The sequence below is a fragment of the Pseudopipra pipra genome, chromosome 18 (genome assembly GCF_036250125.1).
Source record: "Pseudopipra pipra isolate bDixPip1 chromosome 18, bDixPip1.hap1, whole genome shotgun sequence".
Taxonomy (NCBI): domain Eukaryota; kingdom Metazoa; phylum Chordata; class Aves; order Passeriformes; family Pipridae; genus Pseudopipra; species Pseudopipra pipra.
Genome location: NC_087566.1, coordinates 7,350,217 through 7,464,015, shown reverse-complemented (window position 1 = coordinate 7,464,015; position 113,799 = coordinate 7,350,217). Strand labels below are relative to the sequence as shown.

General features: G+C 52.8%; 7 protein-coding genes across 17 annotated transcripts; 3 read left to right on the top strand and 4 right to left on the bottom strand.

Annotated features, from left to right (window-relative positions):
- The first annotated feature begins 16,152 nt into the window (after nucleotides 1-16,152).
- Nucleotides 16,153-46,547, top strand: FAM222A (family with sequence similarity 222 member A). 2 transcript variants are annotated; one of them, XM_064674900.1, is made up of 3 exons: nucleotides 16,153-16,249; nucleotides 32,164-32,282; nucleotides 43,701-46,547. In XM_064674900.1, exons 2-3 carry the CDS (start codon nucleotides 32,201-32,203, stop codon nucleotides 44,906-44,908), a joined length of 1,290 nt encoding a protein of 429 aa, XP_064530970.1. In that variant the 5' UTR covers nucleotides 16,153-16,249; nucleotides 32,164-32,200; the 3' UTR covers nucleotides 44,909-46,547. The 2 variants fall into 2 exon arrangements, with proteins under 2 accessions (XP_064530970.1, XP_064530969.1); XM_064674899.1 differs by lacking the exon at nucleotides 16,153-16,249 and adding an exon at nucleotides 27,696-30,195.
- Nucleotides 46,548-50,432: 3,885 nt separating this feature from the next.
- Nucleotides 50,433-59,466, bottom strand: TRPV4 (transient receptor potential cation channel subfamily V member 4). Of its 2 annotated transcripts, none has more exons than XM_064674898.1 (16): nucleotides 59,314-59,466; nucleotides 56,512-56,967; nucleotides 55,354-55,523; nucleotides 54,962-55,114; nucleotides 54,568-54,708; nucleotides 54,178-54,476; nucleotides 53,507-53,686; nucleotides 53,264-53,422; nucleotides 53,068-53,160; nucleotides 52,817-52,890; nucleotides 52,567-52,732; nucleotides 52,298-52,364; nucleotides 51,750-52,063; nucleotides 51,483-51,610; nucleotides 51,154-51,275; nucleotides 50,433-50,966 (listed from the first exon to the last, which is right to left on the bottom strand). In XM_064674898.1, the coding sequence occupies exons 2-16, from the start codon at nucleotides 56,886-56,888 to the stop codon at nucleotides 50,824-50,826; spliced, it is 2,586 nt and encodes an 861-aa protein (XP_064530968.1). In that variant the 5' UTR covers nucleotides 56,889-56,967; nucleotides 59,314-59,466; the 3' UTR covers nucleotides 50,433-50,823. The 2 variants fall into 2 exon arrangements, with proteins under 2 accessions (XP_064530968.1, XP_064530967.1); XM_064674897.1 differs by lacking the exon at nucleotides 59,314-59,466 and adding an exon at nucleotides 57,728-57,980 and having other exon boundaries at nucleotides 50,685-50,966.
- A 593-nt stretch (nucleotides 59,467-60,059) lies between these two features.
- Nucleotides 60,060-63,111, bottom strand: GLTP (glycolipid transfer protein). Its single transcript, XM_064674896.1, has 5 exons — nucleotides 62,895-63,111; nucleotides 62,142-62,203; nucleotides 61,754-61,887; nucleotides 60,997-61,147; nucleotides 60,060-60,848 (listed from the first exon to the last, which is right to left on the bottom strand). The coding sequence occupies exons 1-5, from the start codon at nucleotides 62,995-62,997 to the stop codon at nucleotides 60,666-60,668; spliced, it is 633 nt and encodes a 210-aa protein (XP_064530966.1). The 5' UTR covers nucleotides 62,998-63,111; the 3' UTR covers nucleotides 60,060-60,665.
- Nucleotides 63,112-63,974: 863 nt separating this feature from the next.
- On the top strand, nucleotides 63,975-71,857 carry TCHP (trichoplein keratin filament binding). Of its 3 annotated transcripts, XM_064674893.1 has the most exons (12): nucleotides 64,223-64,435; nucleotides 64,506-64,683; nucleotides 64,900-64,956; nucleotides 65,483-65,551; nucleotides 65,892-66,065; nucleotides 66,703-66,815; nucleotides 67,139-67,205; nucleotides 67,467-67,639; nucleotides 67,858-67,939; nucleotides 68,122-68,307; nucleotides 68,382-68,495; nucleotides 69,049-71,857. In XM_064674893.1, exons 1-12 carry the CDS (start codon nucleotides 64,272-64,274, stop codon nucleotides 69,079-69,081), a joined length of 1,410 nt encoding a protein of 469 aa, XP_064530963.1. In that variant the 5' UTR covers nucleotides 64,223-64,271; the 3' UTR covers nucleotides 69,082-71,857. The 3 variants fall into 3 exon arrangements, with proteins under 3 accessions (XP_064530961.1, XP_064530963.1, XP_064530964.1); XM_064674891.1 differs by lacking the exon at nucleotides 64,506-64,683 and having other exon boundaries at nucleotides 63,975-64,435; XM_064674894.1 differs by lacking the exon at nucleotides 64,900-64,956.
- On the bottom strand, nucleotides 69,845-97,019 carry GIT2 (GIT ArfGAP 2). Of its 6 annotated transcripts, XM_064674887.1 has the most exons (21): nucleotides 96,888-97,019; nucleotides 91,984-92,117; nucleotides 91,346-91,458; nucleotides 90,536-90,641; nucleotides 90,152-90,238; nucleotides 89,920-90,050; nucleotides 89,349-89,443; nucleotides 88,659-88,704; nucleotides 87,763-87,814; nucleotides 87,215-87,287; nucleotides 86,791-86,888; nucleotides 86,398-86,509; nucleotides 85,351-85,493; nucleotides 84,430-84,579; nucleotides 82,135-82,383; nucleotides 80,671-80,760; nucleotides 78,031-78,113; nucleotides 77,757-77,939; nucleotides 76,110-76,235; nucleotides 72,966-73,029; nucleotides 69,845-72,122 (listed from the first exon to the last, which is right to left on the bottom strand). In XM_064674887.1, the coding sequence occupies exons 1-21, from the start codon at nucleotides 97,006-97,008 to the stop codon at nucleotides 71,910-71,912; spliced, it is 2,469 nt and encodes an 822-aa protein (XP_064530957.1). In that variant the 5' UTR covers nucleotides 97,009-97,019; the 3' UTR covers nucleotides 69,845-71,909. The 6 variants fall into 6 exon arrangements, with proteins under 6 accessions (XP_064530957.1, XP_064530952.1, XP_064530953.1 ...); XM_064674882.1 differs by lacking the exon at nucleotides 76,110-76,235; XM_064674883.1 differs by lacking the exon at nucleotides 76,110-76,235 and having other exon boundaries at nucleotides 87,763-87,811.
- A 401-nt stretch (nucleotides 97,020-97,420) lies between these two features.
- On the top strand, nucleotides 97,421-110,396 carry ANKRD13A (ankyrin repeat domain 13A). 2 transcript variants are annotated; one of them, XM_064674888.1, is made up of 16 exons: nucleotides 97,421-97,511; nucleotides 98,076-98,210; nucleotides 100,343-100,475; nucleotides 100,604-100,728; nucleotides 101,171-101,216; nucleotides 101,821-101,964; nucleotides 102,359-102,554; nucleotides 103,124-103,190; nucleotides 103,576-103,657; nucleotides 104,361-104,425; nucleotides 105,369-105,505; nucleotides 105,796-105,953; nucleotides 106,281-106,394; nucleotides 107,073-107,224; nucleotides 107,438-107,502; nucleotides 108,267-110,396. In XM_064674888.1, the coding sequence occupies exons 2-16, from the start codon at nucleotides 98,115-98,117 to the stop codon at nucleotides 108,463-108,465; spliced, it is 1,779 nt and encodes a 592-aa protein (XP_064530958.1). In that variant the 5' UTR covers nucleotides 97,421-97,511; nucleotides 98,076-98,114; the 3' UTR covers nucleotides 108,466-110,396. The 2 variants fall into 2 exon arrangements, with proteins under 2 accessions (XP_064530958.1, XP_064530959.1); XM_064674889.1 differs by lacking the exon at nucleotides 97,421-97,511 and adding an exon at nucleotides 99,705-99,758 and having other exon boundaries at nucleotides 98,084-98,210.
- Nucleotides 110,397-111,402: 1,006 nt separating this feature from the next.
- C18H12orf76 (chromosome 18 C12orf76 homolog) lies at nucleotides 111,403-113,343 on the bottom strand. Its single transcript, XM_064674895.1, has 2 exons — nucleotides 113,187-113,343; nucleotides 111,403-113,095 (listed from the first exon to the last, which is right to left on the bottom strand). The coding sequence occupies exons 1-2, from the start codon at nucleotides 113,275-113,277 to the stop codon at nucleotides 113,010-113,012; spliced, it is 177 nt and encodes a 58-aa protein (XP_064530965.1). The 5' UTR covers nucleotides 113,278-113,343; the 3' UTR covers nucleotides 111,403-113,009.
- Nucleotides 113,344-113,799: the final 456 nt, after the last annotated feature.

Sequence of the window (113,799 nt, the reverse complement as noted above, 5' to 3'; positions counted from 1 at the left end):
GAGTAAAATATCCTTGTGCGCTCTAAAATACACCCATACACCCTAAAATATCCCTGTGCACCCTAAAATACACCCAGAGACACTAAAATGCTCCTAAGCACAGTAAAATACATCTGTGAACACCAAAACATTCCTATACACCCTATAATACCCCCATGCAACCCAAAATATCCCTACACACACTGAAATAGCCCTATTTGTACTGAAATACACCTATATACCCCAAAATACATCATACACATTAAAATAACCCCATGCAGAATAAAATACCTCCATACATCTTAAAATATCCCTATACACCCCAAAATACTTTTACAGACACCAAAATACCCTTGTGTACGCTAGAACACCTCTACCGACACTAAAATACCCCTGTGCACCCTAAAATACCCTTACAGACACTAAAATACCCCTGTGCACCTTAAAATACCCCTAAAGCCCCTGCAGACCCTGATCATGGTGCCCACAGGCATTTTGGACCCTGCGCCCATCCCGGGAGCCGTAACGGGAGGTGGTGCCTGTCCAACCTCCATCCACAGCCAGCTCTTCCCGGGTGATTATTCCCAGGCTGATGGCAAACACCGCCTGATAAACAGCTGATTCCTTCTCCTCCCAGCCCCGTGGCCGATTTGCATACAATAAATATCGCCCTCGGAGCGCGGGGGCCCGGCTCATCCCTTATTTATGAGGAGTAAACACAGGATCGAGTTTGCATAATCAACACGTATTTAATTTGCGAGCTCTTCCACGCGGGTTCGGGCTCTAATCAGGCTCCGCTGACAATCAAGGTGGAAATATCTTCATTAAGTGCTGGCAGGTTCCTGAGCCGCCGGGAAGGCGCGGTGCCCGCCCGGGATGCCAGACCTGGAATGTCACAGCCACGGACCGTGACTCCCCTTCTGTCCCACTCCCAAGAATTTCCCTTCGCTGCCTGCCAGCCAGATTTTTACTCTAATTTGGTGATCCTCGCTTCCTCCTGCATGCTAATATATGCAAAGGAACACCAGGGCCCCTATTAAAATGCCATGAAAATCTAATGAAATTAATGTTGGCAACAAATATTACCTAATGGAAGAGCCTCCGGGAAAAAAACCCGAGTGCAAATATATATTTGCACATATTTAAAGGCCTCTGTCAAGTAGTTTAGCTCCACAGTTTGGATATTATTAAAAAGGAGGGGGAGGGAGCCCAATGTTTTCCGAGCCCAACATGAGCAGAAGGGCTTCCATGAATTATATTTTTAATTTCAGTGGGAACTGGAGCTGATGTAACTGGGATCCTCCAGCCATGCTGGATGCTCAGGCAGAGCAGCCCAGGGCAGAGGTGGGAGCTGAGCCAGGGAGGGGAGCCAGGCACACACCATCCCACCATCATATCCAGGGAACAGCCCATCCAGGGATCATCGTATCCATTGGGCATCCTGTCTGGAGAGCATTCCATCTGCCATGTGTTACAGTCAGGAAATGCCATATCCAGTGACTGTCCTGTCTGGAGAGCAGCCCATCCAGTGTGCATCTCAACCAATGAGCATCCCACGTGGTGAGTATCCCATCCAGTGAGTGTTACATCCAATGAGGAGCACATCCAGTGAGCACTAGAATCACCACAGGGACTAGTGGCACTAAGGCTTCCCGAGGGAGGGGACACCCAATTATCCGTGTTTATTAACTTATGTGTTCATACTCCAAAGCCACCCGGCAGTGACAGCTCATTATAAGCTTATCTCTCACAGAGGCTACTCCTCGTCAGCAATTACAACAGCTCCTATTAATTCCTCTTTAAAGGAGCCCTGGCAGGTAATATCTGCCCCTAAATTTAAGATTTGTAAAAAAAAACCGACCTGAGTGCCAATATTACCATTAATTATGTTACGCTTAGGTTTTTTCCAATTTACACTAGAAACTGTGTGTTTTCTCTTCAGACTCACCAGCAGCTTTCAAAAGGCTTTGAAAGCCTCCATAAAGATGTGCCAATGTCCAAATTTCAGGGGCAAGCCCCACCCTATCCCAGGGGGGCACAGCCACCCAAGGGCTCATGGCATGGTGGGCATCAGGTGTTCAAGGGGCAGGGTGTCCCTACCCAGAATTGTGCCCTGGGGGGTCAGATAAACCCAGGGCTGGGAAGGAAGTGGCTTGGAATACTGGGAAATTGAAAACTGGGCAGATGCACTTGGGCCCCCCTGTCCTTAGGAAAGGACACAACAGTTCAGTGCCCAAAGGCAAACGGTGTGGGAGGGGATTGATTTGACACCAGGAGCACGTGAGTTTAGTATTGGAAAATAATCTAGAAAAAAATTGTTTGGGGTCAGAGCAACTCAGAATGTTTGCTCAGAAATGGGAATATTTGGGGTTTCCTTTTTTTTATTTCAAGTTAAACCTTTGCAAAAGCCTTCCTATAGTTATATATATACATATGTGAACTCTATTTTTATATTCATATCAAAATGAAGTTCATTCTCAACCATCAGCACATCCATAAAAAAAAAGTGGCAGAATTCCACCTGGGAAGCACCTGGATGAAAAGCTTTGAGGCCCAGGAACCGTCTGCCCCCAGAGCTCCTCTGCCCCCCTAGACCTCCCCAGGGCAAGGGCTTTACTCTTCATTTAATAAACCAATACCCCCTGCTTTGCCCATCTCTCTTCCCAAGTCCAAAATAGCTCCAGTGGTATCTGCTCAGCTCTTCCAGAAAGGATTGTTCAATATTTCTCCACGAGCTGTGGGATGTCTGCTGTTAGTGAGCACATTAAACAGGGGTATAAATTCGTAATGAGAGCCCTGAAATGAATGGCTCTTATCATTTATGGATGGAATAATTAAAGATACTGTACTTGGAGGTTTTACATGGGCCTGTAAATTGTCATCCATGAAAGCAGGGAATCAGGAGAGTTGGAAAAGCCTCAATCTGGGCAGTTCAGGTGGCAGCTTGGTGTGTCCAGGACTGTGGGACCCTGGAGGATGCCAGTGCCAACGGTGCTGTGGGTATGTCTCTGACCCTGCTTGGGGTCCCCATTCCCAGTTCCCAGAGAGAGACAGCCCTGGCTGTCAGCATTTAGAGAATTAAGCTTTCTTGATGATTTTTTGCTGCCCTTGGAAATCCCCTGCTGGCAGAGCCATCCCTGAGGCTCCCACCTGCTGCTCGGTGCCCAGGAATGTCATGGCACGGGTGATGCTCCGCTCTGGGCATCCCAGGGCTTTGGAATGGAGTTCCCTTGCAGTTCCATGCCCAGCCCAACCCAAAGGATCTGGCCATGGGACACCCTGTGCCATGGGGTGGTGGGTGCAGGGGACACCTAGGCCACCCAAACCCCCTCAGGGGACAGAACGACCCCTCCTGGCACCACGTCCTACTTTAACTCCTATCATCTAAAATACTGTAACTATGGCAACGGCTGCAGGTGAGACTCATTACAGTTAATCCTCTAATTACTAACTACCTCTTCAATCAGTTGTAATTACTTTGGGGACACAGTTAACCTCTCATTAGAAACGCATGGCCACGTTTTACCAAAAGCACAAACAGTGACATGCCTGGTAATTTAGCACCGTCGCACTCAAGGCCACTCTCCGGCTTTTATGCCGGCACAATCTCATCCCTGTCATTAACCAGGAATGGTTGTCATGACAATTAATCATTCAATCCCTCATCAGCAACTTTTGCCAAATGTCACCCTGCTCTTGATCAAATGAGAAGGGAAAATTAAATGAATCAATTCAGCACCTTGGCATTTGTGACTATTTTTTCGAGGGGGGTTGAAAGTTGGCGGTGGCCCAGCAGCCAGGGTGCCACACTCTGCCCATGTGTGAGGGGCCTGGGGAACCTGTTCTGGGGCTTGGAGGCTCCCCAGGGAGCACCCCTAGAGCTGGGGGTCACCTTGTGCCCCTCAGGGCTTACTGACCTGATAGTCCAACCTCTATGGCCATTGCACCATCACCAGCTCCTGCCATGGCCACCCAGATGTGCTGTCCCCAGATGTGCTGTCCCCAGATGTGCTGTCCCCAGATGTGCTGTCCCCAGATGTGCAGGGTGTTGTCTTGGCCAGCCTGGTGACCTCCAGAGCAGAGCAGAGCAAAGCGCTCGCTTCTCTGCCTGCCCCAATTTTGCAAACAATCATCTCTCTGATCATTTTCCTTTTAAACCTGCAATTAGCTGGAGTCATTTGCTGAATGCAAATCCCAGCCCTTAATTACCAGCACTAACCTTGAGCTGCACTGGGGCTCCTGGTGGCTGTGGATTTGGCGGGGCTGTGCATGGGCATGGCCAGGTTTTGGGCAAAATATGCATCGCTCCAGGGGGCTGTGTGTGGGCAGAGGATGGCTGCTGGTACCCCAGGGCACCCTGAGGCCACGGCTCCTCCCAGAGGGGTTTTGCCCAGCATGGAGAGCACGTCTCTGGGGGGATGCACCCACGATCCACACACCCTGCGACAGGAGGGGAGGCTGGGAAAGGGAAGTTTCTCTGCGACTCAATTATAGGAGATTGTAAAATTGCATTAGGGAAGTTGGCATTTAAAGCCTGATGCGTTTGGACAGTGTGTCTCTCCCCGGCTTGGAGGGATCGATTATCTGTCAGAGGGATGGCGGGATGGGGCGCTGCTGGCACTGCACACACACATCCCACCTCCCACTACCCACCTCAGACCAGCATCCACAGCCAGGCAGCCCAGAGACCCCCAGATGGGGCCAGAGCTGGGGCAAGGGCCAGGGGTCTCCTGGGACACTTGGCTCCAGCCCCCCTGAGCAGGGCAGGGGCAGGGTGCCTGTCCCACCGGAGATGGAGTCCCTGTGCTGCAGAGTGGGGGCCCGAGGGTCTCGCAGGGCTGCTCCCGTCCCCACGTCAGTGAGCAGCACAGATCAGGGCTGTTTTATTTAATAGCCTTGGTTGGGAATTCCTGTCCTGTTTGTTCACACGTGTGTCACTCAGTTCATGCTCACACTCCCACCCAAGTGAGCACATCTGATGCTGAAAGCCCCCGGCACTGGCATCTGCTTCCCTCGGTGCTTCCAGGGCTGCACCAGGGCCAGGGCCACGCTCGCTCCCCAAACGAGGTGTGTGTGGGGGTCACCATTCAGTGTCACCTCCCTGGGATGACATGACACTTTGCCTTGGGCTCACTTCCTTGTGCTCCGTGTCCCACTGCTCTCCTGGCATCTTGAGGCAGCAGGATCTGGCATCGCTGGGGTATGGATGGGGATGTGGGGTTCCAAGTGACACAATGGGTGTTATATTGGGGTACCCTCCAAGGGCCAAATTCCCCATGGGTCCAGGGAGAACACCAGATGCCTCCAACACAGCTCCAGACGCCATTGGCAGTGCTGGGTGCCGGCATCACCCTTCCTGCCCTGGCTGTCCCGACTCCCTGTGATTCCCTGATTAATTCCCTGAAACCTGCAGTGCGCAAATGAGTAATAATCCCAGTGAGTGCTAATTGGTGAGCTGTGTCCTGACAAATTGATTTGTGCTGTGTTAACATTGCACGCCCGCCCGGCCCTGCACCCACTGCGCCAGGGTCACGCCGACCTGCCGAGCGCAGATCCCGGAGCCACGGGGATGGATGGCTCCTTCCTTACCAGCTCCTGCCGGTGTGGGTGGGTAGAGACTGTGGGCGAAGCCAGAATAGCATCCAAAGTCCCCCAGCTTCACCCCACTTGGACTCAGGGTGTCTGTCCTCTGGACAGCATGAGTTTCCAACTCTGGGAGCACCGGGAAAGGTGTGAAGGAATCTGGCTCCAGTGATGTTTCAGGGATGCTCCAGGGATGCTCCAAGGGCTCCTGGGAGCCAGGACCATCATAATGTTCCGGTGTCGCTGGTTCATACTGGGAGAGTGACTTGTTGCTGCTGAGATGGGCAGGAGTTGGGCAGGAGCTGGGCAAGGGATGGGCAGGAGCTGGCAGGAGCCCAGAGCTGGAGCTGGGCAGGAGCTTGGGGCAGGAGCTGGCAGGAGCCTGGGGCAGGAGCTGGGCAGGAGCTCGGGGCAGGAGCTGGCAGGAGCTCGGGGCAGGAGCTGGCAGGAGCCAGGGGCAGGAGCTGGGCAGGAGCTCGGGGCAGGAGCTGGCAGGAGCTCGGGGCAGGAGCTGGCAGGAGCCTGGGGCAGGAGCTGGGCAGGAGCTCGGGGCAGGAGCTGGCAGGAGCCCGGGGCAGGAGCTGGCAGGAGCCCGGGGCTGTGCCGCTGCCGCTCGCTCTCGTCAATTCTTTATGGCGCTGCATCTTTAATAGCTTTACAGAGCCCATTTAATGTGCTCCCAGACATGAAGTGCTGTCTAATCAGCACATTTAGGAGAATTGCCCACATCCTGGTCTCGCTGCCATAAAACAGTGCCCACAGAAGCATCTGTAATTAATGTTTTTTTTCACTCGCTCCCTCTCTCTCCCACTGAATCAATTTATAAAGCACGGACTTCCTCTGCGCTGGAGCTTTTAGGCTGTTTTACTCCGGCATCCGAGGTGACTCGGCAGCGCTCGTCAATTAAGCAGCTGTGTATAATGGATGCTTCAGAGTAAAAAACACAGCCTGATTCCCAGAAATGATCAATGCGCATTTTTCTGACAAAAAACACAGGCTCACACGTACCCACCGGGCTTCACTCACCCTCCCGGGGCTGAGCGGAGCCCCCGAAAAGGAAAGGGGGGGGTTGGAAAAGAGCCTGTCTTTGCTCCTGCTTTTGAAAGGGAAAATTAAAAACGGGATGATAATTAAGGACAGAGATAATTAGTGTCACCCGCTGGGCAGGACCTGCCTGCTGCCACCCGGGATGGGAGCAACGTCCCCGGGAAAGGCACCGACCACAAACTGGGCATCCTGTCCTGAGGGGAACACGTTTGTGGGGCCATAGAGGGTGGAGGGAGCATGTCGGGACCCCCGGAGGGTCCTGTGTGGTGTGACCCCCCCGCACAGCCCCCAGCTCCGGCTGGGGAAAGTTTGCAGGTTTTATTGCCGGAGATGGCTCCTAACCGGGAAGAAGGAAATAAAAAGGGAGTGAAAGTGGGACGGGGGGGGTCGGTGCTGTGGATGCTGGGCCGGCAGGGAAGGGGCAGACACCCCCTGTGCCCTGTTTTGGGAGACTTCAAAGCCTCCCGGCGCACAAAGGCGCTGCCTTTGCTCTTTGGATCAAAGCCCCGCGGCGGGAGGGCACCGGCAGCGCACGGAAAGCTCAGCCATGCGCGAGCCCACGCGGCCCCCCGGCCCCCCAGATCCCAGCGATGGCCAGCACCGTCCGGCACTGCCACCTTCTCCCTTCTTCACGTGGGATCCAACACAGCCATGGGATGCAACGGGAGCCGAGCCCTCCAGCACCCTTTCCTGGCCATCAGCCCACTGTGGGTGCCCCCAGCACCTTCCCTGCACCCAGTGCCCCCAGGGATGGGACAGGGACAGCCCAAAACAGGGACCACCCCGGCGATCAGCACCATCCACAGAGGCTCAGGGCCGGGAAGCCACCCCGGGATGATGAGTTGGAGTCAGAAGTGTTTCCCCCAAGCCAGGGCAGCTATGGGCTCTGGCAGCATTGCTGGCACCCAGCTTTGAGCTGCCCGGTGGGAAGGCAACTGTCCTGTGGAAACCTGCTCCAAAATGGAAAATTTATAATGGTGTTTAATTGGTTTCAAGCAAAGCTTAATTGGGATCATACACCTGGGCACCGTGCTAATTTCCGAGCCATAATTGGCCTTGAAAAGTGGGAGAGGGGGCGGCATGGCTGGGCTGTGACGAGCAGGATGCTGAGAGTGGGGTGCTGGGAACAGGGTCCTGGGAACAGGATGCTGGGAGCAGGGTGCTGGGAGCAGGATGCTGGGAGCAGGGTGCCAGAAGTGGGATGCTGGGGGTGGGAGGCTGGGAACAGGATCCAGGGAGCAGGATTCCTGGAGTGGGATGCCGGGAGCAGGATGCCACTGGAGATGGGGTGGTCCTGCCAATCCGACAGACTGGGAGCCCTGCCAGGCTCTCAGCTCTGACAAGCTCGCATCAAGTTATCCTGGAAGAACAAGGCTCTTGCCCATGAGTGCTGTTCTCCAGGAGGGATTTCAGGGCTGGCTCCACACAGAGCCTGGCTCGGGGGCACACAGAGCCTGATTTGCACGGTCCTGGTGTCACACAAAGGCGGAGCAGTGCTGGTGGTGACAGATGTGCTGGCTGGGTCACTGAGCCTCGGCTTCCTCTCCCCAGCCCTGGAGTGAGGATGGTCCCATGGGGCAACCACAGCCTGAGAGGAGCTGGGGATGCCCAATGCTGTTGTTGGGGCTGCCAGGGAAAACCAGGGTGCTGCAGAGAAAAAGGCTTTTGAAATAAAACAGGAGCAAATCATGTTTGAAATCAATTATCTGCCATGGAGGCAACTGGCTTGGGCACACCCTGCTGAGGACACGGGAGGTTCTGGTGCCAGGTAACAGGGACAGGGATGGCATGGATGGATGGTAGAGTCACAGCACTGCTGGCCAGGAGGTCCCATTTCTCTTTCCCCCTCAATGTTCCAGCTGATGGCCTTGATGAGGCTTTTTATTTCTCTCCTGCAAAAATATTGATTTTCGTCATTATCGTTCTACCCCCTGGGGCTCTCGCAGCCTCATGCCTGTGTCATCCTGCTGAGATCCTGAGCAGGGCCAGATAGTATCCCAAGGGGGTGTGACAAGTGTTTTGGTGCCATAGTATCTCCAGCATCTCTGTCACATTGTCCCTGGCACCCAGAGATCCAGAGCCAAAGGGGAGATAAAACTCTGATGGCCCAAAGTGGAGTATCTTTGGGCAAGCAGATCCCTGTGGGCAGGGACCAGGGGGCTGGGGAGGGGGATGTGGGGCTGGGGACACTCCCAGAATGGCCACAGCCCCCCATCCCTCCCCTAAGGGCTCCCAGGTATCAGAGGTGGTTTCCTACTCCTTTCATTTTGGATCCAACTTCGCCCTAATAAATCCTCTATTACTGGGAAAATCCAGGGAGATGGTAGAGCCACGGATCAGTCCCAGCCCCATACCTGCCCTGCTGACCTCTGTCACTCCAGGACAACTGGTGTCTCTGCCTCCCTCTGTCCTCAGCTCTAGATCAGAACCTCTGTAACCAAATTTACAGAGGCTGGAATACATCACATGGGAACAGAGCCACTCGTACTTCCTATGTCTCCATTAATCTTCTGTGGGTGCTGTGGGTCATCAGGAAGGGAACCTCAGCTCCTGGGGGCCAAGGGGAGCAGATGGGGCAGGAGGAGCTGAGCCTGGTGCCACCCTGGTGCCATAGCCAGGCTGGACGGGGACAGGCAGAGGTGTAGGCAGAGGGTTCCTGCCCTGTTCTTTGCCAGCACGACACTGCCCTCCCAGAGGTCACAGCTGAGCTGTAATGCCTTATGGAACCTGGATGTGTTTGCCTGCAGCAGTCTGCCAAATTTTAATATGCAGAGTGGAGGGATCCTTCCCCCTGGGGCGGCGGGAGCCATTTAGAGAGGGGAACACAACCGTGAGCAGAGTGTGGCTGTCGCGGGAGCAGCGCAGGAGAGACGCTCTTATCAGAGCAGCGACACCGACAACCCGCCCTTATACATTTTTAATAAACCATTTCAAATTCTTGACTGTCAGGAGGACTGAATCAGGTGCTTCCCTGGCAGAAAGGCTGAGGGGCTGTGCCGGCTCTCCTGGCAGCCCTGATGGGGGGCATAGGAGCACCGTGTGGCATCACTTTGGGGCCACTGGGCATTGCTTGGTGCCATGGGCACTGGTCTATCCTGTTGCGTGGGAACCAGTTAAGCTGGCAGCACCTGAATTCAGTTAATTGGGATCAAAAAGGAGTGTTTTGGCCTTGACTAGTTTTTTTGATAAAGGGAGTGCTGTGTTCTCAAAGTGAAAACCTCTTTGAACGGTCTGCACGATAGTGTGTTTTTCTCTCGTGGCTGAACGCAGCCACCACATGATGTGAGGTGAAAACGTGTGGAATCAAGGCACTGGTTTAGGTTAATCCTGGGAATTCTGGTTAACTAAAAGCCAAACACCAGGTGCTGTTTACAAAGGACCCCTAATGAAAGTGGAACGCCGGAAAGATTGGAGGACAAATGCCCAAACAGAACTCCGTGTGGTGTGCAGTCCCATTTCTTTCAGGGCCCCTAATTGCCATGCATTGTGGCAGGTTCAGGGATCATTCACCTTCCTCCTCTCCCCAGCTGGTGCCCTCCACCACACTGGGGCCACCGACAGCCTGGCAGAGCTGGGAGCAGCACAGGGGAGAGGGGGAACCTGCTGAAACAAGCAAATAGCAATGATTCTCCTTTTCCAAATGCCATCAGATTTGGAGGGGAAAGAAGCAAAGAAGTTAAAGGTGAAGATCTCCTGGGAATCTCTGATTTTGTTCCTGGAGCTCAGCTTTCAGCCCACAGACGCGCTCCCAGGGCTGCTCGCCTCGGCAGGGACCACCCTGTAATCCACGCTGACAGCACGTGCCAGCACTGCTTCATAAATGCAATTAAGCACCTTAATCGAGTCATTTGGGGGAGAAGAAAACTGGCTAGAAAGCAACAGAAGGGAAATAAAACATTGGTGTGGAAGGGACATACATAATACCACACACAGGATGGAACAGGAACAAGACCAGCAGCACCGTCACTCCTGTCCCTTATCATCTCCTCTTCCAGGAACTGGTCACTCACAAAGCCAAAGGCTTTGGCCAAGAAGCCAGTGAATCCCTGCAATGGGCTCTGATGCCAAAGGAGAAGGCACCCCAGGCTCCACAGTGCCCTGGGGACCACCAGGGAGGAGGTGATGCCCACAGGAGAGGGGACAGTACCCACTTGGAGGTGGCTGTGATTGCCAACCCCTCCCTGGGAACGATGCCTTTGCTCTGTGATGGCCAGGGTGCTGCCCACTGAGGGTCCTCTCACAGCTGGAGCCTGGAGACCCCCCAGAAGCCCCTCAGCTTTGCCTCCGGCCAGCGATGCTGCTGAGCACTCACACACAAAAAGGCTGTGGAATGGCCCCATGCTGGATATGAAACATTCCCAGGTGAGATAAAACCAAATCACCTGTCAGTCAGTGCCGTATCTCGGGCGGCATCGGAGCCTCGTGACTAATAGGGCTTGAAAATGCTCCGCAGGCTGGAATCCTCCTCATGCTCCCTGCCCTGCTCACAAGGACTTTTCACCCAAGCTTTTGAGCAAGGTTGAATTTTTCACAACATACAAATAGGAGCGAAAGACAAAAGTACTGGATCTGCTCTGCCACTGGCAGGGGACCGAGCAGGGTGACAGCAGAGGGCGAGGACATGGTGACCCCAGGATGTTCCCAGCCACTGCTGGGATGCAGAACTGGCACAGGGCCATGCCGGGGCCCAGCTCAGGGTTGGGGCTGATGCTCTGTCATTCCTCAGCCCCAGGAGCATGTGGATATTTCTGCACCCCCACAGCAGGGGGGCTGTGATGTCCCCTCAGTGCTTTTACAGGGTGAGAAGTGTGTGAGGGGCTCTCGCAGGGAGCCAGACTCTGCTCCTCATCTCAGAGCTGGGAAGACCCTGAGGGAAGTCGCAGGAGCGATGATCCATCATGTGCCAGTGACCCGGACGGGGATATTTTTAAGCAGGGAATAAAAATAGACTCAGGCTGACGGCGAGTACTCGCTCCCGGCATAGCTGTCAAGGGGTCTGGGGGCTGGAGGTGGGGGACAGGATGTACCCCAGCCCCTCACCCCCAGCCAGCCCACCCCTCACACTGCACAGTGATCACCCTGCCAGGGATGGTTTCATGGCTTGCTCTCAGGGTGGCTTTTGTGTCACTGCTTGTGCCCCAGGGACTGTCACCCTGCCCAGGCCACCCCCTTCCCCTGCAGCTGGCAGACACCGGGGTGGTGGTGTGGGGCTGCCAGTGCCCCCAGAAAACACTGCCTGATGCACTGGGAGAGAACGCAGGCGCTGCTGGCCCCAGGACCTGGCTGGAATCGAGATTTGTTTCAGCTGAATAACTTGCTGAATCTATAAATAAACTGGGGGGAAGCAAGCACAGAGCACGGGAGCTTCTGCCTTGCTGACCCTGAAGCACCCGAGGCAGCTGCCCCTGAATGCTGCCCAGCTCCACCTCCACCACCCCCCACAACAGTGGCACCCAGGGTGACAGTGGGGACAGCAGGGACAGTGGGAAGGATGCTGCTGGGACACAGCTCCTTGCCTGAACCAGAGCTTTCTGAGCCTGGATCAGCCACCTGCCCTCTGTGCCCTCCATGCCCTCTGTGCCCTCCTGCTCTGGCTCTCCCAGTCTGGCCCAGCACTAGGGCTCTTCTGGCCCCGGGGACCCCAACAAGGACCAGTTTTTCCCTATGGACAAACTTGGCTCTTATTCCAGTGAGATCTGGGATCCAGGAGCGATCCCATGTGCTGGCACCGGGTGAGGAGCAGCAGATCCTCTGTGATACAGCAGCAGCTTGGAGACATCCCCACTCCTGCCTGCCTTCCTTCTCCTCCCTCTCCTCCTCTTCACGCCTGGCTGCCCCGGCCGTCTCACTCCGCTCTCCATTTGCTTTCCCAACAGATGTTGGTGTCTCTCCTCTAACGAGCATTTTAGCGCCAGAATCTCTCTCTCCCCTTTGACTGGGGAGCAAAAAGCTTGACATCTCCCATCAGCATCAAAGTCACTCGCCCCAACAGCCCGCACCCCACCATGGCTGCCAGCGCCTCCCTGCCCCTGGTGCTGCCGGAGCCACCACGGCACAGTGCTGGCACCACCATTAATGTGTTCCACGTGTTCGTGCCCCCCATGTGCCCTGTCCTTGCCTGCACTGCCTTAGGGAGCTGCATCTGGAAATGGCTGGGAGCTGGGGAAAAACCTCCCAGGATTTGATGGGAAATGGGGAGTGGGGTCATTACTGAAAAAGCAGCCATGGGAAGCACCCACTTGAGTGACACCTCCGTTAGCACCAGTAAACCCTCAGCTGGGTGCATGGACATCCCTGTGTGCCTTGCTGGGCCCTGGTAATATTAATTATGGGCAGGAGCTGGCAGGGTGGTGAAGGTGCCATTTCCCCTGCCGTGTCCTTCACCATCCCTTTGTGTCCCCAGCACAGGAGGGCTGCGAGCGGGGCAGGAGCCAGCGATCCCAAATATCGATGGCAGCCCCGATCAATGCTATCTCCTCTTTCCATGCCTATGAGCTCATTGATTTTTTTTTGTTGTTACCTCTGTGTTTATGTAATGTCTGAACTTTGCACAACTGAACCGTTTAATGTGCAGAAAAGAGCCCTGTTGCCATGAAAACGGACCTGCAAATGACAGCACGGATGCGGAGATATCCCTGTTTTATTGGGCCATACGGAATGGATTTTAACCTTGATAAGTCAATAACTTTTCGTACAAAAGGAACGAAAGCAGATACAGCTTTCAGAGCCTTGGATGCATTTAAAGCAGAGAGTAATGGCCCCGTTTTAATCCCTGGGAAATCTTTCTCATTCTGAGGGCCAGGCATTGCCAGGGCAGAGTGACATTTTGGGCAAAGAATTACTGTGTGCATTTGTCAGGATGAGAGATGGAGACACTCCGCGCTCCAGATTGCCAGCGCCAGTCAAAAATAATGATATTAAATTAAAGGGATATTGTCATCTGGAAGACCAGGGAATCATAGGATAGAATCATTGAATGGCCTGGGTTGAAAAGAACATACAGATCATCCAGTTCCACTCCCTGCCACGGGCAGGGACACCTCCCACTGGAACAGGCTGCTCCAAGCCCCGTCCAACCTGGCCTTGGACATTTCCAGGGATGGGGCAGCCACAGCTTCTCTGGGCAACCTGTGCCAGGGCCTCACCACTCTCACAGGGAAGAATTTATTCTTAATATCCAGTCTAAACCTACTCTTTGTCAGTTTGAAGCCATTCCCCTTGTTCTGTCACTACAGTCACGTGTTATGACTGTTTTAGGAGCATGGCAAACTTTATGTGGGCTCCCCAGTGCCACAGGGGAAGGACTCACCCGCTGCCATCCCGGACACACTGATGCATTATTTATTTGTGCTAAAGCAGAAGGACTTTTAAAAATCTCTCTCCTCCAGCTTCCTCCCTGCAATTCAATCCCTCTGGAAGTGGCAGCAGAGCTGGTTTCACTTTGCAGAGCTCATTCATTAGCAGATTAAGGCTCTCCTTGTGTTCCCAACATCGCTGGGGGAAATTTATGTTCCGGCAAAGTATTCACGGGTTCCCTGAATCACCAAAGTGTTTCTCCTCTGTAAAGTCTTAAAAAAAAAAAAAAAGAAGAAAAAAAAGGGTGGAAATCGGGAGGTCAGAACTGCTTAATAGTATCTCCTTGAAGGCAGTGCCAAAACACCCACCTTTTGAAGTTCGCTATTCCGGGACGGATCTCTTCCCCAGCAAAGACGCCGTCACCCTTTCAAGTCCTTGTGAGCGACTTCAGGTGGTTAAAACATTTGCTGAGAAGAATGAAAGCTCCTTTTTATATTTTTTTTCCCCCGAATAAAAAGCAATCTTTCTTCCTGCCTTACTAATAGCTTTGATTAAATTATCTCTGAAAAAATCTAAGTGCTGTTCACAAATCCGTAATGGTTTTATTCTTATCGCCGGCCTCTACTGCAACATGGGAAGCAGATAAATAAGCTGCAGAGAAGGTATAAAACTGCACCAGAACCTGCCAGAGAGATGAGCTGAAAATGTTTGAACTGAAACAAATGAGCGGTATGAATAGCCCTGCTCCGAGAGGGAATTTATTCAATATAATGTATTTTCACAGGGAGGATGATACGTGTTATAATTGCGCAGAGGAGTCGCTCTCCTGAAAGCAGATCTAGCTATTATTTTAATTTCCCAACCTTCAGCATTTGCTGGATGGGGAGTGGTGACTGGAGCAGCTTCATATATTCAGAGACACTGAGTCTTCCAAAATTGGTCCTGGATGGCAACTCTCCTCCCCCCTGGGGTCACGGATGCCTGGGGAGCTGCTGATGCTTCCCTGGGCAGAGGAGCTGGAAAGGCCCCAAAATGAAGCCAGATCACCCCAAAAACTTCTCTAAACCCATTAAGAAGTCAGATCACCCCCAAAGAGGTCAAAGATCAGTGCCAGAGGGCAGGAGCCGGGGAGGAGGGAGGCAGAGAGAGGATGAGCCCTGGAGGTACACACTGGGCTGCTTTGGGGTGCTCAGTGGAGGAGAGATGCACGTGCACATGTGGAATCATTATGGACGGGAGTGAACAGGCTGCTGCTCTTTCCACAGACTCCTGCACTCTTGCAGCGGCAAAAGAAACCCAAACACCTGTGGCACGGGTTTTGGGGGGAAAGGAATAGTGGATTCCAGGACTTCTGTTACCAAAGGCAGCCTCAGGTGAGGAAGCCCTCGCTCGGACAATACATTCCAGAGTATCAGGGGCGTGTATGGCGATCGCCACTGAGATAACCAGCTGTCGGGAGTGTGAGCTCCAGCCTGGCTTTCACCCCCCGTTCGGTGCGGCTTTGGCACTTCGAGGTGCCCCCCGATGCCCCTTTGGGCAGCAGGACTACAACTCCCACGTTGCTCCGCGGCTGCCCCGCGGCCCCAGACGCGCGGCGGCCCCGCGCGGTGCACGCCGGGAAGCGCAGTCCCGCCGTTCGGATTTTCCCGCGGACCCGGGGAGGGGGGGGGAGGCCCCGCCCCCCCCGCAGGACGCGGCGCGGTCGCCATGGCAACGCGCCGGGGGCGGGGCCGAGCCGCGTGCGGCCGGCGGGCCCCGCGCGGGGCGCTCAGAGCCCTCAGAGCCGCCGCAGCCGCGCGCCGGGCGGGAGCCGCCACCGGGGCCGCCCCCGCCGCGCCCCGCGACCCCCGCCCCGACCGCGACCCGCGCCCGCCGCCCCCGCCGACATGGAGCGCTGAGCCGCGGCCGCCTCTGCCCCCCCCAACCCCGCGCACCCCCTCCCCACCACCACCACCACCACCCCCCGCCCCGCCCCGCCGGGCACCGACCGCCGCCGCACAAAGGAAGCGGGGCAGCCGCGGTGTGATGCCCCCGGGGGTCCCCGCGCCGCCCCAGCCCAGCCGCGCCGGGTGGATTTAATATTTTTTTTTTTTAATTTTTTCCCCACCCCGCTTCCCCCGGGATATTTTTGTCGCTTCCCCCGCCGCCCCTCCCGCGTCGCCCCCCGCCGTGCCCGCGGGGCCGAGCGGCGGGTCCCCACGCTGGCCGCGCTCGGGGCGGGGCGGGCCGCCGGCGGGGCGCGGGGCCGGGCGGGCGCCGCCGCTGCTGCTGCGCGGCCCGGGGGGGGCGGCCCGGCGCGCCCCGCACCGCAGCGCCCGCAGCCGGCCTGGATCCAGCTCTGACGGTAACGGGGGTCCGGGCACCGGGGAGGTTTGCGGGGGAGGGGGTTACCGCAGGGGGGTCGCGGGGACCGGAGAGCTCCGCCGGCTCTCCCGGGGCGCAGCGGAGGCGGCGCCGCCGCAGCGCCGGTGCCCGGAGGTGCCTGGAGGTGTCCGCGGAGCCGCCGCCGCTGCCGGGGCCCGGCTCGCCCTTCACTACCGGAGAGGAACGGGAACAACTTTTGGGGTCTTTTTTGTGGTTTTGGTTTTTTTTTTTTTTTCCCCATCCAATTTTTGATTTTTTTTATGGCTTTTTGAGTCGCCTGACTCGTAAGTGGAAATAAAATATCCACGGGTGCCTCCAGGAGGAAAGCTGAGACACTTCCAGCGGGAGCCGACCGGGAGCTGCCGCCTTTGCTGCGACCCTTTTCTGCCCCTTTTCGCCTGGAAAAAAAAGGGGTTTTCTCGTCCTTCCCGGGCAGGGAAGCGCCCGCTCCCACCGGGACACCAGAGCGGGTGGTGGCAGAGCAGGACCCCGCCATGGACCCCGCGCTGGTGTGGATCCCGCCGGTCACAAAGGAGAGGGAAGAAGGACCCACCCAGCGATGGTTTATTTAACACCCGTCTCCCGGCTGCCTCCGCCGGGTCAGGAGGCTCTGCTGGGGAAAATACTCTCTGGAAAAAGCTCAACTGCGGAGGAAGCATCCCTGAGCATCCCTGTGGCATCTTCTGGACCATCGGCGCTGGGAATAGGATTCGCCGGGGATAAGGCGTCGTGGTCCCCGAGAGCTCCTGGGCAGCACGGCTGGGCATCCACCGGGACAGCCACTGGCTCCAGCCGGGGACAAGCGGGCTGTCCCCAGCAGAAATGAGCTGTTCCCGGTGCCAGCAGCTCAGCCCCAGCATCCCAATCTAGCTCCGGGAAAGCCATCGCATCGTGGGAATTTAATGGCTGGAGAGGCAGGGCCTGGACGCAGTGAGCCAGCGGCACGGCACGGCTCCCTGCAGGGCACGGTTGCAGCCGGGCTCGGCTCCGGCCCTGCCGGGTATTTCCGAGGAGAGGCAGCGGCAAAGTTTTCCAGCCGTGCACGGTGTTTTCTGAGGGTTAAATTCATTGGCATCGGGCAGTGGTGGTTTGCCTGGCTCTGGTTGTTGGGATCTCTGTAGGGAGGTTTTTGATATATATTTATGTGTGTGTGTGTGTGTGTATATACATATGTATATATATATTTATATGTGCATCCTCCTGCTTGGGATGCTCTTGACCTGCAGGCAGCTTGGCTGGGTGGATGATGGGCTCTCATGGAGGGCAGAGTGGCTGTGGGGCACTGCGGGCATGAGGACAGAGCCACGTGGCTCCTCTCTCACTAAGGAGCGTCCCGTATCTTGCTCGGGATGATTTTGTGGGATTTGGCAGTTTTACACCTTCCTGTGCTCCTGCAGAGGGTTTGACCGTCTGGTGTGCTGGGCACATGCCTCTGGTCAGTGGTCAAACAAGTGGAATTGCTCTGGCGGGACCCTGGCTGGCAAAGCTGGGCTCTGGCACTGGGGGGTGAGGTGGGAAATATCCCTGGCAGAGGCCACCTGGCATGCTGGGAGGGATTCTTCTTGTTAAGGATCCATAAAACTTTGAGGAGTGGGTTCGAGGTACCGGGAGCCGCGGTGTGAGCCGGGTGCGGTCGGGCCAGAGCTACCGTGGTGGAAGGAGAGGGGAGCTCTCGCCGCGGTGCCTTCTGCTAACCTTGTATGTAGAGCAGGGGAAAGAAAAGCCGTTCCCTGGCTGCTGGAGCACAGCTCGTTTTCCCAGCTTCGGGAACAGTTTTCCTGCTGGGTGGTGAGTCGGTACTGGTGGGGCACGTTCTCTGTGCCGGAGCAGCGCTGGCTGTGAGCTGGGCCCCGTTTCAGCCGACTGTAGCATTAAAAATTGAAATATCTTGGTGTGAATATTTATCCCCAGGCTGGAGCAAGGAATTCCATGGAGGGAGGAGGTGGGTGGCTGCTGCCAGGCTGTACCCTGGGGACAGAGCCCTCGGGGAGGCCACATCACCTCAGTTTTTAAGCCCCTCTGGTTATCTCTTATTTGAGCCTGAAATTTGTCCATCCTCAGCAGGCTGCAGGGGAGCCGCTTTCCTCCTGGGGCTGGTTTTCAACTGCAGGCTGCTGCCCTGCCCAGGGAAGGGCTCTGGCTCCAGGGCCGAGGGTGTCCTGGGTCCCACGACCCCGCGGTATCTGTGCCGAGCCGAGCGCTCCGACCCCGCGCTGCCCCCGCGCTCCCGCCGTGTGTGCGGCATCAGTGCCGGGCGTTTGCATCCCTGCCAGGCGGCGGAGTTAATTTTTGCCTGGAGCGGGTTTCCTGCGTGTCCTCAACTTGTGGGGGAAAATGTGCGGTGGAGCCGGGCAGCCCCGCTCCCTCTCCGGCGTGATCCTGCGGCACAGGGAGCCGTGGCCTCGGGAATGTGCGGTGGGAGCCAGCTCACCCGCCACCCTCCTGCTGTCGCGGTACCACGGGCAGGGTCCTGAGCAGGGGGGATGTCGGGGTGATGGTGTTGGTGGCCTTGTGGCCTCACGGCTAATTTTGGGGACAGAGCAGGCTATCCGTCCCTGTGTAAGGTTCTTTGCTGGTGGTGTCTCGTCCTGGGGTGGAGGGGCTCTGTGTGTGACCCCCCCCCAAGGCTGGGGATGCTGCAGCTGGCAGGGTGGGCCGGGGGCTGCACCTGCCGGGACCCCTCTCCCGGCCCCACCGGCATCTGTGCCGCCGCATGTCCGTCTGCAGCGGGCGCATGCATGCAAAAAATAAGACATTTCTTCTTTCTCTTCTGCCTGCGCATTCCTCAAAAAGCTAATATTCATGAAAGGTAATTCAATCAAACCACGATGCCTATCAGCTAATGCAGCAAAGCTGGCGCAGGGGTGAGAATGGGAGCCAGGAACACAAAAGCCCTGTTTTATTACCTCCTGCTTGCCTGAGAATTGCTTTTCTCCCTCGAGTGAGCCGGCTAAAGCTGGCTTTATTATGTTAACCTATTTGCGTGTCAAGAGCTATTGTGCCTCTCTTTATCTGTGTTTGTATTTGCTCGATGCAGGGAATAAAAGGACGAGGCGAAAATGGATGGCTGGTCAGTGCTCCGCACTCTGGGGGCACTGATTGGTTGCTAAGTGATTTGCATCCCCGGTAATCGCTTTTATCTCGGAAGGATGTCGTGTATAATTATAAGCCTACTGACATCTTTTGAAATCTGCCTAATGGGTGTTTTTAATTTACATGGGAAGCAGGGGCTATTTGTGTTGCTCTGATTACAGGTTGGGTGAGTATATGGGCTAAAATAGAGATATTTCCATAGATGTGGGGCACCGGGAGGGATGAGGCTGGGATTTTTGGCGAGTCCCTGCTCGCCCAGGGATGGATGGAAGAGCAGAAGTCACCGTGTGTGAGTTTGGGGTTTAATCCCTCAACCCAGTACACACACTGGGGTGCTGCTGGTCTGTGTGCTCAGCCCCTGTGTGGGCTGGTCCTGTAGCCATCCTGTGAAATACAACAGGAGGTGGGCTCCTGGCTGCTGCCAGACGTGGCTGGCTGCGGCTGTGGATTTCCAGGACCCCCCTCTGCAGCCTGGGATGAGGCACAGAGGGGCTGTCACTGAACCCCCTGGCCTGGCCATCTGTGCCAGCACAGGGCGGATGGTGCTGACCTGGGTGGCACACAGAGCTGTGCTGATGAGGGGACAGACTGAGGTTCTGGCTCAGCCCCCGGTGCAGGGAGTACCGAGGGCTTTGCTGGACCAGGAGGTACCTATGAACCTGTGTCCGTGGGCCTCGGAAACTGGTGGATCCTGTGGCTCCATCAGAGCCGTGGCTGGTGGGTTCACACGGCCGTGGTGGAGCCGCTGTGTTCACTCACAGAAATAAAGCCTCTGAGCACCTGCAGTCCCGCTGCCAGCCCTGGACACCTGCATCCAGGGGGATCCCAATGGGCTGCACACCAGAGCCTGCCGAGGTGTTAACAGGGTTTGGGGTGTGCTCCTGGTGTTGGAGGCATCGGGAGGGCTGTGGTGCAACTCTTGGGTGGGCAGTGGGATGTGGGTGCTCTTGGGTGCAGAGGAGCCGTGATGTTGGAAGCATCCTGGCAGGAGTGCCGTGCCGGCCATGCCAGCGGCATGCTCGGCCTTCCTGCTTTCTGCCTCCTTGCTGGTAAATTGCCAGAAAGGAGGAGATTTGAGGTGCAGGAAGTGGGGAGATGAGGGGCCTTGGGTTCCCCCCCAGGGGACACCTCAAACACACAGAGGTCCTGACACGAGGTCGCAAGCGACGGGCGCCGGGGCTGGACTGGATAAGAGTCCAGGGCAGGTCCCAGGGGTAGGTCACCCACAGGGGCAGCTCCAGGCAGCTGCTTCCTTCCTCCTCCTCCTCCTCCTCCTCCTGCTTCCTCAGGAAAGGTCATAACTGAGCCACAAGCACGTGCCCAGCTCCCTCAGGCCATGCGCAAGGTGACCCCATCAATTTGCAGGGCTGAGGTGGTTCTGTGGCACCGTGGGCAGTGTTGTGCTGAGCAGTGTGGGATGCCAGGCTGGTGGGAAGCACAGGGCATGGGAAAAATTGATATGAGGGGTGAGTGCTGGACCCCATGCCTTGGACCCTGGGGTGCTGTGCCCCCCTGCACAGGCAGCCCCATCCCATCCCACCCCGTCCTGCTGGCGAGCAGCGCGGGCACCGCTATTTATGGCTGGCTGTAAACAAACTCCCAATGAAAGAAAGTTAATGACCTGAGACTGACAGGAGCCTGCTGGGAGTTTTTATAGCCCCTGGGACTCCTTTTGCTAAAGAGAGAATACATCAGCGTTTTAACCCAAAACAGCGAGAGCCGGGTGGTGCAGGGACTGGGGGATGGCCTCAGCATGGGGAAGTGGAGGGGCTGGTGCTGGGAGAGGAGGGGGTTTTGGTGGGGGGAACTCACTCTTGGCTCCTTGAGACTGGGATGTGCAGCCCCCTCCTCGATAGGCACGTCCCAGTCCCGGCACTGGGGGCTCTCCAAGGCTTTGCCATCTGCCTCTTGTAGGTCATTTCTGCCACGCTCCAGGCGAGAGTGGGGGCTGGCTTAGCGTGGCTGGTAACCACACACTAATAAAGCCTTAATACCCTGCAGCGGGGAGATTTCGCTGTCAGAGATAAATATTCATATTGCTTTCCAATTCAGCCTTGGCTGCACGACAAGGGCGCTGTGGGGGGAGACGGGAAGGCTGCAGTGTGGGGTGCTCCGAGCGCTGCTGGCTGCCCTGCCTGCTCCTGCCTGCCTGCCTGTTGTGTTTGATATCGTGTCCTGGCTAATTGTGGGGTGTGAATATCATCCCTGGTGCTCTGGGATGGCAAGTGTGGCACAGGGTGCCCCTCTCACCCCGCTCCCCGCCTGCTCCTTCGCCGCCGCCTCGCACGCGCAGCCTCCATCTGCACGCGACGCTTGATTTACCGAGAAGAGCTGGCAGTTAAACCTGACAAATTGAAGGCGGTTTTAAGTGGTTCAGGTTAATTAATAGTCAGGGAAGTATCAATTTTTTAAGGGATGCTCTTGGCTCGCAGGGAGAATTGGAGCTTGACTTTGCCTTTGGAAATAACACCCATCTGCGCGGGTGCCCATGAGCAGGGGGATGGAGCCTTGGGAGGGGGAAGGAGCTGGGCAGGGGGTTGAGCTCAGTGCCATCACTCTGGTTCCTGTCCCAGCCTTACATTGCTGCTGATGTTGTGGACCTCGTGTGGCTGGTGCTGAGGCATTTGCCAAGATGAGGAGGGCTGAGGCCATCCTGCATGGCCCAAGCCCTGCTGCTCATCTTGGTGCCCTGTGGGGCTTTGGTTGTCCTCTCTTCTTTCACTATGACCTGCTTTGGTCTGTGCCATGGCAGCAGCCTCGGTGTGTAAACTGTGCCAGTAACCAGAGAGCTTCAGCCATAGCCACCTCTAATGGCACAGCTGGGTGGCCGTGGGGGTCTGTGCTCCCGTGGCAGACCTGGGGATGAGCAGCAGCATTAGTGGGACCATGGGGGTCCATCCTGGGCTGGGACTGGGAGGTGATGCGGATGACCTGGAGCAGCACCCACTCCCCTGGGTTCCTGTGTACGTGGCCCATGTGCTCACGTGAGCTCGAGCCATGGGGAATGCCAAGGGGGGCAGATTTAAAAAAGCATCCTAATGAAAGAAGCTTAATCTCCCCTACACAGAGGAGAGGTGGCTGGTCTGTGGGTCTGTGCAGCACAGGAAGCCTCTGAGCTGTGTATGATAAAGACTCCATGGCACAGGGACCTGAGAAGTGACTGTGGTGGTCTCGGCACTCCAGTGCCATGAGGTGCTCCAGGGAAGGGCATCTCCAGGCTCTCACTCAGGGCCGTGTCCTGAAGTAGCTGTGAGCCTTCACTGGACCATGTGCTCTGTCTTTCCCAACACAGAGCAGGATGCAGGTGGAAGTGGTGGGTTTCCAGCAGCCCTAATGCTTGGGAATATGAGAGATTAAGGTTAGTGACCATTTTTTAACTCAGTAAAGGGGAAGACAAGCTGGAGTCTGCAGTCCAGAGATATAATTAGTTCGCAGCAGTGGTGCTTTCTTGATTTAGCTTCAGAGAGCAGAACAAGACAAGGATGTTATACCCAATTAGCAATAACATACAGCCAGAGCCTCACTAGGTGAGATAACAAGCCATTTTTATAGCTCTTCTTTACGGACTTTTTTTTTGGAAAGGGGGGGGGAAGAAAGAAAGGGACCAAGTCTTTATTTCTTTTCATCAGGGAACAATTATTAGTGAGCTCAGAAAGCCCAAAGCTGAGTGATCTGTTGGCCAGCGCAGATGATAAAACAAATCAAACAGCTTGGAGCTGGGCTGAGGCCGTCTGTCCATCCATCCGGGGGAGGCAGAGCCGTGTCCCGGCAAGGACACGGACAAGGGCCACCCACACACCGTGGATGTGTCCTGTCTGCTGCTGTGAGGGTTTATGGCACGTGGCCTGGCAGTGCTGCTTGCTGCCCTGGAGGGACCTGGTGCAGGCAGGGTGGCCATCGGTGCTGCTGGCTGTGTCCTGAGCTGTGTCCCCTGGTGGGCACATCGGTCCCCAGCTATGTGACCCTGAGCCGTGTCCCCCAGCAGCACTCCCGTCCCCAGAGAGGTGACCCAGCCGTGTCCTCTGCCGAGCCCCGGTCAGATGGCAGCCGCCTGCCGTCTGCCAGCGCCGCTCTCCCTTTGTATTGCGGATCGATGGCCATTGATTTTTCCTCCCGTGTAAACCTGGACGGGCCGGGGCCGCGCAGGGTTTTCGTGCTCGTCTGGCTCCGTCTCTCCCGCGGCCGCGCTCGGAGCAGCCCGTGCTGGGCTCCACAGCCCACCCACCTCCCTCTCGCCTCTGCAGCGACAAAACTCAAGGACATCTGAAAAAAACAGCCTTGTAAAGAGTCAAGGAAACTCGGGTTTCATTAATCAGGTTTTAATGACGGGCTCTGCTGTTTGCAGTCGCTCCCCAGGGCAGCACCCCCAGCTGGACTGGGCTGTGGCAGCTGGTTTGGGGCACCCATGGGAGTGGGGTGGCCCAGTGATTCCCTCAGTGTGAGGCATCCCTGGAGATAGTCCTTAGAGGGGGCTCAGTGTAGGAACATTCTCCCTCCTGGTGTTGCCCCTTTGCAGCCACTCCTCTCCCATGGGGCAGGGGCAGAGGCAGAGTAGGGGACAAGGGGCTGCTGTACCCTCCCTGTCCTTTCTATCCCCTTGCCAGAGTTTTACAACCTGACAGGAGTGTCCCCTCCCCCGGGGGAGCTCTGGCTTCATGGGACCCCTCGGATCCATCCCACTGCACCCTCAGCCCACCATGGGGAAGCATCTCCCCGTGTGACGGGGACAGGGCGGGGGACATCCCCGCTTGTCCCCAGCAGCCGCAGAGCTGCTCTCCGGACTATTAACGCCCTGCAATGATCATCAGCTCTCGTCGTAATCATTAAGACTATTAGAAAGAAATGTTGGCTTGCAGCTCGTGTCAGACTTTCCGTTCTGCTTTGCAAACGTGCACAATTAATGCCAATCAGGCGGGGGAGGCAGCCAGCTCGGATCCCGGCTGCTCCCAATCCCGGCTGTCAGCTCTCCCCATCCCGCCTGGTACATTTTCATACAATTGCTACAAACATCTGAGGGAAACTCCGCGTTCTTCGGCAGCACTGAGTATTGTTCTCTGTTCCTTTTAATTACTCGGCATTCAGCAGCTCATCCGGCCCCGGATCGGTGGGGAAAGTAGGGATTTGTAAAACAAATATAGAAATCTGGAGACATGCCTTATTTTCCCATTTGGTGGCTACATTAGGTTGTCCATGGCTAAATAAGAAAAACTTGTTTAATTTTTCTTTGTCTTTTCCTTCTCCCCCCTCCACTGTTGCTTTTTCCCTGTGGCGACACAGTCTGGTCCCTGTCCCTCAGGGAACCCCAAAAGCAGGGTAAGCTTGGGACAAGGGGGGAAAAGAGCTGGAATTACTTGGCCGGATGGTGGTATAATCCTCGTTACAAAAGTACACATCAATTATAAGAATTCCTACAGTAATCTTGGAAATCTATCTTTTCTGCTGAACCAGCTCATTAAAGAGCACCATTCATTTCCATCTCTCCGGGTGAGAAGGGTTTAAATCTCCAGAGCTTTGTATTACCAAATAGACTGAGGGTGATGGACTCGTGTTAAATATTAAAAGGAAGGAGTTGATTTTTATTTTTTTCCCCCTTTTTTCCCCTCCTTCCCCCAGACTGGCAGGCAGATGAAGTGTACTGTAAGGAGAGGAGGGTGGGGGGTCCCTGCCATGAGTGCTTTCCCCAGCTGTCCATAGGTGACGCGGGGCTGTGCTCAATGGGTGCATCTGAGGACCCCCCTCACTTCCCCTTGCCCAGGGACCCCCACCAGCGCCAAGGGAGAAGGGAGGGAGGTTTCCCCAGGCCACCCTGGCAAGCCCCTGAGCCTGCGCCTGCCTGACCCGACCGTGGCACAGGCAGGGCTTTTGTGTGCGGGCAGGGCAGCGGCGGCCGTGGGGCGAGGGACGGGCACAGAGCCCCTTTGTGTGCAGCTGCGAGCAGGGCAGCAGTGACAGAGCAGGATATGGAGATACGGACCTGCCGTGGGGATGGGGAGTTGGTACCCAGGCATGAGGGGAGGGTAGCCAGGGATGGGGGAGCTGGACCCGGGGATGGGGAGCAGCAGCCGGCCGGAGTCGAGGGCGGCGCGGGGCGATGTGTGCGCTGCGCCGAGGCTCTGTGCAAACATGCTAATTTGTTTTCTTTCTTGCCTCGCCTTTCAGGGTAATTGGTTGCATTTGAAGCCTTTGTGAAAGCCTTTGATTATAGTAATTTCAGCAGCGCGATCTACCCTGGATTCCTTCGTCAGATTCTTTCACAGCTCAGGCACTCGGGGCTGTAATTACGGAGCGGCGCACGCCCGACTGCCACGGCCGGGGCACCGCGGTGCTGCCACCATGGCTGTGGGGGCACAGGGACCTGTCACTGCGGGGGGCAATTGAGCCCCCAGGATGGGGCAGGAGGGAGCCAGGATGGGGCAGGAGCTATGATGGGGAGCTTTGGTCTCTGCCGTGTTGAGTTATATCTCAGCTGGAGACGTGGGTGCTGCAGGTGTCCAAGGTGTGGATGCCCGTGCTGGGGTGGGGTCCAGAGTGCTTTTAATTGCTGCCCGGGAGGTCTTCCTGGAGCAGCTTAGCTTTTCTGATGGTTTGATCCCGTGTCCCTGCTGTGGCTGGGACCAAAAGCCCATGAGTATCCTGACCATCTGTGATGGGATGGTGGGCAGCTCAGTGGGCTCATCTCTCCAGCCCCTCTTCCCCATCCACGTGCAGGATGAAGGCATGGCACAATTGTGTTGGATGAGTGAGGTTTTATTTTAGGAGTGGTACCACACCAGGTACATCCGTACCGGCAGGTCCTGCTCCCGCACTGCACGCTGGCCCTGCCAGGACCCCGGTGCACACAGCCAGGGCTGAGCTCTGCCAAAAACACCGCTGGCGCCAAGTGGGGCCCTGACCTTTGCTAACGGGGCCACTCCCCCCCTCGCTGCTGGCATTTCATTCCCAGTCCCACTTAATGACCTTCTCGGCGGTGCCGTGCCAGCGTCTGCCACTTCCAATTACCCACGGCTGCTCAGCGCCCGGCGCAGCACGCGGGGCTCCTTCCTCCCCGCCAGGATGGCAGCGGTTACGGGGGATGTCACACTGTGATCCTCCACCCTCGTGGCTCGGGCACCCTCAGGGACCCTCGGCGCTGCCCAGGGTTCCAAGTCCCTGGCCCAGGGCGCTGGAGTTGCGTGGCTTTCCAGAATCATTATTAACCTGTTCGAGAGCTGTTCCTGCTCACAGCGAAAATAGATCTTTAATCTCTGCCCAAAATAGCTCATTTGATGAGAGGCCTCCTTAAAGCTGACACATAAATTTAACCAGGCTGCCCGAGCCCTGTGCGGGGACGTCTGCAAATGCTCAACAGCACTTGAATTGTTGGGGGTTTTTTTAATTCCATCATTACGGACACATCTGATACCATATTTCTTCCATCAGGTCATTTGCACTGCTCAGGAGGTGATTTGCTGTGCCCTGTCCCAGTCCCCCTGGCCCTGCTCATAAGCCAAAGGTTATTTTGGGGTATTTTTTGATGTTGATTTTATTGAGCAGTCTAAGGGGTTTCTTCTTGGAGCAGCCAGAGGAGTAGAAACCTCAGTTCTGAGTGGGATGGGAGAGACTTAGATGCTGGCCTAAGATGCCAGCAGTGAGGGGATGCTCTGTCCAGCTCTGGTGCCACTCTGTCCCTGGCTGTGTGCCTTGGCTGGTGGGCTCCGTGCCATCCTGGTGTCACAGCAGCCCAAAAAAAGCATCATTCCCCTGGCAGCAAAATGTTAGCTCTGTAAGTAAAGGCGTGCTCTGGGGAAGTGGGAAATGGGGATGCTCAGTGTGTCACAGCTCTGCTTAGTGCCCGGTCCCAGGCTCACCCGACATCTTCCCAGCATCTCCACAGGATATGGGCTGGGAGAAGCCACTTGGCTGGTCTGGGTCACTCCCCCAGCCCCCCACTTCCCCACCACCCCAACAAGATCCTGAGCAGCAAAATAATCACTTCCAGCATCATTATCCATTGCAAACCCCAGCTTCCAATTTTAATCAGAGGAGCTGGTGTTGCTTTAAGATCTGCGGGTTTTAAAGATCACAAGAGGGGTTAGAGAAAATTACCCTTGACTCTTACATGCTAATGTAATCTCTAACCAGATCTGCAGCACTGCAGCTAAAATTGCTTTTTAGATTAACATTTAATTATTAACAGGGCCCCCTGAAAGGCCTGGGGCTGGAGCACGCGGAGGGGAGCGGATTATCCGGGTGGGATGGAGCGGCGGGCGGGCGAGGGAAGGTCATGGGGCGGCCAGCAGCACCGTCTGTGCCTCGTGGCACCCTCAGTGGCAAACTTTGGGCTTAATTGTGCTCACCTATTGTAGGGCTGAGCTGTGGCATCACTCGCTGAGTGCTGCATCCCCTCCACCCTAAATCTGGATGGGATATTGGCATGAGCTGGCATGGCACCTACTGGTACCACCATGGTGCCAGTAGGCAGCACCAGCCAAAATCCTGCTCACCCTGCGATGGGATGGGCACCCACTGCATGCAGAGGGGAAGCATTCCTCCTCTGGCACCTCCTCACCCTTGCAGGGTGCCATTGGCTGGGAAACCAGTGTCTGTGGGGACCAGGGATGGTGGCAGTGGCTGTGCCAGAGCTCCTGTGGGGGTAGCGCCAATGTCCCGGTGCTGCTGCAGAGGTGGCACCAATGTCCCTAGGGTTGCAGGGAAGGGGAGCACCCTGGAGGGGCAATGGGATTCTCCTCCATCCATGGAAGGACAAGGGGCAGGGGTGTCCCTGGTCATGGTGAGTAGCCCTGGCACCACGGTGGGTGTTTGTTTTACTTGGCACACCAGGGACCGGTGAGGGCTTTACTTTGTTTCCCTGGTTGCTGCCAGCCTTGGCCTGGCTCCTGTGCTGTCCGTCTGTCTGTTGGGTGCTGTCAGGAGCCTCCTGTGCCTCTCCCAGCCGGGGTGACCCCATCACCTCCTGTTCTTGCGCTGAACCCAGCACTGACTTTTAATAGCCAGGGGGGACATGGCAGTGGCATGCAGCTTTGCAGCGTCCCTGTTCATCCCCTCCTTCCTCTCCTAACCCCAAAAACTCCCTTTTAATGGGATTACACTTCAGTGGTGCCCAGGGAAGGATGCGGGCATGTTGCAGCAGAGCCTGGATGGTGACCAAGACCTTGTCCCTCACCATCCCTGCCCTGTCTGCTGCCCTCCATTGCCCAGCAACTGCAGAGACCCACTTCAGGCTGAGACTTCAAAAGTTCCTTTTTCTTTTCTCCCCCTCCCGTCACATTTTCTTTTATCTAAATCCTCGCCTGCGAAAGCCTCTATCGACAGCTGCGCTGGCCTTATCTCGCCGGAGGGACCTTCGCAGGGCTCTCGGAGGAGATAAGCCCGACTTATCAGCCACTGATGTCAGAGGAGGTGCCAAACCCTCCCGTCACTGGGGCTTTAGACATAGAGGGTGGTGTTTTTTATTAAAGTCACGAAGACCTTGGGCTTATAAATAGTGTGATGTCGAGATGGATTAGCCGGGTGTGGGGTGGGAAGGAGTGGTGGGAGAGGGGAAGAATGGACTTGTGGCTGCCCCATCCCTGAAAGTGTTCAAGGCCAGGTTGGACAGGGCTTGGAGCAACCTGGTCGAGTGGAAGGTGTCCCTGCCCATGGTGGAATGGGATGAACTTTAAGGTCCCTCCCAACACAAACCATTCTGAAGTTCTAGATGGTGACAGGGTTGTGGGATATGGGGTGAGGGCTTCTGGGGGACCCTGCTCCAGGTGTCCACAAGGGACTTTGCTTCTGGTGGGAATGTCTTGCCATGTACAGCGGTGCTGGCTGGATGATGGTGGATCCACAGCCTGGGCAGAGGCCATGCGGATTCGGGGCGTTCCGGCAAAACTGCTGAGTGTTGCCTTTCCTGCCACGAAAAAGCCAGAGCAGCTTGAACTAAATCGGATCCTGCTGATTGGAATTAGTTCAAATGCAGATGGAGCTAACTAAGCCGGCGCTAAGCGTTGGACAGCCCAGCGCCCAATTCCCATCAGCTGATTCAGGGGCTTTTCTGAGCGGCATTAACGAAATGCCACCGTGGCACAGATGCCCATTGTGCCGGGCGCCCACCCTCCCGCCCACGGGCACTCTGGGAGCTTGGGGCACCCAGCAGGGTGCCAGGGTGGACAGATGGGTGGTGTTGTGGCACCAGAGCCCTCATGGTTCTGAGTGTGCCCGTGAAGTGCAACATAGCTGTCGGAATAATCATCTCCCCTGTGAGGCGCCGGGAGATGGGGGCAGAGGCGGGGTCTGAATTAATCGGTGGCTTTATTCAGTTTGGCAGGTGGCTCCTGCATCTCAGTGATGCTCCATGGGCAGGGCTGGGATGGCTCCAGGAGGGTGCTGGGCTGTGTATGGCAGTGGTGGTGACAACTTGTGCCAGCGTGGGGGTGTCCCCAGGGACATTGCTGGGCCACAGAGTCAAGGGTGCCCTCAGCTGCTGTGACAGGTCACCAGCATCTCCCCGGACCAGGGCTGCGCCTGTGCCGTCCCTGTGCCAGCACATGGTTTTGGTGACCCCCTGGGTGCTTTCCTCTTGCCTTTCCTGTGCTGTCACATGGATTCAGTGATCCCCTGGGTGCTTTCTCCTTGTTCTCAGCTGTTTGCCCCAGAGACCATCAGGGACCTGATCCTCATCCAGCAATGGCACGAGCCGCCCACGGTGCCCGTGTCTGCCAGGGACACGGGTCAATGTCCCCGTGAGGAGCTGCCTCTCCGCAGGGAGGAGGTGACGTCCATTGCTAATCGGCCAGATGGTGACACCCAGCGGGACGCCAGCCCTGAGGTCACCGCAGAGCTGGGGCTCAGGTACGGCAGGAGCCAGTGCCATCATCCATCCCCCGCATGGCCCTGGGTGCCCTGACCTGAGTCCACCCTGCAGGGACAGGGATGGGGACAGGGATGGGGTCAGGCAGCTCCCGGCACGGAAAATCCAGGCGGTGGGTGCATGCCGGGGGAGCTGAGGCACCGGGAGCGGGGCTGCGTAATGAACCCCGAGTCCCGGCGGGGAGAGGCGAGCTCCTGGCAGTCAAGTGTGCTCAGGCTCTGAATAAGAAGCACTTCATTCTCTTTTCAAACTGTATAATTTCTGCCTGATTGTAATGGCATATTTTAAAATTACCAGAAATCGAAGCCAGAAAATGGATACGGCTGCTTTTACTGCAAGCTGCGTTAACAAAGGATATGTAATGCATGAAATAAAAACACCTCCCTGCCCCCCTCCTTTTTTTTTTAAGACAGTAATAGGAGAAAATTGGTTTTGAAACTGAATAAAAGTCCCTTTCAGAGGAAATCATTTCTTTCAGGGTACCTTTGCTGAAAGTAAAATAGTGAATAATGAAAGGTGGTTACATGATTGTCTTTCATTTAGAGAGCACGAGGACAGATGGAATCTGGGAGAAATGCACGATTGGAATAATTGCATGGTAACAAGGCGCTTGTTGTGAAATTAGTATCTTAAGAAAGTAGTGAAAAAGGCTTTTACTCATGAATACTTCATTATTAGAAGAAAACAGCACAATTTGGGTTCTCCAGACACCTGCTCGGTATTAGATTACTTCCTCCTCCCCTCCTCCTCCTCACACCTTTTGCCGATGAGTCTCCATGCCACCAGTTTGCTGGGGGGGATGGGGTGAGACCGCAGAGCCCAGCCAAGGGACAGATGCCCTGCATGGATCCCGTTCCAGGGACAATCCCAGAGCCTGGGAGCTCCTGCCTGTGGAGGGAGCAAGTGGCGCACACGCAGGTACCATCTGCACCCGTGATGGCTGTGAAGGGCTTCCAAAGGGTGACATTTAAACCAGTGGAGCACGGAGAGCCCCGAGCATGCCTCTGGGATCATCCGTTCCTGCTTGGCTTCTTAGTGGTGGTCACGGGCTCTGCCAGCACCTGCCCGAGGCCACCACATGCCTGAGGCCACCACATTGCTCCCCTGCACGGCAGTGCCAGCACCTCTCACCAACACTGGGACATGTGGGAAACATCCTGGATGGCTGCAGGAGGTCACAATTCCCCCACAACAGAGAAGATGAAGTGATGTACTCAGCAGTGACACCCATCCGTGACATCCAGTTGTGACCCCTGGCCATCCGTAAGCGTTCAGCTGGAGAGCGATGGCTCAAGAGCTGTGACATCGTGGATGGGCACCACTGCCTGTTTTCCTGCTGCTCCCGCCCACATCTCCCTGCCCTCTCCAAGTGGGAATATCTCTCCCCGCGCCAGCCGGAGTAGTGGGAGGGTGTCAGCAGCAACTGGTTATAACTCACAGCCTCGCGGCGGCTGGTGAAGGACGTACAGTGAGCAGCGCGGTGGCGGCGGTGACTTTGGCCTGACCCCTCCAGCTTTTGTCGAGCAGATTTTGATGCCAGCTGGGAGCTGGCGACAGATCCCAGGACCCCGAGTGGGATGTTAACACTGTCTTTCCCCAGCCTTGGCCGGGGTCACTCTGTGCCGGGAGGTGCTGGCTGGCACGCCGGCAGAGCAGTCTGGCACTGCTGGAGCACAGGTGCCGTGGGGATGCCCCAGCTCTGCCCCCTTCCCAGTGGGAAGAGCGGAAAGCTCTGCAGGCAGCACAGATCACCCACTGAGACCTTCATATTTCTTTTATATACATTCCTATTTCTTTCAGGCTCTCCGAGTTAGTTATTGATCTCCAGAGGAGCAAAGGGCACTTGAGTGCTGTGGAGATCCTGCCGCTGGCTCTGCTGGGTGGGCACAGAGTGGTGGCAGCGAGGTGGGCAGGTCCCCTCCCTCACCCATGTCTCTCCTCTCTCACAGGGTGCGGGGCGGCAGCGCCCGCCAGGAAACCCAGACCATGCTGGCCTGCCTGCAGAGGACCCAGAACCCCCCAGCCCAACACCTCCCCTGCCCCAACAAGGCGCTGGAGCCGCGCAAGTGTAAGTGCCTGGGGGGGTGGGTGCCCGCTTTGATGCTGTTTCCCTTATTGAAAAAGACATTTATTTAACCGATAATTAAAAAGAGCAGGAGAAGCGGGAAGGAGGGGGGGAGGAAGGAGCCAAGATAAGCAAATTAAATTGGGTTGCTGTGGTTGATAAGTCCAACTTCAGCAAATGTTGCAGAGCTGCCTGGGAAGCGTGGCGGTGGCGGCAGTGGATGGTGCCATCGCCAGCCCACAGCCCCCTAAACCTCCCCAGCCCTTCCCCCCCTAATTACTTTCCCCGTTTTGCCGCAGCTCGCCTTCCCCAGGAGCTGGCCTTTCAGATAAGCTGTAAACTAGTTACATTAAAATGGGATCCAAAAGGTCACTCCGGCAAAGCACCTGTCTCTCCCAGCCTTTGTCTCTCAATCCAAACCGTGATTAAATGTATATTTAATGAGCCTGCTTTAGGCAGGCGTGTTTGACCTCCCCGGCTGGGAAAGACGCATTAAGATTCTCAAGTGATGAATGTGTGTTTTAAAGAGGGGAGTGGATATTTTTCTGCTGGTCTCAGTTGGATTTTTAAACATTGCCGGCTGAAGACAAATCAGCTGCTAAAGCTCTGCTTGTTAGGCTGTGACAGCCCCCGGGCGTTTGTTTAATGAGCTGGATTTTCCTGGAGACTTTTTTTTCCCTCTACCTGGGCACCCCGACGCAGCTGAGTGAGCCTGGCACGGGGTTTGGGCGATGCTTTGCCCCTGTGGGGACCCCTGGCATCACTCTGGTGGGGCATGGATCACACTGCCAGCCAGGAGGGTTATTTATTCCTGGAAGTTATTTTGTCCCTGGAAGTTATTTTATCCCTGAAAGTTACCCCTGGAAGTGTTCAAAGCCAGGTTGGATAGGGCTGGAAGCAACCTCGTCTAGTGAAAGGTGTCCCTGCCCATGGCAGGGAAGTGGAACTGGGTGGTCTTTAAGGTCCCTTCCAACCCAAACTGTTCTGGATTCCATGATTTTTTGTGTGAAGCTCCCCAATATCCAGCACAGGGAACAGGACACCCAGTCCAGAGGTGAGGTGATGGGCACCCACATGTCACAGGCGAGGAAGCAGCTTGCACTGCATCAGAGCACTTGGTGCTGCCCAGGTCTCCTCCTTTTTAGTGCCTGGAAGGAAAATGTGTGTTGCTCTTGTAAAATTATTCCCAGTCCGTCATGCCTGAGCATCATGAGACACAGAGTTGGCATGAGGTGTCCAGCTCCTGGAGCACCTCATTGTGAAGGGATAATTAGCTCAGCCATGCCCACACGGTCCAAGACCTGTGGGCAGGATGAGCCTGGCAGGATTTGCTGGAGACTGGAGGTGTTCAGCACTGAATATGTTGGTGTTGAGCTGGTGTGATGCTGAGCTCAGGATACACCTGCTGGTCCCTGCAGCATTCCCTGGATACAGCTCAGCACTGTAGACCATCTCGACTCATGGGGTGAGGCCCAGGGGCACTCTCCTGCCATGGAGTTGGTGCTTTCCAGCATTTCCCACCCTGCCATGATGCTGAAGTAAGGAGGTTTAGGAAGCAGGAGCCCATAGGTGCTGTCACCACATGGCAAGACACTGTGGGGAGAGCTGCTCTTGGATGCAGCTGTGTGTGTCCTGGAAGAGTCCCAGACACAGAGTTCTGGAGGTTCTGGAGCTGTACCGGTGGGATGAGGGCAGATAGCAGCGGTCTGGCCCCACGCTGGACCCTGGCAGGCTCAGGGTACCAAGGACACAGAGTTTTTGACTGGTCTCACCCATCCCTCGGGCAGGACTGTGCTGACCCTGTGTCCCCTGGGGTGGGCAGCAGGGCTGAGCTCCCTTCCAACTCTCCATGCTGCGCTCGCTGCCGGCCGCCACCAGCCAGGTCACCTTAATCAAAGTTTAGCTGCCCGTATGTTTCCGCTCATTATGGGCCAATCCGGCCCGTCTTGCTGCTCCCTGCCTCCCACCAGCGCAGATTAAATTGCAGGTGACATCCAGGGCCACGCATCTGGCTTGGAATACAATTTTCCCTTCTTTATTTATGGCACCTGCGGTGAGCGCGGTGCGGAGGGGCCGGAGAGCAGGCACGGGGCCGAGCCTCCGGGACGCCCGTGTAGGTAATCGACACAGAGAGCGTTCTCTTAAAACCAGGCGCAATTTAGAAGTGCCTCTGATTACTTAATTTGCTCCTGAGTATCTCAGTAATTATCTTTATGGGTCTTATTTCTGTCCTCTGGCATTGTTTCTGTCGATATTAAATGAGTCTGGCTCTCGGCACATTGGCTGTCTGGCCCGGCACCACTGTGAAATCCTATTATCCTGCCCGCGCTGCTGATTAATTTTGGTATTAATTTCACGTAAAAGGTGAGCTGACTAATTTTCCTGCCCGTGCAGGGAGCTCCCAGCCCAATGCCTTTGCCCCCCAGTTCTGCCCCTTGCCTCTCCTGCTAATTGTCATCCCCCCGTCTCCGTGCCCCCCGCACCGATGCAGCCGCATTCCAGTGGGCTTGGAGCATCCCACAAAATCCATCCTGGTAAAGCTGGAGGTGACTTTGCTGCCGTGCTCGCCATTGCCAGCCAGTATTCCCAGGGCTGTTCCACAGGCCCTAGCCCAGCATGCTGGCATTACATCCTCAAGGAGGAGGATGCAGGAGGGTGCCAGAGCCCTCACAGCCCTGCCTGTGCCTCCTGCCTCCAGCCGAGGAGCAGGAGCCTGTGGAGAAGCATCATCCTCAGGAAAATATCACGTCCAATTAACTGCAGCAGCCTGGTCCCTTTTGATTTTATTCTGGGTGCATTACAGGAATCCTGAGCTTTATTTAAATTATAAATCAAATAATACCCCTCTCAGCTTGGCCAAACTCTTTGCTGCTCCTGTTCTCGGCAGTAACGGAGCGGTGGCTGGTATTTAATTAAATGTTACAGCCCTAGGCTGGCTGGAGGAGGGGGGCAGGATGTGTATCCCCCTAAGGGGCTGGGATCCATAGGGAGCTGGGAGACAGGGCAAGCTCACAGAGCTCCCTCCATGCTAATCTCAGGAGCATCCTCTATCGCCTACAAGAAAGATGGAGAGGGACTTTTTACAAGAGCATGGAGGGACAGGACAAGGGGGAATGGCTTCAAACCGACAGAGGGCAGGATTAGATGGAATACTAGGAAGAAATTCTTCCCTTTGAGGGTGGTGAGGCCCTGGCACAGGTTGCCCAGAGAAGCTGTGGCTGCCCCAGCCCTGGAAATGTCCAAGGCCAGGTTGGACAGAGCTTGGAGCAATCTGGTCTAGTGGAAGATGTCTCTTCCCATGGTAGGAGGTTGAATGGGATGAACTTTAAGGTCCCTTCCAACCCATGCCACTCTGTGATTCTTTCACTGTGCACATCCTCCTGTGGGACCTGTCACCTCGACCCTGCTGGGACAGTGTCATAAATGGCTCTCTGGGGATGGCATGAGCCCTCCCGAGGTCTGTCTTGGTATTAAAACACTAATGAGAAGGGATGGTCCTTATGAGAGGTGATGGTCAGGTCTCAGCAAGTGGAGACACAGCTCTGGGATCACCTACACCTCTCCCCGCTCACCCATAGGGACTCTCATCAGTGATAAACTTGTTTAATTACACATGGGATGAAGGCCTGTTTAATGGCTCCTCGTTACCCAATTCTGCTCATTCCAAGGGCATTTTCATTAGAGTGGCTGCAGCGAGGCTCTGCTCATGTACACACCCATAAAATATCATTTTAATTTCATGAGGGGTTACACATGAGTGAAGTAAGATTAATTCTTTCATTTTCACTTTCTGGAAGGGATCAGTTAATGATGGTTCTGTGTATTTATGTACGTGCCATAAAAAGGAGTTCAATTAACTGCTGGGCCCAAAATGTGCTGTTGACTTGCACTTTCCCTGCCAGGAATCGCTGCAAAAACACTTTTCCATTGGTCACGTGCATGGTGGGGATGGAGGGTGAGGGGGGGGCTGCTCAGTGCCCATCTCTCACCAGATCAGAGCCCTGGATTTTGGATGGGCTTGGCTGATAACACCCTGGCACACGAGGGGGTTTTGCTTTTTGACCAAACTTCCCAGGATTACACCAGTCCATCAGCCACAGAGCAGGTTGCTGGGCACTGGCAGACCCCAGGATGGGGCACTCTGCGCTGGGGGCACCCACCCTGCTCCCCTCAGCAGGTGCAAAGCCTGTGTCTTAAATTAATTCCAACACTAATTGGCTGTGGCTGAATGGGCAGAGGGGCTGGGGGACAGCTGGGAGCAGCTGCAGGACTGCTGGGGGTGGTGGGATCCCCTCCTGGTTGCAGGGTCCCCTCAGTGACTGTGTGGTGAGATGTCACTGGATTGGCATCAGGACTGTGTTGGGTGTCAAAGGGTGGCACTGGGGCAGCATTGGGATGGCATTGGCATGGCATTGTGTTGGACTGGCCTCAGGATGGCATTGGGGTGGCCTCAGGGCTCCGTTGGCTTCAGATGAGTGGCACTGGGATGGCTCTGGCATGGCAGTTGTGTTGGGGTGGCCTCAGGGTGTCTTTGGAGCGGCATCAGGGCTGTGCTGGGGCAGGGACATATAGGTGGCATTGGGGCAGTACTGTGGCAGCATTGTGGTGGTGTTGGAGTGGCATCTGGGTGTCATGAGGGTGGCACTGGGGTGGCACTGGGGCATCCTCATGGGCATGATGGCCCCCTTCCTGCACCACTGACCTTTGCTGTGCCGACATGGTGGCTGCAGTGGCCAGTGGTGGCCATGATGGCACGGTGGCTGCAGTGGCACGGTGGCTGTGGTGGCTGCAGTGGCACGGTGGCTGCGGTGGCCGGTGCACTGTGCACGGCACCGCGCTAATACCTCGTGGAGGAGACAAATGGGAAGTGACACGTGTGTGTGTAGACGGGTATTTGTGGTGACGCTTTGACTGCAGATAATAAAGTGCTCGCCCTGAGGTGATCCAATTCAGCAGCCGCCTCGGCAGAGCCGCGCGCCGACGAGGGGGAGAAGAAAGGGGAGGAAGAAAGGCCCGTCTGAAATGACATGTCAGCCTAAAAAGGGAACGTGTTAACGGATGAATATCTGGGGACGGCGAAGCCTGGCGCTTCCCTTTGTGCTTTGTCATGAATTTTGTTGTCTTTGCAGATTCCGGCGCTGCCGCGCGGGGTTTGCCACCTACGGTTATTCAGATGGATTTCTCCCACTATTATTTCTGTAGTTGGTTTAATTTAAGCCCCCGGAGCCAGGGTGTGTTTGTCTCAGCTCCTGGCACCAAGGATGCTCCGTGCCGGGATTTGGGGGGTCCCACAGTGGGGACTCTGCAGTGATTCTGGGGACAGTGCAGTGGTGCTGAGGGTGCTGGTCGTGGTGCCTGTGGTCCCTGTACTTGGGGGGGGCTCTGGGGACCCCCCACTGCATCTGCCGTGGCCTCTGTGCCACCCATCCTGGGGACACTGTCACCATAGAAACCATGGCACAGCACAGGGTGGGAGAGCCAGGGCGATGTGACAGCAGCCCAACCTGCCCAGTATGGCATGGGGGGCACAGTGCCAGTGGTCCCTGCACCCAACAGCATTCCAAAAACAGCATGGGGGACTCAGAGGACCTGTGATTGCTCTGTCCCATGCTGCACCCCCATGCCCAGGTCACCCTGGGTCTGGGCAGGGCAGCACCCCCAGCCACCCATCAGCTCCACTTGGACCCCCCCCGGGATTTGCCCTGCCCTTGGCCAGGGGTCACTGGCCCCAACACCCAGCTCCTGGCCCTGGCTGTGCCAGGCTCTGCCCTCCAGCCCCACAGTGCAGCCAGTTTCCTGCCCAAGCAGCTTTGCCACCTGGGGCTCAGACCCAAACTTGAAGGACTGTGCTGATTTGTTAAATGTAGCAGCTTTTGTTTGTTTTCTTCCAAGTGTTTTCCAAATATTGAGGTTTCTTCCAAGTGTTTTGCAAATATTTAGGGTTTAGCTCTTACAAAATCTGTTCCCAGTGTGGCAAGCAGAGAAAAAGGGGATTTTTGATGCTTTTTGAAGCTTTGAAGGCATTGGGATCTCCTTGCTGCAAGAGGAAGAGGGATCCTGGTCCCAAAGCTGGGGATGAACTCTCGACTCTCGCAGAATTTAATTCATTTGGAGGCTGCAGCACTATTATTTTTTAATAAGAGCCATTGGCACGTCTGCTCAGGTCCCTAGCATAATCCTGCCTCCCCCCTGCATCGCTCCCCTTCCCACCCCCTCCTGCCCCTGTGCAAATTAAAAATCCTGCCTAATTGCTGCCCTTCTGCCCTGCTGGCTCTGGGAGGCCAGGCAGGAGCAAACCACGAGCTCAGGGCTGGTAATATCAGCACTTTCCTGGAAGAGGGGCAGGGCAGGATGGGGAGGGAGGGCAAGGGTGGGAAGAGGGAGGGCGAGAATGGGAAGAGGGAGGGTGAGGATGGGAAGGGACGGTGAGGGTGAAGAGGGAGGGCAAGGTTTGGCAGGATTCTCAGGGCTCCCACAAAATGCCCCTTCACAGGGTGAATGTGTCGATGGGACCACATGAAGGCAGAGCAGGGGCAGATGCTTTTCTTCGGCTGCTGTCACATTTCGCCCACTTTTTGGAGCCAAGCCCTCCATTGATGCTTTTTTCCCATCTGTAAAAGGGTGGAAAACATTTTCCTTTGGGACCAGGGGAAGGCAAGGCCCGTGTGCAGCTCCAGGGAGCTTCCAGCCACACATCGCTGTCGGCGGCTTTATAAAGATTTCCTGCTGAGATTAGTTCTTTCATTTATTGCAAAATATTGTAGCGCTTTCGATGTGTAAAAATAAGGATTGTCCCATCTTATCTCGAAAGGAATGGAGGGGAAGGAGGGAGCAGTGAGTGTCTGTGCTGCTGTTAACCAGTGAGGTGCCGTGTGCTGCCGCCACATTCCCACTTGGCTTCTCCTCATGAAATCTGCGCTGGTGGTGATCCCTGGAATGTTCCCCCTGTGCACCCCATGTCCTGCTCCCTGTCCTTTTCCAGAGGCAGGCAACTGCCTGGCAGCGCAGTGTCTCCTGCAGCATCATGGCCTGGAAATTAAAGGCACAAATTGCCAGTGCCTGCGCTTGCCCTCCTCCAGGGAAGAGAGAGCCCGGCCAGGAATGCTGTCCCCCACCAGGCTGGGGAACACACAGGTTGTGGGAACAGCATGGAGCATCCTTTCTGGTGCTGGGTGTCCATCCTGTCCTTCCTGGTGCTGAGCATCCTTCCCAGTGTCAAGTGTCCTTCCTGGTGCTGAGCATTGGTCCTGTCCTTCCTGGTTCTAAACATCCTTCCTGGCTGCGAGCATCCTTCCATTACCAAGTGTCCTTCACTGTACTGAGGATCCTTCCTGTTGCTAAGCATCCTTCCTTGTGTTGAGCATCCATCCTATCCTTCTTGATACTGAGCATCCTTCCTGGTCCTGAGCATCCTTCCTGGTGCCATTTTAATCCCACAACTGCTTTAACCAGGCAGACCGTGATTGCCAGAGCCGGAGCCGGATGCTCCTGCTCCGTGAGCTCTCTGGTGCCGGATTGCTTCCTGACTGACAGCTGAGCAGCCCCATCAGGTCTGTCACTGCCGTGGAGCCTGGCCCCAAGGGCCAAAATTTAGAGCTGTGCTTTTAACCAGCCCTCACTCCCCACTTTGTAACTGCTTTAGGGCCTTTAAAGAGTACAGTTAAAAGCAGAATAAATTAGGGGGGCTTGGCAGGGTTAATTAGGGGAGCCTGACAGGGCAGTTAGGGGGGCCAAGCAGCTGGGTCTCACTGAGCCCATTGTGTCCCAGTGGCGCCAAGGCTGGGGGTAACTGGGAGTGTGTGAGTTTGTGCTGCACGAGCCTTGGATCACTGGTCTCCCATTAGCTTTGGTCTCTCCTGCCATAAGAGCGGCTTTGGTTATCTTCCTTCCTCTCCTTTCTTCCCATCTTTCCTTTTTTCCCAGCCCTTGAGGGCTGTGGCTGCAGCCAGGCATGGTGTAGGGGTCCTGTGGACACCAGGGATGCAAGGGATGCAGGGGATGAGGGTGATGTGGGAGATGCTGGGGATGAGGGGGATGGGGAGGATGGGGGGGAAACCAGGGATAAGGGGATGTGAGGGATGCAGGGAATAAGGGGATGCGAGGGATGCCTGCAGCATGTGTGCATGTCAGGAGAGGTTTTTGGGGGGTTTCTCCCATCCCCTCCCACCCCTCCTGCAGCTGCCCTCCATCTCTGTCGGACATTTTGCACTGACCCGCTGTTCCAGGCACAGCAGGGCCGGAGCTCCCTGATCCATAAACCGAGATTTATTCCAGATCGCGGCACCGGCGGGGTCTGGGATTTACATCTGTGGCTCGGGCCGGGTTTGGTGGCCAATTTGCTAAAGTAAAAAGTTGTTTAGCTGGAGGCATAATCTCATAAGCCCGTGCTGCCATTAGCCGGGGTCTCCTCTCCGCCTGGCTTTCCAATAATGCTCCGAGCAGAAGCTCGGAGTAATATAAAAAGCCATTGGATTATTACTGCGGGCGATGCATTTTCCATTTACAGTAATAAAATACTGAAGAAACAAAACAATTTAAAATTCCAATAAAATTCAAACCAAATCTTTGGCTGCTGAGCAGATTCAATTATTTAGCTGTTATTGAGTGCAGGCTGGAAAAATAGAGCAGGTCAGGGAGGGAGGGGGAGCTGGGAGCCTGGGGAGTGCTGGACTCATCCCGTGGGAATGCCAGTGAGGGAGGGAGCTGGGAGGCAGCAGAACATCTGGGAGAAGCTGTTGGTGGATGCTTGTTGCTGCCAGTGGCTGGGTTTGGTTTAGGGATGGCAAGAGCCATGGGGGTGGCGTGTGTCGGCCCCCGGCGGTCTGTGGCACATCCCACTCAGCCCCGGCGTGTCGGCTCCAATGGTCCAAGTTCAAGAGGAGGTGGGCAAGGGGGACAAACGCGGCGGTGAGTGGCTGTGTCAGGGCTGGCTGTGCCTGACGGGTGACGCGGTGGCTCGGGCGAGTTTGCATCTCGCAGTAATTACAGCCCGTTGGAAAGCAGTAATTACTGCGGAGAGCGGGAGCGCCGCCGCCGTGCCGGCAGCCGCCGGGAAATCGGCCTCTCTGTAATTTTCCCGGCGGGGGTTCGGTGCGTCACCCTGATATGTGACAACACACCGAATTGGTGGCTTGTCACATCCAACCCAGCTGGTGCAAAGAGGTGACAAAGGAGGCTCAGGGCTCCCTCCAGCCGGGCACACACTGGCGCTGGGGGTGGCGGGTGGGATGCCCTTGGCCAGGCTTGGCTCACCAGGACTACAGCAGTGGGCAGTGCCAGGGGGCTGCACAGGGCCATCCCAAAAGTGTCACCTGCAGCCCCAGTGCTTGGGGACGGGGCTTTGGTGACATGTGCCAGGGAGCCACAGTGGCACCGGCGCCTCACTCCCTTCAGCAACAGCCCCTTGTTTTTTAATATTTTTCCTTGGAAAGGAGCATTTCCCTGGAATGTACTCATTAGGGATTCTGCAAGTGTCACCAGCTAATTAGTGTCGTGTTAATTGAGTATTCACGATGCTGCCACCTCCAAGGACAGCGGTGCCAGCATGAAGGGGAATGCAGATGTGCGTGGCTCACCATGCCGCGCTGTGCTCTGCTGGTGCTGCGCCGTTCCATTCCATGCCGTGCCATGCTGTGCCATGCCATTCTGTGCCATGCCATGCCGTGCAACTGGGCAGGGTAGTCCTGCTCACAGCCCCCTGCACTCGCTGGCTTGGGGGGTGCCCGTGCCCCGCAGAACCCACCATGCACACTCACATGTGCCCACGCGCCTCACCAGCTGCTCTGCAGGTGTGCCAGAGTTTTCCAGAGGCTGCCTGGTTGGTGCCCGGGATGTCCCTGGCAGGGCCAATGCCACACACCCGCACGTGTCCTGCTGGAGGGAGCTGCTGTTGCTGTGCCCTCCTGTCTCCCGGCAGCTCCATTAAATCCTACTCAAAGGCACTGGTTTTAATTGGCTTAATACACTCGTTAATAACAGTGTCTATTTAAGACACCTGTAAAAAGCCCATAACATCAGCTTAATGGGGGGAATGGCTGGCGCAGGCACTGCGTCCTGCCTGTTCAATTACTGCGCTGATGGAGAGCTTAGAGAGAACAGAGAGCATGGAGAGCTTAGAGAGAACAGAGAGCATGGAGAGCTTGGAGAGAATAGAGAGCATGGAGAGCTTGGAGAGAGGCCATGGCATCGCTGCTGCCTCCCCCACAAACACCTCTCTGATGCTGGGGGGTGACGTGGTGCCCTACGGCTGCAAATGCCCCCCTCCCCTGAATCCTGGTTTTAACACAGTGCCTGTTTCATCCGAGCATGCCACAGCCATGGAAACATCACTCAGAGCAGGATCGGGACAGGAAATGCCTTTGTTGGGGTGCGAAATGCACCCAGTGGTGCAGCTCTTCTGTGGTGACTTTGCCACCCAGCACGTGGTGGCATCAGGAATCGCTGGTCCTGGTGGATCGGGAGCACAGTACTCCCCAGCAGGGAGGCTGCAGTCCCCTGCCCCCAGATACGGGGGGGCTGCACACCCCGGGATCCTCAAAAAGGGTTCCTGGGAGGGCTGGGTCTCCTCGGTGGGGGCTGCCAGCCCCAACCCCTCCAATTTGACCATCTCCACCTTGCAAAACCTTCCTCTGAGCAGGCACCAGGTCTGGCATTCCTGGTGTGCCACAGACATCCCTTGGCAGGGCTGGGAGTTTGGGGACCAGCTGGGAACCATCATTCCCATGTGCCGACGTGTACGTGCATGTGCTTCTGTGTGTGTGTGTGTGTGTGTAGATTTTAAACACCTAATTTATTCCATCTATTAGATAGATTTTGTAGATTTAATCATTTTCACAGTTGGTGGCTCATTGGATACTCAAGATAAACTCCAAATGAAAGTATAATGGGAACGACAAATGAGTTTTCACACCAGAATGGCAGAAACTTGCTCAGGAAAGAGTTTGAAAGGAACAAAACTATATACATATATAATTTTTTTTTCTGCAGTGGCTTTTGCTGACTCCAGTAGGTTACCACAGTTAATTTCACCAGTTTTGTTCATCTGTAAAATTGCATAAAAGTGACATTTTTGTGCTCATTATAGGAACTGCTGATTTATGGCTGGTAAATGCAATGCTTTTCCATTTTTGGTGAGGTTCTCGTAGCAGCGCAAAGCACCCATGAAATTGCTTGTATAATGTAGTTTAAATCCAATCTCGGAGAAAGATTCCCCCGTTGGGTAAAGTGACATTTCCATTCTCCACACCGAGTTTATTTTAGGCCACTTACAAGTGACTCCGTCAGCAGGAGGGGGCAGGTTGGTGCCGTGACCTGGTTTCTGCCGGGAGCGAGTGGGATCCGGTGGGGGGGTGGTGGGTAGCTGGGGTGCCAGGTCCCTTCATCCCAGCAACGCCAGATTCACCCTACCCTTTGCCCCCACAGGTGAGACGGTGGCACCGATGCATTCCCCGCGCTACCCCAGCCCCGCCGAGCTGGACGCCTACGCACAGAAGGTGGCCAACAGCCCACTGACCATCAAGATCTTCCCCACCAACATCAGGGTCCCCCAGCACAAGCACCTTAACCGGACGGTCAATGGCTATGACACCACAGGGCAGCGGTACAGCCCCTACCCCCTGCACGCCGGCGGCTACCAGGGTCTGCTGGCCATTGTCAAAGCCTCCAGCAAAAGCGTGGTGAAGAACTCGGAGGGGAAGCGGACTAAGCTCTCGCCCGCCCAGGTGGGCGTCGCTCCCTACCCCGCCTCAAGCACTTTAGCTCCAGGTCCCTCCTGCGCCGGGCAGCTGAGCTACCACAGCAGCCAGAAGCAGCTGGAGGGTCCTGTGCCCAATGTGACGGTGGCGGCCTCGGTGCTGCCGCTGGCGGGCAGGAGCCTGGCCCTGCCACCCTCCAACCTGCCCTCCATCCAGAGCATCATCTACCAGATCAATCAGCAGTGCCAGGCGCAGGGTGCCCAGCCGGGCTGCCCGGCCGTCGTGGCCGCCCACCCCAGCCCAGCCAAGCACGGCGCCTTCGGCACCGCCTACGCCGGCACCGTCCTGCCCGAGTGCCGCAAGGGCGCCGACCTGGCACTGGGCTCCAACCCGGCCACTGCCCTGGGACCCAAGGCAGGCATCTACCCCGAGGGCATGGACTACCTGGTCTGGCAGCAGAAGCAGCAGCAGCAGCACCTGCGAATGTACAGCGGGGGCAGCGGTGGTGGGGGGGCTCTCAGCAAGTCCCCCGAGACGTGCGCGGGCGCCTCGCGCCCCTACGGCCTGGGCGGTGTGGCTGAGAAGGTGAGCTCGTCCCCCTTGAACTGCATGCACGGCAACTTCTCAGTGGGGCAGTACTTCGCTCCCCCTTGGAACAGCATCCTGGTGACCCCCAACAGTGACTGTTACAACCCGCCGGAGTTGGGGGCCGGGCCCCGCGAGCTGGGGGTGCCCCCGGCTGAGGGGCTACCCAGCAAGACGCTCTGCAATACCTCCATCCTCAGCAGCAGCCTCCAGTCCCTGGAGTATCTCATCAACGACATCCACCCGCCCTGCATCAAGGAACAGATGCTGGGCAAGGGCTACGAGACCGTGTCTGTGCCAAGGCTCTTGGACCACCAGCACGCCCACATCCGCCTGCCCGTCTACAGATAAGGGACCGATGCTGCTCTTCCCAAACCCAGGGCGAGGACTTTGGCACGAGCCGCGCTCCCCTCCGGCACTGTGCCGGTACTGGACCGCGGAAGCGAGGGCGGGGGGACAGGGAGGGGGACACGAGGTCGGCTGCCTAAAGGGCTCCTGGGACACTGGCATTTCACCGGGGTCCCCAAACTGGATACACCCGCGACCTGCTGGAAGCCGAGGCTGAAGGACTGCTTGTCTATATAGCTCAGAAATCATTTTATCTCCACGAATGTGAACAGGGAATTGCTACGAGTTGCTGCTATCCAGGGAGGGGAGGCTCTGCCACGCACTGGCAGCGCCGGGTCCGTGCGGGACAGAGCCCTGTGCTGTGGCTGGCCAGGAGGCTCCATGGTGGGTTCTGGCCCAGCTGTGGCCAGGAGGCTCCATGGTAGCCAGTCCTAGTCCAGTGGTGGCCAGGAGGCTCTGTGGTAGCCAGTCCTAGCCCAGTGGTGGCCAGGAGGCTCTGTGGTAGCCAGTCCTAGCCCAGTGGTGGCCAGGAGGCTCCATGGTGGCTGGTCCCAGCCCAGCCATGGCCAGGAAGTTCCACAGTGGCCAGTGCCAGCCCAGTGGTGGCCGGGAGGCTCCATGGTGGCCAGTCCCAGCCTGGTGGTGGCCGGTCCCAGCCCAGTGGTGGCCAGGAGGCTCCATGGTGAGCAGTCCCAGCCCAGTGGTGGCCGGTCCCAGCCCGGTGTGTGGCCGGCGTGTGGCCGCAGGGAGCTGCCACCTGACCTGTAGCTGAAGTCCGTAACTTGCACTGCTTTGATTAAAGCTAATAACTGGGGACAGTCTGGAGGCTATTTAAGAAAAACACTTGAAAACTTGAACAGATTTTTTTTGTTGTTTTTTTTGTTTTGTTTTGTTTTTTTTTAATTTTTTTTTTTAGTTGACTAGGCTGTACATCTACGTGTTGGCTGCTACAGAGTCTCCTCCCACCCCTCTTCCTCCTCATCCTCCTCCTCTCACCTGGCCCGGCAGTGGCCACTGGCTCCTATTCCCACTCAACCAGGAGGTTCAGGACCCCCTCTCCCCCTGGAACCCCCCGGCACTCACACTTCCAGGCTGTTTTATTTCTCCCCCTTACTGTCAGTTCTACCTTGGTTCTGGGTTAGAGGTGACCATGGTACCAGGGCACTCACATACCTCCTTTTTTTCTCTTTTTTTTTTTTAAAAAAACCCCAAACAATTCCAAAATGCTCATTATGGTCCGTTATTCACTCTGTGTAATTCTGTGTTTAATAGATTTGTTCATTTAAAAAAGGCTCCTCACCACTAAATACAAAGTGTTTTGATGTTTAAAGGTAAAAGAAGAATAATATCCCGATGAAACCCAAGGTGATTGTGCTCGGAAAAGAGGTACTGTATCCCTGAAAGCCTGTTCAAGCACTAAGTGCATTTACAAATCTCTGAGAATGTTTTTTTTTTATACTAAAATTGACCATTATATTCTACTGTGAGAAGTGCTGGCTGCACTATATTGTTTTAAAAATGAGAAAACAAATGGAAAAAAAAAAAAAAGGTAAAAAAGAAAAAAAAAAAAAACCAACACAAAACCCGCAAGCCGTGTGTCCGGATGGTGTTTTTCCCAAAGTAAAACCAGGATCTCGCTGGATGTGTGCTCTGGAGTCTCTTTGCTTTGCTGTGGCCTCCCCTGGGCCCCCCCAGAGCCGGGACCCCTCCCTGCTCCCTGCAGATTTTTAGGGCATGGAGGAGCACCTATAAATAACCTGTTAACGACACTGAGCCATTAATCAGTCCCCGGTGCCAGCCTCCGCCTCGCACCCAGCGGGGCACGTGGCCCAGATCCCTGGGGATTAGGGCTGCGGCCTCACGTGCGCGTGGGATGCTCTGGGATGTTCGGCCCTCGCCACCCCGACGCGCCAGTGGTGGGCACTGTGATCAGGTACCGTGTCCCCCTCCCGCCACCATCACTGGTGTGGTGGTGGCACCTCTGCTGCCTTCTGTCATCCTTGGCGAGTTTCCACTGAGTTTCCCCCCTGGCAGGAGCGTTCCTGGTGCCCAGGTGGGATGGGGGCTCTCCAAGAGCCCTGCTCTGGCTGGGGGGCTGCTCTCCTCTAAATCAGACCGCCCCTGCTCTGCCTGTCAGCAGCTTTCCAGCCCCAACAGTGAGCCAGTTGCATTAGGATAACAGTATGAAGTCCCCAATAGCTCTGGGCTGTGGATGTGTCTCCCTGGCCCCATGACCTGTGGCAGTGACATGCAGCGTGTCCTTATCCCAGCCAGAGAGGGGGCTGAGGGTGGGAAGGGCTCAGTTGTTTTCCTTGCATGGGTGGGAGGGCACAGGGATGGGATGGGATGGGATGGGACGAGATGGGATGGGATGGGATGGGATGGGATGGGATGGGATGGGATGGGATGGGATGGGATGGGATGGGATGGGATGGGATGAGATGAGATGGGACGGGAGGGAATGGGGTGGAATGGGGATGAGGGTAGGTACAGATACGGGGATGGAGATTAGGATGGAGATGGGATGGGGACAGAGATGGGAATGGAACATGGGCAGGGCTGGGGTGGGATGAGTATGAGACAGGGATAGGGATGGGGATGGGACAGGGACAGCGATAAAATGGGATGGGAATGGGGAAGGGGATGAGGATGGGGACAGGGATGAGGACAGGGTGGGGATGGTGATAAGAGAGGAATAGGGATGGGATGGGGACAAGGACAGGGATGGTCACACAGCCATGCACTTGGAGCTACCCCGTGGCTGTGGCTGCAGCCGGGGACGGCGGCTCCATTTGTCTTGTTTGCTCACCCGCCGTAACGGCGGCGCCGATATTTATGGCGTGGCGGGAGGGGACCGCTCCGTCACCGGCTGCGAGCGGCTGACAGCCGATCCAGGGAACAAAGAGAAATTGGGACAAAAGGAAATTTTCACAGAGGTTAATGTTACTGATGGGGGGTGCCACTGCCTGCCTGCGTGTTAAAATTAGTCCGTCTGGAGGAAGATCTTCACTCAGATCTTTGTCATTAAAAAGATGCCACATCAAAGGAATGTGAGGCTGGAGCACGGCGGGGCTGGCGGGTCCCTCTGTGCTGGGTAGCCCCTCCCTGGGGGTCCCCCAGCGCCGAAGGGGGGGCTCTCCTGAGGCCGGGGTACACGGAGCTTCACTGGGGGCTCCGGGAGAAACTTTGCTCCACCAGCGGTGCCCGTGGGAGGGGGATTCATTAGCGCTGCCTCCATCAGATTTCCCAGCTCGCCATAAATCAGGGCGAGCGGCTGCGAGCGACGGCGCGATCCATCTTGCAGGTCTCCAAGTCATTACATTTCATTAGGAGGTGCGCGGGGTTTGTATTATTTAGCAGGTTAATTCTCCCCTCAGATCACTTCTTTGGAGGAGGATTTCAGTGTGTACCGGGAGACTTCAGCTGTGGAATGCAGAATAAATGGGTCCCTCCTTGGTGGCTCCTGCCTCCAGCCAGGACTGCTGCAGTGCCGGCCCTGGTGGGCACAGGTGAGCACATGGGGACTTAAAATGTGACAGACGCTCCTGGGAGATGGGGCAGAGACCACCGAGGTGCACCCCAGCACCCAGGGCAAAGCCACCACAACCCATCACCCTCCCATTCCTGTGGGGCGCAGCTCCCCATGAGCGCTGTGGGAACGTGCCGAGGGAAACGATGCTCTTTCTGGTCTGCAAACATCTTCCTATTCAAATAATAATAATAATTGCAATAATAATAAAAATTTCTAAGGCAGGTGTGCATGAGGCTGATATTAAACTTAGTGGCTGCCTTTGCTGTTTGGGATCGAGGAGGAGAGACAAGCAGTATAAATTGCACGGCTGCAAAAGGACTTAAAAAACCCCATCTCTCATTTTGATTGATATTAGCTTCACAAATTAAGCTTTAGATTTATCTAAAAATAAATTTGCTTCCGCGCTCCGCATTCTGGATGACAAGTGCTTTTCTCTTCCCTTTGTTGGGTTTGTCATCCCTGGCAGGGCGGGGAGGGGAGGGGTGGGAGGGGGCCAGGACCGAGCACCCCCAGTTCGCCGGCCCCCGGGGTGCCCCCGCCCACCCCAGCTGAGGGTGCAACAGCTCAGGGCTTGGTGGGGCAGGGGGTAAAAGGGCTAAACTCGAGCCCTGCAGCCCTGAAGGTGGCAGAGGTGTCCTGTGCTGGGATGTCACTGTGGTGGCCACAGTGTCCCCATCCCCACCGAGCCACTGCAGGGTGATGGTTCAGGGTGCTGGGGCACAGTGACAGCCACCCTTCCCACATCCCAAATCCTTTTAAAGCACACTCACATGCAGCCCCTCAGCTTTGTGACATCAGGATTTGCACAGGAGGGGGAAAAATTGGTTTATATCTAATTTTACTGGAAAATCCCATGTCTGGTGCTGCAGCCCGGGGCAGCTGCAGTGGTGAGCCCATCTCCAGCACGCCAGATGGCTGACTCCTCTTCCAGGGCTCCTTCAGCCACACCACATGGCCCAGCCGGGACTGGCCACTGGACCTGTAGCCACCCAGCCAGGTGAAAGCCAAGTTTATAATTTTTACCCAAGAACTGGCCTGGAAGGGGAGCAGCTCAGCTCCTCATTCGATTATGCAGCGGGAGCTGCCACCTCCGCCTCTCCCAAGGAGTGATAATGAAACATATTCATCCCTCACCCTGGGGAAATACTTAAACCACAATATGAGAGATGTATGTAAATCACATTTAAACGGAGACGGTGCCGTTAACGCTGACAGCGACTCATCACATTTGAAGATGAAGTGTCCCCATTGCTGCTAAAGCATTTGCTGAGCGAGCCGGGCTGCCCCCAAGGCCCTGGCCATGGTCTCTGCCACCGTGTCACTGTTTCCCACTTAAATCGCTCCTTCACAGCTGCACAACGTCCAGCTGTTAAAGGAAAGCGCACCCCCCGCTGCACGCGGGTATTAGACGAGAAGGAAAGGAGTTACAGAGGGGTGATGGACGGGATGGGGATTCACGGGGATGGGATAGGGTAGGGATGAGATGCGGAGGGGATGGGGAGCACTGGTTTGTTCCCGGTTCCACTCCCCCACCCCGGATACCCAGTTCCCCCGCCTGCCCGCCGGGTGCAGGTCGGGACCAGCCCGGGCTCCCGCGCTGCCGCCGCGGCCGGTCCCGCATCGCGCGGTGTGTGGTGCCCTCCAGTGGAGCGGCGGCCGCGCAGCCCCGGCCCCGCACGGCAACCGTGAGCTGCATCTGCACATCCCATCCGTGCGCTCCACCTGCACATCCCATCCGTGCGCTCCACCTGCACATCCCATCCGTGCACTACACCTGCACATCCCATCCGTGCACTACACCTGTACATCCCATCCCTGCACTACACCTGCACACCAAGGCCCTGCAAATCCGTGTACAGCACCTGAGCTCAGTGTGATGGGTGGCCATGGCTTGGCACAGCACAGGCTGCAGCCGGCTCCTTCATCCCTCCCCAGGACGTGCCGGCAGCGCGGCTCTCCCAGCTGGAATCAGTCAATGCCAGGAGGAGGCAGCACTGGCGGGTCAGTCTTTATTACTAAATAAATAGTCATATAAATCCTGTGCAAAAAACTGTGGCAAAACCATTGGCCTTGGTGGGCGGTGGGGGCCGTGCTTCCCACACCCAGCCCGCGTCCGAGGCTGCCGGCATGGCACAGCCAATGGCGCCAGCGTGGTGAAGGGAAGCGGTGGCACTGGAGCTCATCGGTGAGAGCCAAGACCTCCAGCACGGCCAGGGAAGGGCCAGGACCCCCCATCCAGGCTGGACACCCACCAGGACAGCAGCTGCTTGAGGGACGGAGGCTGCACGAATCCCTGAGGAGCAGACAAGCACCATCCAGCCCAGTCGCAATTCCGGAACTGCTCCGGTGGCCCGGGCAGAGTCCATGAGCTCCCAGCACCACTGTGCTAGAGCAGGGAGCTCGGGGCCTGGCCGTGCCGCCGCTCCCGCGGCTCCGCCGTGCCCATGGTCCCCAGCGGCACCACCACCTCCTCCGGCTGGCAGCTCTTGTTGAGCTCCACCACGCGCGGCACCACGGTCGACCAGCGATCTGTGGGGAGGGTGGGAATTGGCAGAGCCAGGAGCCTGTGGCTGCTCCCTGGTCAGCCCCCAAATCTGCTCTCAGGGCTCATCAGAGGCTGCAAGCAGCATCCCAAGGGATGCTCCCAGCCCACGGCACCACATTCACCTCCCCACAGATCCTGAGGGATGTTCCCAGCCCACGACATGGCGCTCACCTCTCCGTAGCCGGCCCATGGTGTGGGAGAAGCCGTAGTACTGGTATGTGTCATTCTTGCCCGGATCCTCACTGATGATGCCCAGATTCTGGTTCCAGTGAGACCAGTTCACCTCGTCCACCCTGCGGGGAAGGTCAGATCCAGAGGGGCTGCAGAGAGCGCCTGGGAGCCAGGGCAGCAGCTCTGGCATCCACCAGCAATTCCACCTGCCTCCAGATGAGAACAAAGGACCCTACAAAGGAGTGCATTGTGCTGGCTCCCCAAAACACCGCTGGCCATGGTGGGAGAGGCTTGGCTGCTCCCCAGCCCCCGAGGGCACCTGCCTTTACCTGAAGCACCAGCGGCGGTCCGGTGTCCCGTCCGTGCCCTTCCCCACGGTGACCATCTCCCCTGAGCGGAAGGCTTTCCGCAGGAACACTGGGAAGGAGCGCTCAATGTCCAGGATGGTGGTGGCCCACTGCCAGGGACACCAGGGACTGCTTGAGGATGGAGGCATGGAGGTGCCTTGCCCATGGAGCTTGGGGTGCTGCAGTGTTGCAGCCCCCTGGGCACAGGTAGCCCCTGGACTCCCTCCCCAGCAGCCCCTGGGGTGGTACCTGCAGCTTCCATATGTGCTTGCTCTCCTTGGAGACTTGGCCCACGGTCTCGCCCATGAGGGCGATGAGCATGTTGAGGAGGAGCACGAAGGTGAGGATGATGTAGGTGACGAGGAGGATGATGAAGACACCGGGGTACTTGGCACTCTCAAGCATCTCCAGGTCACCCATGCCGATGGTGAGCTTGAAGAGGTCCAGCAGGAAGGTGCTGAAGGTCTGGCTGTCCCGGCAGGATGGGTAGGTGGGCACTGTGCAGTTGGACTTCTCGCTGCAGGACTCGCTGCTGGGACACGGGTTCAGGAGGGACACCAGGGCTGGGGGGGAGAAGGGACAGAGAAGGTAAGTCCATGGGGGAGGCAGCAGCAAGTACGGGATCCACAATGGGCCCCAACGTGGCTCTGTGCCTGCTGAGACCGCCTCCACCATGGGAGGAGGCAAAGGCTGGGTCTGCAGGTGGGTGGGATGAAGCGGGGGGTCTGCAGCCCCCAGCCCAGCTGTGCTATAGGGCTTGTTCTTCCCCCAGGTCCCTGCTCCCAGTCAGGCCCTACCTGATGCATAGCCGATCATGAAGAGTAAGTAGACCAGAAGGAAGCGGAACAGGTCTTTGAAGAGGATCTGCAAGTGATGGAGAGCAGGGTGAGGCGTGCTGGACTGTGGTACCATCATTTAACTGTGTTGCCAGGAAGGCCAGGCTGGGAGCAGGGCAGTGCTGAGCCACAGGAACCCTACAGAAAGCCTGGAGGATCCTCTTTGGGCAGCACATCTATGGGAGGAGCAGCCCTGCTGAGGAAGGAGAAGACCCCTGATCCCACCAGACCTTCTGGATCATGATGCTGTAGGTCCCTGTCAGCTTGAGCCCACGGGTGAAGTACAGGGCGTTCATCCAGCCCAGGACCAGCGCGAAGACCATGACAGCTAGGTACGCCTCGATGCCACCCAGGTACAGCCCCGCCGTGACAATCACCAGCACCGAGTAGATGAAGCTGGAGGAGAGTTGGGGTCAGACCCTGCACCCAGACGCCCTGGGGTGTGGCAGCTCGTGGTGGTCCCAGGGGTTCCCTACATACTAGAGCAGCTGGAAGGAGCCATCTATGAAGAAGGAGTTCACACCTGGGCACTTCTTCATGAACAGGTCTTTGATCTGCAGGAGAGAGGGACAGGTTGGAGGGGCCAGGGGGAGCGAGTGCTGTGTGGCAGAGTCCCCGTGTCCAGGGCCACCACAGCAGGGGTAGATGCCTCAGGACACAAGCCTGTCACCCCTGGAGACCCCGAGGGCTCAGTGGCCCCACAGGAGGACCCTCTGCCTCACCACACTGACGTTTGTGCAGAAGAAGAGGATTCCAGTGAGGAGGGTGATGATCTCCCCGGCCAGGCGCAGGTAGTCGGCAGTGGTGGTGTATGGGTAGGGGGGCTGTGGGGAGAGGACAGAGCTGAGCTGCTGCCCCATTCCCAGCAGACCCCCCTGCCAGGCAGTGCTGGCCCGTGGGGCTGTGCCACGGCACCCTGGTACTCACAGGCCCTTCCATGGGGCGGTAGTAGGCGACGAGGGTGAAGATGATCATGGCACTGAGGTAGGAGACCACGCTGATGTAGAAGGAGACAGCCCCAAACTTGCGCCACTTGTCGCGCAGCAGCTCATTGATGGGCTCCACAGCCAACATCTCGTGGCGGTTCTGGTGGGAAGTGGGTGCTGTCAGAGGGTATCTGCTCCCCCAGTGTCCCCCAGACCCCTCCCAGTCCCCCCAGTCCCTGCACACCTCAATCTTGCTGTTATAGACAAGGATCTCCAGCACAGACACCTCCTCCCCACAGGTGTCCAGCGAGGAGAGGTCATAGAGGGAGGAGTAGACGGGGCCGTACGCCCAGTCCTTGAACTTCCGTGAGAGGTGCCGGGCGTCCTCGTCCGTGATCTCCCGCCGGATGATGTGCTGGAAGATCTGCCAGTGGGAGAGGACTGCTCGCACACAGACCTGGCCCTGACCCGCTTGGGGTACCCTGCTTTCCTCCCACCCCATCCCAGGCACATCACCCAATCCACCCCTTGCACCGTGGTGGGCCCAGGGTGCTCCCAGGGTGCTCCTGGGGGGCTCCCAAAGTGCTGCAGGGGTGCAGGGACACTGCCACAGTGGGAAGTTCCCCAGGATGCTGCAGCTTTTGTATTTTTAATGACCCCCCCGCCCACCCCATCAGAGGCTGAGGACAGGCCACGGGAGAGGATGGACTGTGCCGAGGGCCTGGGGTTAATTAAGGAAGAGCTGGAATGCAGTGGGGCATTAATTAGCTGTGCTAATAGGCTGTGCATCCAGGTTTCCGCCAGCATCTGCAAAGAAGCTGTGCTGCCAGCAGGGACATCCCCCAAGTGCGACAGGGCTCAGCCCGTGCCTTGGGGATGGCAAGAGATGTCTCCCCATGTTGGGGGTCACCGTACCCCGATCTTGCCGGTCTTGGCTGCCATCATGAGCGGGGACAGGCCGTCGTTGTTGAGCAGCGCCTCCAGATTGGTGTCGGGGAAGAGCTTGGCGCACTTTACGAGGAGCAGGTCGTACATCTTGGTGACGAACTTGGTGTTTTCGCGGGTGTTGTCGGCGATGGCCACCAGGGCGTGCAGCACCGTGTTGCCGCGGGAGTCCTGGCGCCGCAGGTCCGCCTGCTTGTGCCCGTTCTCCGTCAGGTAGTGCACGATGTGGGGCTGGTTGGTGCAGGCGGCCAGAGAGAGGGGCAGCTCGCCTGCAGGGACATCGGGGCTCCCGTCAGCCCTGCCCCGCTGCGGGGGCATCCTGAGGCACAGCAGTGACCCCTGGGCTCCCTCCCTGCTCACCGAAGTAGAAGTATCCGCCCTCATCCTTAGGCTGGAAGAAGCGGCCGCGGGCTTGGGCGTGGACGTCCGCTCCCTTCTCCACCAGCAGCTCCACGTAGTGCTTGCAGCGGCGCTCGATGGCGATGTGCAGGGCTGTCTGACCTGTGACACCAGTGACTCTCAGCTGCCACCTTGCCCCACAAGTTTCCCCGGGTCCCCAGCCTTCCCAGGGTATCTGCTGCTCCAGTCCCAAATCTCCCTGGAGCCCCCCAGTCTCCCCAAGGTCCCCACTGCCCCAGTCCCCAACCTTCCCAGCATCCTCCATCCCCCCAGGGTCCCTGCTGTGCTGCTCCCCGAATCACTGCAGTGTCCCCCATGCCCAGGCAGGGCCAGCAGCGGCCCCACGTTCCCCCACCTCGGTAATAGACGTCCCTGAAGGGCGAGTTAATGAACTCCCTCATGTTGCCCGTCTTCTCGGCGATGTCGAGGAGGAGGGGGATGGTGTCGTTCTTGCCCCCGCTCAGGTTGAGCAGCGCCTTGGGCAGGCAGGTCTTCCCCGTGGAGGGCTCTGCAATGGAAGGGTGCTGAGGAGGATTCGGGATCAGCCCCCCTGGCCATGGGGGTGCCCAGTCCCACACCCCTGCACTCCCTAGTCAAACCCCTGGCTTCTCCCAGGCTCTGCACGTCACAGCTTCCCGTATCCGGGCTGTGCATCACCATCCCCACAGGAATACGGGGATCACCACTGGCATGGCACAGCCCCGGCACCACGCCCTGTCCCAGGGCAGGGAACCCCCCAGTCCTCACCTCGGAACTCCTCATCTGTGAGGCGCTTCTTGTGGGTGAGGAGGAAGGAGAGGAGCCCGTCCAGGCCGGCCGGGGACCCCCGGGAAACGATGTCGAAGAGAATGGGTCTGTTGAAGACTTTAAGGACGGGGGGCGGGTTGGGAGCCGGTCCCTTTGCCGGCGCCTGCTTCCTGCGGGAGAAACCCCAGCGCTGGGAATCGGGAGCCGCTGCCTCGGCTTCCCACCAGTGCAATGAGCTTGAGGGTGCTCAGCCGCTGGGCACCGGAGACACACCGGGGACACCCCCTGGCTGGAGTCACCCACGGGGCCGGGACAGCCTCCCCACCCACAGCAGTCCAGTGCTCCCAGCATCGCCCACGGGGTGGTGGGCGCCTCGCCGGCTCCCACCGGTGCTGCAGCGCTTTGGGCCCCCAGCTGCGCCCCCAGCAGGAACGGGCCGCGAGTTTGGTCACACTCCAGCACCACGGGCGAAGCTAAACCGGTCGGAGCAGTTGGCAGCAGCGGGATGGACTGGGGACAACCGGTCAGCTCCGGGCACCGGGAATGGGGGCAGGACGGACGGCGGCTGCCCCAGAGAGGCATCCCCAGGCTGAGGGCTCACGGGGCGTCCCGGCCACCTCCACCCACCTCCACGGGAGGACACCCCGCTGTCCCTGCTGGCTGCATCACTGGGTGGGGACTCTGGCGGGGGGCCACGGTGGCCGCCCCAGGTGCCCGGCACAGAGGGGCATTGTGCGTCCGGCTGCGGGCTGCCCCCCCCCCCCCTCCGGTTTCCTGGCGCGGGCAGGGCGGAGGCCCTCCTGAAAAGCCCTTTCATGCCAGAGCCAGACGGCCGCACCGGCCAGGGGAGCGGCCGGGCGCACAGAGCCTCTTTCATGGCGCCGGTAAGGGGGAAGGGGGGCGCGCTCCCGCACTCCCGCGCTCCCGGCCCCGGTGGTGAGGCTGCAGACCCTCACCACGACATGGCGCGGCATGGCACAGCCCAGCGCTGCCACTGGGACTCACTGGGAGCTGCTCCCTGTTCGTGGCATCCCTGCCCAAAGCACCCCGAAGTGCCACTCGAAGGGCTATCCCCGTCCCCAGCTGCTGAGCATCCCCGTACCCACCTGGGTGCCCCGACCCCAGCACCCCCCGCCGCACCGGGGGTCCCGTACTCACTCCGCGACCCTCCTGCGCCAGCGCTTGTTCTCGCTGGGGTGTTGGCGGTAGGTACCGTAGTCGAAGAGGGAGTCCATGGGGGCTTTCTTGGGCGCGGGGACCACGGGGGACTCGTAGATGGTGGCCTCCAGCAGCTCCATGGGCTTCGGGGCGCCTTTCCGAAAGGCCCCGTGGAATTTCATGCGGAGGTTTTGCTTTCCATCCCCGGCGCCGGGGGGTCCCCGCGCTGCCTCGGCGGGGGTCGGGGTGTCCTCGCTCTCGAACAAGTTGGCCAGCGAGGAGAGCGGGAAAGAGTCGTTCTGGAGGGAGCCGTCCTCCCCCGCGCCCTCCCCGCCATCGCCCACAACAACGCGCGGAGGGTCCTCGGGGTCTGCCATGGTCCCCGAACCGCGGGACGGGCACGAGTGACCTGCCTGGGTGGCTGTGACCCCCGGCTCCTTCAAGAGAGTAGGAGACCTGGCAACGGAAAACCAAGTGTCAGCCCCAAAAGACTGTCCCCATCCTCTCCCCGGGGCACGGAGCCCCGCGGCGGGACAGGTCCCACACCCACCCTGGCAGCCGCTGGGGCCGGCGGGACTCCCTGTAACTCAGTGTCCCGGCTGGTCCTCTCTGTCCCTGCTCTGCTCGGCACCCACCTACCCGGTTGCGGGGACCCCTCGCGTCTGTAGGGGCCCCTTCGGCTGCGGCGCTGCCGCGTTGGGCGAGGGCGAGCCCGGCCCCGCTGCGGTCAGCCGGGGTGCAGCCCAGGACAGGGCACAGAGCAGACCCTGTGCGCTTCGATCTGCCGCCCAAGGAAAGAAAACATTCCTTGGGATACTCCCCACGTCAAGGGAAGTATCCAGGGAAGCGCCCAGACGCAGCGGGAGCTGCCACCGCAGCAGGGCTGGGAACGGGGCCAGGGCTGCTCGCGATGCTCCACAGCTCCCGCAGCCCTGGGGGGCTCGGTGGGACCCGGCTCTGGGCACTGGGAGGGGACAGGCGCGACACGGGGGGGCTGCAGCCCGCGGGAGGGCCGGGACAGCGGTTGGGAGAAGAAATTACGGGTTTAGTTTGCCCAGAGGGACGTGGGGCTGAAGGAGAGCTGCACTACCAGCGCGGCCAGCAAAGTTCTGTGCTGTGCCACTGGCACGGCCGTGTCTTGCCCGCACATCCCTGCCCGCACGGACAGGTGACCGACCCCAGCGCTCCCCCAGCCCCGCTTTTCACCAAAACCCACCGGCAAATCCCGGCAGCGTTAGGGCTCCGCACAGCTCCTGCCTCCGGCGAACTCAGCCCTCCCCGCGGGTCCCGGGACAGAAAAAGTAGCGGGAAACGTGTCATTTAGTACTGGGCTGCAGCTCTGTGCAACAACCCACAGGGACAGGCTGGGCCCTGCTAGGAGGGCAGCGCAGGCGGGGACGGGCTTGAATTCGGCAGCGGGTCCCACAGCCGCCCCGACAGCCCCGCGCTGCTCCCGTGGGCACGGGGGATGAGGGTGGCAAACGACCCCAAAACCCCGCAGCAACGGGGAGGGAGCTCAGACAGCGGCCCCTTCTTCCCACCGCCCTGGGGGACACTCAGCAGGGACAGTGCAGCCCTGGGGGACACCAAGCTGAGACGATACAGCCCTAGGTGGGGCCACGGGGTAAACCACAGTCACACGGTTTCTCCTCTTTGCTGGCTTTCCTGCCATCCCCAACTCTACAAGAAATTCCACAAGCACCTGCCAAAGTCCGCAGGTCTCACATTCCGACACCACGCAAGCGGGGAGCCCTCGCATGGCCGGTTTGACCTTGGACAACGGAGAAGAGGGAATTGCCAAGCGACTGATCCTGCGGTCTGGGAATGGGGACGGAGCACCCGAGCCCTCCGGGCTGCGCTGCGACCCGGGAAAGGACAGCTTTAGGGAAAACCCACACACGGCCGGACTGTCACACCTGCTGTCACCGGCTGGGGCTGGAAGGTTGTGTGGGAAAAGAACGGCTCGGTGCCGGCACCGCCAGCCCAGGCACTCCCCTGGGCACGGCCGCTGCCAGGAAAGGTGCTGTCAGAGGGGTTTGATTTGGCCCGTTAGTTATTTGGGCTTGGAGTTTTCAGACTTCCTCACCTCATGGAATAACTGAGTCAATGTGCAGCTCTTGTATCCAACACAAACCCCACCTGTGCTCCAACCTCTCCCCAGCTACCCACCAAGGTACCTCCCAGCCGGACCAGTATCCCCGGTGAATCCCCACTCCAGCCCACCACGGGGGCACGGACACTGTCGCCGACACCGGGATGTGAAGGGACGTGCCCTGGGCGGGCGGTAGGGATGGTGTCCCACGACATTAAAGTGTCACTCAAACTGAAACCGGAAGGTCTCTGGTGGGAGTGAATCACTGAAACCACAGGGGGGTCATGCTGGAAACGCTTATCCGGAGTGATCCAGACACTTCCTAAAGTCATCCACACCACTGGGGCCGTGCTCACCTGGGTGAGAGCCGTGAGCTCGGCGTGGGCAGCACGGGGGGTTTGGAGCCAGTGGGAACCCCCTCCTCAAAGCTTCCCCTGGGAACGCACCCGGCACCCCACCCTCAGAGCGTGAGCCCCCAAATTGCCTGGACACATCAGGACTCCGTGGGGCCAGGGGGCCCTGCCCAGCTCAGCCCACGACCCCCGCCTCACCTGGCGGCTCCATCCTGCCCTGGTCTCCGTGGCTGCCCCACGGGCTGCATCCTGCCCTGTGTCACCCCCCGGGAGGCTCCATCCTGCCCTGGTCCCCGCGTCCCGGTCCGTCCCACCCCCGGCCGTGCCCCCCCTCTGCCCGCTCCCCCCGGTCCGTACCGCGAAGGGTCCCGCGGAGGGTCCCGTCGGCTCCGGCGCCGCCGAGTCTCCGCGGGGCCGGTCCCGGAGAGCGGCTCCTCCCCGGCCCGGCCCCGGCTCCAGCGGCGGGGGCGGCACCGGGACCCGCCCGCGGGATCGGCCCCCGCCCGCTCCCCCCGCCCCTGCGGCACCGGGCACTGGCTCGGCCCGGAACGGTCCCCCGGGAACACCCTCTACAAAACAGCCTCTGGGAACAACCCCCCAGAACACTCTCCCTTAAATAAATTCCCCTGGAACAAACTCCCTGAAACAAGGAACAGCTCCAAAACATCCTCCCCAAAACAGCTCCCTCAAGGACAGCCCCAAGTCACCCTCCCCAAAACACCCTCGCTGACACAGTCTGCCCAGAACAGCCTCAAAACACCCTTCCAAAGCAGTGCCCCCCGGAACAGCTACCCCAAATACCCTCCTCAAACACCTTTCCCTAAAACAGCCCCTCCAGGAACAATCCCCTGAAACAGCCCTCTGAAACACCCTCCCCCGAACAGCCCCCCAAAACACCCTCCCTGAAACAGCCCCCAAATTCTCCCACAAACAGCCCTTGCGAGGCACAGTCCCCCAAAAAACCCTTGAACCAAAACAGCTCCCTCCAGAACAGCCCCAAAACACCCTTCGCAAAACATCCCCCCCCCCCAAGAACAGCCCCAAAGCACTCTCCCAAAACAAATTCCCTGGAGACAGCCCCAAATGAGCCTCCCAAGCCGTGGTACTGTCAGTTTTTATTAAGTGCTGCTCCCGCCCCGTGCAGGGGATCGGCAGCACAGAAGGTGAGGGGGCTCGTAAGGCACCGCAAACACCACCGGCACAGACCCGGCTGCCGCATCCCGGCGGAGGGACTCGGTCCCACGCCGGCACCAGAGAGATCAGGGTCACCCGGGAAGTCATTGGCTCCTCCGCTCTGGGCATCATTCCGGATGATCCGGTGCCAATCGGCACAAGGTGCTGTCGGTGTGTGGCGGGATCCGGGCGCAGTCCCAGTGCCAGACAGGTCCAAGGTCGCATCAGCAGGACTCTGCCATCACCACACTTCATTCCCTGCCCCACCGGAGACAGGAATCCGGGAGCTGGGACTAGAAACATTTGGTTTTCCTCTTGGGAAATCCTACAGTGACACCCGTGATTGTTTTATTGCCGTGTTCTTAATAGAAAATTAATGATTATTATTTTTTGGTTAGAAAACAGGTTATCCACTGCAGATCCAGACAGGAATTGAAGTCACAGGAGAGCTCGGAGCTGCCCCGGCTGCCTCAGTGATGAAGACACAGGTAACACCCATCACACCTTATTTAATCCATGCCAGTCTCGTGCCAGCTTTAGGCTTTGTAGCTCAGCTCGGCATTCATCTTCGTGTACATCTCATAAATTGCATCCAGGATTGGGGTGACCCTCGTGAGAAACTGATGGATTTTTTCTATGCTTTCCTCCTCCTTTACTTCTCTACCCTTCTCCAAGGCCTTCAGCAGATCGGATTTGTAGGGAAGAGCGTAGACTGAACCCTATAAAACAGGGAGAAGGTGTTAGACTCCCACACACCCAACGGAGACCATGGGTTGGGTTGTACTGCGGGGTCTCTGGATGCTCATCAGCACATGGGAACGACCTCAGGGATGGCATTTGGATGACTGGAGAGGGGGGAGCGCTCACCGTGAAGAGCTTCTGCAGCATCCAGCCATGGTATTTCTTCAGTGCGATCTCATAAGCCTTCATGGCGTTCACTCGGATGAGGTTGGGATGCTCCTCATCCCGCTCGCCATCGGAGATGCTCTGCAGCAACACCAGTATGAATTTCAGGCCCCTGGGGGAAGAGCAGAGATGTTGGGGTGAGGAAAGGGGGTGCTGCTTCCCAGCTTCCAGCCCTGCGTGTCCAAGCATCCCAAAAATCCCACAGTCTCAGCAGTGCATTCCTCTTGTAGGGCTGGTGCCTGTCTCTGTGGGTGCCTCCAGGGAAGAGAGAGAAGGGCAGGATTGAGCCCCCCAGGAAGGACAGGGACAGGATGGCCCCTGGTGAAGCACATGGGGACCTGTGTAGGATGGAGCCCTGTGGGGTAGCACATGGGTACTGGAGCAGGATGGAGCCCCTGGGGGAGACATGGGGAGCAGGGCAGGATGGAGCCCCCAGGTGAGGCTGGGCCCAAGGGCTGAGCTGGACAGGGCCAGGTGCAGTCCCATGGGGTCCCCTGGCACTGCAGGGTCCTGGCCTGTCCAGACAATCTGAGGGCTCATACTCTGAGGTTGAGTTTCCACGTGCGTTCCCAGGGGAGCTTTGAGGAGGCAGTTCCCAACAGCTCTGTTCTCCAAAATGGCCAGACCCAGCCCAAGGGAGCAGCCCAGCCTACACAGCCTCCAGCCAGTGTTCACCAGCTCCCCACGTGCTGGGACAGCTCCCAATGCCGTGAGTCACCTTTTCAACCACATCAGCGCCAGCGTCGCGCCTATCTTGGGCCAGGCTGAGCCGTGCAGCTCCTTCTCCACCTCCAGGATGTTCTGCAGCGTTTTGAACTTGGCAGGGTTGGAGTCATAAACAGCCCGGATTTTCTGAGGGCAGAGAAGGGGGTTGGCTCCCGGGAGCTGCCGGGCAGGGCGGCACCGGAGCAGGGAAACACGATGGCTGCTCACAGGGCTCTGGGCAGGAGCCCCGGGAGTAAACACGACACCGAATGAGCCACTGCTGAGCCCAGAAGGCTCCGTGGGAAGAAGAGCCCTTTGAAACACCTCTAGGTCCTGTCTCTCCAATCCCACAGCATCCCTGCCCAGGGGTTCTCCCTAAGCCCTCCTGAGCGCCTTCCTACCTTGATATTTCCAGTCAGGTCTGCTTTGACCGGCGAGTAGACGATGGGAGTCCCCAGGCAATCTGTAAAAATGTGGAAGGAGGACGCTTACACACTGGTGACACAGGAGACACACCAAGTCCCCTTAACCAACAGGTTTTACCTTAAGAACAGCCTGGGTGCTGAGACACAAGCCAGCGGGACTGGGACAGGATCTTTGGGTTGCTGGCCCTTTGGACAGGCCTGCCACCCACTGCGGCCAAAGCAGCGACCTCCAACCCCCCCCCGGCTCCGGGATACAGCCCTGGCAGAACGTCCTGGAACAGCCTGACAGGCTCCGGACACTGCCCGTCCCCAGCCCGGCAGCCCCATGTCCTGCCCTTCCGGGGCTGCCATGGAGCCGCCACACAATAGCCGACATTGTGGAGGGCAGCGGACACGCCGGGCCACGAGGGTGGCCACGCCGACACCCACTCAGGTCCGGACACGGGTGGGATCCATGGCTGGCATGGGAGAGCCCCTGCCCCGGGTGGTGCCTCGGGATGGGGTGTTCCAGGACGCTCCCCAACGGCGCTGCTCGGCGGGTTTGACGGGACTGTGATGCAACCTCGGCCCAGGCACAGCAGCCAAGTCCGGGGTGAGCCCCTCGGGGGGGCTGTGAACCAGGCAGGGGGGGCACGACCCAGGATCGTGGAGGGGGCACCGCGGAGCAGCTGAGCTCGCAGCAGGCCTATCCCAGCCCGTACCTCCCACCCCCGGCCAGCCCGGTCTCACCGAAGAACGGCGGCAGGTGCGCCACGGCCTCCAGGAAGGGCAAGGTCTCGATCTGCTTGTCAGCCGGCAGCGGCTTGAACTCATGTTCCAGCAGAAGCGCCATGATCCGCCCTCTAAGCTTCCCCCTCACCACTCCCCGGCTGAGGGGGTTCTGAAGCTAACGGGGGCCGACACGGCAGCGCGCCCACACCACGCTCCGCCCCCCTCCGCTGCGGCCAATGGCCGTGCATCGCCCATACGAGCGGTGCCCGGCCATTGGCTGCAACGGAGGGGGGCGGGACCTGCGGCGCGGCGAGGAGGCCACGCCCCTAGAGCCCTCTCAGAGTCCCCTCAGCCGCGGGGAGAGGGGGAACACACGACCCCGCTCTGCCCTGCCTGCGCTCCGTGTGCCAGGCGGGCCGCCCTGAATTATTTACGGGAGATGAATATTTCATAGGGAGCAGATGGAAAACAAACCTCGACGCGCGGGGGTGGTTAAACACCTCAGTGGAGGGGGTTGGGTGGGAAAATGACACCGAGCGGGGGACACGGAGAGGTGAAGGAGGGAGGCGTGGGAGCGCAGGGAGGCGCAGCCCGTCCGCAGCGCCGGGAGGCGATTTGCTGGCGACAGAGCCCCAAACGCGGTGTTTTTACCGGTTATTCTGGAAAAACAGGTCGTGGGACGATAGCGATCAGCAGTTCGAAGGGAGAGTGCGGATACAAGGCGGGTGCGGGGAGCTGCGGGTCACCGGCGGTGGCACCTGCGGGGGCTGCCGGCTGCTACCGCCGCTGTCCCCGATGCCACACAACCCCCGTGGTGCCTGGAACCCACCCCGGGATGCCCGGAGCTCATCCCGTGGTGCATTGACCCCCTCTCGGGATGCCCGGAGTCCACTCCACGGTGCCCAGCCCGTCCCAGGGTGCCCAGAGCCCCACCCGGGGTGCCCGGAGCCCGTCCCGCGGTGCCCATCCTGTCCCGGGTCACCCAGCCCGGTTTGGCGACGCGCTGGTGCCAAGGCGGGCAGAGACAGAAACCTTTAACCCCTGGAATATTTACAGAGCCATAAACTCCGCGGGTCCGGGCGCTCTGACCCGGCACAGTGGCACCTCCCCGGGCTCGGCTCAGGGGCCGCTTCTGCGCGTCCTGCGAGCGCTTGGGGCACGGCGGCACCGCCGGGTCGGGTCATAGAGAGAACCCCCTCATGTCCCCGTTCTTCCACCCTCGCCTCCCTCCGTCCCCGCCTCTCTCCATCCCCAGTCCCTCCCTCCGTCCCCGCCTCTCTCCATCCCCAGTCCCTCCCTCCGTCCCCGCCTCCCTCCCGTTCCGCGGAGCCCGTCTCGCCGCGTCCCTCGGCGCTGCCCGTAGCGCCGGGCGCGTTGCCGAGGCAGCGGGCGGCGATGTGGCTGCTGAGGGGCCTCAGCCCGGAGCGCCGGGCGGAGCGGCGGGAGCTGGAGGAGCGGAACCGGCAGCAGTGGGAGCGCACCAGCCGCTCCTTCGCCCGCGCCGCCGTGTGCTGCTCCCGGCAGGCGCGCTGGAGCGAGCCCCGCGTTCGCCCTCGCAGGTACGGCCGGGGGGCCGGGCAGGGTCCCGGGGGGACTCCGGTGTCCCCCTGACACCCCGGTGTGCGGCAGCGCGGTGGCGGAGCGGCGGGAGCGGCTGGAGGAGCGGCGGGAGCGGCTGCGGCGGCTGCTGCGCGAGGAGCGGGAGGCGCTGTCGGCGGAGCTGCGGGAGCGGCGGCGGGGCGGGATGCGGAGCGAGGGGATGCGGAGCGAGGAGCCGCGGGACAGCCGCGAGGAGCGCGGGACGAAGGTGAGGGCGCGGCCCGACCGGGCTCGTCCCGCATCCCGGGGCTTGTCCCGCATCCCTCCCCGTGAAGGGCCGCTCGCGTGTTTTAGCTGTGCTAGCGGGACCTGCTGGGGGTCCCCAGGAGTTCCTCGCTGTTCGGCGCTTGGTGCTCTGAACCCTGGGTGGTTTGGGATGCCGAGCCCTCCCCTATCCTGACCTGACCCAGCTCTCTGTTCCCAGGTTGCTGAGCAGCTGCTGCAAGAGCACTGGAAGGAAAACAGCACAGAGCTCCAGGAGGTGATGTTACTTTCTATTTAGTCCGTGCTGTCTTGTACTTATTAAACCAGTTTTTAACTTGAAAGTCACTCACATATTGTTGTCACTCAGCAACTGCCCCAAGCTCTGATCAGTAAAAGGCAAAGTGAAATGGTTTAACTGTGTAAGAAGCCCTTTCAAAGCCAGTATTTTTAAAAAAGTCTGTTCACTCAGAGCAGATTTTCAGCCTCCACAATGTAAGTATCTCAGGTGCTTTTTACAGCAGTCCCTGCCATGCTGTGGTACTTCCTTATTCTTTATTCCACCCACCTGCTGCTCCAGCCCTGGTATCACTGTCACACTGGTATTTCCCATGTGAGACTGACCCTCAGCTTGGGACGTGGTGGGCACTGTGGACACCCAGACGAGCCCACCTCTGCAGAGGCACATCCTGCTGGGACTTCAGGGCTGTGGCTGGGCCAGATGGTGCTCCAGAGAGTCTGGAAGATCCCGGGGGACAGGAGAACCTCTGGCACTGATGGCCATGCCATGTCTGTTGTGTCTCCAGGCGGAGTCGCAGCTGCACAAGAAGCATGTGATAGAGGCCTGGGGTGATCAGCTAACAAATAAAAACAAGGTATGGAGGGGCAGCCCTGGTGTTTCTGTCACTGGGAGGACTCTGGTGGAGTGTGACACTTGTGCCTTTAGCCCTGGCTGGCAGACATCTCGTCTTCCCATATGGACTTGGCTCAGAGGTGGGAGGAACAGGAGTTGCTGTTTGTTTGTTTTCTTTCGGTCTTGAATCAAATAACAACCAAGGGCACGGAGCTCATTCCCACAGCAATAGGGAATTCTACAGGAGGGGCACTATTACCAAACCATCCAGCTTGCAGGAGGCTGATTTTGGATCTGAGCCAGAGGGTGTTTGTTTGCATTAGCCTAACCTGAAATGCTGTGTTTTCTTTTGGCTGGGAAAGGAAGAGGTGACTGAACTCGAAGAGAAGAAACGTTATGAAAACAAGTACGAAATGGCACGAAGGGAACAGCTGGAAAGGGTGAGACAAGAGGAAGAGAAGCATCAGCTGGAAAAGAAGAATCAAGCAGAGATGTTGCTGCAGCAGATAGAAGAACTGAAATTGCAGGAGGCAGAGGTAATCTTAAGTTTCTCCTCATTTGAGGAGAAACGTCACTTGGAAATACTGCTTCACTTGGAAATACAGCAAGCTGACCTCTTCCCTCTGGGTTTGCACTGGATGAAATGTGGGATGAAGATAGCTGTGACAGTTTCTGTTGGTAGTGCAGACCTCTGCCTTGAATGCTGCCATATGGCTGAACCCTTGTAGCTTGTTTGCTCCTCTTGAAGGGTTCAGGGAAGTCCCTGGAAGCCTTCAAGGCCAAGTTGGACAGGGCTTGGAGCAACCTGGCATAGTGGGAGGTGTCCCTGCCCATGACAGGGTTGGAACTGGATGATATTTAAGGTCCCTTCCAACCCAAACCAGTCTGGGATTCTGTGAAGTGCAAGTGCTGTTTTGTGCTGCATCAGATGAGAAAAGGATTTGTAGGAACTTCTAAGTGTGGCAGGTCCAGATCAAAGGCTTTGCCAGCAGGAGCTCCTCAGTGTTTCTGTGCTCTGAGCCATGAATTAAGTGAATGTGGAGTACGACTGCAGGGGGATTTTCCATGCCTGCAGAGGAGCAGCATGGGGTACAAACTCTGGTCAAACAGGCTTTCTGGGATGTTGCAGCTCTCTGATGTACTCTGTCTTGGTGGTTGTTTTTTCCTTTTTAGACAAAAAAGCTGAAAAAAGAAAAAGAGAATTTATTAAAGCAGCAGTGGGAGCTGGAGAACTTGGAAGAAGAGAGGAAACAAATGGAAGAGCACCGAAGGCAGAAAGAGCTTGGGTATGACACCAAGTGGAGCTTGTTTTGGATAGAATCTGTTCCTGAGCCCACAGCAGTACTTGAGGCTTGAGGAGATATTCCAGCTAGCAGTGGTAGGATGTACATATTTGGATTTTGATGGACTCACCCACAACAGCCAAGGAGCAGATGCACTGGTGCCATTTCTTCTTTTTGTTTGTTGCAGCAGGTTCCTCTGCTGCCTCTAAGTCATGTTGTTACAGATGTACCTCCTTGAGTGCTGGTGTACAGTAACAAGGGGCTTATAGAGTCAGTTCGAATGTTCGATTTTTTTTTTTAATTTTGCCATTTTTTTCCTCCTTCAGTCGCTTTTTGAGGCATCAGTGTGGTGCCCAGTTAAAGAGACGAGCGCAGCAGATACAGGAGGAGCTGGTAAGAGATTGATTCATACTTTACTGTGTGGTGAAAAGCCTTGCTCTGTGTGTTTTGTTTGTGTCTGCCTCTGATGCCTCCAGCATAATTAGTCAGGAGGCCCCTTCCAGCTTGTGCACAGGGCTGGGGCACAAAGCTCATGGGGAAGCAGCAGACAGAGCATCTTGCTGAGCACACCCTCGCCACTGTCACCAGGAGAGGAGCCCCGCACACAGGCTGGAAGCCTATTGGACAGTTGTTAATCTTGTGGTTTATCTCCAGGAGACAGACAGGCAAATCTTATCAGCCCTCCTCGAGAGAGAAAATGAGAATCATCTCCGGCAGTTGGGGTGTCGGGAGCAGGGGGTGGCAGACGTGGCCTGGATGAAGCGTGTCATCGAGGAACAGCTCCAGTTGGAAAAGGAGAGGGAGGCAGAGCTAGAGACTCTTTTTACGTGAGTCTGCCCACCTTGGAACATCCTCTGAACACTGTGTGTGCTGAATGTTCCTGGTCAGAGGGTCTCAGAGGCACAGGCTGGTGGACACGCCACCTGGCTGGGAACAAACACGAAGAGAAACCCAAATGCTCCTCTAAAGCACGAGGTAGCTCCTCTGTGCCTATGGAGCACACAGGGATTTTAACCTCAGAGATAACTCCTCCTCTCTCCTTTAGGGAAGAAGCTAAAAAAGTGTGGGAGATGATGAAAGAAGAATGGGAAAGGGAGAAGGTGGCCAGAGATCGCCTGATGAATGAGGTGATGACCCTTCTTGATGAGGTTTCTCCCTTGTCATGAAGAAACTGTTGTTCCAGTTGTAACCCTACACCCTCCAGAGGGTCACAGCCTTCTGTACCCAGGGCAGAATTTTTCTCCTTGTCTGATGTGTTTTCTGGGAACTGCTTAACCACCTTCTCCCTCCATCCTCTGCCTTCACACAGGTCTTTGCAGGCAGACAGCGCCAGATCCAAGAGAAAATCAAGTTAAACAGACGTGCACAGGAAGAGACCCTGAAGTATCGAGAGCAGCTGATCAGAGAACTTGAAGAGGCAAAGGAACTCAGTCGGAGGGAGAAGGAGCAGGAGGAGGAACTGAAGACAGCCCACAGGCAGGAGCTGGAGGCACAGGTAGGCCGAGGTTCCCACAGACACATAGGAATGGTGAAGGTGCCAGATCTCATCCCCAATTTCTCCGTGCCCAGGGGACAGAGCGCCGCTGGCAAGAGGAGGAAGAGCAGTGGAGGGAGGAGGAAAAAGAGGAGAGATGGGCCCGGCAGCGCCACAAGGAGCTTGTGCAGCAGGAGGGCGAGCGCAGGGTACGGTCACCCAGGGGTCACCCTGACAACACAGGGGTCCCCCTGGCACAGGGGTCACCCCAACACACAGGCCACCCTGACACACCAGCCCATCACGGAGGGTGATGGCATTAGGCAACACAATTCTCATTGTGTCTGATCCCCACCTTAGTTGTCACACGGTGCTAGAGCAGATCACTGGGCTGTCCCATCCTCTAACAGAGCTCTGTAGTTTTCTCTTAGGAATTGCTTTTCTTTTTTGCTGATACTGATGCTTTAGTCCCTAATTTTTAAAGAATGTTTGAGGCAGATGCACTGCTAGTGTCTCAGATGTTATTCAGTGTCGACAATAATTTATGGGCTGCATTAAGGCAGTTGGGACAGTGTATCTCCACTGCTCGATGTCTCTGGTGTCTGTCCTGCTTTGCCTGGCTCTAAAAACAAAGCTGAATTTGAGTAACCCTACCTAACCCCCCCACCCAGCAGATTGCCTCCTTTGCATGTTGAATAGTGTGTGTGTGGATTGATTTTAAAGCCCATAAACCAGTTCTGGTCTTTGTTCTGACCCTGTTAGGTCTACAGTTACCCAAAGGCACCATGGACCTGAGGAATGAGCACTAAACGCAGCTCCAGACTACAGAAAGAGAACTTTGAAGACTCAAGGAACTCCTGAAACAATGGTGGCTCTGGGACAGGCTACAGTAGATTTGTGAAAATATTTAGCTGTGGCCCAGCTGAACAAGAGCAAATTTCTACTGCCTTCAAGAATGTGGGGGTGTGAGCACCCTCAGAGAACTGTGCTGATATGTTTTAGTAAGAGCTGGACTGTGGCAACACAGCAAATAATGGGGCCCTCTGGATCTCAGCCATGAAAGAATACAAGGAATGGGAGCTGCAAACCAGGATGTGCTCTGTCAGGCTCCCACCTCTGAGAATCAGGATGTGCCTGAGTGCCCAGCTGGCTTTTGGGAGATAATTCATTGTGCACTTTGCACATCAGTCAGATAATGTGTGCTGTGGCACCAGTTCTTGATTTGTCCAATTCCTCTCCAGAAGGTGCTGAAGACTTCATTAAATGTTGTTTTTCACTTCTGTAATAAGGAATGAATAAAACCTGAACAAGGATTTGTTTCTTTTCATGAGCAAACTACTGAAGCAATAGGAGGGGAGACTGAGTTGATTATTGCACTTGATTTCTTGCTGTTATCATTGGCAACTGCACCTTGAAATCACAGTCACAGCACAAGGAGCTGATACAGGGCTGTGACAAAGATGGGAGTCACCCCAGCACTTTACTCAACTAGAGAAACCTTTTCCAAGATCTTTCCAGAAGCAGCAGTCAAATAAGCCCAAATTATTTCACACACCGAAAGGGTTTTAGCATTTTATAGTAATACTGTAAACAAAAGATTAGGTCAAAATATTGTACAGACAGAATGACACTGATAAATACAAGGATTTAAAAAAGGCAAAAAAGCTTTTCCTTTCCTCTGCAGCATTTTGTAAAGGAAGAGCAAGTTTGTTTACAGGGGAACAAGAGGAGATCTAGTAATAAAAGAAAACAAAACCACCTTTGTTGTTTCAGGTGCTATAAGCTTTGTGACTGCAGTGCTGTGTGATGGGAGGGTTAATGAACTTGCTGCTCGTGGGTTCCCCCGCTGGGTTTGAACCCCTCTGATTTCAGCATAGCTGGAGCAAGGGCTGGCAGTTACCAAAGTGTCCCTTGGGTTTGGATCAAAGGCAGGTTTAAATAAGAGATAAATAACACCATAACTCAGTGCCACCCTGCTTTGGAAAGCAGGTAAGATATGTTAAAGAACAGCACACAGAAGTGTCCTGAGACACTGAAAAAGACCAGCTGCTGCCTTTCAGTGATTCCAATTTAAGTTCCTAGAAGATTCTCACTATTTAATTGCCAGGAGCATGATTTTGAAGGAGGTTTCAAAAAGGTCTTTTGCAGTTCTAATCTCAGCCTGCCTGTGTTCCCATCAGGCTACAGATGCTTCTGGGAGTCAGAAGGGCAGAAAGGAAATAAAACCCCACAGTGAAGAACATTAATTTACTGAGTTGTCATCTCCTCTCTCCATTCCTTCCTCCCTCAGACTCTGGAAGCCAGTTACAGCATCAGGAATCCAGCAGTGTTATGGCACTTGTGTTTGGATATCCATGCAAACACACCATAATTTAAAAAGGAACCAACCCCTGCTGCAGCTCCTGGGCAGTAACAACAAAATTCCAAATGGGACACAGGCAGAGCAAAAATTAGTGATTTCCTCTCCCACCTGAAATTCAGATTCCCAAAATGTCTCATTTTTAAAATTATGGACTGACACAATTTTGTGAACTGTTAGGAATGAAGAAACCTGGAGCACACGTGGCCTCTGGGGACCCACCCACCCTTGGGCCAGGCAGCCTGGCAGGGGTTACTCAGTAACTTGTCAAATTTTGAAGGATTTGCATAAAAACTTCGGAGATATAAGAAATGTTTTCACATTTGGATATGTTGAGGTACAGAGGTTATATACCATGGCAGACACAGCTGCTTTTGCACTGGCACTCTTCTAACTTCCTTTTTCTGTTAATTAGCACAGAAACCTTTAGTAAAATTGGATGTGGAGTTACTGAGCAAGGCTGCTGCAAACAAGACGGTGCCTTGAAGATGACAGGAAAATTCTGTAGGAAACTTAAGAAAGAATTACTAACTCAGAAACAAAGGATAATATTTTAACCACTAATGCCCTAAAAGTAACATCAAACATATATATTAATGGCATAGTGACAACTAAAAGAAATAACTATTAAGTTTCAAATTCCTTCCAAAACAGATAAAGTGACAAAGACCTTGTAGAGTTACACGTAACAAGCTTGGATGCCCACAACTACTATTGGTTTAGCAGACTAAAAACATATTGCACAACAGTTGATATGGGAAGAGAGAATATTCGGCTTGTACCCCGTTACCAGGATGACAAACCTCCTTCCTGCTGGTTGGCAGTGAGGGTCCCGGAGCCTTCGGAGCCTCATCCAGAGGGATCCTGGCAGGTGAGGCTCCAGGATGGACGGAGCGAGGCAGACACTGCCCTCCCATCCGTGCAGGTGGTTCCAGAGGAGTCCCACAAGCAGGATCTGAAAGCAGAACGTGGCCCCAAGGAAACATCTACAAGAGCTCGAGACAGCACTGGGACGTGGTATTGGCTCGACAGCTATTTGCAACATGCTATTATCCATAACTACACTGGCAACACAGGCACAAAATAAGGCAGTGGGTTAAATTAATCATAAGATTGTTAGAAAACATGCAAAAATAATACTGAGTTTAAAAAAAAAAAAAGTTTCTTGCCCCTTTAAGTTTTTCCTCGTAAAAATTCGAATAGTCCCACACCTAGGTGTCGAAATCCAACCTTTAAAAAACAAGCCTAAAAAGCCCCGAGTGACTCAGTTGTTGTTCTCTTTGGTTGTGATGGTGACGAGCTGCTTGGCAGCCTTGGCGATGTCGTAGGCGCACTGGATGACCTGCTGTGTGACCAGCTGGATGTCCGTGCTGGGGCTGCTCTCCACGGGAAGGGCCTTCCTGCACTCCGACTGCAGCCGGTAGGCACTGGAGGTCAGCAGGCGCAAGGACGTCCTCACCAGCTCCGACTTGGGCTTCTGGGAAGGGAAAGCAGAAGCTGAACTAGGCAGAACAACAAACCCTTTTCAGCAGCTGGGAGTGCTCACAAGGGCTCTTTGATGGGGGACATCTGCTGCCAGGCCCTGTCCTTCTGCACGGGCCTCTCCGCGCGGCAGGAGACGCAATTTCTCCTCTCTCATCTCAGGGAGATGTCAAGCCCCTGCCAGGCAGTGCACAGGGAATGCTGCTTCACTCTCCCGTAGGAAGTTACTCATACACATTTTCTGGTGCCTGTTTCCTGCTCCCAGCCCATGTCCTGGCTGGCAGGAGGGGATGGCGTGTCCAGGACGATCAGTGCAGACGGGCACAACAGCCTTAGATCTTTGCTGGCAGTTTTAGAAAGGTAGGTAAGTTTAGGTAGTAAGGTAAGTTTAGAAAGGTAAGTAAGTTCACAAGAACTCAGTCATGGAGATGTCTCTCCCTAAATTTGCTGTGAACAAACAGATCACTCTGGTGGATGGGTAACAGATCTAAACATGCCTGCAAGTAAGAAATCCAGGCACCAGCACTCAGATGGAAAAGAGGGTGATGAGTCTAGTGAAATTCCCATATAACCACACAATGCCTCAAGCCAGATCCAAGTAGCCTCCAGTTTTGGAGGAACTACGTGCAATTCTTAAGAATTTTAAGTTCAAGAGTACAATTAGAGGCCTGGATTCATACTTTAGCCCTTCCCAGTTGCCATGTTAATAAATGCAGAGGTGCAACGTGTAAAACACCTCATAATTTCTCCCTTCCTCTGGCTTTTGGTTTTTATTATGAAGGGAAATCTACACATGGGGAATGAGGCCAAAACCATTTTGATGCTGGCAGGTACTTACTTTTGGGAACAGAGCTGCCATTTCTGTTACTGCCACATGTATTCTCTCGGAGCACGGTATATAGCTGCAAAAAGATGCACTGGGTTATTCATTATGCAGAGACTCTCCTTCCTCTTCCAGTTCACTAGTCAGTGGCTATTACTCTAAAAACAACTATGTAACTTCAGAAAAAGCAAGAACTTAACCAACAGTGCAAAATTACTTCTGAATATTACAGAATCACAGACTGGTTTGGGTTGGAAAGGACCTGAAAGCCCATCCAGTCCCACCCCCCTGCCATGGGCAGGGACACCTTCCACTAGACCAGATTGCTCCCATCCAACCTGACCTTGGACACTTCCAGGGATGGGGCAGCCACAGCTTCTGTGGGCAACTTGTGCCAGGGCCTCACCACCCTCACAGGGAAGAATTTCCTCTGTATATCTCACCTAAATTTCCCCTCTGTCAGTCTGAACCCATTCCCCCTTGTCCTGTCACTGCAGTTCCTGATGAACAGTCCCTCTCCAGCTCTCCTGGAGCCCCTTCAGACACTGGAAGGTGCTCTGAGGTCTCCACACAATCCTCCCTTCTCCAGGTTGAACAGCCCCAACTCTCCCAGCCTGTCTCCATAGGGAAGGTGCTCCAGTCCTCTTACCCACCTCATGGCCTCCTCTGGACTTGCTGCAACAGTTCATTAACTGCACATTAATTCATACTCACATTTCTTAAACCCACCCCCCTGCCCAACAGTTTAGATACTGGAATTCATCTCCAGAGTGTACAGAGAGTGGCTCAGCTCACTGTTTGGTGGATTACTGCTGTGTGCAGGACACTATGCCCAACCAAACCAGTTCATGTCAGTCAGGCACAAAGTAAAGTGAGATTCTGCAGCTTGCAAATATTTAAACAAAATCTGGTGATGCAGAGGTGCTTTGGGGGAAAAAAAGGCAAATTTTTTTGCAGTCTTGACAAAAAAGCAGATAGAAAAAATAAAAATCACTTTGTATGTGGGACCTGAGTAAGTTTATTTCCACCCCTGTGTCAGTTCATGACCAGGTGAAGCCAGGAATGCAGCACCATGCAGGTATTTTCCCTTTCTCATTTTCCAAATGGAAAGGCCAGACCCCTACTGAGATGGGCTGTGCCCAACTTCCCATATAGAATTCCAACCTGACTTTTTGGGTGAAGTTTAACTAAAGGTAAAACATCACATGATGGCAATTTCAGAACACCAAGATGCCTTCTTAGATTAATTAATACACAGTAAACAAACAACACACAATTCTCACACAGCAGTTTGCACACACATGCATCCCCAAACTACCAACTGTTTTCACCACATATAAGTTTAAGGCTAAATATTTTGTAATTCTGGTGACTTAGCTCATAAAGCAAAGACAGATTCCATTAGTCCTCACAGATTTTCCTTCTGATTTATACACCAAATGAAATTTGGCCTGTTCAAAACAGATCTTAAAACTATTTACCATAAACTGCTGTGAAACTTATGGTAAATAGTGAAGTGTTAGTGTGCTCTGTCACAAGTCTAATTTCAAAAGACTCGTTTTTATGCTTCAAAGACTCAGTTTTAGCATAAGATAGTTCACATGATTCAGTCTTAAACATGAGAATCTCAAAAATCACTACGTAAGAGCATTCAAGAAAACTATTCAGCATTTGTAGGTTATGGTAGGTCAGTGCCCTTTCAAGCAAAAAGAGCCCCAAAACCCACTCCCCAGTTGTTATTTATTCAGTCATCTTGCAACACCAAAGGTGCAAAAATCAGTCACTTGCAAATGCACTGAGAGAGAAGCAACACACTGGGGTCATTTCGGCAATGCAGGAAAATTGCTGTAAAAGGAGTATTTCCATGTGTCTGAAATCACATGAGTTCTTCCAAACTAAAAGTGGAGAGAGGTCTTTCAAGTTCACCATCATTCCCATTCTGCTGCTGAGTTAATGATTAATCTGCTCCCTGACCAGCCACATCGACCAGCACCCCACCTCATAAAAGGGAAATTTGCTGATTAAACCTTTTGCTAACAAGGCAGAGAAAGCCCTCAGAGTACCCTGAATGAAAGACCCAGGTTAATGATGTGTTTTATTGTATGTTCTCTAGGTCAGCTGCAGTGTCCTGGAGAAATGGCTTTAGTTTATCACCTAAACACTCACTGTGAGCTCATGAAATACTCTGACACGTGTGTTGGGTTTACACACATTGCAGTGAGACATCAGGAAGATATTCAAGTAGTCACAGCTTGGAAAAAGAATCCATCATTACCAGTAACTTGTGTTCATCTCCTCCTCTAATCCTGACATTTGTCAGCTGGGGTTTGAACCTGAGAAGTTCTTCTAAAGAGCGTCTCACTTAAACTTCACTTTTATTTGAGGCACTTATAAACAGTATTTTGGTTGGGTTGGAAGATCCTATATAAACACATTTTTTCACTGATTTGAGATACAAATGATCTCATCTGACCCCCAGCTGCACAAACACTCAGCTATCAGGTGTGAATGTTCTGCAGTGGGGATGTGAAACTCCTGCTTCTTTTGCAATGGTGCACAGAAGCAGCAGCCACCTGTTGTGCTGTTAGTTCATGAAATCACAGAATTGTCTGGGTTGGAAGGGAACATAAAACCTCAAAGATTTATTCCTAAAGGAAGAAATTGTTCCCTGTGACAGTGGTGAGGGGCTGGCACAGGTTGCCCAGAGAAGCTGTGGCTGCCCCATTCCTGGGAGTGTCCAAGGCCAGGGCTTGGAGAAACCTGGGATAGTGGAAGGTGTCCTTGCCCATGGCAGGGGCTGGAATGTGATGGTCTCTAGGTCCCTCCCAACCCCAAGCATTCTGTGATTCTATAGTTCTATGATCATCCAGTTCCAGCCAAGTTGTTGTAATTTAATTTACCTCAAAGGACAACAAACAGAACAGAGACAGGAGAATGCAGAGCCAGCTCCAATTCAGGCTGTGATTCTGTTCCCCACCAAATCAACACTGGGAGCTGCCACTGGAGGTGCTGTCCCAGGTCTGCAGGTCCCTGATCACCCAGAGCATTTCATGCATCGCCCTCCATGACCCCTGTGCAGATGGAGTGGGAGAGAAAGAGGCAGCAGAGAGAAAGAGAAAGGACACTGTGCCTGGGAGGCAGGGACAGAGGCCAGAGTACCAAGAGGCAGGGCTGGGCTGCTGCATGGTCAGAGGCTGCAGGGGAGCTCTCTCAGCCCAGGGGAGCCGTGTGCCGGAGCAGCCGAGGCTGTGTCTGAGCTGGAGTGTGCCCGCACGCTCCAAGGGTCTGCTCAGAGCATGGGAAAAGGGGTGGGAGAGAGCGAGGAAAGAAAGGAAGAACGTGTTTCATTAATAGATGATATTCTTGCATCAGTTTTTTACTCTCCAATTATCTACACAGCACATGATTTTTCCCTACAGTGTTCCCACCACCAGCTTGGAGGATGTATTATTACATCCCCAGTAACTCATTTTGGTAAGGAAGCATTCCCCTGTGTTAAGGACGCCAGGGAATAGTAAAATAAAGATCAGCAGCTTCATAGTTCAGTGTTTTGCAAGATGACACTCATCTAAGTACAGGCAAACATGGTACAAGAAAACAAAAATGAATGTAACAGGTTGCTTAAACATCTGATCAGTTTAACAGTGAAAGCCAGGTGTGTTCTACTGTTTCTTTCAATGATTTTTTAAAAATTCAAATACTGTAAACTGTGATATGCACATAAACTAAACTCATTTAAAGCTTCTCTTACTGTTGCTTCTCTGTGAGAAACAAGTAATAAGGGATCGCAGTGGAAAAGGTTCTGGCCAAGGGCACTGAGCTCAGCACAAGCACGTTAGAACTCACCATTCAGCGTCAGGGGGAGAGGCCACCCCGGCCCTTCTAAAAATAGAAAAGTACAAGGAGGAAAAAACACAGAACCAAAGTGGCCCCATTGTTGTGCACTTCTCTGAGCGAGGCAGGAAGTGAGGGCTCAATCCAAACCACTGCTGCTCCTCACAGAGGGCACAGGGGCTGGAGCAGAGCAGGACCCGCCCGCCTGCAGGGTCTGACTTCCTGGAGACCAAAGTGTTCCAGCCCTAAAATCCATTAACACCTGGGAATATGTAATTCTTATTTACAGCCTTCTAGAAGAGCTATGTGGGAGCACCACCTGATGATCAGCAAGGGCAGTATCACTTTTACTCACTCACAGCTATGCTGGATATTAATTGTTCAGGTGGATCAGAAGTTCCCTGAGGGAGCTGAAGCTGCTGCAAGCTGACGTGCTGAGTCAGTGCCCCACTTACTCAGCTGTGCCTAAAGCCAACAGTTCAAAATACTTTTTGTTGGTACGTTATCTGTACTAACACCTCAGAAGAAAGGCAATTTCTCCCTCCTTTGTAATTTTCTCCTAAAACAAGCCCTGGTGTAACTATCAAATTTGTGTGAGGTGTCCTTACCTACGGACACGGAAGTGTGAAGATCCCAGAGAAACTTGCAGCAAGTTCTTTGTAACACATTTGATTTTTATCTAAACCAACACTTATTTTGCAGCAGAACTGCACAAGTTAAGGGCAGTGGCCAGGGCAGAGCAGGACAACCAGAACTGCAGCCAGAACCACTCACAAAGGGGCTGGTCACTCGTTCCCACTCACCCTGTGGTGCAGGGACTAGGACACCAGGAAACACCAGACCTACACATTTTATAGATGTGAAATGGAGGGGCTGTACTTTTCACCTTCCCGTGTACTACAGGTGAAAACACCAGAAGAATTTTCCTTGTTTCTCACCAACTGCAGAGCTCTTCCAGCACTCACCCCTTACCTGTCATGCTTGTTCTCCTGTGCCGCTCGCAGCAGCTCCTGAATGTTCTTGGTGATCTGCTCAGTCTTCCGAATCACATCTTCTGTACTGGGCAAACTGGAGCTGGGGGCTGGGTCTGTGTCCTCAGGGATGGATCCCTCCCCCTGCCAGACAATGCTCCTCTGCCGGCCCTTCCTGCCCGACCTGCAGGGGAACGAGGCGGGGTCAGCCTGGGGACACGCCTGGCTGGGGGCACACATGGAGCTGGGTGTCAGCCCAGTGTCACAGCACCTACCCTGGCTCCTCCAGCTCCACAGGGGTGGTGGGGTTGTCGTAGTCACTCTCGGACACGCTGCTCTGCTTCTCCAGCTTCGAGGCCTGCAAGGAACACAGATTGATTTCAGCCTGTGCAGGGAAGAGCAGCCCTGGGCTGTGCCCAGTGCTGTTCCCATGTATGTGGGCTTGCTCTCAGCACAACAGCTCCTGCACCAGCTGCTGTCCCCAGAGCCTGCTGTGCCCTCTCACCCCATGCCAGGCTCCTGCTGCAGCTTGTACCTGAGGCCCTGGGCACTGCCAGCACAGCACAGCCCCACCAGCCTGAGCACCAGGCACCCAGAGAGGCAGGACAGACAGACAGACACAGCTCCTTCCCCTGCCACTGAAATTGCCCTGAGGGCACACAGGGAGAATCCCATCAGGAGGAGAGGCCAAATGGAGAGGGCAGGACCATGAAACAGGAGCCTGAACAGTGAGCATGAGCCCACTGGAGAGGGGCAGAACCCCAGGGAGAAAGAGGCCAGACCAAGAGCAGGAGGCCCACGGCAGAGCAGAGGCCAGAGCCCACGTGGGAGGCTGAACACAGAGTGGAAATCAAACCCGGCGTGGGAGGGTGAAACAAGAACTGAAGCCCCACACAGGGCATGAGGCTGAACCAAGTGAAGGAGGCCATGACAGAAGAGAGGCCAAATCAAACACCGGGGTCTGACACCAGAGCAGAGGCTGTCCCTGGGAAGCCCACTGCAAAATGGAAGACCAAAATGAGGGTTAAGATGTGGCAATGGGAAAGTCAAAATAAAGACAGGAGACAGATGATGGCTGGAGGACAAACTGTGGGTGGAAAATCAAAGGGCACAGAATGCAGGAGACTTGGAGCCCATTACAGTTTGGAGGCTGACGCAAGAACAGACAAGGCCCATTGCAGACTAAAGCCCAAAACGGTGTGGGGAGCCAAAATGTGAGGAGTTGAGGCCACTGAAGGCTTGATACTGATACAAGGCTGGGAGGCCAAATAAGTGAGAGATGTGGCCCAGAGCAGAGCACAGGATGCAACAAGGGTGGGAGGCCCAACCACCAGGAACAGATGGCCATGGAAGAACGGTGTCAAAAGGGGAGCAGGGCAAATTCCAAAGTAGAAGCCAAAACGAGGGAAGGAGGGATGCAGGGAAGCAGAGACTGGACACTGGACAGAGCACTGTAGGCCCATTGCAAAGTGGGAGGCTGATCCCAGAGAGAAGGTGGAATGAAGAATGGAATACCAAAATGAGCTTGGAGGCCAAATCCGCAGCCAGGCCCCAGGATCACCACACATCCACCTACTGTAGTCTTTTAAAAACTGCACAGCCCATCAGAAGTTCCCACTACAGCTTGTCCATTTGCAAACATGTCACACCAGTGTCACTCTGCACAGAGATCAGCAGCTCAGGGTCCTCCACAGACCCTTGCTGAACAACCAGCCTTGGGGCTCTCCAGAAACCCTGAAGTCATGAGGAGGGAATCTCAAGTGTTAGACTGCAAGGGACCCCTCCAACCTGCATCCCTGATCCATACACTTAGGAATCTGCTTACAAAATAATACTTCTGCCTCAAGAACAGAGCAAAAATGTGACCAGGAACTGGTTTTCATTGGCTGAGATCCAGTAGGTTTGTTAAACACTCATCCAATGTTAAACCCAGCAATTCTCACTGAAGTACCTGGAGTATGGACCCTTTAAAGTTACTCTGCACAGAAGGAAAAAAAACAGCATTTTTTGAACACTCCTTAGAACAGCTGATAAAGATCAACTGTAAAAGTGACACGTTTTGAAGATAAGAAACTATCACATGTAGGGTCTAACCTTTCCCCTCTCCCAGATGTAGAGACATCAATACAAATAGTGCAAAGCTCTATTATATGGTCAGAAAAATAAACCACAACAATGAATCACAAAGAATAGGATACTATGGAATCACTAATATAGAATCAGCATAGAATAAAACCAAAACAAACCCTCTGTAAGCTTCTAGTGCCACACAGCACTGCTATCAGCTGGAGCCAAATCCAGATTTCCTTTTGACCAAGAAGGATATTTGATTGAAATTTTTATCATCCATCCCTACTTGCAAATCTAATATTTTCTGCACTGATATGTTCAAACACTGTACAGTCAAAATAAAATGGGGAGAAGAAGAAATTAAAAAGGAGGTTCTGTGTCCTGGCAGGGAGAGGTCAGAGTATGGCCATTCAACATCTAAACCCCCAAACTTGTTATCCATAAGACAAACAGTCAGTCAGGCCCATCTGGATTGGTGCAAAGTGCAGCCCCCAAGAAAAGCAGCTTTGAAGCCAGGCCTCATGCAGTGCTTTTAGTCAGCAGGGAGAGCTGTACATCGGCTTAGAAATATCAGCGAGCGCCTGGAAAATCACTGTCCAAGCAGCAACCAACTTGTCTTCTGGTGTTGTGCAGCTGAACAAGTGATCTGAGAACTGTGTGTGGTGTTAAACGCCAGAGATTGTGAAGTTAGAGAGAGGCAAGTGCCCACAGTGTGTGGCAGAAGGAATGAAGGGATGAGTTCTGCTCCATGCAGAAGGCCAGGCAGCGAGAGAGGGGGAAGAGAGAGGCATCTGGCTCTGGGGAGATGTCACCTCCTCCAGGGGAAAGGTGGGAAGGTACTTAACCCTTCGTGTGCTCTCATCCCTTGACCAGGAAAGCGTGGAGGGGAAGGAAGGTAGAGATGAAGAGGAGGTCACAAACGCACTCCTCCCGATCTAAAAATGGGAAAGAGAAAAACACTCGGGAAAAACCACAAACAAAACACAAATAAACTCTTAACTTAAATAAAGGAACATTCTTAAAACCATGGAGATGACAAAGCAAGAATGATTTTGAGAGTTCGGCTTAGCCTGAGTGGACTTAATTCTTTCAAAATACAATTGATGTCACCCTAATATTGACACTCCAGAGGTGCCAAATTCCACAGAGAACAAAATATATTCACCACAATGCCAAATTAACTAACTCCACATAACAAATCAATGTTCAAACCAAGTGACCAAAGGACCTATACAGGGCACTGTCATGTTTTGCAAACACTATCACACACGAATGAATTTTGACATTTCTTGCTGCCAGAACTGCCTTTGTATCAACATGCCAATATAATTCAAAATGATCTAAATGTCATAGTTTAAATTAATTAACTGGAGGCGGGGAAAAACCCAGCAGACAAATTTCTGCACTGATTCCCTGGTGCATTCAATTGTCTTTTTGGAATGTGCATGGAACGTTTGCCCTCCCTCATGCCATAACTTCAAAATATATTTTAAAGGTCTTAATCATTCAACTGGAAAGAAATACAAGACAGTGCTAACAACAGGGAAAGATGCTGTAACAAATCCACAAATTTTAAATATGTGTCAAAAAAATACTGTCCGGTGTTTCTGCCCATGGGGAAACCTAAAAAGATAACAACAAAAAAATTAACTGTACTAGTTAATTCAATGTAGTCATTAATTAAATGCACTGGTGTGTGCTGGGTCACTTATGCAAAGTGTGAACACCTCAGTACAAAATTTTTTTAGTAATAGGGAACTCCCTCTCCACTATTTGCATATCACACAGGAAAATACTAAACCAGAAGAATCTGACTGACAGATCTAAACCATCTCCAGCCTCCAGCTGCAAACTCAGAGAAAGAAACTGGTGGTCTGAGGAAAACTCAGCTTAAATTTTACTTTTTCAAGGTGGTTCTGAAGTTCCACAAATTGGCACCTGTCTGTATATCTGAACAAATCCATGAATTTTACCTGCCTTCTTTGAATATTACTTTCCCTCCTTCTTCATTTTCAAACAGTCACATTTTCATATTTGGCATATATATTGTGGTTAAAAAAAACAGCTGAGCAGAAGCCAAAAGCTCCAGTTTACATGTTCCAGAACTGCTATAGCTTCTACTTTTCAAACCATCAGGCTCCTGCAGACATGTTAATACAGCAAACATGAACAATTCTCACAGTTCTTATTCCCTCTGGTTTTTTCCTCTCTGAGGCAGAGCTGAGCAGCGTCGGTGAACGAGCAGAGCTGGAAGAGCCAGGAAAGCTGAACACAAGAAGAAATGCAGAAGCAGCAGCAGTTTTACTCACGTGTGGAGGGAAGGGCTGCAGCCTTGGGCTGTTTTCCTCTGGGTAGGTGACCTCCCCCATGGGCAGGTAGGGCTTCTGCCCCGAGCCAGTCTCGTACATGGACATGGGCCTGCTGCCCCGGGCCGACGGGCGCCGCTTTAAGGAGGAATTGGTGGTGGGGTCTGGGTACTCAGAACCACTTTGGACCTGATAGATATTGGTTGTGGCCTGTCTTCTGAGGTTGGTATTTTCACTCTGTAGCGTTTGAAGCTGAAAGAAATGTTTAGCAGTGTTTGTTTCCTAACAGCAAGTGCCAAGAGCAAACTGCCCATGCAATACACGCTTGTCAGCTTTAATACCAAATCCAGTTACTGGTGGCTGGGGGTTCATTTCTTTTTCAAAATCTACTTGACTTGCTTGGTATAAGCACAGAAACATCTGTGTTCCAGATGTGGAAATATTTAGGTGCTGATTTCCAGCACTGCAAGCTAATTTAGATCTTAACACTGGGTGCTGTAGTTCAAAACACAAGATCCGTTCTTTCCAGGCTGCCGTACTGGCACAGGAATTGTGGGATATAATGAGGTTGTGAGGGAAAGGATTGACAATACAACAGTTTTCCAAGCAAAGTGATCCATTTCAGCAGCCAATACAAGAATTTAGCAGACTTTAACATAAGGCCCATGAAATGTGACAATGCCAGAACTGCAGCACAGACACCAGAGGCAGCACAAAGGAACTCGAGCTTGCTTTGCAAAGCAAGGAGAAAATTTAGCTTATGAAAATTAAGCATCAGCTACTGCTTTCTAAGAAGCCAAGAAGAAAGCATTTTAAAGCTTTTGATTATTACTTGACTGATAGTAAAAATGCACCAATTCTGTTTTATTTGGTGGAGTTACTTGGAGTAAGTTTGCTATATTAACACATCAGAAAGAAAAGATTCAGTAAAGAACACTGCAGCACAGCAATGATTTCCCTCCTTCTACACCACATAAATATACTAAAGCCTCATTAATTTATAGGCTCTGAAGACTTTTTTTTTACCCTAAATACACTATATCTGTTTAAAGAAACTCAGTATAAGTGGAAAGTTAATTCAGTTGATGCAAGAGAAATGCTCAACCAGTACAAGCTGTTAAAAGACCAAGGAAACACTGTGAGATCCCCCAGTATTCACCACCCAGCAGATCTGAACACAGCAGAAGAGAATGTTGGCCCTTAACAAACAAGGATATTCCAACCTGCTGAATTAGCCTGGCCTCAGGTACAAAGAGCTGAACAGTCTCACCACCCTCCAAAGCATCAACCTCTGCCCAGAACAGCAGGTTCACCTGCACAAGCACAGCCTGAAAAACTTTCTCTACATGTCACTCTTGCAGGATTTTAATTATTTGGAAAATAGGATTTTAAACACTAATTAAAGGGATTAATCTGAGGAAGCAGCCAGTCCTTTCTAGCTACCATGGCAGGCAGCAGACTGAACTCAGTACAGATATAAATTCTCCTTAACCCCACAAAAGCCTCTATTTGCAAAGCACACAACAAATTCTTGATTTGTTTATATAAGGAATTAGAGGCCTGGCTTCCAAACTCAGATTTTTGAGCTTTTAATTCAGGATTTTAGCATAAATGCTCAGTTTTCTCTTTGTATCAGACCATCTACACATAGTAACTTGTGCTGTAAATGAGACACCTCTACTTTACCTTTGTCCAGACAAACCCACACTGCAGGTTTAAGGCAGGAATTGAGTTTATCACTATGTCCTATAGGTGCTATTTCCCATGGATTCAAACACAGGCAAACAAATAAATCTTGGCCTCCTGGTATACAAGAACTTTATACTGTATTGTCACATTGCAGACCATTCTGTACAGCCAAACTAGGTTGGATTTTAATTTCTGTTCATTCCAGCTAGGCTTAATAACAGGAAAAACCCGCCAACATATTTACTGGGAAAGTTGGAAGTACATTATATAGATGGCACTTACTTCCTCGTTGTTTAAAGACAATAAAAACACACAAGACTTGCAAAAACTGTCTTGTTACTTGGAAAACTTATGTCAAAGTTTTGACATAAGTCAAATCATCATCATGATTTGTTGGGTTAGATCAGCATCAGCTCCAGAAAAAACAACACTCAAAGCATGTGTTGCACATAAATATTTATAGTGTCATATCTGACCCCAGAGCAGCTCTTTAAAATGAGTTTTCTCACTATCCCAATATTGGGTTATTGCATCCTCAGCTCCAGCAGTTTTATTCTAATAACTTCAGACACCCCAAGAGCTGAGAGGTTACAGAGTTGTGCCTGTTACCTTTTTCTGCATGATCCTCAGCTCATCACTCAGGTTGATGTTCACTTTCATTAACTGCTGAATCTTCACCTCAGAAGCCACCAAAGCATTTTTAACTTGCATATATTCCTGGGCTGTCACTGGTCCATCTGACAAGTCTGAATCCAGGCTCTAGGAACAGGAACAGAAAAATATGTAAACCATTGAGAAAGAAGGAAACAAAACTATGACATTTCTACAGCTTTTCATGTATTTACTTCAAAAGAATCACAGTTCAATCTAAGTTAAATTAATAAGATCCATTAATTAGCATCATTTTAGCCCACTATAAAAGAAATCTGCTGTCAATCAACTCTTAGCTTCTCTAAAAACATTTGTCTCAGCATTTCAGTGACAAAATACTGTTTTCATAATAATTTTTTAAAATATGCAATAAAGAATTGGAAAGTCATAAAAGATAGATTGCTAAACATCCAGTGTGCATATCATCAGGGGAAAATAAAGTAGAATTAATAGACCTACTGCCCCTTTTTCAACCACTCTGCATTATTTTCAGGAATGGTTTAAACCACTTGTTCACGTTGGCCTGCTGTAAATATTTCTTCAGTAGGAAGCAGTACCTTCATGAAATATCATGGAATCACTGATTGAGGATGTTTTGGTACATGCAATTATTTCATCTGTGCAATTAGGTCTCTATCTTATCTCCAGATATACACATTACTTTTCTAGAGAAGCATTTTTTTAACAGTAAAAATTCCTCAAGTCACAACACTTAATCTTATTAGAAAATTCACAGAGTGAGGCATGATTACAAAATTAATTTGAAAATTAATTTAAAAATCCATTTTCTGATCATTTATGCAAGTTAAATCCCTTCACAAGGGGAAGGATTCCCTTTATGAATAACATTCAGGGTGTGTATCACTATTTCAAGCCTACCTTCTGTCTGTTTGATTTAGCTGCATTTGTTTCCAGATCTGTGTCCTCATCTGAAGCAACACTGTCATAATCAGGCTGGTCGTTATCCTGACTCTCACTGCTGTGCTGATTGCTGATTGATTTGAGTATCAGTTCCACATTTTCTGCAGATCAACACATTAAAAAACATACAAGGGAGCTTGGAGAAGAAGTGGAAGTGCACACTTTTAAAACATTAATTTAGATCCACCTAACAGGTATGAATTACCACTGTCCAAAACTAGTTTGATGGTTTTGCCTTTTCATTTCTTCTAAGTGTTTAGTTAAGTTAAAATGAGTGATGAGAATCACACTTTAACAGCTCAATGAAATTCACACCTATTAAAAAAACCCAACAGACTACCCTGGACAAATGGATGCCAGCATTCAAATGAAAAATACAGGGAAAAATTAAAAGTTAGAAAAGATTTTTTTTGTGTTTTCTCTCCAGAGGGAGAACTAGTGCTCCAATGTTATTTCATACCATCATGGCTAGAACTGTGGCTCTGCCTTGTTGTTAACACAACTATTTGTGATCTTTGCTATCTGTCATGCTCAAGAAATACAGAAAATAAACATTTTTGTTAGGTGAATTAGCAATAAGATCTAAATTACAGCCACGTCCTGCATGTAGGGAGCAGCCAGAAATTCCAACATCTAAACCCCTGCCATTATCCCGGATGCCAGTCGAGACAAGTGTCACTCTTGCACTGTTCAGGAGTATTCCAGAAAATATTATCAAATTATTATAAAAATCACAACCATCACAAAAGAATGTTCCTAAATTGCACATATCCCCCTTGATTCTTGTTACAAATACCAAGTTTAACAGACTAATCTTCCGTATTTGGGCATTATTTTGGTGGCCTACTGCTTGTTGTCAGTAGCCTGATATCCATGAGTTAGTTTCTATTTATAAAAACAATCCCTCTCTCTCTCCATTGACACAGCACTGCTGAATGGGTTCTGGGAATGACTGAACTACTGAGGAACTGCCTTCAGAGGAGCTGACAACAGAAGCTCACTCACCTTTGGAACCAGTGAGAGGATTCCCCTGTTGTCTTCGTTTGGCATCACTTAAAATATCTATGACCAGTGTAGCAAACTCATGGGCATTAAATCGAGCCAGTTTCTGTCTTCCCTAAATTACAGGATAATGCAGGGAAAATAAAAGTACATCCTGTGTTAGATGAACAGCAGAGTTCCCAGAAAAACTAAGACTATACACTCAGAGTGAGTTGACTATTCAATTACATTTATTGCAAAAAGTGTGACTTAAAAGGGAAACGTAAATTATTTTAACCTCTTTCCAAGTAGATGTAACTCTTCTACAGTAATGAAATATAGTAAAGCAATATTCCTTAGGCCTATTAAATTACCTGGCCTATTAGACTATTCTTCAGCATTAAGAAGATTTCATACCTGATTCCTGGTTGAGGAATATTCAGGATTTACGGGAAGAAAAGGGACCACCGTGGTCTCTGTCACAAGTGTGCTGTGATTCTGAGTTGCAAGCCAAACTGCTCCAGAGGGAAAAAACAAAAACAGGGAATAACCTTCCTGTACTATTCGACAGTGTTTCTTGTCAAAGAATAAAAGACAATTTCAAACACAAACACAATCAATTCAAAGGAAGGTTTTTTCCCCAGAGGGTTCCCTACTCTGTGAAAAACACAGCATTTTTTGAATTAACATCCCCTTCACACAATGCAAGACAAAGAAACTCCCATCAGCAGTAATTACTGAATACAGAAGCATTTCAACAGAACATGTGGTTGGATTAGCATCTTTTTTGTAATGTAACAATTCGGATTTATCTTATTTCATTCCAGAAAGCCTCACTCACCTGCATCTGTTTCCCTCCTGTCAACTTCATCATACACATCCATGGCAAGTTCTTCAAATAAGTGGTTGCTTAGCTAAGGGTGGAAGAGAATAATTACAGCTTGAAAATAAATTAAATCCAATAAGATCTCTGTAACAGAGAAAATGTAAGAGCACAACTCTGCTCTCTTTTCTTCAGCCTATATAATTTATAGAAATGCTCCTTTCTCAGCCTGCCCAATGAGGTAAATCCATGGAGCAGACTTGGATGATCACCCAGTTTCTGGGTACAAAGACAACAATTCTGTTCTACACTTCTTTACTGGTTAATGGATTTTTCTCTCCTATCTGACCACAAAAAGACCTTGTGTGTTTGGGTGAAGCAGAGCCACTGTGGGAATGAGGTATCAAACACCACCTTAGATTTGGGATTAACTGAACAGCGAAGGCCCACAAAATATTTGTGTTTCCAGCTGTTCCTGCAGTGGGTGATTCCAGAGATCCTTGTGTTAGGAAGCCTGAAAGATGAAGTGAGGAGTTTGCCATGTCTAGAAAAGGAGTTTTACTTACAGACTGAAGCTTCTTCTTGGCTGCTTTTGCCAGTTCTGATACATCCAGACTGCTATGAAAACAAGATGTGATCATTACATCTACAGCATGTCATGGCTTAAACACAAATTATACATTCCAATAACTCAGTGACTAAAATGTCACTTCTATTTGAAACCCCTTAATATTTTAGTATTTTTAGTATCACTTCTAACACACTGATGTTACTAATACAATATCACAATTAGCGTATTCAAAAGCTCTCAAACACAACAATCTTAAATTTAAAAATAAAAATAATCCCAAAAATCCTTTGGAATATGGATACCCACGATTTTTTACCCATATAATTTTAATTTTATTAAAGCTCTTCATAGAAATTTTGCAAGCAGTAGGTTGGACAGTAGTTTACTTACAGCCGTCTTATTTCCAATTGCACAGCAAGAAAAGAGAAACAGGGACTTGTAATTAATACTTGATATGTTTGGTACAAATATTATTTCATTGATTCACAACCAAAACTTAAAAACACTCAGAGATCAAAAGTATAAATATTTTCAGAGGAAAACATAGCTTTCTTGTAAGTATTATTTTAAAAAATCAGGAAACCACCTTAACTGTTCCTTAAATTATTACACAATCTGTTTCTTAGGAATTCTCATGTGTGTTTCCTTAATAGAATTGTCTCACCTTCCCCCTGCATTTTAACAAACACAGCAAACTTCTATAATTTTCTGATTTTGTTTATATGAAAATATTCTTTCTAGAAAAAAAAGCTTCCAAGATTAATAAAGGCACACATAAAAAGTTGGAATGGCAACAGGCTTAAAAGGTGTTTCAGAAAGAAAATTAAATGTAATCATTAGGGTTTTTTTTATTTTGATGTTTTCAAACTTTCCATGGAATCAGCAACTTACCTGTCTGCCATCTGAGGTATAACAAAGTGCTGCCCGTTTTTGTGCTCTAGAGTTGAAAACAAATTGCATTTTAATAGGTTGGTACTGGTCTATAATTTTCAAGAATATAAGGAAAAGGCAAACACAGAATAATTTATTTTGCATGCAATTACTCAATTTCCAATTACACAGAGTTAGCAAGTCTTAAAAGAAGACTCCTACCACAATTTCCTGGTGTTATCAAAGATTCCATTTAAGGCTTATTAACTGTATTAAAATCCTATTAAAAAAGAATATTAAGTTCTAAAATAGGTGACTTTATGGCAGCTAATGGCTAAAAACTTGCAAGTGTGCTTGTGTTCAGAAGGAACCTACTCAATTAACACTCCCCTGCTTTTGCAAGAAACAACTTGGAAGAGTTTCTACAGTTTATATATAGAACATGCATTTGTGGCAAAAGAGAAAGGAGCTTAATTTTTAATCTAGGTATATTTAAAACCCTACAGTTTTATCTGAATTTTAAATGCATCATCACTAATCTTGCATCTTATACTTTCTTTGGTTCTCCCTGTATAATTTATACAGAATATAAATACTAGAATATCTGAAATGGATATAAAAAGTGCATTAACACTGACACAAACATCATATACCACAGTCTGAACTGTCTTATAACTAAACAGACCTCAGAGTGCAGTTTCTTGTGCTTACCTGGTTTCCTGCCACAGAGATAAAAAGCCAACCTGTCTGTGAGCTCGTACTGGATCTCCACCAGCCGCTCTGCCAGCTCGTGGTGCCCCCCTTGCCTGGGTCACACACAGAGGGGACATCAGTCAGTCATTGAGACACACAGAATTAAAAATGGTCACAGAAACTGATTTAGAACAACCCAGCACAGACCCACAACCTGGTTCCACCCTGTGCACCCCAACCCATCTGCGCAGTTCAGCCCTTTCCCACAGCAATTCCCGAGTTATTCCACACCCCTGGAGCCTACTCAGCTGGCTGAGCTTGCAGACACTCTTCTCCTCAGATCCCTTTTCTGAGAGCTGCTAGCCTGGCACAGCACAGCCTGTGTCATTGGGATCACAACTGTCTCAAGCACCCAGAACACGAGCTATGAAATGATGAAAATGCCTATTTATACTCTTTATGCATCCACTCTTTCTAGAAAAAGTATAATCAGCATTTAACATCCAGATTATTTTCAGGACAGAAATGTATCTAAGCAGGTTTCTCACATGATTTATGAACATCAGGTAATGTATGTCAGAGCTTCTACCTTGCATAGTCAACTGGAGTTTTCCCATTGGAATCTTGTGTGCCAGGATCAGCACCATAAACCGTTAACAGTTCTGCCTGTAAAGTCTGTCCCGCCTTAGCAGCAACATGGAGAGGGGTGTTTCCTTTCTCCTACAAGGGATGAAGGAAAATATCTACTTAATCAACAGGTCTGAGCAGAAGATTGAGCTATAATTGATTGTTTAACAAAACAATGAAAAAAGTGTTCCTACAGGATGAAAGAAGTTGGCTTGAGCTCCTAAGGAAAGCAGTCGCAAACAGGTCTCCAGGTTCCCTGTCCTCACACTGGAATGGAGTTGCTGGAAAAGAAGCAGGATTATATTTAATACAACAGCAACAACTGTGAATCACCATTTGCTTTTCAGCAATCCTTTCAGAAAGTGGTGTGCAAGAATTCTTCTCCAATTAACCTAAGTTAATGCCTCTCAACCATCACTTCCAGTATCCATACATATTACCAAAAAAAAGTGACTTCAAGGTGAAGTTAAGCTCTATTTATTTATGTAATAGTGCAGAAAAACTGCAGTAGTTGAATCAAAAGCAGCTAACTGAAGTGAGTCAGGTTTGCTGTGCTGTCCCTGCAGGTGCCCCCTCACCTTGCTGAGGTCTTTGGCAGTGACACTGTCGTCCTCCCGGCACGGCAGGCGATGCACAAACGCCAACATCTGATACTTAGCTCTAATGAACTCGGCTTTGTTGGGACTGCAAACAGAAATCCAGGCAACAGAAAGGAAAGGAAAGAAATATTAATGCTTTCAGAGTAATATAGATGTTCTAGAAAAAAAGGAAAATTCACAAGCGAAGATGGAATCAGATCTTTGCCGGTGGCAAAGTCAGACGTGGAAAAATATTTTCATTAAAAAACAACCCAGTGCTGATTGTCTGACTATGCAGAGCAAACTTCTGTTACTAATATCAAAGTATCTGCAGACCACAGCATGTGGTGTGTATTTCTTAAAAGAAATTATGCCAACTATAGATCTATACTTACTATATGCAGTTATTTACATTTTAAAATGAAGCACCATAATCAGTGACAGAAATCTCCCAATTTTTGCTTAATTCATCAGCCAAACTCAGTTTTTTTGGTAGCATTCAGATAACTGAAGCACGTGGCATGAGAATTAAAAGTCTTTTGATTCAAAGACTATTCACTATTTAAAGTGAGAGGTCAGGAGCCAACAGTTCAGGGAATTCAAGCAATGAATTTTTGCAATAAATTTTTAAAAATTAATCCTTGAAAAGTAAAGAAAAAATAATAATGGGTGCACCAATAACTAATTTAGTCTTGTTCTCCTCCAGCAACAAAACACACACAGGTTCCCATGGATTCCTTGCTGCTCTGTCACTGCTGAATAAAATAATTACAGTTCTATAAAATAATAATTCTGCCATTTCCCACTTACTGCACTTTGTCCTGCGGGCTGGCCTTGCGCCGTCCACTCATGACAGAGGCAGGGTCCAGCAGAGAGTGTTCCCAGATGGAATTAGCACCATTGTTGTACAGCGTTTCAACCATCTGAAACCCAGGATACACACACAGCCATTGACATTGTGCTGCTGGCTGCACTAATCAAATATCTGTAATTATTTCCAAGTAGACATCAAGCCAACAGATTCCCATTCTGTGTGCCAGCATCCAGAACCTACTGGGATATCAGAACTGGGCACGTGCTGAGGAGGTTATGATGTGGAATGTAGTAAGAAGCTCCTTAAAATTCCCTTCTCTTCCCAACAGCAGTTCTACTGAAAAGAAAATCTTGCTATACATTGAAAATTTAGGCTGATGCAGATCTGTTGCAGAAGTGTGAAAGAAAATTGAGGTGACCTTCCAAAGCAAAGGTATCAAATTAAAAAGGCAGAGACAATTCTGATTTCAGCGGTCTGGTATTAGTGGTCCATCATAGAAAACAAGAGAAACAAGAGGAGACTAACTCAGAAAATGAAAGATTAAGAGGACCAGCCCCTCTCAAACAACAGTTTAATGATATAAAAAAATTTAATATAACCAGTTTTAACCAAGGAAGACAGCTTTCCTTCCTACCTGCAGCAGTGTTGGAGGCCACGGCGTGTGTTTGAGGTGCCTCACTTGGGAGATGTGGCGGCCCAGGCTCCGGTGGACACTGCAGCACTCGTCACAGATCAGAATCCCCCTGTTTATGGATGCCCAGCAAGGATCTGGAAAAGAACCCATTAATTACAACACAGGAGGCAACATGACCTTATATTTCAAACACAGACTCCAAAACAAGGAGCTCTGCCTTCTTCCCTGCTTAGCCACTCTGTGAGCCTGTAAATGCTACAGCCAGGGGCTCTGGGTGCTGGGAAAATGGGAAACACCAGCCCTTGCTCTCCTGGGGGATGTGGGATTCCCAGGATAGCAAGGAGACCCGCTGTGGAAACTTGGGGAAAACCCCACTGCTTGTAGTTCTTCCTACGAAAACAGTTTCCTTTCCAAGTATAACAGGACACCGAATTTATCACCGCCTTGAAGTGCTTTACTTGGTATTTCATGGAGTCCCACATTCCTAACAACAGCACCTACCTATTCTTTGGAAGAACTCCAGTTGGTTTATTTTTGGGAAAAAACTCCAAACCTGCCACAAAAATCTTTATTGTTTTTTTTTTAAAAACACCCAGTCCATACACACAAAGTGGGAACAGCAGTCAGGCTTTTTCCTTGACTACTCAGTCTTCACTTCTATGTTATTGCAATGTTCTTTCAACTTCCACTTCAAATAATAAAAACACTCAAGAGTGTCATAATTAAAAAAAAAAAAAGGTACATACATGTCAAGTCAAAGGCTCAGTAATATCCAAAACTGTCAAGCAAAATAACTTTATCTCTCGTTAGATCCAAACTGAATCATCTTACAAGCAATGCAGAAAGACAACTGATGGGAGGTGAAGTAGTAAATAATATATATGAGCAATGACGGAGCTTCAAACATCAGAAAGCATAAAATCGAGTAGGAATGGTACATCAGGTTGAAACAATAAATGCCCAGCAGGACACCAAACAGGTCCTTTGGCTGTTTGGAGCTCAGCCTCCAGAAGAAACTCCAATTTCTGTCAGTGACACGTGAAACTCAACGTGCCAGGACCCTGCAGGAACAGGCAACCGAGCAGCCAGACAGAGCTCCTGACCTAGCACATCGCAGGAGAGCAAAAAAGGAAATCAAGGAATTCTCTTTTATTTTGGAAAGATCTTAATTTCAAATGCAGAGATGAGTCTCAGGCCGAGTACAACGTGAGCCTGGTATCTGATGAGAGGCCTTCTGAGTGCTGTCAGAACACATCTGAGCAATGGTGCATCAGGGAAAAGGCTTCTCTGACCCATGCAACAAACTGGCTGAATCCTTGAACATGAGATCTGATCACAGCTGTGGTTTCTGAGCAGAGCTGATGTTGTCTGTGCTGAAGGCAATGTGGGCAAACCTGTTTGGACCCTGGGCCACGAGGGATGGGAGTCTATTCACCCACGATAACCATCACAGCCCAGAGTCCAATTAAAGCAGATGTTTTAAGGAAAACCCTAACTTAATTTAAAAAAACAAATTAATAACATGCATACAACCTCCTTGTTAAATCATTCCATTACTCTAACAGCTTTCACTTCCAAGAAGGAAAAAAATGGCAAGGAAGTGAGAGGTATCTGTTGTAACCCAAGGACACAAACTGAGGCAGCCTTCCAGATTAATGAGCCTGGTCCCTTCTCGTTAGAGCCCAGCTCATCACACACAGATCACATCCTTCGGGATCCTTCCCTTTCCTGTTCCTGTCACTGCTCCCAGGCTGCTCCTGAGCATCACTCACTGCACAACCAACACTGTTGGGGTTTCCTTTACATCCACCCCAACACCCAACTCAACTGGCTCCAAACAACAGCAACTCACCCCGATAAAATCAGCCACTGTTTATTTGGTCATTTCATAGCAGAAAAAGGGGTTTAAAAACTCTGCTGAAGAATAAAAGCCAAGGCTTTGCTTGTAATTTCAGCTTGCAAATTGTACCTAAGAGAAATCGCATTGCTGAAAGGGTTTGTGTTTAGGTAAAGTCCCTCAAAAAAGGGCACTGCTGGAAATGCCCACGGTGGGATGCAAATAAATGCAGTAAAAGGAAAACAAAAGGAAAGACAACAGATGGATTCAGCAGGGAAACTGAGCAGCTGAGCACACTGGGCCAAGAGAAGGCTCTTTGCTCCTGCAAAGGTTCCAGGAGCCCAAAGGACACAGAGCAGGATGGATTTGATGCCGTGCACAGGGGAGAGCACTGATCAAAAAGCAGGGGGAAGTGAAGCATTGCAGCCTGTTTTCTGCATCTGTGGCCCCTCACATCAATCCATACCTGGCTTAGCACCATTTACTTGTTCCAAAGAACAGATGGGGATGGGAAAGGGAGAAGGAATGTGGTATTAGGCAGGCTGAAGAAGCAGAAAGTGCTCTCAGTTTATGGGAAAATGGATATTTTGGGTTTAAATTTAACGGAATGAAGCATCTGTGCTGGAAATTATTTGAGTCATTTTTAAGAGAGATCCAGTTATGGACTTGATCAGAATATGCTTAAGCCAGTACCAAAATACACAGAATCCCAGAATCATTTAGGTTGGAAAAGATGCCCCAGACCATTGTGTCTGTGACCAATCCCCACCTTGTCCCCCAGCCCAGAGCATTCAGTGCCATGTCCAGTTGTTCTTTGGACACCTCCAGGGCTGGGGACTCCACCACTTCCCTGGGCAGCCCCTTCCAATGCCTGACCACCCTTTCCATGAAGAAATTCCTCCTGATCTCCAACCTGAACCTCTGCTAGCACAGCTTGAGGCCGTTTCCTCTCATTCTGTCCCTTGTTCCCTGGGAGCAGAGCCCGACCCCCCCTGTCTCCACCCTCCTGTCAGGGAGATGCAGAGAGCCAGAGGGTCCCCCCTGAGCCTCCTTTTCTCCAGGCTGAGCCCCCCCAGCTCCCTTAGCCACTCCTGGCGCTCCAGACCGTTCCCCAGCTCTGTTCCCTTCCAGCCCCTCAGTGCCTTCTCCTGAGGGGCCAGAACCAGACACAGCACTCGCGGTGCCTCAGCAGTGCCCAGTACAGAGAGACAATCCCTGCCCTGGTCCTGCTGCCCACACTGGTTTTGATACAGAAGACAAGAGGGGAGAGGCTGCAGAGCCAGGGCCAAGCACTTTCAGGAACCTGCAGGGTGATTCAAAACAGGAAGCGTGAGATGACAAGCCCAGCCGTGGGTCTGAGAGTGAACTCCTGCCTGGGATAGGAAGTGCACCAGAAGGGCTCCGGTAAGATCAGCTTGTGTAACAGAAGCCTCTCCACATTCTGCCACAGAAACAAAGGGAGCATTGAGGAAGTCCCAGGGGAAGCACTAATTAATGCAGGTGTCAGGCACACCGGACCTGGTGCAGCCCCCAGGGCTCCTGACACAGCCGACCCCCTGACAAACCCCTCTGCTTTAGGGAAAGAAAGAGTTTGATTTACTTTATTTAAGAAAGGATTAAATTAAGGTTTCTTTACATCTATGGATCAGACAGCAGATCTGTAATAAATAAATAAATAAATACCAGACAATGCTGTAATGTCACGACACCACACAATAAAGGGACGAGTTACAGGATTATCCCAACAGTGATTCTGATACCCTGACCAGCTTAAGGAAGACAAACAATCCCAGAGCTTTATCTGAGTCAAAACACCCTGATGTTTAAAAGCATAGATAGGCTCCCTTGTGTGATAGGGACAAGTACTTGTGTGAGAGATATCAGATCTATTTACTGCAAAAACAGAATTCTGTGAAGATACAAGTAGAGTCACAGAATCCCAGACTAGTTTGGGCTGGAAGGGACCTGAAAGCTCATCCAGTCCCACACCCTGTCATGGGCAGGGACACCTTCCACTATCCCAGGTTGCTCCAGGCCTCCTCCAACCTGGCCTTGGACCCTTCCAGGGATAGGGCAGCCACAGCTTCTCTGGGCAACCTGTGCCACAGCCTCATCCCTCTCACAAGGGAGAATTTCTTCTGTAAGAAGACTGGGGTTTTTACTATTCTTTTTTTTTTAAACCTAAGTCACATTTAATACAAGTTGTTCTTCCCTCTCCCACATCTGTTCTTCTGTTTTAATTAATTTCAGTACACACATAATTAATTAATTATATTGGAAGAACCAGCTCAGAACACAAACAGCAAAAACTGTCTGTACAGAGAAGGAAAGACAACCTGATAAAAACAAAAAAATCAACCAGGACAGTTTTAGATGTAAGAGCAGCAGAACTACAGATGGTCGGGAGATGGAACTGCCTTTCTAAAGACAAGATCTGTCTCCATAAGCTCCAAACCAATCTGCAGTGAGAGACGTGTCAACACACAGCAGACGCTGCTCTGAGCCTGTCCGACCCGCGTCTGTCAGAGCCCTCGGCACCACTTTCCTTGGCAGTCTGGGACACCAACACCCAGCCCCGGCCGTGGGACAAGGCTCAGCTTAACCCCCCCGACCCTGGAACACGGGAAGGGCGGAATCTCCCCAAACCCTGCCCGGCTCCCACCTCCCCAGCTCCCCAGGACAGCCCCGTCCCTCCCAGCGACACACTCCCAACCTGTCAGCCGTGTCTGCGAGGGGTACTTCTGTCAGCCCTCATCCCTGCCGAGCTGGGGAGCCCCAGATCTCCCCCTGCCCAGCCGGATACCCACAGGACGTTCCCGGGGCTCTGCCCCTTCAGCCCCCCGGGTGCTCCAACACGGAATTTATCCCACCCCTGGAGCGCCCAGGGCCAGGCAGGACGGGGCTGGGAACGACCTGCTCCGAGGAAAGTGTCCCAGCCCGTGGCAGGGAGTGGGACGGAATTAGCTCGGAGGTCCCTTCCCACCCATCCCATCGCGGCCCCTCACGGGGGCGGTGACACCCTCGGCGCTCGGAGGGGCGGTGCCGCCGGGCCCGGCGCGGTGCTCACCCTGCGCGCTGCAGTCGGCGCACACCTCGCTGCTCCTCAGGCGCTTCGCCATCGCGGCCCCGCCGGGAGCGGGAGCGGGGCCGGTAACGGGCCCCGCCAGCCCCGCGCCGGCACCGCGCATGCGCACCGCCTCACCCGGCGCCGCGCCGCAGGCGCACGGCGCCCCGCGCCGCCATCTTTACTCCTGGCAGCCCGCAGTGCCAGCCCCTGGCAGGGACCTGCCTCAGATCGAGCGCTGTTTCAGCGCGGCAGCGCCGAGCGCTCCCGCCACGTCCTCCCGGCGGGAGGATGGGAGAGACGGCGCTCCGGGAGCCTGGAGGGAGAGGCCGCTCTCCGGCAAACCCTGCCCTCACCCGCCATGGCGGGCGGGCGAAACCAACACCGGGGAGAGGCGGGGGGAGGGCATCTAGCGCGGAGCGCCGCGTCCGCCCCAACGCCGCGCTGCCCGTCCACCCCCCCCGCGCGGGGAGCGGTGGGACAGCTGCGGGCGGGACGTTCCATCCACCCGCCCGCGGAGGGGGGGGGGGGGAGTAGCAGCTTCCGCTTTCTGTGCGTTCGCCGGTAGCGACGGAGTTAGGGGGACTGCGGGGACCCCCCCCTCCCCCCCGTGCCGGCCGCGCTGTGGTTCGTCCCGGTCTCCCTGGAGGGACGGGGGGGCGGCTGAGGGGGGAGAGTGGGGGGATCCGGGAGTGAGGGGTGCGGGGCACCGGGGCAGGGGAGAGCCCGGGAGCGGGGGGTGTGAGGGTGCTCAGGGGGAGGAGAGACACCCCCCCCCCCAAGAGTTCGGGCTGGGGCGGTGTCTCCCCAGGGAAGACCCTCAGGCTGCAGGGGGGTGCTCAAGAGCAGGGGACCCCCGAGTTTGTAGGGCAGCGGGTACCCCAGGAGCGGGGGAGACCCTGGGGAGCGGGGGGCTGTGAGGAGGCGCCCAGGGGCAGGAGAGATCTTCAGGAATTCGGGCCCGGGGGTTGCCCAGGAGCAGGGGACCCCTAAGAGTGTGGGGACCAGCAGGATCACCGGCAGCAGGGGAGCCCCCCAGGCGTGCCGAGAGTGGGGTCTGGGGGGGTTTCCCAGGAGCAGGGCGTCCCCAGGGGTGGGGTTTTGCATGGGGTGAAGGGTTCACAGGGGCCGGGAGAGAGGAGGAGCTGCAGGGGTTCAGGGCTTGAGTAACTCGGGGTCTCCCGAATCCAGTGAGGGCCCCCGGCTCCCCCTGCCCACGTGTGAGCCGGGATGAGCTCCCCTGGCAGGGCCGACAGCGCCTTCCCCCTGCACGTCCTGGTCTGGAATAACGACTACAGGCGGCTGGAGCAGGAGCTGCAGGACAAGGTAAGGGCGGCCCGGGCACGGGGGGGGGGCCGAGGAGGGGCCAGTGGTCCCAAAGAGCTCCTGCACAGTGCAGGGCTCGGTGCTCCCCACCCACTGCCGTGCCAGGGAGAAGCACCTTGGTGGTGCTGCCGGGTGTGTTGAGGGATCCCTGCACTGCTCTGCCTGTTTATTTGTGGTGTGGAAGCGATGTAGGAAGGCTCAGGAATATACTTGACTTTAGATAGTAAACACTGGTTTTGCATCTGTAAAACTCTGCTTGGAGCATTCCAGTGCAGCTGCAGAGAAGCTCTTTAGAAGGAATTAGGAGTCTCTGAAACAGCTCAAGAAGAGCAGCTGTGATGGACATTAGTTTATTTATTAAAATAATAAATGCTGCTTATCCCAATGGGAAGTCAACCTTCAGCAAAGGTGCCGCTGCCAAAGATCAAACCAGCCCCTGGCTTGCTGAGCACCAGCAGTTCTCATAGATTTGTTGCTGTCCAAGACTGGTGGCAGAGTTTTTACACTGGCTGGAATGTTTTCAGCATCTCTGGTAAAAAAAAAAAAAAAAAAGGATCATTGTTCCATGCTGGAGAGTAGAAAACACAAAGCTGTCCCCTCTCTGGGACACAATGACGTAAGAAAACGGCCTGAAAAGCTGCAGTAGAGCTGGAGCAGCAAAAGCCCTCCTGCTGTGGGAAAGCTCTGACAGGGACTAGCGTAGGGTGCAGTTAATGAGCAGAGCTTGTTAATTAATTCTACCTGACACCACAAGTACATGAGCCCCAGACCAGCTGTGCCACCTCCTGGCTGTCCACCTGCAGCACTAACGTCCACCTGAGTTACTAATGCCTGCTTGGAGCATGTTCCTGCCCTGCATTGGGAGGATCTTTGGAATGCAGTCACTTTTTATCTAATCTTATGCCTTAACAAACTCTTTAACCTCACTTGAACGTTGCTCCTGTGTAGTTATTTCTGTTCACCAGCGTTCTCACCTGGGAGGGTTTGCCTTTAAACACAGCAGCTCCCAGCTGGGGAGTGCTGCTCCTCCCTTCGTTCCCTGAGGAAGCCAGCAGCGTGTGGAGATGGGACGTGTCTGTCTCTTACATCCTTTATCTTTTAAACACCTTTTTTTTTTTTTTAAAGTGTTCCAAAGATATTTTTCCTCCCACTTCCTTGGGATAAACTTCCTGCTGCCGGAGGGGTGTGTGAGGGGATTGGAGCCACTCACCAGCTGCAAACGGGGGTCGGGCCTGTGGGGACCAGGAACAGCAGCAAAGACAGTGGGGTGGGCACCCTTAGGGCCCTTTCCCTGTTGGTGCTGCAGGTGTTGGAGCTGTAAGAGGTGGGAAAACAAATTAATTAACGTTCCACCACAGAAGTGAAGATGCTTTAAACTGAAGCTTTCCCCACTCTGTGTGTGATACTCTGACTTACTGCTGTCAGATAACCCTGTTAACGTGCATAATAACCTTCTTTTCTCATTCTGCTATTGACTTTCCCCTTTTCCTTTAGTTATAGATGCTCTTCTGTTTCAAATCTCTAAGCTAATAGTGAAAAATGTGTAAGGTATGAGTATGTTGTGCTTGCACGTTTTGGATGTTTGTGCCTATGTAGTTAATTTTTTGTTCTAGTGACTTGTAGAGAATGCCCTCACTCCTCATTGTGCTGTGTGTGCTTTGTGAAACACCATCTGCTTCTGTCCTCTCCTAGAGTGCTGTCCAAAATCCGTGTCGTATGCCCTGTTGCTTTTTTTTTCCTCCCTTTTCCCCCATTTTGTTGTACAGTTTAAGCCCTCTGTGGGGTCTCAGGCTGTTGGCTGTCTGTGGGGTGATGGACACGGACTAGAACTCCCGTCTCCTCCTGAAAACAACCCTTCTGGAGGGAGACAGGGGGGAAATAATGACAGAAAAAGAAATGAGAAGCATCAATGAGAACTCACGTCCCACGGTGATGTTTTTGTGCCCTTTATAGGCCCCGCTCTGCTTCTCATCTTACTTCCGTGGGGAAGCGAGATGGCCCTGCAGAAGGGCAGTGCAGGAGTGTTTGGGAACGGGTGTGTGGGAATGCCAGGGAATATTGACTCCTGGATTAGCACTGTGTTTGTGTAAGCCCTGATGAGCTGCATTACTCCTCTCTGGGACACCCAACAGGATGTTGACCAGCGGGATCCGCGGGGCCGGACCTTGTTGCACTTGGCTGTTTCCCTGGGTTACTTAGAGTCTGCCCGAGTCCTCCTGCAGCACAAGGCAGATGTGACCAAGGAGAACGCACAGGGATGGACAGGTGAGGCCAGCCTGGGCAGCAGGAGCCCGGGGTGATACTTCTCAGCAGCACATGCTGTATTTTTTGCTGTTATGTGGATCTTGGTCAGAAAGCGAAGTGAAACGAGGCAGTGTCTGTGTTTCTTTCAGTTTTGCACGAGGCTGTCAGCACAGGGGATCCAGAGATGGTCCAGATGATCCTGCAGCATCGAGACTACCAGCAGGCCTTCATGACCCTTGGAGGAGTTCCTGAGTTACTCCAGAAAATTAATGAGGTAATTATTTCATGTAAACCTCTCACTCCAGACTGAATTCACTGCTATTCTTGTTCAAGTAGTTCAGTGAACTCCAGTCAGCTGGGTAACTGTGTTTTGTTCCAACCTGTGTATTCTATAGAGCTGAGGGAGATGGAGGCTTTTCCTTGACTTTACTTTGAAATCCTTAGTTATAAGGATTAAGGATTGCAACACTGGAGGCTGAATCTGGAAGGTGTTGCTGCCTTTCTAGTATAATAAGGAAGAACAGCCCCCCAGAAAGCAGCAGGGGCAGCCAGTGGCTTTTGTGTTTGCCAGTTTCAACTTCAGTTTTAGCATTCACTTAGCATTTCTCCACTTCTGCTCTTTTTTTGTTTTCCTTTATCTAAAATGCTCACGAGAAACACTGCACTGAATGTCAAACTATTTCATGAGGTATTCATCAAGTGTTTTCCTTTTCCAGACTCCTGACTTTTATGTGGAAATGAAATGGGAGTTCACTAGCTGGGGTAAGAATAATCCTGCTCCTCATTACCTCTTACAAGCTGCAGAAATGAGCTACAAATGTCCCACGAAATACACAGGGAAATATCTGCTCCTCAGAATCCTCCTCTTTTCTCTCTCAAAATAACCTCTTGTATTTTTGTTGCAGTTATTCTTTGTTTCCTGTTTATTGGGTTGGTTGTTTTTTAGTTGAGAGTTTAGCTGTTGCAGTTGCTGAAGACTTTCCTTGGGGTTTGTTTACCTGTCCCTGGCCATCCATGACTAAGTGATAACATCTCATCTATGGATGCACAGGGTCCTTGGGAGGTACCTGCTTTTCTCTTCAAGGAATGAACACTGAGCCTCACAGCTGATTAGATATCCCAAATATCAAACTATTAGACTGCTAGAGATGGGGTTTATGTCACTTCACATCTTCTAGTCTCAACAAGTGTTCGCTTGAGTTAGGTGGGTTTTGTTCCTCAGCTGGTTGTTCCTGATCTCGCCCCCTCTGGAATAATGATCCCAGGGCTGAGCAATCCTGTGTCAGGGATGTGGCTGCTGCTGGAGTCCTCTGTGCTGCACCTCTTGACTGTTTCCTGTTTCCTTCTGTCTCCTGATTCCCTGCAGTGCCCCTGCTCTCCAGGGTGTGCCCGAGCGACGTGTGCCGGATCTGGAAGAGCGGGGCCAAGCTGCGCGTGGACATGACCTTGCTGGGCTTCGAGAACATGACCTGGGAGAGGGGCAGGAGGAGTGTCATCTTCAAGGGAGGGGGTAAATACTTCAGCCTCTCTGGTCCCCAGGCACTGTGTGAGCACAATGAGGAATCTGATTTTGCACAAAGAGACCTCTTGAAGCTGAGTTTTGTAAGAGATTTATACGTATATTCACGAGAGTCTCACAGAGATACTGGTTTGTCATGGCTTGATTTCTTTCAGTAAATACGAGGTAAAAATTTGGTGATAGGGCTAAAATTTGACTTCAGTATTTTACTCAGGTTCCCCTCCAAATAAAAAATAATTTTAGCTCCAGCTCCAATTTGATCCCAGCTGAGTGCAAATACAGTGAGGTGGCACCCACCCGGGTTTGATACACAACATATCCCCAGCTTTTCATTCTGGAACGCTCGTGATGAGGTTTTTAACTTGAAATGTGGTGTTTCCAACAGACACAGGGGGCTGGGCAGAGGTCATCGTGATCAACCATGACGAGAAGTATGTTATGACAGAGAAGTTTGAGATTTCCCAGCACATGAAGCGTTTGATTTTGGGATCGATGACACCAAACAGAAAGGGTGTAGAAAGACGCCTCACATCTCCAATTATTAGCACGTGCCTTGATACCAAAAACATTGCTTTTGAGAGGTAAGGTATAAAGTTCCTCTTAACAAATTAAAATTTTGAGATTATGGATGGTCATAATAGAAAAAAAAGCTTTAAAAACAAACTCAAAAGCCTTTGGAAATAATTTTTTTAGGGCTAGATTTGAAATCGCTTTAAACTTCACATACTGTTACATAAAGAAATTTGATTTGGTGAACTTGCCACTATTGCTTGGCAGAAAGTTCCCAGTAATCATTTGCAGAAAGCTTCCAGTTTATCATAGTAACAAGATAAAATCATTAAGGTTGGAAAATACCTCTAGGATCATTAACTCAATGTTAATGGCTCATTACAAATTTGCATTTCACCCAAATCCATGTGCCGAAACCAATGGACAAGAACTTGCATTTTGTGGCTAATAAGTCCAATCTCTCATGAATGCTTTAAATAAATGTGTATAGCGTGTCTTCCTTGATTACTGCACGTGTTTATCCAGTTGTCTGGGGTTAATAATCTGTCAAATGTTGTTTAAAATCAATTTTAGAAGAACAGGCTGGGGATTGTATAGAAATGCAGCTGTTTAGACGCTGATGGTGTTCACTTCTTGTCAGAACCACATCTGGATTCTGGGTCTGGAAGACAGAAAAAGCAGAAGGTGTCAGTGGTTATGAAGCCAAGGTAAAGCCTGTTCTGTTCTTCTAAGAGGTCTTACAGCAATCTGAAGTGGGGTTGTGTTTTGCCTGTATTTCCTGAATATGTCAGGTCTAAAAATTCCCATTGAGAGATGTATTGTGTTGCCAGCAGAACTGGGCAGGGGTGAGGAACTTCCAGGCTGCCAGGCTTGTGGGAGGGGCTGGAGCCTGTCTACAGGAATGTCAGCAGGGTATAGAGCATCTGACTTTCTTTCTCCATTCCCTCTTAAAATCTCTTCTTTCCAGCAAGTTTGGAAATGCCTAGTTTTGAGGTTTGTTTAGTCAGTTTTGTGCACAGGGTGTTTTACTGCAGAAAACTCACTTGTTTAACCTGTGATGCTGCTTGGGTTTTGTCCCTGTGTTTTTTCAAGGTCTACATGGCAAACAACGTGAACGTGGTCACACGAATCCGCACGGAACATTTAACAGAGGAGGAGAAGAGGAGATATAAAGGTATTTTTCCCATAGGTCAACTGGAAACAAGTAGAACCTTTTGGCTCTCCGATACCTTCTCTGTGTGACTGCAGAAGAACTAAGCAAACAAACAAGGGAAATTGTTTTCTTGATGACTTTGCTTTACTTTCCCGTGTTGTATGTCTGAGAGAGCTCAATACTCAACCCCTAACCTACAAATGAACCTGTATTTATCCCAGCTCTATTTAGAGGAAAGCAAAGCCCTTCAAACCTGCTGAAAGTTTATTGACAGTTTTAAAAGTCTGCACTTTTCTGCTCTGGAATGTATTCCTGCCTGTACTTTGCATTGGCAGCAGTTACAAAATTCACAGAGGCCTTGTTTGCTTGGAGTTTTTGTTTCATTTTGGTCCACTAATCTTCTGGTATTTAAATTAGAGTACAGGGTAACCAGCCAGTAACTTTGTATGGAAGTTCTCCGACCCTGGGGCCACTGTGAGACATTGGGAATCGTACAAGTGTCTGCTAATCATAGAAACCACTAAAAAAAATCTTTGCCTCTATTCTGTGTATTGTACCTATTTCATACTGACAGTTCTAGGTCCTGGGCTTGCCTGGCAAAACTCACAGAAAATAGGAACAACTTATTTCACTTGGGGTTGGAGACCTGGCTGTTAGCCTGGCCTGTATGCACATTTTGCTGCTAATTAATAGTAATAAGTGTTTTTGTTTTCCCTCTTGTTAGCTGAAGCTGACAGGAACCTCCTGGACTCATTCCTGGGGACAGTGGAGCATGAATATGGTGCTCAGGTGAGTGTCTGATGTCAGCACAGGTCACTGCAGCACAGAGATCCGTCCCAGTAGGAACTCCAGGTGTGTGGAATCACCTCTTGTTTCCTTAGTTTGGCAGCAATTTTGATTATGAGGTTTAAATTTCCCCTACGGATGTTTTTGTTTGGTTTAAGCGCTCAAATGTTCTGGATGAATAGCAGGTACCTCCTTCTTGGAGGAAAACCACATAACCCCTGCTGCTCTGAAATGTCTGGATAATGATTCCAAACTGAAAGGGGAAATTTAGGCAAGATATATTGAAAAAAATATTCCCTGTTAGGGTAGTGAGGCCCTGGCACAGGTTGCCCAGAGAAGCTGTGGCTGCCCCATCCCTGGAATTGTCCAAGGCCAGATGGGACAGGGCTTGGAGCAACCTGGTTAAGTGGAAGGTGTCCCTGCCCATGGCAGGGGATGGAATGGGTTGAGCTTTAAGGTCCTTTCCAAACCAAACCATTCCATGATTCTCTGTGGCTTTAGAAACTCCCCTGCATCTGTACATACTAAAGAACAGCAGATAATGGATTTGCTGTCTCTGTGTCAGGATTGCACACTTACATGGATCTAGAGACTTTAGTTTCAAACACCCCATCAGAGTTTTGCCTTTAGTACAGGATTTGGGGTCTGGAAATGCTGTGGCTCCTGTGTGTGTTTCTGGTTGGTTTCCAGCTTCAAAATATTTAAGTAGATTCTTCCTGTCTCTAAAATACTTGGAGACTTTTACCCTCAGTAGAAACTAGCCTAATAACAGCTTGTATTTATGGCTGGTGTCACTGGTGTAGAATATATAAATGTATAAAACAGAATGTATAAAATAGAGAAGGAGAGTTACTTCACAAGAGGTAACTTGGAAGTTTCCTGTAGTAGCCACTGTCTGTTTCTTTTATACTTTTTGAGTTGGTTTTTTTCCACTCTTTCCTTACAGAGTACGACCAAGACAACAGAGTGTGCTGCAACTAACAATCCCACTGCTATTACTCTGGAGGAATACTTTGACCCAAAATTTGATTTGAAAGGCAGAGACATAGGAAGACCAAAGGAAGTCACCATTCGAACACAGAAGTGAGAAATACAATTTTAACTGTTTCTGGTTTGTCTTTTCCCAGTTATCTAGTCTCTGGAAACCACATTTACAAATATCCAGTGTGGTTTTTCCCAGCTTTCACAATTAATCATAAGGTCTTTAAGTATTCAGCTGTAATCTATTTTTACTTCCACTGAGTCAAAGAAAACATTTGGACTAGTGCTGTAACTTGTTAGTAATCTCCTGTTACTGCCCAACTGCCTGTTTTGCTTTGCATATGTTCCTAAACTGTGAATTTAGGATGTTTTTATGCTACTTTCTCTCTCAGATTTAAAGCAACCTTGTGGATGAGTGAGAAGTTCCCCTTGTCTCTTACGGAACAAGTCACCCCAATCATCGACCTGATGGCCAGAACTAGTGCTCATTTTGCCAGACTTAGGGATTTCATCACTCTGGACTTTCCACCCGGATTTCCTGTCAAAATTGGTAATATTTAGCAATTTTTATTGTAGCATCTTCGTAAATTCTGAATGACCAGTACAGAAGTATAATTTCAAAGACGGTGTCGTTTCAGTGACAGTGAGCTGTTGCCAGCCCTTTCCTCTTAACCTTGATGCCTTAAATTTGCCAATCTTATTATTAAATATGAGATTTAGAGAGAGATTGAGAATAACTAAGGGCAACTTCTTGGTGAAGTGAGTTACTGTGTGCTTTGTCATTACAAGAATATATCCCATGAACATGTAAGGATCTGATGTAGGTGTGGAAGTGAGTGAGAGTTCTCTTTTTGACAGAAATTTTGTTCTCTTACAGAAATTCCCCTGTTTCATGTGCTGAATGCCCGAATTACATTTGCAAATGTCAACAGCTGCAGGACAGCTGAGAAAAGCTCCTCACAGATGGCTGGAGGTGCACAGTGTGAAGCAGGTAAGGAGTGGAAAGGGGCAGTGATCTCACCTTTTACATCTCTGTCAGTGGAATGTACTGAGGGGAGAGATGAGGAATGGCAGGGAATGAAACATTGACAGGTGAGGGGGTGCTGCACTGTGTTAGTGTGTGACACTGATCCTGCTGACCCATCCTGCCCCTTCCATGCCTGCCAAACCCCGCTCCAGAAAGCTCTCCTGAGTATTTTGAGCTGTGAATTCTGGTGCAGGTTATTGCCGTGGGAAGTGGAACTCAAAATTGCTGTAAGTGATTTCAGAAAGAATTGGATTACATTTGAGTAAGATGTTCATAGCTATGTATATCCAGTGATCCTCTGTCCTGTGAGCTGCTGCAGATCCATTCATGAGGAATAACTTCAGAAGAGCCACTGCAGAATTTCTTTTGCAGCCCCCCCCCGCATCTGGTTTTGTCAGAGTTCAGGCACCTCAGTGCTCTGCTGCACCCTGGGTTTATTAGGTGTATCACTTCACATCATCCAGAAAAAGGACTCTGCACTGTTTTGGTTTGCCACAGGCTTTCAAAACCTCTTGGTGTATTTAGCTAAGTGGTTTATCTGGATTTTTGCACTTAAGTGTGCATAAACATTAGAATTCTTTATGTCACAGCTTGTAGAAATAACACTTCTGCCATGTTTGCAACTGTGTTTGGCTTCTGTAGGTGCTGGTTTTGAGGTGGACCAGTCGGTGTTTGAGATCCCAGAGTCCTACCACGTCCAGGACGACGGCAGGAACATACACGTGCCGGATGAAGAGTATGAGATCATGCAGTTTGCCATCCAGCAGAGTTTGTTGGAATCTGGAGGAAGTAAAGTAAGTGTGCTGGAATCCGGGCAGTGACAGGTTTGGCGAGGACGGTGCAGATATAGCTGAAGGAAACCAGTGTGGGACTTGTTTTTCTAAGACCTCAGAGGATGAAAATCATGTATTTCAAAGAAGAAATAAGAGTGATTTAAGGGTAGCTTTCAGTGAGTTGCTCTGCAGATCTGGTAACTGCTGTGGAATTGTGTCTTTCCCCATCTGTAGGAATTGGGGGCAGATTCCAATGGAACAGTTGCATATTCCCAGGACTTCGATATACAGTATCAGAGGTAACTAACTTTTTTCACATCAAGCCAAGCAGTGACAGAGTGAAAAAACCCACCTCAGTAGCATGAAGCAGTATGGCAGGTTTTTTTGTTTATGTGGGTAGCAGATGCACAGAACCTGAGGTCTCTTATTGTGCTTCTTTCAACTTCTACTTTTCCAGGAGGTAATGACTCCAAACTAGGCCTCCCTGGTTTCTGTAGTGTAGCTCTTGCCAGCTGTGGGACTGGTGTGGGCACACAACAGTTTCTTTACCCAACAAACAAACGCAGTCCTTCTGTTCTGCTCTGAATTTGATCCCTCTGGGTTGAATGTTTGACTGTTAGATGCTGCAATCCTCAGGGCAGCTCTTCTTTCTTTTCAAAATCTTCATGTAATCCTTAAAAACTCAACATGTGTTTCATGGACACATGAGAATATGCTCTAGTGTCTGTCAGGTGTTCCTGCAGACTTTGTGCACACCAGGAACTGAATCTTCTGGGTTCTTTTGTACATGGGAAGTCATGTTGCCTTTAAACCGTCGAGGATGCTTTTAGAGGCCCATTGAAAATACAACTGTTTGTATCTATGAAGGCTTCAAAGAGCAGGTTTGACACTGGGAATTTGACAGATGTGAGAACAGCTGCTCTCTTATCCTCAAGCTGTTCTCTGTCTTCTGGGAGAGGTTTTCAGCTTTGTGGGTCTAAAACAGTTGCCGGGAAGGATCAGTGCAGGAAATGTCACATTGGCTCTGTCTCTTTTACTTATCAGAGTTGTTTTTCTCCATCAGGGCACTGCAGGAGAGCCTTATGACAAGCTCGGGGAGCTCCCACTGCAGCAGCCCCAGTGAACCTTCCAGCTTTGAGAAAGACTTGCAGCTTGCCATGGAATTGTCTGTCCGGGAGCAGGAGGAGCAGGAGAAGCAGCGTCAGGAAAAGGAAGATGCAGAGCTTCAGCAAGTGCTACAGCTTTCTCTTGTGGAAAAATAACTCCTCAGTGACCTCCTGAAGTAAGGATGACCAAATCTGTGTAAAACTGAAGGTTTTTGGGGCTGTCAGTCTAAAGACCACTCCTGGATTGCTTAAGGAAACATTTCACCTGCCTTTTAAGTTGGCATCAGCAGCTACAAAAAGCTGACTTATTTTCGTTTGAGGGAGTTTCAGATCACAGGACTCTGCATTTGGCTCCTCAACGGTGCAGTCTTAGCTTTGAAGGAAATGCTTTTATCTAAACTTATTTATTGAAGAGCAGATGGAAGTTTTGCTTTAGCATCAGGATATAGGATTGCAGTAAAGCTTGACAACCTGATTTTTGGGGAGTTCAGGAGGGAAACTTCATTACTTACCAAAGAAATACTCATCTGCTTCATTATTTCTCAGTAATTCAAAGCCATTGCCTGTTTCTTCCAGCTGTTACAGAGAACATCTCCCTGCCTACACACACACACACGGTAGTTCTTCATGCTGACAGATGTTTTCTGTTAGTTTTGTTTATATATATGTGGTTCTCTCTCCTCTAGTTACTGGGATTTGGGCACATGCTCCTGCTTAAGAGGAATAATTTTATACTTGAACAGCTCCAGATTAAAACTAGTGCTTTCTGAAAAAGGACAAAACAAATAGCCAGTAAAATTTTAGATCCTCAAATGGGACCATCTGCCCAGTAAAGCAGCAGTTCCTGCAGTGATTCCAAACCAGCTCGTTCCCGTGGTCAGAGGGCAGCAAGAAAATATGGGATAGATACAGGTGCTTCTTTGGGATCACTTGGTGTGTGCCTGAGTGTGGGTGCTAAATGCAACCAGGAAAAGAATCCAGGTGAGATTTTATTGTATCCTTATGGGAAGAGAAGTTTTAATTCTGTCATCTGGAAGGGAAACGTGTGTTGCTTTTTAAAACCCCAGCGCTCATCCTTCATGTGAATACATCTATTTTTTTATCTGAATGTTTTTATTGATTTTAAACCAAGCCACTAGGCCTACTACGCTCCTAAAACTGGTCTCGTAACGATTCCCAGGTCAGTTTTAACCAGCTTTCCTCAGGTTTTTGGCCATACAGGATGTTTGTAGCTCTTCTATCTGCACTTCTGTCAGTGTTTACAGTACTCACACTGTGACTCTCAAGTGCACTCCACAAGTACACGATGAACAGCCACAGGAAAGCCTTACAGTTGTTAAACGTGAGCAATATTCCTCTGCTCTGGCTGGCAGGAGTGGAGGAACCTATGGTACCCCTGCTCTGAGCTTGCTCCTAACCCTACTCCTGTTCCTCAGGCTAAACAGGGCAGTTCTGGGTGACCAGCTATTAATTAACCAGTATAAAATCACTATAAAATGGACTTGATCATAACCAGTGGGATAGTTGGTAACTTGGAACCCTATTTTAAACCAATAATCCATTGTTTTACATAGGAAATTATTAAAATTCCTTCAGTGTGCACTAGGACTGGCCTCTCCACACTGGTGGTGTCCTCTGGTACAGCTTCATTCCCTAAAAACAGCTTCCTGGGTGCTGCAGAAGCAGGGACTGTCCTGCACAGGAGCAGTGGGCTGGGTTGGAATTGCACCTTTCTTTGAAAAGGGGATTACTGTGACTCTCACAGTTGGGGAAAAAGGGAATAATCCTTGTGTTGAGCTCCTGACAAGGTTGGAGGTAGGAGATGAAACCCTGGGTGTTTCCTCCAGTGGGAATAAAGAGTGCTGTTGCCTTTACACACCCAGCTGTCTGGCAGTGCCTGTCTTCTGTTAAGCATTTCACAGGTTACAGGAGGGGTAAAAATAATCATTTTTCAAGCTGACTTGTTCTGGGTTTGTATTTAAACTAAAGAACATTGAGCACTTTCAGTTGAAGTTTTGTTATGCTACTGCTTCTTAGTCCGGGACTGTAAAATAAATGGGATTTGCTTTTGGGTTTTTTGCTTTCTATCACATTTGTATCATTCCAGCTAAACTAGAATGCCCTGCTTCCCTCACCCAGGTGCTGCTTTTCTTAAAGCTTGACTTTCAACCCATACAGTGTAAGATGGATCCTGTGTGTGTGTTGGAAATAAAACCAAAAGTACAGCACATGTTACACCACACACAAGGATTTTTTCAAATGTGGTATCTGGAGTCTGTTTTAATAAGTATTTTGTGGCATTTTTGTACATTAAAGTGACATTATCATCTATGAAATTCTCAAAGGTAGTTCTGGTTTAGTCTGAATCAGGCACACAATCCCCAGAATCACTCTTGAGACATTTTCAGCCAAGTTTTGAGTCTTCCTGTCTTGAAAAAGGGGATCAGGTCAACACAGATCTAAGGCAGTGAAAGGCAGGGGGTTAAGCTTATTAATTTTTGTTTGCATCTTCTTGTGAGTAAGAGAGATGAGGAGAGGGTTCAGATATGTTTAATACTGATGCCACTATTGCTGTGTAACAGCTGATTACGACTTCTCTTTCTGAGGAAGCTGGAGGCTGACGTAGCAAAGAGAAGCTCAGCATGCTACAAACACTTAGAGCTTGTTCTAAAACTATAACCAGCTTTAAAAGTTCTTTAATCTCATGCTGCTTGTTTCTGAAAGCAGGACTGAGAATGTGTTTTTTTTGTACTTTTGACTTGTTGTTTCAAGGCTCTTTACAACAGTAATTCCTGATTTTCTTTATTTGGAAACCCTTCTTGGACTGCTTTGGCTGAGCTTTGTTTCGTGACTGAACTGCTGGTAACTGCACGAGGCTTGCAGGATGAGCTTTCACTGCACTGTTAACAGCTCCTTGCTAACAAACATCCATGGAAACCTTCCCCCAGCACTGCCCTCCCATTTCCTCACTGCTGAAAGCAGGGTAGGAACTGTGAGGTGACCAGAGGTGAGAATAGGGGCAGCCTCCTCCCTCTGTACAGTACAGGCCAGTTAATAACAAACAGCACATCCATGAATAAATAAGAGTCTAGATTGTTTACTGAGCTCTTTATTTGTACAAAGAGGCATGGCAGGGAGTGAAGAATGAAAGCAAACAGGAATGCTGCTCCAGGGAACACGGAGTGTGGCTGGCAGCTTCACCATCCACCCCCATGAGCAGCACAGACTGCAGGCCAGGCTTTACATCAGATGAAGGACTGAGAAAAATCAAGGATACAGGAATCAGTGAGCAAAAAAAGGAGCAGAAAGCAACAGAACAGTGCTGCCTTGCTTCCCCACTCTCATTTCATTTGGATTAAGAACTCATTCTGTTCTAGGGGAGCTTCCTACTGTCATTTCACCAACTGAGCAGCAGCAAAGAAATTCCCCCCGTTCAATGCCAGTGGTTGGTGTCCTTCAAATGGAAGGGAAAACACCTCAGATGCAGCACAAGGGGTTAGACAAAAGCTCAACACAAATGTTCTGGAAGTTACATTTTAAGACACTAAATAAATTACTAACAAAACCACCTCTATGTTAAATACCAAAGTAATAATTAGTAAAATCCAGTTACTACTCGTAGCAGTGCAAAACAAAATAGCAGCATTCGTATGAGTGGGATTCAGTGTAAACACTTGGATTTGTTACTGAAAATGCATAAATGGGTCTGGCTGGAGCTCAAACACTTCCAGAGAGCCTGAGCCTGGCAGGTCCCAGCATCTGCCTGGCTTGCAGACCTTTGAAGGCTCCTGTTCCCAGGAGGACAGTGACCAGCACATGCTGGAAACCCTCACCTGCACCCCCAGTTCCAAACAGGTTCAGCAGGGCTGGTTTGGTATGAGGCTGTTTGGGGCTATTTAGCCAAGAGTTAAAGCAAATAACGTTGGGAATGACAGGCCTAGCCCTGAACAGCTACACCAGGATCGGGTGTTTCTGCTCAGAGGCAAGAACATGCCAGACCCCCTCCACCCCCCCACCACTGTGGTGAGTCACTGAGCCTTTGCCTTTGGGCCATTTTTGATCGGTTTGGGTTGGAAGGGACCAGAAAGCTCATCCTGTTCCAACCCCCTGCCACGGACAGGGACACCTCCCACTCGACCAAGTTGCTCCAAGCCCTGTCCAACCCCCGAGACTCAGCGTTCAAACAAGGAACTGAAATAATGGGAAAACAAACGTGGCTGTGGTGTGACTGAGCGTGTGGACCTGCTCCTCGGACGATGTTCTTGTGCTGATCCAGGCCCCGCGCGCCCACATGCACCAGGGATGCTCCCGAGCACATCCTGTAGGATCATCCTCGCCGAAACGCTGCAATTTGGGAGTATGGGGCGTTGCTCCAGACCCTCCTCACAGCCAGCCGGGTTTGCTGCGAACACATTGCCGGGAGCTCCAGGAGTCCGTTCGCTGAGGGTTGGGGTGTGATTTCCAGCCGCTGGACAGGCCCTCGCCGAAAGCAACGTCACGATGGAGCCACACGATGCAGCGCGGGACAAGACGGGCGAAAAGCCACCCCCGCATGGTCAGGGCATCGCCGGCGGCGGCGGGACAGCGGGTACCACATGGGAGAACCGGACGGGACCAGAGCAGGGGTGGGACGGTGGGTACCAGACGGGAGAACAGGTGGGATGCAGCATTCCCTCGATGCCCCGGCAGGTCCCGCTCCGCTACCGCCGCCGCACGGGCCGGTACACGCAGATGGCCATGAGGATGATGGTGAGCAGAAGGGCGCTGAGGATGCTGCCCAGCAGCACTGCGGCGGGAAAAGAAACAGCGTTAATTAAACACCGACAACTCACTCCCGAGCCCCGGACGGGCTGTGCCCGGTGCCCCCCGCTCCTCACCCAGGTTCTGGTGCTGCAGCACCGCGTAGGGCCGGCTGCGCTCCGCCGGGCCCGGGGACAGCGCCCAGCCCCGCGCCGCCGACAGCCCCATCGCGACAGCCGCGACACAGCACGGCCCGAGCGGCCCCAGCCCCGCCGCCCCCCGGGCTTTGTGCGCCAGGCCCGGCCCTGCCCCTTCCTGCCGCCCGCCCCGCCCCGGCTCCGGCCTTCCGGGGACCGGCCGAGGGATCGGGAGCGGGGTCGGGAGCGGGAATGGGATCGGCTGCGCCCCGCGTGTCCGCCCCGGCGCGTCCCTGAACCCCTGAGTGCATCTCCCCCAGCCCCGTGTGTTCCCCCAGCTCCGTGTCCCTCCAAGCCCCGTGTGCCCCTCCAGCCTCCGCCGCGGTGAAAGTGAGTTTTGGAAGTGTTTAACTGGCTCCGAGGCGCTGAGGAACGTCGAGGCTGCACTGGGAGCGATAGGACGCGACTGGGAAGCCGCGGCAGGTGGCTGGTTCACACGGGTCCAGGGCTGCTTTGCCCCGACCTAGAATTTGGTTTTAAAACGAGATATGTAAAGGTCTTTCACTTTTCAAATGCCGGAGGCTGCCAATTCTCCGGATGCCCCCGGCTCAGC

Coding starts and splice junctions, on each gene's coding strand:
- ANKRD13A (XM_064674888.1), top strand. CDS start 98,115: ATGAGCTCCCCTGGCAGGGCCGACAGCGCCTTCCCCCTGCACGTCCTG. Junction 98,211..100,342: donor AGCAGGAGCTGCAGGACAAG/GTAAGGGCGGCC, acceptor GACACCCAACAG/GATGTTGACCAGCGGGATCC. Junction 103,191..103,575: donor TCAGTGGTTATGAAGCCAAG/GTAAAGCCTGTT, acceptor TGTTTTTTCAAG/GTCTACATGGCAAACAACGT.
- TRPV4 (XM_064674897.1), bottom strand. CDS start 57,831: ATGACACGTTTCCCGCTACTTTTTCTGTCCCGGGACCCGCGGGGAGGG. Junction 56,968..57,727: donor AACGCTGCCGGGATTTGCCG/GTGGGTTTTGGT, acceptor TTCCGTTGCCAG/GTCTCCTACTCTCTTGAAGG. Junction 53,423..53,506: donor TCTATAACAGCAAGATTGAG/GTGTGCAGGGAC, acceptor ACTTCCCACCAG/AACCGCCACGAGATGTTGGC.
- TCHP (XM_064674891.1), top strand. CDS start 64,076: ATGTCCCCGTTCTTCCACCCTCGCCTCCCTCCGTCCCCGCCTCTCTCC. Junction 68,308..68,381: donor GGCAGGAGCTGGAGGCACAG/GTAGGCCGAGGT, acceptor CTCCGTGCCCAG/GGGACAGAGCGCCGCTGGCA. Junction 68,496..69,048: donor AGCAGGAGGGCGAGCGCAGG/GTACGGTCACCC, acceptor TGACCCTGTTAG/GTCTACAGTTACCCAAAGGC.
- FAM222A (XM_064674899.1), top strand. CDS start 29,945: ATGGATTCAGTGATCCCCTGGGTGCTTTCTCCTTGTTCTCAGCTGTTT. Junction 30,196..32,163: donor ACCGCAGAGCTGGGGCTCAG/GTACGGCAGGAG, acceptor CCTCTCTCACAG/GGTGCGGGGCGGCAGCGCCC. Junction 32,283..43,700: donor GGCGCTGGAGCCGCGCAAGT/GTAAGTGCCTGG, acceptor TTGCCCCCACAG/GTGAGACGGTGGCACCGATG.
- GIT2 (XM_064674887.1), bottom strand. CDS start 97,008: ATGCGCGGTGCCGGCGCGGGGCTGGCGGGGCCCGTTACCGGCCCCGCT. Junction 91,459..91,983: donor GGCCTCCAACACTGCTGCAG/GTAGGAAGGAAA, acceptor CCTGGGTTTCAG/ATGGTTGAAACGCTGTACAA. Junction 73,030..76,109: donor CAGCCCAGCCCTGCCTCTTG/GTACTCTGGCCT, acceptor ATCTTTTTGCAG/CTATATACCGTGCTCCGAGA.
- GLTP (XM_064674896.1), bottom strand. CDS start 62,997: ATGGCGCTTCTGCTGGAACATGAGTTCAAGCCGCTGCCGGCTGACAAG. Junction 61,888..62,141: donor ACCTGACTGGAAATATCAAG/GTAGGAAGGCGC, acceptor CTCTGCCCTCAG/AAAATCCGGGCTGTTTATGA. Junction 61,148..61,753: donor GCGCTGATGTGGTTGAAAAG/GTGACTCACGGC, acceptor CTCTTCCCCCAG/GGGCCTGAAATTCATACTGG.
- C18H12orf76 (XM_064674895.1), bottom strand. CDS start 113,277: ATGGGGCTGTCGGCGGCGCGGGGCTGGGCGCTGTCCCCGGGCCCGGCG. Junction 113,096..113,186: donor GCTGCAGCACCAGAACCTGG/GTGAGGAGCGGG, acceptor TTCCCGCCGCAG/TGCTGCTGGGCAGCATCCTC.